Here is a 144,179-nt window from a genome sequence, read left to right on the forward strand (position 1 = left end):
TTGGGGAGCCTTCCATCCACCCAGAAAGCAATGCTTCTGAGGATTGGTCTTTTCCGGCCCGTTGGAGCCAGACCCATACCAGGTGCTGGGGGGAGGCGGGACGTCGGGGCTCGCGGCAAACACCCACTCTGGACCAGCCGTGCTGCAACCTGCCCCGGCCAGGGCGAGCTCTAAGGCGCTGCGAGTCTGAAAGATGACTAGGGAGGGTCTGGGTTACAAGAAGGGAAATGCCGGGAAAGGCAGCTGCCGCCCGGAACCGGAACCGGGCTGCCTTCACCCCCCACAGGAGCACCACTGTGGGTGAGTCAGTGTTCATGCTCTTCGGGGGCTTTTAAACCTTTGGCCTTTTCCATTAAAATAAAAATATGATATAAAGACCGACTCACGCATTCAGAGTCCTCAAATGTCACAATTTAATTGCAGTGCAAATGTAATTTTCTTCCAAAACTGTTTGGGAGAACTCTTACAGCGCGAACTCCCGGCTTCTGGTCTCAGTGGCCCTGATTTGTGAGTGTCTATGTGCTAGGAGGTTTGCGCTCAGTATTTTTCCTAAAAGAAATTCTGAGACAAAGGGGGAGTGTGATGAGAAGGAAGGTCTAGTGCAATTAAAGCGTGTTTTTAAATAGACAGTAAACGCTCACTCTGCCTACAAAGCTGCGGTGCGCGACGTCTGCGGTGACGTCATGGCGTGTCTGTGTGTCTGTCTCCTTATGACCACGGTCTCACCAAAGCCCTCACTCACCGTGGTAAATGCAGCCTTGTGTGCGGTGCCCACGGTGTCATCCACGGGCAGACTCAGCAGGAGCGCCCGCTGCGCCACGGTCCTTGCATCAGACGCCGGGGGCTGGCGGCCAGGCTGTGACCCCACTGTGCACCACGAGGCAGCCCGAACAAGGAAGCCGGTCACCATGCAAGTTCACTGAGACAAGGTCAGTGTGTCTCGGGGCTGTGCGATGGCACCACGCGGACAGGGTGGGGCACAGAGTTGGGGCCCTGGAGGTGGTGTCCCCACGAGTGGGTGCTGAGGATGCCTGGGGCCCCACAGGGGGATGCATTTGGAAAGGGAATTTAAAAAGGGTATAAAGATGTGTGTGAGCGTGTGTTCACGTCGGGGGGGGAGCGTGTATGCACATGGCATGTGTGTGCATGTGCGTATGCGTCTGTGCGGGGGTGTGCGCTGTGTGCTGTGTGCACACGTGTGTGTGTTGTACAGCAGGGAGGTGCAGGTTAACCACGTGTTTGGGGACATTAAGTACACAGGAACATCAAGAAATTCCATCCTGAAGAGTCAGTGGGCTCCAGACACTGCGCGGTTAACTGCTTTCAGCTCCACTCTGCCGTCTGGTCGTGGCTCTGCCCTCTGGGCTCCCTCTGGTCCCAGGGAGCTGACTTCCTGTCCGTGTGACGCCTCGAGAATCTGTCCTCCGACCTGGGGTGCCGGCCCAGCCTTTCGGTCGAGGACCACCAAGTGCGAGGGGCTGAGTGGTTTCCTTGGGGACACGGGCCGGTGGGGGGGGGGCTGGGACAGCTGGGACAGGGCGCACCTGCCGTGCTGAGGTGACGTCTTGGGAACGCACGTGCTCCTCCCCGAGGTCCCCAGGTCGCCAAGGTGGCCGGGCACCCTCCCCCTTCACCTCACTGGGCCGCAGGAGGTCCTCAGCGTCTGCGAGACACGCCGTTGTCAGGCTGCCTTTAAAGAGAACGAGTGTTGTCTTCCTGGACGGTGTCTATGGTTGAAGTTAGGAGGACATGACCGTCATGCCGAGAGCCACACAGAACGTGGTCTTAAGCAGTGCACACACCTGCCGCGCCCACGCGGCACCTGTGCACGGGGCCCTGGAGCCGGCCCCGCAGACCTGCTCGCCTCGCCCACCGGGAACAGGCGGGCCTGGGAACCAGGTGACCCTGCACCACGTAGCAGACCGACGTGGCTCGGGCTGTCTGGGGCTTTCACCGATGTGTCGGGTACTTTGAAAACTCCCTTTGCAAGTGCACACAGAGGCGACCTCACAGCTCTGAGGATGAGACTGGGGGGCAGGAGGGACGCGGGAGACCCCGGTCATCTCTGCGCTGCCCACCAGCGGCCATTTCCACTGCTCACCTTGACAGCGTCCCGCTCCACATGCTCGTGAGGCTGGGGCTCCTCCTGCAGCGAGAGCCACAGGAGCGGCTTAGAGAAGGCAGACCTCAACATGACCATCTACTCATTTTAGGCTGACAGTGGACAGACTCTCACCCCGCCACAGACGTTCATAACAAATGCTACTCACAGACCACGTTTCCTCTCTTTGTCTCTTCTTCCTGTTCCCGTCCTCCATGCTCGATGCCACCCCCTCCTGGAAGCCCTCCCAGCTCTACCCATCAGAGGTGAAGTCCCTCCCCTGGGGCTGCCCAAGCACTGCCCGTGGCACCCAGCATTCACTATTCCTGTTCTCCTCTAAATCATAAGGTGCTTTCCAGGATGCTCAGTCTCTGCCCGTCTTCTTACCCAGCTCAGGGATTTGCACAAAGCAGCTGCTCCAAGACAGACCTTGTGGGAAGCACTCCTGCAGTCTTTACTCCACTGAAAGGATGGCTGGGCTCCGGGGGGTGTACAGGTCATCCCAAGGTGAAGGGAAGGGACAAGCAGACCACACGCGGAGGATGGACAGTAAGGGCAGAGAACGGCGCACACCACGGCGACACACACGTCCATGCCCCCAAGCCTCTACTCAGTCTATCAGTGAAAGTGTGTTCTCTAGAAAATAGGACTTGTCCAAATTCCCAGTGCTGATCCCATCCTTAGAACAGCTGTGGGCTGGGTGTTCAGCAACGTGGAAAAGAGCATTAATTTAAGTACGCGTCTGCAAAGTTACCACCGCCCAAGTGCCGGGCGAGGACAGAAGTGCAACTCAGGGATTGCATTTACAGAAAAAAATGTAGTCATTTACCCTTTGCACCAGAAAAAATAAAAAATAAAAAGCAATTAAATATCCAAGATACAGTCTGGATTGTGGCTAACCTAACCTACAAATCCACTGAGCTCTAGTGCGCTGAAGGAAAAAAATCATACTCTAACCCCAGCAAGTGTCAATGTCCATTTTTATGTCATTCCGTGAAATACTTTTCAAAATGCATTCAGCGTTACGAGTCACAGAAAAGTCACAAATTATTAAATCGATCCGGCTTTTGATTTTAAAATAGAAGAGGTGACTATTGATTCCAGAAAGCTATTCATACACAAAACCAAGGGCTTCTCCCACGTGGTGGTTACGATAAAGGAAATTCCACGTGAGAAGTAAGCAGGCACGTTCCGGCCCCATCAGAGCTGACGACGCGGCCACAGGGGCGTGTGCAGGGGCCCTGCCGCACGCGAGCCGCTCCTGGCTGGGCACCTCTCCGGCCCTCGTTCTAACCGTCTCGGCAACGTGCCCACGGCCTGGGCTCGTTCACCACGGTTCCTCCTGGCCCAGCTTGGGGGACGTGGGGCTGTGCTGGCCACTTGCCGGGCTCCCTGGCCCCCTCTGCGTCCCCCCAACTCCGAATCACTGTGACTCGAGTGTCACTGGGGGACAGGACTCGGGACCATCTCAGCCATCATCTCTGACCCCAGACACTTACACGTGGTGGTGAAGACAGAGGGGGTATCTCAGAAGGTCCCTCCCAAGTGACTCTTCCTTTTCAGGCCTGTCCAGTGCTTGACTGGTTCGTAGTGTCTTGAGAGCTGTGACACCGAGGACCCCCCACAGGCTTCTGGTCTGGGCACGAAAGACAGAACTGTTTGTTCTGTGCTTTGGGACGTTATAAGGGCCAACGGTGTGGGCTGTCCCTATCCTGCAGGGCTGCTCCTGAACGGGACTGCCGCCTACGTGTGAGGAACACAGAGCCCCCACGCTTTCGCCCCGTCACAACCACGCGTGGTCGTCACAACGGTCCTGCGTGCACAACCTCCGATCCCATCCCTCACCTGGCTCCACGCTTGACTCTGCTTCTTTACGAGAAATCGCATCTGATTAAGTACAGCCTCTGAGAAAAGTGAGGAAAGGAAATGTGTGTCCAGCTTCTGCCCGTTTGACAATATAAACAAAACCCCTCACAGACAGAGACAGAGACAGGGAGGCCCTGCACTCAGCTCAAAGCCCACCAGCCGACAGACCCGGACGAAGGGACCCCCGGGAGAAGCGATCGCACACTGACGGCAAGATTACACGGAATCCGAAAGAGCTAGGAGATAGGAAGCAGCAAAAAGAAGGATCAGAAAAGGGGGAAAGTGAAAAGTAACAGAACCGGTCAGAAAGCTTTAGAAGTAACACGAGATTCACGAGCAACCGGACACATCCATGGACTAAAGTGTGAACCTGCGAAGAAGGTTCTCTTCCCACAGGGGGGGTTAAGCAGGCAAGAGAGACCCCACCGGACCGCAGCTTTGGCCGTTTCCGGGAACCAGCCTTAAAGGCGCCGGCTACACGTCGCCCCCACACCTGGGCTGCACGGGTCGCGTGTTTATAGACGGACGCACGTTTGCCGTCACTCCCACACCCACACACGTCATCGGCCTGGGTGCCGGTCTTCACCTCTAAGACAACCGGGTGGTCGAGAAACGAGGGCAGACCCGGAGCAGCGAGTGCCTCCTGACCCCGCAGTGCGGTGCACGGGCGGGGAGCCCGACTCCTTGCCCCCGACCAGCCTCTGCCCCCCACTCGGCCTGGGGCGCCCCACACATCCTCCGCCTCAACGTTCCCCTCCTTGAAGTGCGACGGCGATATTCCCTAGCTGGGGGGTCGTCGGCCTGGCAGGACACCGTCCCTCCACAGACGTGTCCGCGACTGCGCCACGGGCACGCGGCCTGAGCGAGCGGAAGCTTCCGGAAAACAGACCCCCAGCCTGAGAGGCGTGGGCGCTTCCGGCATGCGAAGCCATCCCACGGGTCTGAGGTTAGAGCCCTGTGGACGTTACACAGGCCTCCGCCTTGGAGGCAAAGAGAGCGAGGCCCCGGGAGGTGGAGGGGCTGGAAGAGGCGGATGTGGGGCACACGCCCTGAGCTTTCCCCCCCGCTCCCTTCAGGCCTGTCTCTTCCTCCGATCTGTGCCCACGGCAGCTTCTCACGGCACCGCTACTAGCAGCTCAGGGCAAGTGCCTTTGCTTACTTTTTAACAAAACTCCGGGAACCTGCATGCGGGCGGGGAGTATGGCTGTCCTCACGCCCGACGGCGGAGCCCCTCCCACCGGCCATGAGCACGGCCGACAGGTGAGGCCGAGAAATGCGGCGGGCTTGGCACGGCGGCACTTCATCACCTTGCATAGGGCAAGTCGCTTAACTTGTACGTTTAGGAAAACATAGTGTCATCAAATGCTCAAAATGCTATCACATGAAACAGGAGTCAGCCCCTTACAGCTAGAGCAGTTTCTGACCAGAGCAGGTTCTTAACATAAATCCCTTGAATTGGATTGAACTGAAGGGAACTGATTCTCTATCTCCCCAGAGGCTGAAATTAGGAACAGTAGGTACATAATACAAAATTTCAAACGGTAATTTCACCTCAAGAATACCGTGAATACTACCCCAGCCCTTCGCACAGCCCCACGGCGGAACGGGCCACCTCGCCTGGAAGCAGGCTGGCCCTTCCGGGGAATACTCACAGCACAGTAGAAGAGCTCCCCTTGGGGCTGGGTGGGGACAGAGACGTCGGACGGGACAGTCTGCAGCGCAGTGTGATGCACGCGAGGAGACGCGCCCTGATGGGCGTGGACCTCAGAGAACCCCGAGTGAGGCCCGGAGAACAGCCACGGTCACCAGAGCAAAAGCTAACGACGAGACTGCGCTCTCAGAGCGACTTCACGGCAGCGCTTCCTGGTCCGCGGCTCAGGCACCCAGGGCAAGGGCGGAGCCTCGACAGCAGGGCTGTGCCCTGTCCATTGATGGATCAGTGGTGTCCTCGCTGCGTCTCACGCACAGCAGGTACTTCAAATGACGAGTCCGTCGACGAACAAGAGAATGAAAGTGTAGGATCTGGAGCTGAGCTCTCGGGAATTTGTAATGCATGGAGAAATAAAACGTTAGCCTTTTTTCTCTTACACGATGAGATTACTTTTTCTTAAAGTCAAACACAGAAGTTGTGTGCAGATCATGGAAACACCGACACTGGCTACGTTTAGAATCACAGAGCACACACGGTCACACAGCCACACGTGCAGAGGGGGCGCACCTTGAAAGCATGTCCTTCTCAGGCGCATTAGAAGGTGCACGTCCTCTGACTCAGCCACTGTGCTGTGAACTCACGTGAGGACATGACAGCATGCGAAAGCAGAGGTCAAATGTTGGCCATTACAGCTTTCTTTGGAAAGCAGAATTTTTAAACGCCGACTGATAAAGCGACAGCAGAAGATTAGATACATGTCAGCACACGATCTGCCAAGTGAAAAGGAGGAAAGAACGAGGTGTATGGATGATCTGTCTTAAACCAGGAAACAGTAGCACCGGCTTTCAGTCAAGACGTTAACTGTGATTTTCGCTGAATTCTGTTTTTTTCAGAGTGTTAACATTTTTATTATATAGTTGCATTCTAATATTTTAATTTTTTCTACAATGAGCATATCTTAATCGGGTAAAGAAAACAAAAGTTAAAAAGCCTCCTTCGCTGGCAGTTCAGTGTCAGCAGGAGGGCCAACATTCTGAAGACGGGATTCCGACGATGCCACAAAAACGCGAGGGAGAGGACAGACAGACGCCCTAGAAAATGCGCCATTTTTGAACAATTAAAAGCGAATCGTTTGGTAAATGAAGAACACAGGTTCATGTCTCACAGCCTTGAAGGGGACTGAAGCTGTCTTGTTTGTAAGAGAAGCATTTCTCAGCCCCCATGCCCCCTCTCATGGTCCAAGGGGAAAGCAGGGACCAGAAAAGTCTTGGGTTTGCCTCAAGGTCACAGGTCAGGGCAGAGGTCGCCAACACGCTCTGGTCAGGAAATGCTCCCCGTTACAGAGGTGGAAATTAATGAAATTACATGTCAGGATAGATGTGGAAAGGCATACAAATGACCCCCTAGGACGCACCACCCCGGGGAAAGGAAACTTGGGGCCGAAACTCCGGGCGGATTCTTCGAAATCGGTGTGACCAGGCCGGCCGTCCAGCTCGCCCGGCCCGGGGCCCTCACGTCTGCCAGGAGGCGAGGCTCCCTCCTTTTGGAGGGCGCGGTGAGGAATGAAATAGACCGGGGGAGGCTCACACAGCGCAAGGACGCTGGCAGCGCGTGCCGGCCGTGAACAGTTTCCCTCTCCATGTGTGGGTCAGCGGTCAAGAGGGGTCTGACAGAAGAATGACATTTGAACAAACATCCCCCTTGCCCCCTACTCTGAGTCTGCCACACGCCCACTGGAAAGACAAAGCGGGTGCCAGGACCTGTGTGCTCCAGGACAGGCTCAGTCAGGATCCCCACCAGTCCATTTTAAGACGTCATGAGGCCGCACGGAAAATTCGGAAGCCGTCTGAGATCTGCAGACCCCACGTGAGTGTCAGGAACGAACAGTGAAGAGATTAAACCCACCGCGCAGAGATGTGAATACGCTGGCTGGTCAGTGCCCTTGGCTTGATTCGGTTCATTTCTGAAATATCTGCGTTACGTGCGAGGCTCTGTAGATGTAACGATTTCCAAACGAGTCATGGCTGATGTACCGTTAACCCAGGCCTATTTAATCAACTAAACAAAGCATGAAATCGAAGCATCTAAAGAGCCAAACAACAGGACACACCGGTAGAAAAGACCCTTTCTCCAAGGGCCTGATCTGGCAGCAGGCATCCCTGCGCTGCCAGGTCTGCTTGTTTCAGGTGACCATGCGGTCCTAGTGGACCACAGCCCCGCTATGTTAACCTACCATGCTCGGCGACTCCTCAGGGGTCCACGTGGAGCAGACAGGTGTCCAGACAGCAGCTGCGTGCACCCCGGGTCCGCCTCCGAGTGGGCTTCTCTGCATGTGAGAGAGAGCAGGACAAGGGGTTAGTGGAACTGAGGCTGGCCCTCGACTCGATGAGGACGCATGGTGTCCCCATGTGTAAGCTGTTCTCCTTAAATTAGCGGAGGCTGTTCACACATGCATTTACACTCATTGCCCCGCAGCCGGGGAAGAGGCCTGGCCCTACACGTCCCTGCCATGTGTCATCCAAGGGGCAGTGCTTTCAAAACAGAAGTCTGTTCTTTAGTAAAAACTAAGGAACAAGGGCAGGTGTGTGAAACCTGAGTCAGTCCCTAGGTCCCTGGCCTCCCTGCAAAGACACCGACAAAGGGAGCTGACTCAGAGATGAGCTCAGATGCCCAGGGCGCCACCTGCTTGTCAGGGGGCAGTCCGCTGTCCGCAGAAGCTCCTGGGCCGCAGGGCAGGGTGTGCACCTGGGCTTAAATACACCCGGCAGTGCTGCCAGGTCAAACGAGGATCTCACAGATCGCTCACGGAAGGCCAGACAGGACTAACTCAGCAATGAAAATAATTTTTTTTTAATAATAAAAGTACAGAAAGGGACGAGGGAAGAAGGAAGTTTCTGGCATTTTCCTGTCTTCCAGGCTGCCTGAGGAAAAGGACCCCTTGGGAACGTGAGTTCACTTTTCTAACCCCTGACCTGATTCACTCCCATCTTAGCAGCTCTGTGGGAGGAGACAAGAAACGCGAGACTTAGGCGCCCCGCTCTGCACGGATTTCTCCCTCCGCCTGAGATGCCCTCCCGCCCTGCCCCCGCCTGCCCGGCAGCACACTCCCTCCCTCCCTCCCTCCAGGGCAGGGTGCGGCCAGAGCAGGGCCTCCGTGCTAATAGCAGGGGAGCGCAGACGGCCCCTCCTGTTGCTGAGCACCTCCCGGGAAGCCGAGTGCCCTGCAGCGGCCGGGCCACTCACTCCTCTGAGGCAGGAAAGGCCATTCTGTTCCCACTCGCTCAAGGCGCTACGCCACTCGCTGAGACGCGCAACTAGGCGTCCAGACCAGCTCGTCCTGACTCAGGGCCTCGTCCTACGTCTCCAGGCCACCCTCCCGCTTCTCAGACCCTCTAACACGTCGGCCCTGAGCCCTAGGGCTTGCGGGCAGGCTTTGGCCCAAGAGCAGAAACAGTCTTCTGCAGATGATACTGGCGACTCTTCCCAGACAATATAATCATCGTTGAAAGGAGGAGGCCATTTGAGAGCATTCAAGATCAATAAAACATAGATACACTTTTAAAGGGAGTGGAGCACGTATCAAGTGTCTGGTGATTTCTAATAAACGGGAAAAATAAAACCAAGAAGCCGTTAGAAGACACTTAGGAGAATTTCAGGCCTTGGGGGGCGTGACCGAAAGTGCCGGCAACTCCGGCCTCTGCCTGGGTCCCACACGCCACTGTGAGCCGTCGGTCAGCGTTCTGGCGGCTCTGATGGCCCTGGAGGGTCCCGGCTTGGGCGGGGCAGACGAGGCCATCTCTGCACCCGAGACGCAGGCACAGCCAGCTGACGTGCGCACGCCGCACACGCCTCTCACGTAAAATTGCCCTTGCTCCGATTTGGTTTTAATCAAGATTTTTCTTTTTAAAAACCTCAACGAATCGAAAGATGTTTACACGATTTCAGGTTTGTCAAAACAGACTACTGGATTTTAAAACGCTGGGGAAAATGACTGAGTTACTCAGTCCATTATCCTTCACACCTTTGTTACGCCCCGTGGAGCCAGCATCCCGGCCCCAGCGCAGAACTTACACAAACGCTCAGAACTAAGGGCCTTACAGGATCGTTAAGTAGCGTGGGTCCCTCCCAACCTTTCTTTTTAAGTCTAAGACTATGGAACACCTTTTTACTGTGGATGAGAAAATGACAGCATATTTCAGAAGTGACCTTCTCGTTTGTAAGTGGAGGGTAACAGACGGGGTGATCTCTGAGAGCCTCGTGACCCCACAACTGGGCTTCAGCTACTAGCACGTCAGGGAACTCGCTCTACCTTACACGAATATTCCAGTCACTGAGTGATTATTTCACAGTCTTCAAACACACAAAGTCGTAGTCATCTCTGCATCGATATTAGCACTTTCAAACAGAAGAAAAGCGATACGTTTCTGTGGAAATAATAACAATGGAACTGAAACCTCAATAGACAGGCTAACCCTGCAGCTTGGTTCCAGCCGTGGAGCTGCACACACTGGAGGCGAAGCCCTCGGGTCCGACGTGTGGGGCTCCTGGCGATGCGGGCTCTTGCTGGAGCGTCTCCCTGTCCCCTTCGAGAGGTTCCCCGAGCACGATCACTGCAGCGTTATTTTTCATCAGTTACACTTCCTGTCTCCTTTTCTGATGCGCTGTGGCTCATTTCTGGAGAAAGGAAGATACGTTTCCAATGACCTGAAACTAGAGGCTACCGTGCGCTGTGATGAACACTCGCTGCGTCGCTGAATCCTCGCAGCACAGCGGGCGCACCCTAACGCTGACTGTGCAGAAGCAAACACGATGCACAGAGATGCTACGCAGCCGGCCAAGGTCATTAACTCGTGAATACAGCAGAGCTGGATTTGAACCCTGGCAAGCTAAGTCCCCAACACGCGCTCTCAGCACCACTCTAGGTCCTCAGTGCAGGCAGAGCTCACTCTTCTTAAACAAAATCGTCACACGCCCAGACAGAGCAAAGGCCCGGGAAGAGCTGGATGAAGGACTTTCGCTGCCTGGACCACCCACTGCCCTGCGGTCCAGCGCGCCAGGACATGGCCACACAGGCACCTGCGCACGCCACATCTGGTCAGCTTAAGCTGGGACGCGCTATAAACGTAGAATACACACCGGATTTCATGACGGCACAAAGGAAGGACGCAGAATATCTCGTTAATAAATGTGTGCTGGTTGCCCACTGACATGACGTTATAGGTTAGATGTAGCACTAAAATGAATTCCATCTGTTTAGTTTGATTCCATTTACTGTTGGCAAGACAGGTCACATCACACACACAATTTCGTGGCTCACGTTACACTCCTGTTGGACAGGGCCGATCCGGAGTCTCCCTTATCGGCTTAATTTTATGATCTGCTACCTTCTGGATTTTTATCAGAACAGAGCCAAGGATATACGCTCAGAGCAAACACACTCTTGCTGGAGGTCAGCACGACACGTCCAGGCTCAGGAACGGTAGGGTTATGTTCTTCTTAAAACTCACAGCTTCTTAACTCAAAGTTGGTTAATAACGAAAGGCATTTTCTCCAAGGTAATTACACTTTTAAAAACTGTCTATGTTTTGATATAAACCACGGGCTCCCTCCTCTGCTCTCCTGCAGGCTTTGCGGCCTCGACAAGAGAGGCAGGTGGAGGCTCCTCCCCCACGGGCGCCCGCGTGATGGGGATGCTTGTCGGGGAAGACAGACGCCACTGGAGACAGAGTGGACTGAGCAGTGTAAAGGACGACTGTCTGTCCCTTAACTCTGAGAAACCCCGAGACCCGTGTGCTGGCAGGTGGGCGTGGGCTTTTCTGCACAGGAGCCTAAGACTTTGCTTCTTTGTGTCCTTCCGTTTGTTTATTCCTGCCATTCTCAGGCCCCCACACCTCCCCCTGCACTTCAGGTGGTCCGGCAGACGTACAGTGGTTCATGCTCTAAGTTTTTAAAAAATGCACTATTAGGTTATTATTTTTTTCAGGCCAGACTAGTCTCATTTAGCGAGTTAACTTCCATGTACACCTTAGGGAAAAGCTGGGCTGTGAGAAGTAAATACAAGGTATCTTCAAGTATGCAAACAGATAGCAACACGCTGCAGCGGCAATACTAGACCATCCCAGCAGCCAGCGAGCTGCCGTGTGAGCCTCAGCAGCCGTCTCCCCGCGCGGCTTGGGGTGGGGGGTTCCCGGGCCCTCGCTCACGCTCTGCCGTGGAAACGTAACTCGTCGGCACTGCCCACAGAATACAAGCCGGCCAAGCGACAGACCGAAAACCTTCTCTGAGAGGGGTGAGCACAGGACGGGTATTTTTCAAGCATTTGATACCTGAGAAATGATGTGACTTTCTTAGCATCACGTGAGGAGACAAAAAAATGAGATTTCGACGGGGATCCAATTAATCGCCTACAGAGTCAGCAACCCCCAAGCCCCAGGCTCACCTGCGTCACGGCACAAACACAGCCTCCCTCTCAGCCCAGCGCCAGGAGGGTCCCGGGGGTGGGTCCCGGGGGTGGATCCCAGGAGGTGGAGGAAAGAAGAGGCAGTGTGTGCAGTGGAAGGAAATTTGCTCCCTGGGGCAACCTGCTCCCCAAGTGGGGCTCAGGGTCCCTGCTGGGAGCCAGGGTTCATGTTTCGACTCTGGCTTGGCAGCCCACCAGCACAACAGCCCACAGGAGGGGCGTGATGTCAGCCACACCGCCACGAGCCACAGCGCACAGGCCGAGAGGCGGCGGAGAGCAAGTCAGGAGGGCTCGGGTCAGGGCTCAGCCCCTCCGCTTGGCGTGCAATCCGTTTCTTGTGCTCATTTTCTTCCAGAGTAAAACAAGACCTCCAATGCTGGCCTCCAGACCACACAGTCCACCCCCACGTGCTCCCTGTCACGTCTGGCCCCTGGCTGAGGACAGCCCGGAGTGTGCCCCTGGGCCGCTGGGGCAGAGCCGGGAGGGGGTCCGGGGCCCAGGTATCCAGTTCACCTGCTTTCTTTTCTTTACAGGTAAACTTTTTAACCGAAGTTTGGAGGCCGCTGGCCTCAGTGACCTCTGAGTTCTTCCCCGCTCAAGGGCAGCCGTGGTGCCGGCTTTACCGCACCTGAGGTGAGGCAAGACCAAGTGGATTTAATCCAGCCTGTGCGAGCCAAGGCCTTGCACGTAAGGAAGCACGGCGCTGGTGTGGGCAGGAGGATGACGAGGAAGGAGGGGTCCCCGGAGCCCAGTCACGTACAGACGTGCACAGCGGCTGGGAGGCCGAGGAGCCGAGGCGGGCCCACAGGCCCCTGGCTGTCCGTGCGTCCGTCCGCACAAGCGGCTGTGTCTCCCCCACACGTCCCCTGAGGGACAGGGTTCGGGAAGCAGCGCAGTTCTCAGCCCCCGTGAGCCTGAGGATCACCTGGGGAGCTTTTAAAACACACTGTCAGGCACCTGCAGAGACTGGGGCTTAATTGGTGTGAGCCGAAGCCCGAGCCTCAGTGTTTCAAACAGCTCCCCGGGGGACCCCACTGTGTGGCCGGGACTGAGAACCACTGGCTCAAAGGGAAGGCTTCAAGTCCAGCGGAAGGATCCCAGGTCTGAATCGGAATTCTGCCACTTCCTAGCAGCGTGAGCTTTGCACGACTCCACTGGCTCTTCTATCAGAAGGAGAAAAAGATGAACCCCCCCCCCACACTCACCTGCATGGCTGCTGTGAAAATCAACTTGGACACGCAAGGCAAAGGCCTGGTAAAACCCAGCTCTGTGTCATTCCTGCTTTTGCTCAAGGGAGACCTGGAGAACTAAACGTCGAGGCCAAGGGCGAGGCACAGAAGGGAGAAGGGAGGATGACCGAAAATCAGAAAAAAAGTGTCACATTCTTGGGTTTCAGCTATAAAACTGCGGGATGGCTTTTCTGTCTCCCGACTCTGCAACCATGATTGCAATTTGGGCTTACATCCCGTGACGACCTGAATGAATGTGTCCCGGCCCTGGACGCTGAGGGTTGAAAGCCCACGGAGTTACACTTCGGACCTGAAGCGGGAAGAGCCCTGAGCCTGCGGTTTAGCAGCTTTAACCCAGCGAGCGCTCCCCCTCTGCAACGAGGTGCCACAGGAGGCTGGGGCCTGAGAGTCAGGGCGCCGTGCAGGGAGGAAGACCCGTGTCCTCTCCTAAAACAGCTCACCTCGCAGACGGGAAGGCGACGCCCCAGGTGACACAGCGGCGAACGCAGCAGGCGTGAAGCCACCCCGTTCTGCTGAGCCAGGTGGACCACAGCCTGTGAGGCGCCACGCCCTGGCCCATGCGCAGTGACCGCAGTGCATCTGCTGCTGCAGGTGCAGCAGATGCCGGGAGCCCGTGGGCTGGGACGGGGGTGGGGGTGCCCATTCAGCCCCGCCCTGGAGTCTCCCTCGGCCTAGATGATTCTATGCGCCCGGGTCTGGGACGGACCCGAACATCATTGTCACGTGATGTCTCTAAGCAGTCTTACAGCATTCACTGGGGTCTCTTGAAACGTGAAAAAGCACAGTTGTGGGGGAGCCAGGGGGAGTGCGGGCGACGGTGGGCCCTGTGCCCTGGGCGGGGATTCCCAGTGCATCCTCATGGCCAGTGCGGCCGGGCCAGGGCTGAGGGCGCTCTGCACCCTGTCGTCATGGCAGGGAGGAGGAGACCCTGTCCAAAGCGGCAGAGGGGCCGCTGCCCCAGAAGCAGGGACAGGCCAAGGGCGCTTGGGGCTCAGAGGGCCGCCTCGGTGGCCCCGACGGGGGGAAGGGCACCTGGTCCTTCCCAAGCGGACTTCACACCCCCGGCCACCTGGGTCTGTGGCTGTCCCCAGGTGGGGTCTGCAGCCTCCGCGCTGTGGGACAGGGACACAATCCTGTCCCCAACAGCTCATGCAACAGTGAGTCTGAGGTTAGAGGAAGACTGACTCAGTGCACAGGAGCCTTCAGTCTGGCTCGACAGGGTCCTTCTGGGGCGAATCCGCCGGTTAAGTTCTGTTTGCTGTTTCTAACTTTTTTGTACGTGCCTGGACCGTGTCTTGCCCTCACCATGTGACACGACATCTGGGAAAAGACAGAAAACCCCAGAGGTGGCCAGGTCCGCGAGGTGGGCGCGCAGCCCAGGGCCCCGAGCAGACAGGTGGACACAGCAGCTGGGGGCCCAGGCTCCTGCCACACCCAGCCCTGTGCTCAAGCCACAGAAGGAGTGAAGTTTATCTTCGTAATTTGAAAAATTGCGAAGTGGCTCTGCGCTCCCACTTCACAGGAAAGCCAGCTGTCACCGGGCCGGGTGGGCTGAGCAGCACCTGACAGACTTCTCCCGGGCTGGCCCTTCTTACTCTAACCGCGGGTCTGTGAGCAAAACAACCGAGAAGAAACGTGGGAGCCGGGGCTGGGGGGGCGAAGGGGTGAAGGTCAGCGAGAGACGCAAAATCTGGCGTCGTCCTTCCCCAGAAACACGCGCCACAGAGGAACATTTTTCTCTGTCGTGCGTGTTCCTGTGCAGTTGGCAAGCCCTGCTCACAGGAAAATTCTTAACTCCCAGGAGGCAAGGTCAAGGACGTGGAGGTGATGGTCACGGCCAGGCAGCTGTCCCAGTGGTGGCGGGGGAGCCCGCGATCCCAGCCCAGCACCTCTGTGACGCGGAGCCCCCATCACACAGGAGAGCAGGGTCTGGCCCTAGAACCCCAGGGGCTGAGAGGGAGAACGGGGCTGGGGACCAGCGAGGAGGGGGAGAAATGCGCCATCTAGTGTGCGGCCTGCCGGCGAGAGCGCCAAGGCAGAGGAAGTCAGACGTTTCAGGGCACTGTCCCCAGAGCGCAGGAGTTACAGAAACGGGGAGACTTCACTTCCCCCAGACTGACGGCTGCCTGTGAGGCTGTTATCATGCTGTCGGAGACGCGGGCTCACAGAGGGCACGGAGAGGGGGGAGTGGGCCCCGACCATCACGCCTGCCAGACACAGATGGCAGCGCCCGCAGCCGGTGGAGGCGCACTGACGGGGCCCGGACGCGGAGAGGGAAGGCCGTCAGCACCGGGTCCCCTCGGGGGCGCCAGGTGGGCGGAGGCAGCGGGTGTGCAAGGGAGACATACTCACGTCCAACCAGCTGCTCCATCTTTCAGTGTGAAATATTAAATTAGGACAAAACAGGCCCCTGGTGAAGCCAGGCCCGGGCGACAAGTGCGCTGGGTCACAGACCACGCTGACGGCCGCTGGATCGGGGAGGCAGCCAGCGCGCAGGGCCCTTGGGTCTGGGCAGGCACCGGCACGTGAGCCTGGGTCCCCGCTGCGTGTTTGAGAATGGCCTCACTTTAGGAAGAATTTGGGAAGAGAGTTGGCGAGGCCCCAGGTTGCACGACTCCTGCCTTGAGCTCAGCGAGCCATCGTCCGGAAGCGGCGTTCGTGCCAGGGTTCCGGGGCCGCACAGGCGGGCAGGGCCCGTCGCCGGGGCTGCTTGCGGACAGACAGCGCGTTGCCATTTCATGTACAAACGGAGGAAGGCCTGCTTTGGAGTGGAATGAGCTCTGTTTTACAAATGGGACCAAAATCGTTTTAAATGCGCTTCACTTCGTCCCTTTGTAATAGCGGGAGTGAGGCGAGCTAAGGCCCACGTAAATGTGAATAAATACGGAATCCGTTACTACTCAAGCGTGAGCTGGGTCTGGGCACTTTCGCCTTTTCCTGGACAGGAAATGCACTGTCGGGCACTGGCTGAGAGCAGGAGCCTGCGCACCGCCCTCTGCTGGCGTCAGGCCGGGGACCCTCGTCTGCACAGCCCAGGCCTGCGTCACTCCTGCTCTGCGCACCTGCACTTCTCTTGCCCGCTCGGCCACGGCCTCACGCAGCTGAGCCCCGGGGACGGAAGCAGCCCTTGTCCGTGAACTGGGCCAGTACGTGCAGTTAAAAATGGCGTGCTCTCCTGGCAGGCAGTGACCTCCCCATCACGGCGGGTGTTCAGGCAGAGACGGGATCAGCTGCTGGAGACGCGCCAGGGAGGCCGCAAGGAGAACTCCTGAACCAGGAGACATGCTGGCCTCCGGGAGACGCACGTGCACCTTTCTCTCTCTGAGACTCTACATAGAAGTGCTGAGGGCTTTGGAGCAGACATATGAGCTCAGAAAAGGGGAACTGCAGCCTGGGCAGGGGCCAGGGGCTTGGCCTGAATCCTGACTACGAGTCAACGAGGAGTGAGAGGAAGGACGTTCTAGTGGAGGGAACTGCATCACACTGCGCGCGAGGCCAGGATGACGGCGGTGCCCCAACGCCAAGTGTCCCGACGAGTGTCCTCTGTTGTGTGTCATCCATTTGGTGAATTAGATGCAGCAAGACCCCAGCATCCATCCGGCCAGGACACGGCGCTTCCCCAGAGCATTGATGCTCCACTTGACTGGGGGGCGATGTCCCCTCAAGGTCAGTTTATTTCAAAAGGGCGGCAACCCCAACGCATAGAATCAAGAGCAGAGTTACATTTTAAAAAACCCAGCTGGATAAATATTGAAAATATGGAAAACCTTATTTTGTTTTCCCAAGAAGTGCCTATAACCAAGGCAGAATCAGTTAAAAGGAACCATGAGTGGTTAGGAAACTTTGACACAAACGTTACCTGGAATGCATGTACATTTCCTGTCACCGCCCCTGAGACAAGCCGCTTAGGAGGCAGGAGGAGGGGGCGTGGGAGGTCCCTATAAGTACAGTGAATTTAGGAGCATTTTTGGAGAAATACAGCAAACTCCACATCAGAGAACGCGTGTCTTTAGTTCTTAAAGATTAAAAAAAAAAAAAGGCAACAGGAAACATGTCTTTTAAAACAGAAGCACACGAGCGGTTCAGAAGAGCCCAGATCCCGCCAAGGACGCCTGCCCTGCGTACTGAGCTGGGGTTATTCCCACTCAGGTGAGAGTTTTTCAGAGAAAGGGTGCGATTCAGGACAAATATTTCCATCTTGAAGGTTTTATCCTTTGTTTAAGAAACTAAAATAAACTTAAGCTTTGTGATTAACATTGAGAAGATTTTCTGAGCATGGAAGGTACATGATTTCTTTTTTCTTGTTGATATTTCAGCAGTGATAGGTTTTCTTTTTCGAGAAATGCTGTCTCACTAATGTCATCAACTCCAGGAGAAAAGGAAGGGAAAGAGGGAGCGAGGAGGCAGCTGGCAGGCTCCGTCAATGTCAAGACAAAGAGATTAGTGGGGACAGAAGTGGGGGGCAGATGCCCTCGGCGGTCTCCTATGCCCCGGGGCCGCTCCGTGTCCCTCCGTGATGGAAGGGAGCCTCCGCCTGAAGAAAGGCGGGGTGGACTGGCACCGGGATCATGCTCCAGCTCTGCGTGGGAGGTCATCGAGAGGTTGGAGCGCTGTCACGCCCAGCTCAGCGTGCGCAGGGCTTCCGCCTCACCCGAGCCTCCTCAGGCCAAACCATCAGCCCAGATGCAAAGGATGCCAGCCCCCTTGCTCTGGGGCGCGGCACCAGCATCAGGGGAGCCAAGGTCCCCTCCTCAGGTTTGCTCCCACCAATCTGGAGGCCCCTCCAGAGATGCCTGGAATCACCTGCAGCGTGGGCTTTCAGAGCCGGCCAGGGGCCTTGCAAGATACCAGCTTCCCACAAGCTGCGCTGAGCACAGGGCAATATCCGCGCCCCAGCACGGTAGTTCTGTGGGTTTCCCCGCTTCTCTGCTTCCGAGCGGCATCTCAGCCACGTAGCAAAAGCCCCCGTATCCTAGAAGTGCCTTGTGAGTCATTTGCTCACTGGGCTCAAGTCAGAAGCACCTTGAAGTGCTTATTCGAATGGCCCTGACAAGAAGGTAACACAACGGGGGCTTCTTGTTTGGGACAAAAAAACTGGACAGGGCACCTGGACAGTGGCTGTAAGCAGGACAGCCCCCAGCACGCCGGAGCACGAGTGCCCGTGGCGGGCAGGACCCGCCCGCCATGGTCAGAAGACAAACTCCCCAACAAATGCAGGCCTTCCAGCCTGCGGGTCGTGGATTCCTACGAGCCCCCCCAGAGACAGGGTTAAAATGCATCACATGGCAGCCTCTCAGCCTACCCCTCCCACCACGTGGCAGCCGCGCTGCTCAGTGTGCTCCCAGCGAGGGTGTCAGGGATTTCTCAGGGAAGAACAAATGTACCCTTTTATGCAGAGTGAAATTCTGTCCTCCTCCTCCTCCTCCCTGTCACCATCTGAGCACTTTCCGTGAGGGAGGAAGGGCAGAGAATACAGCGAGCGCCTTTAGGAGCCGTCCTAGGTGAGAAAGGAGCCCTGCATGTTAGCGAAGTGAAGCTATTCCGAGAAAGCGTTGCTAAGGCCAACGTCAGGAAATCCTCCTTACATTTAAGTCTTCGCTCCGTTTTGACCTGATTTTGTGCATGGTGTAAGGGTCCGATTTCATCTCTTTTTTTTCATCCAGTTTTCACAGCACCATTTACTGAAGAGACTGTCCCTTTTGCGTTGTGCATTCTTGTCGCCTTGTCAGAAACCAGTGATCAGCTGACGCACAGGCGTTCCTTGGGCTCTCTGTTCTGCTCCGCTGGCTTTGGGCCAGGACCGTGCTGTTTACACGGCTGTAGCTTTGCAGCATAGTTTTGCATCAGGAAGGGTAATGTTCTTTCTAGAGATTGCTTTGGCCAGCAGGGGTATTTTTTTGGCTCCACATGAATTTTAGGATTGTTTTTCTATTTCTGCACAAAAATGCTATTGGAATTTTGAAAGGGATGGCACTGACTCTGCAGATCGATGGTACAGCGTGGACATTTCAACAACATGAAGCAGCAAAAGCAAGACCGACAAGAGGGGCTGCACCAACCCAGGCCGTGTGGGCAGAGGGGCCCCGGGTGGGGGGCCGCCCACAGAGCCGGGCAGAGGGCTGCAGACCACGTGCCCGAGAAGGGGTCAGTGCCCACAACACGTACGGGGCTGCCGCTACAACAAACTACCACAACAAGCAAAGAACTCAATGTGAAAATGAGCAAGTGACTGGAATGGCCAGTTCTCCAAAGACGACACACAGAGGGCCAGCAGGTGCATGGAAAGATGCTTGACATCACCACGGTGTGGTGCCACCTCACACCTGTCAGAATGACTGTCACCGAAAGAAACCGAAGTAACAAGTGTCGGTAAGAATGTGGAGAAAGGGGAGCCCCGGTGCACTGCTGGTGGGAGTGTGAAGCAGGGCGGCCACTGTGGGAGGCGGCACAGAGGTTCCTCAAAAAACTAAAGATAGAGCACCTGTGGCCCAGCGATTCCACTCCTGAACACTCAAGCAGCAGAACTGAAATCGCGATCTCAAAGAGCTACCCGCGCACCCACGCTCACGGCAGCTCTACTCAGAACGGCCAGGGTACGGAGACAGCGCAGATGCTCACAAAGGGGTGAGTGGATGACGACAGCGCGCTGTCCACATACAGTGAAGTATTATCCAGTCTTAAAAAGGAGGAACTCTCCGTCTGTGACAACGTGGATGAGCCTGGAAGACGTTACGCCAAGTGAAATGCACCAGATGCCGAAAACAAGCACTGTGTGGTTCTGCTGACATGAAAAGTCTAAAATAGTCAAGCCCTTAGGAACAGGGAGGGGGCTGGGGACAGGAGGAGGGGCCGTTCACGAGTCAGTGACACCGGCGAGGGGAGTCCAGGGCTCTGCTGGACAACGCTGTCCCACGGTAACCACGCCATACTTACACATCTAAGACTAAACTTATGTTCAGTACTTTTACTGTAATTTAAAAAAATAATAGAAAACCCTGTTCCAGTCCCTCCCCCTGAAAAGGACTCAGTGTTTACTCCCGTTCACTCTCTGCCACTTCATGTCACCTGCAGTGTTCACACAGCCCTAAGTTTGGGGGGAGGGTCAGAGAAGAAACCCTGGGAAGCCGGCCTGCCTCCACAAGGAAACTGCGCAACACGAACACTCAAGAAACATTTTTAGCAGGTTCAGTCCCCCAGGTACCCTCCTCATCAGCAACGCTGGCCTCTGAGGACCAGGCGGCCTTTGATGAAGCCCTGCTTGTCATTCTGCTCTGGACCGTGAACGGACACATGCAACCTTCACACCAAGCAGCACACACACATTTTTTGGTGACTTTTTATTATGTACCGACTGATGACCAAATACAATGGGAGATGCCGGGAGAACTTAGATCTTTTGCTCAATGATCTGATCTCTTTGAGGAAACAAGACAGAATTATATTTATATAATATTTATATATACACATATATATAAACAATGAAACCCTGTATGATACATAATTAGATGTGAAATCGTTCAGTGCAGCTAAAGTATAAACATTCCTTCTGGGATGGGATTTGCCAGGGACATCCTCAAGGAGGAGGTATGTGTTAACTTAAAGAATGATTTTGCTGTAATAATTTCCCAGCTGCAATTAAGAGAGAGACCTTAATAGTATAAAGTTTGTAGATTTTCATTCAAATTTAAGATTTTTTTTAAAAAAGGGCAGAAGTCTTAATGTGATCAATCCTCTTCCGTGTTTTAAAAATAAACACCGTCGGTTCTGTTATCGATATTAAAAGCCTTTGTTCTGAGCAGGTGAAGTAAGGCGCCCATAGTCAGGGGAACGGGAGCTCTGTGAGCTCTGAAATCTTCACCCGAGAGCCACTGGACGGCACTGTCCCCGTGCGGCCACACCTCCCACTGAAGGTCGCCGGCACTGTAGCTGGTGGACGCTGCTGGGGACAGCTTCTCACTCTGGCCGTGAGAACTCTGTGTTTATTTCAAAAGGAGCGTGATCTGTTCAAGAAACCAAAGCACCGGGTTCCTCTCCAAGGACCTGACCCAGCGCATCTTACAAGACAGAACAGCCACGGACTTGTGCACCTTGGGGCTCACCACCCAGACCACAGACGCAGCCACAGTCCCTCCGCAGAGCATCCCTGCCTCCTGTCACCTCACTGGGGACAGAGGAGACCTCAGTCCATGCTTCTGGGTTTACCAGTCAGGACTCAGGCCCTGGGGAGGGAGGCTGTGCCTGCGATCGGGCACAGCCAGACCACCAATCAGACCTCAAGATCTCAAGCCAGGGCTGCGGGGAGGCAGGGAGGGAGGTCTCCCTTCCAGTCCAGACACAGCTCAGGTCTGCTACTGGGCTACTCCCCGCCCCCCGCATTCCTCCGCGCTTATGACGGAAACAAGACACGGCTGGATGTCTGTCTCTCATGTGAAAGCATAACTATCAATGAAATTGGAAACTTCACAGACACGTGAACAGTTAATCATCTGTTTTCTTCAGCTCTCTTTACTGCTGACTCACACACCCTTTTAAACCTGACTGAGAGAGTCTCCCCTGCACACAGACCAGAAGACGGAGTCATTCAAGATTTTTTAAAAACAAAAACCCAAGAAGCATCCAATCTGGTCACAGCCTTTTCCCGCACCATCACAGTCTTCCCCTTGTCTGGTTTCTAAATCATCGTTTGGCTCTGGGTCATTCTCCACCAGCTTGCTGATGTATTGCATTCTTTTAATTAAGTTTAAAGCAAAGGGGGAAAAAATCAATATTGTTTGGTATGTCAGTGACTTTGGAGGGATTCCCAAACCGTTTAACCTGGCCTAAAGTCAGTTTTTTAGTGCAAAACAGTGGAATGGCCAGTGTGACTTCATGTCAAGAAACACGTAAGAGGACTGAATTCACTCAGAAATTCAAGTTCTCTTGTGCGAATGTTTCTTCTTTGTGCATAATATTATCTGCAACTGCCTGGGAGTAAAACTAATACGGTATGTTTCAAATAATCGAGTAAGATACAAAACACGGTTGTTTGTTTATGTGTGAATAGAGACATTTAACTTCTGATTGCCTACGGAACTCTCAGTTTTTATTATAGAACATTTGACATGTAATCTAAATGTCCCTGATTGCTTTGTTTCATGAGGAATTGCCGATGCAGGGCAGCGTGTTACTCTGTAGGCACCTCTCAGGTGTCCATCAGTTTTAGGCAACACAGGGCTCTCCATAAGCCAGTCCTGTTGGAGGCTAATGACACAGGACATCACCCAAATCTCTCTGCATCTCATCAGCGAGGGGCCTGTTGTTTCTCCCAGTGAAGCACATGGTGGGTTCTCCCACGGCGAGCAACACACCACAAAGCAAGCACATCTTTCCAGACAGTGACAGAGCAGTTTGCTCTCAGCGAGGTGACAAGCTACAGGAACCTCACCCACTGTGCATCCTGGGCTGTGTGAGCACGGGGCGGGGCGGGAGGGGCTGGACATTCTCAAACACGTGCGATTTTCCTTAGATGACTCACAGGGAGTCTATGTCCTATGAGCTGCTTTCACTCCTGAGGAGCCCAGAGCAGTTCTGCATCTCGGCGGTGCTGGTGGGAATCAGGGCAAGGACCTGCCGCGCAGCCCCGTCTTCTGCCCCAGGACCCCGGTACAGAAGTCAGGCTCACACTGCCCTCCCTGCCTCCGTCGGCTCCAAACGCTGCTTCTCTGCCCTCCGAGTGGCCCTGTGTTTCATCTCTCTCAACTCTTCCCTTTTCTCTCTGTTTCCTAGTCTCTGTCGCCCACGTCTCCGTCGTTTCTCCTTCCTCTGTGTCGCATTTTCTCTCTACAGAAGGAACGTTGTTTGAAACAGACACATGGAAGGTTCCTTTTGAACTCCAGTGGGCCCCATCCCACCTCTGTGGGTAAGCACCTTTATTTTCTCATCATTTTATTAGCAAATACTCAACTCACACTTCTGGGCCCAACCCTGTGCCAGGCTCTGCTTAGAATACAGCCATTCTAAATGTTCTTTATTAATTGAAAACTTAAATATGGGAATTCCACGTGGATCCCCCCAGCCCCCAAATTTTCAGTTCACGTGACCGTGATCAAACAGAAAACTGAATACATCCCGTGCCAGGCCCCGAGCTAGATCCAGATGACACCAAAATTTAAAAAGAAAAAAAATGGCTTCACACGGCATAGAAGTCAGGTCGTGAACAGCCCTCTGTCTACTCGGAAACCTTCACTCACAACAGGTTGATAGCACGTCCATCAATGACCTTTCAAGACCGGTAGCCCAAGCGCACTTCACAACCATCGTGGACAACGCACATACCAGCGCAGGAAGAACAAACTGATGCAGCAGTGTCATCACAAATGCAAAGCACTGGACACAGAAGCTAACTCTGCGCACAGGCACTTAGACTTGAGGTTGAAATTTTGGCAGACTGAACACACGAGTGAATAACGAACTGACTAGTCAGTAAGTGTTGTCTTAACATTCAGAAGGCTTTGTGCAAAGTGGCAGGACAGATGCAGAGATGCGTCTCGGTTTGTTCTTCCCTGGGAGCCTGATCCTCCCTATTCGGGGAGCTCTGGCAGCGGGGGCCCCTCTTACTCTGCGATGACGAGGAGGCGGGGCCGCGGCACGCCTGTTTTTGCCAGGCTTCAGACTGGGATGTCAGCCGGCGGTGAGCGCTGCCGCCAAGTGCGCTGATGGAGGCACACGCCTGCGCTGCTGTCTGCTCACGGGGACAATGAGTCCTTTCCTTCCCTGGGAATACAGACAGCTTTGTGTGCTCAAACGGCTGGGACTGAGCAAAAAGCAGAAACCTGATCAAACACTGGTAACTCTTCAAGAATGTAAATGGGCTTTTGTCTCATCCGAAACTCGGCTGACGTCGAGGCCGTTCACTGGATTATAGGCGTGCTCAGGCACAAGCACGGCCTGACGCGCGCGTGAGGTCCCAGGGAGAGGGGCCAGCCGCCTGCCTTAGCGAGCAGGACTTCTAACGCACAGGCAAAGCGCTCCGCACGCGGGGGCTGTTCGCGAACGCCCCTCAGCCTCAGGCGGCGCCGCGTTCCTGTTGTGGACGCGCGTGTCTGGTCAGCTTACATCTACCACGTGCCTGAGAGCCAGCATCAGGCTCCATCCTTCATTCTGGGTTAAAAACGATTAAAATAAAAAAAAAAAAAAGAACAGCCATCACCACAGTAACAGGTTTCCTGAAGCCTCTCTCACGCTTCACGAGCACGGTCTCACTCTGTTCTGACAGTAACCCTGGCCAGCATACTGCCTTCAGGTCGTGCGCCCTCCCATGCACGCAGGTATAGAGCCGTCTGCCAAAAAAGTGGGCACTTTCAGAGGAGAATGGCAGTGGTGTGACCGCCTGGCTCACATCTGGGGGAAGCCCTGTGATTCCCTGGTGCTCCGTGGGGCGCCACTCCCACATCCTCGGTCCTGCCCCGCCCGCCCCCACCATCCCTCCCTCACACCCTCAAAGCGCTGAGCGCCATCTCCGCACAGACGAGGGCTCGGGAAGTTCCTGTCGCTGATTTTTGTTTACCAAACTGCAATAAAGAGCAACGTAGTCAAAACTCGAAAATCACTGTTACTGTTTCAAAGGAAAAGCCGCCAACCTTTCCTTAGACTTGGGCTGGAGGCGGGAGCCAGGCTCCTGAGTGGGAGTCACTACCGTGGGTTTATTCTGGCTGAAGGAACGCACTCGGGTGGCGCACGGACCGCGTTAGGACGGTTCTCAGCAGCTCGCGCTGGACAGGCACGGGCATCCTGCAGAATTCCACGCTGGGAGCAATTTATTTATCCCGGAAGCCAAGGGGAGACTTTAAAAACCAAACCAAAACAACGTAAGAGCCAGCTTATCAGAAAATGAGCACAGTTCACGGCTGGGTGGGCAGTAAGCACCTACGTCAGTGAGAATGGTATTTGCCACTTTCCTTCCCAGGAGAGCAGCGCAGGGGACAGGATACCCCCTCAAGGATTGTCCCCGGCACAGCTGCCCACAGGGGGACACCCCACGTGGCCCCGCCAGGGTCCCAGTCAGGCATAGCTGCCCCCGCGACAGCCAGTCAGCAATGACTGGGTTCCCTTTTTCGTATTTTTGATTTGCAGTGTCTCTGGAAGACTCTTTTGACAAGAACAGAAATTTGTATTGGGATTATGTGGAAACAGCAAATAAAAAGGACACCAGCAGGCAAACTAAGATGTTGCAGCCATACTGGATCTAACAGAATATTAACAATGTGAGCTGTTTACACCCCAAATCAGTCTAGTGATCAAACAAGCATCTACTGAACACCTTTTACGTGTGTGAGGCACCTGAAAATCCACGTGGTAGAAATCAATATGCTTAAGGCAAAATGCGTATTCCCCAGGAGACACCGCCTGGTTTTTGCCAGGAACACGCTCACCGACAGCAGCCTGGGGAGCCAGGCGGCTGGACTGCCGGCCGGGGAGCGGCGCACGGGCGCTGGGCACTGAGCAAGAGGAGGGACAGCGCCTGGTGCGTGACGTGCGTTCACACGGGAACGGGCATCACCTGGGCTTCGGAAAGAGGGTGGTGACTTAGACCGCGGTCTCCCACCGTCCACACCCAGCGCCTGATCCGGGCTTCCGTCCTAGCGGTCTGCCCCATCCTCTTCACTCTTACTAATAACAAGCACGAGGCCACCACTTTTCTCCCCTTTTCTTTCTTAATCTTTCAATCCTTCCAGCTCGCGCCTGTTGAAGACGTTTCCCAGAGGAGGGCCCTTGGTGCCTGCATCTCTGGTTGTACGAGAGGCTGGGCAGAGTTTATTCTGGGACATCTGGAATTCAGACTCGCTTTGGAGACCAGGTGAGACTATGACGGCTGCGTGTCCCACCACACAGCCCCGCACAGCCGGCAGCCCCGTCACCATCCAGGCAGAGCCCAGCAGTGGACAGAGGGGGCACTGCGAATGCCACTTAGATGCTGTGGGCAGAGCGTGCGACCTGTGTGTCACCACACACGGTCCACTTAAGTGGGCCAGGCGGACACCAGGCATCCTTACATCAGGCGGCCGAAAGGGGCTCCTTAAGCCAGCGTTTGGTTTAAAACACGTAGAAATGAAGTCTGATATCTGAATATCGATTTTCCCTGAGTAAGTTTGATTCAGTGCGGCCGCACTGCTCACACTGCTAAAACAAAAGCTGGGTTTTGAAATGACCGTAAGACACGGAGGACCCTTCGCTGCCTGCGGAGCCGACGCTTCCCTGAGCCTTCTCCGCCCTGAGGTCACTGCCGCCGACGGAGCTGTGCAGGGGTCTGGGGGCGCCTCGCTCTCCGTGATGACCTCCCCAAGCCCAGGGTCAGTCTGTCCCACTGGACCCCAACGCCAGAGCGGTGACACCTCCGCGCCCGGACGAGAGGAGGTCAGAGGCCTGTCTGCCGCACGACGCTCTCTCTGAGAGCACCGAGCTCCCGGAATTCAGTGCCCAGCCTCCTCCTGGCTCCATCCTGGCCCCTGCCCTGGGGGGAGGGAGAATGGGGGTGTGTGTGTGGGGGAGCTTCTCCTTTCCAGGAGTCAGTTCAGCCTCTGGCCCAGCGCTGACACGGGTTGCCCTGAATAAGCCTTGGGGCTTTGGGTTTGCAAGGGCCCTTCTCAGCTGCTTGCACGCAAGTGGCGGATCCACAACTACTTATTTTTTAAGTGGTATCAAATGGTCCGAATGAGGCAGAACACACTCGCTGAGTAAGTAGATGAAGGAAAATGGAGTGTGTGGAAGCCTGAGATTTTCAAATAGGACCTGGACATCTGGCTGATGAAATCTGCATTCAGGGAGTTTAGAGGCAACCACATTTTTACAGGGTGTCTCCCAGTTGATTCAGGGAGAAGTCAGGGCATAGCCGCTCATCCAAATGTCCTAAGCACCTTGTGAGCTGCTTTCCAGGCAAGGGCAGCTCACCCGCTTCCAAAGATTAAGGGACACAGTGTCAACACAGACTGAAATGAGGTGGTCCCCACTCTTGGGATAAATAACTGCGTTGAATCAGGGTGGAAAATCTGGGGCTTGCAAGGTCCCCACAAAAGATGGTGTGTCGGTCACTCCAACAGCCGCAAAGAGGGCGCTGTGTTCCATCTCTCCCACCAGCCTCTCCGGGGTCAACAGGGTTGCTGAGAACCAACTGTGTCCCCTGTTTGGGCAGGAACACAACACCCCAAGAGCAGCATGTTGTAGCCTCTCAGGGGAGGTCGTGCCTTCAGACAAACAACTGTGAATGAGAGGGAGGCAGTGGTAAGACCACAGAGATAAACGCTGTACAGGTTCGGGGGAAGGGCTGGGTTTCCTCCAGAAGGAACAGGTGGGTCTTTGTGGAGAAGTGTTGCGTGAACCAGCCCTGGGAGGGTGGACAGGGTGTGTCTGTGGACCCCACGATGGACAGGCAGCCGGGAGGGGTAGCGTGAAGGGGGGAGGGTCGCCCTGAAGAGGACCGCACAGGGATGAGAAGCAGGCTTGAGAAGGGGTGTTGGGTTCACTGCTGTAGAACTGGGGGACCCTGGTGGTTGCGGGCATGAAAGCGCCGAACAGAACTTCGGGATAATCAACCCGCAAACAGAAGGTCAGGTGCGTCTGCACGTGTGTGCGCAGTCTGCGTGGCGCTGGGGGCGGCACTCAGGGCTTCTGTAAGAGTCACAGGAAGGTAAGGATGGTCTACTCTAAAAAAGCGGTAGAAGCAAGAGCGGGGAGAAGCAGTTGGGAAGCTATTTTGGAGACAGAATTGGCAGGAAGCAGCCACTGATTGGCTGCCAGATTCATCATCCCGAAGAATAGCTCTGACCTTGTCACTCAGCGGCACAAAGACCTTCAGTGGCTTCCCATTATCTGCAGAGCAAAGTCACCGTCTCATCCCGTGTAGATTCCAGTGAGTGTGACCGGCGTGTCCCCCGTGGCCGGCCCCAACCTGGGCTTCAGGTCTGCGCTCCGCTCCACCCGTCCTCCCTGCAGAACTGGTCTCTAAACACCCCCACCCGAAAGTGGGCGCTTCTTCCCAGAGGCACACCTCACCTTCCTCTCCCTGCTGGCATTCTTGCCCCGCTTGTCTAGCTGTCCGTGGAACTTTCACTTTCCCTTCAAGGATGACCTCAAAACGACCGTTTTCACGGATCCTCCCCCCAGCCGTGCCTCTCCCTTCTCTGAGGAACTCTTCACACATAATCTGTGGCTCCTTTTCATTTGTATCAAATTTCAAATTGCACTTGAGTCGTTTATAAATCTGCATTGTCTTCCCTGTCGGTCTGTACAGTTTCTGAGAACAGAGTGATCCTGATGTGTTTTCTTAGAACCACGGCATCTAATATGATCAGGAACTGGTTGAGGAGACAGATGAGAGAATAATTACACGAACAACTTTCTTAGGGAACTTACAGCAAGATTCCTCTACCTATAGGCAGCGAACAAAAAGCAGCCAATAGAACAGGAGAAAACGGGAGGAACTTCCTCCTGAGCCCTGTCTGCGGACACACGGTCCCCACTGGGTGAGACTGAAACTCCGAGGCCTCATCTCCCAGCCCCTGCTGACACCTCCCCTCACCAGACTTTTTGCCTCCAGATCCTGATCTGAACGAGCAGGTGGAATCCGATTTAAGACCACGGACGACCAGAGAGGAACTCAAGGCTTTGATAACCCAGATCCCAGGGGAATCAGAAAAGGAGGCTGATGGTAAATCCGAGCCGACGGAGCGTGGGCACACGGACACAGACAACATGGCAGCTTCCGCGGGCCCAGTCACACGCGCATGGGCGTCCACCCTGCGCCTGCGGGCTGATGTGTCCAGACGGGGACGGGGCCTGGCAGCCGGATCGGGTGACCGCCCTGCCTCATCTAATAAGCACTCTCCCACTCTCCTTAGGCTTCGCGGAAACAGATCCTGAGGTGTGGGAGGCCCAGCACAGCTGACCTCCAGAAGGGCCAAGGGGGAGCCCTGCACCACCTTCCTCGTGCTGGATGAAGTGCCGGACGGCGGCGACTGCAGAGCGAGGACGGGCAGCGGTGTCCCTCGCCTGGGCGCCCCATCGGGCTGCCATCGGTGTGAAACACTCTGGAGCCCTGTGCGTCCAGGCCCCCACCCCCTCGCTCCTGCTGCCGGGTCTGGCTCCGGGGAGCAGGAACGAATGGGGACATGCAGCCGCCCTCTGTCCCCTGTCCCCACACATGAGGAGCCCCTCCCAGTTACACACACGGCATGCCGGCTTTGCTTTAGACTTGAAGTCTCCTTTGAGACGCGTGTTTGGTGGAGCAGATGCCCCACCAAGGGAGCGAGTCTCTGGCCTCAGATTAGCTAAGCAAGTTGGCCAGCAGAGACTGGCGACCTGCGACTGGGCGCGCAGCAGCCGGGGGGCCGGGGCGGGTGCGGCCGCGTCTCCTCGCAGCCTGTGGGTCCCTGGGTGGGTTGTGTCTCGGCCTGCGCTGCGTGTGCAGCATCACGCTCCAGTACAGGCACTGAGGGTCTAACCGTGCATGTGACCACGCTCCCTGCACGAAGCTCAGATCCACAGGTGGCAGTGAGGAGCGCCTGCAACTTCCAGCCGCTGTGCGAGATACTACTTTAGGCACCTGGGCTTTGGGAAGCAGGTTCATGGGAAGGGCGGAGTCTAAGGGGCCCAAGGGCACAAGGCGAGACCTGGGACTCCAGGTGCAAGGACGCCCCTGCAGGAGGGGCTCCCGGAGGGTCCGCGGCTGGGGCAGCGCCGCCTGCTGGACTTCTGAGGACCTGAGCACAGGTGGTAAGTCTGACATCCTGAGTGCGGCTCTAGACGAGCATGATTTAGGTTTATTAATTAGTTTGAAATGACTATTTTTTTTCCTTTTGCAAAAGTTAGGAATCCTGTAAGAAGGAGGAAGGCTGGACATCCTCCAAGAGCCAGGACGGAAAAAGACCCTCCTTGACGTCCCAGTGGACCTCAGAGAAGCCTCGGGGACGGGGAGGACGGGCTCCCACTGCGAGGAGCCTCAGGGCGTGGCCCCAGCGCCGTGCTGGTCCAACCCTGGAGTGAAAGGAGTGAAGCAGGATTTATACTTCTGTTCTAGAGACATTGTACTATTTTTTTTCTCATAGTGCTGCTTCCTTTATTTTTTTAATTAAAACATTTGTTTTAATTGAAGTGTAGTCAGTTACCATGTATCAATCTGTGAGTCATGTTTAAATGTGATCTTAACATAGAGGAATAAGCCATTACTAATTTGAAAGCCGCAAGGAAGCCTGAATGGCACGGCCCACTTCTCTTCACACGTAATTTTATAAACACGTTTAGAGCACAACCCTTACCCTGGCATGGAGCTCGTTACAAACTTACCTCTGTAACCTCCCTCCCTCCCTCTGCGAAAAACAGGACACTCCCTAACCTGGCAAAGAAGAAATAACTATTTCCATCACGTCTTTAAGTTTGTAACAGTTTTAGGAGGCAGCTCATGGGATTGTTTTTGAAAACCACAGGGCGAAAGGTCTTTACTCTTTCGATCATTTAGTAGAAATGATAAACCTCGATTGTCTCATGTTTAATTTTTTAAACTTTATATATTCATTTGTGTTTTAATTTGGGGGGAGGTAATTAGGCTCATTTATTTATTTACTCATTTATTTTAAGTGGAGGCAGTAGGGGTTGAGCCTAGGACCTCGCACGAGCCAAGCACAGCCTCCACCACTGAGCTGTGCCCTCCCCAGTGAAAGTCTGTTTTGTTTTGTTTTTTGTTTTGGAGGAGGGGTACCTAGGTTTGTTCATTTATTTACTTGATGGGGGGACTGGGGTTGAACCCAGGACCATGTCTGCTAAGCACACGCTCTGCCCCTGAGCTGTGCCTTCCCTGATGGTCCCATATTTAGATCATAGGGTGAAATGACATATGTTTTTGAAAACTCTTTAAAAAGCAAACTGTTAAGAATTCTCTAAGTGAAACTGCAACTTCCCTGTCTGTCTGTGTAACTGCCCGGACGCCAGGAGAAGCCCGCACATGCCCTGTTGGGCACACACAGTGAGCGGCCGCACAACGGCAAATGGCCGGCACCGACCACTAGGGGCACCGTGCTAACCCACGACGCTCCCTGCGTGAGCATCACCATGGGATGCCTTCTCTTCCCCACAGATCCAGGTTACACTCATTTTCAAGAATCATCCCAAATCCCACCTGTTGGTGAACTTCCGAGGGCCGCCCCCACTCCGGGAACAGGGCCCCTTCCGCGTCCTCTGTGCAGCTGCTGCGCCCAGTCGCGGCGGGAAGCCTCCACGGAGCCCGCGCGTTCCTCTGGTGCCTGGACCGTCCAACAGGGCTGTGCGCCTGCCTGTCGCTGTTCACCCTTTTCTGCACTCGCCTCTTGTGTCCTCAAGGAGGTTTCCTGTCCTGGGCGAGGGAGGCACCTCACACAAGTTTAATGCCTGCCCCCAGGGACATTCAGTGGGCGAGGGCTGATCTATGAAGACCGCGGTGCGACCCCGACAAGCGCAAACTGGGACGCACAGTGCCTTCAGTGACGTCCCCACACAAGAGAGAGCCTCCATCGGGGGGCTTACTTTCTGAACAGTGTATATGCTTAATGACATGAACCCCTGGAGGAGTGTGTTCTGGTGCCCTTTTACAATTACAGCAAGAATAACAGTGCCCACAACCCTACAGACCCGCACGGGCTTCACGCTGTAAACCCACAAGTGAAGCACTCACCCGCGTTCGTTTGCTACTAAGCGTGAGCTGGGCTTGTAACTGTCACTGTGACGTTTCCCCGACAGTCGCCGTTTTAGTAGTTTCTCGTATGACACTGAACCTCTGATCTTCCAAAAGTATGATTTTACTAGTTGCTCTGTCTTCACAACCACCACCCGCTTTAAATTAGAATTGGAAATAGCCAGGGTCTGTGTCTGAAGCCTGTCTCTATGGCCCGCGCATTTCTCTCCTTACAGGCTCCTCTCCCTGCATTTTCCGTCCTTCCCTCTTCCCAGCCCTCATTCACGCGCACGCAGTTACCTCTCTCCAGCCACATCTCTCCACTGCCCCTGGGCTGAGAAGCACATCTCAACACTTGGAGAAAAGTTCTGCGTATGGCATTGTGAGCACTGGAAACAGTGGATTTTTTTTTTTAATTAAATAAAACACACCTTCATTTAAAATTTCCCCAAGGACCCTCCTTGTTCAGAGCGACCTGGAAAGGCTTCTGTGAGTCAGGTGAGAAGTCTGAGTTACAGGTGGGCGCATGGGGGTTCTCTGCCCCGTGTCCTCCCCCACGATGGCTCCACGTCCCCCTCCGCCTCACTGGGGAATGTTGCGGACAGTATTACGCCCACTCTTTCACACTGCTGGACACACCACTGACGCTGGGGTAAAACCTTGGTGTTTATTTGTACCCACAAGATCGTGTTTGTCGCTTTGGGTGCGCTGGGTTCCCAGAAGTAGGACATGAACTGTATAGCCGACTTCAGCTGCTGAAGATGTGTTCCAAGTGGCCTGTGCCTGCCCAGGCTGTTGCTGCTACGAAAATGCTGCCTCTTGAAAAGAAGGTGGGGCAGGAAACCACTGGGGCTGCTGCTTCAAGCATGGAAGCTGGTGAGACGAACTGCATGCACTTGACTTGCCTGCATCCTGGCAGGGGGAGAAGACCCACCACACCTGGGTGGGGAGGAAGGAAACGAAGCAGAGATGACGCAGCCAGCTCGGCACGCGCACGCGTGCGTCTACGGGGACCGCCCACCCTCTAGAGTTGCAGTAACAGAATGCCGGCCTAAAGCCAAAGGTCATGGTCACAAAGCAGGTGAAACCAAGAGAGAGAAGAACTTCGGAGAAGCTGGTTTCCAGCTACGTGTTTACGCTTCACACGGAGCCCAGTGACTTCTCCAGATGACCGCAGAGCGGGACCGGGCAATTCCCACGCCAGCCCGGCGGGCCCAGCCATCCCGGGATAGAGCCACCCGCCAGAGCGAGCCCCGCCTCCAGGCCATCCAGGCTGTCGGCATCAGGCTTGTGCCCTGCTCCTCCCTGCAAACGGCCCCAGTAAGGAGCAGGGGCAGGCTCCCGGGCCCCACCAGAGCGCGGGGCGCCCTGCAGAGGAGACCCGCCCAGGACGGCAAGTCCAGAGACACAGGGTGAGAACCAGGGGAAGGCAAGATGCGTGGAGCGCAACGCCCCGCCCTAAGCAAGGAGACTGAGGCATGGAGAGCCGAAGCGGCTCAGTCAGTCATCCCCTAACTGTAAGGAGAGCTAAGCAGAGGTGAGGGCCTTAGCGTGAGTGCCGGCGCTGTGTGTTAGCCACAGGCGCAGGGTCTCACTGAGAAAATAAAAAGGGCCACAGAAAGGAGAGGACGACAAAGGGTGACCGAAACGTCCAACGTTAGGTGCAAGTCCCTTCTGAGACATTACTGGGAAAGAGAAGTTTCCTGGTGGTGTTGGTCATCTTTGCCATGTTGGAGAATTACGGGACATGTCCAACCCAACTGACGGAACCAAACCAGGGGAGCATTTCTGACTCCGGGACAGACCTGAAAATCAGTGAAGAGCTTTGGAAACGGTCCCCCTCACGCTGCCCTTAGTGACGTGCAAATCCAAGGGCAGGAGCACGTAGGGAGGCTGACGCCCAAGGTTACAGACCGTGGTCCACGTGCCCACTGGGGAGAACGGTGGGGGGGGGGGGGCCGGGGAGCAGCAGAGCCGTGCAGGGAGGGGTGACGTGCAGAGATCTGGTGCCCAAGGCTGTTTTCTGAGACAGAGGCCTACTTTTCTAATGCTGATTGCCCCCCTCACATTTCAGTGACGCCTCTGAAGCAAAAACAAGTGATTCGATCTGCACGTGTTGAGTTCTGAAGCTGCGAATCACCAGACGTAAACGGCCACCGGCCATCCTCTGCCTTCCACACATCTAACCCCTGGCCAGCTGACGTCGGTGGACACTTATCCTGGGCCGAGTGCGTTTTCTAACATATTCAAAATTAGCATCAACGAAATGTTATGTATCAAAAATGAGAAGTCACATCTAGTCTCACCAATGTCATTGTCCTTCCCATCAAGCCAACCCTTTGATCAGACGCTGTTTTGATCATTAACTTTAAAACTGGGTGAACAGGTGGCCTAGCCCATTTGTAAACAGGTGTGTTAACTCGTCCCCGGAGAACAGACACAACCCTTCTTGGCTTGCACTATGGGTGTGGGTCTCTTAGGGAAAAGGATTGTTTTTGAGCTAACAAAATCCCAGTAACAGCAAATTAGCTTAAAAAACATTTGGCAGTGAAGCTACCTCCACCCTTGTTCTCGGCTCTACAGGAAGAACTGCAGAAGACATTGCAGGCTTCATCACACACAGTCCGTGGAAAACTCCAAGTGTTAGCTCAGTACCAAGTGTGCCACATTAGCCAAAGAGGAAGTCATAAATTAGTCTGAAGTTTATCCGAGCAAACCATTCAGGTTTTCCGTCCCGCCGTAGACCAGCATCCAGCATCGAGCAGCACTTGTCACGTCTGTGTCATCACAGACTTCCATTTTTAAGCAAAGACAAGGCAGCTTTCAGATGTCTGGGCTACTCAAATTTCTGGACTCTGAAAAAATACAAAGCACTAACTCTAATCTAACTTTTCTCCTGCAAGATTTCATCACAAAGTCCTCAATCCTGAACGGGCAGGGATGCTCAGTCAGCTCTGACTCCAGAAAGAACACGGCAGAGAGTCGTCTGCACACCTCAGTGCGTGGCCAGCTTCTAATGCGGATTCTCTCCTCTTCCGTTTGATGTCCCTTCAGCCAATGGGAGCCCGTGCGTGAACCACGTCGCTGCCCCATTCAGCCGCCCGCGTCAAGGCGGACAGCTGATGTCACAGACTCCAGTCAGAGTGAGTGAGCAGGACGCAGGGATCTTCCTGTGGCCCTGGGAGGCTGGCCCTGAGTCACCATCGGCGCTCAGCCGTGCCTGACTCAAGCACTCCGCTGTGGGTGTCTGGCAGGCCCAGCTTTAAGATGTTCAGAAATTGCCAGACAGACACCTGACATTTGACCACCACTCTGTCCTCAAAGTATAAGTTTGTTTACTGTTTCATGTGTTCTCAGGTAAGTAAAGACCCGTGCCAATGGTAACCGCATCTCGTAAGGGACCGACAACATACAGTGCGAGGAATGAGGACCAGCTCTCCAGGACCCTCCCAAAGCTGGAGTTTTTAGCTCTGGATTTTATAAGAAGGCAACAAACTCAACTCATATATTCAATTAAGTAGAGAAATATGATTATCTGATGCCATGCAATTGAGAGCTAATTTTCAGAAGGATCCCCCGGATCCCTGAAGTATTAATCATCTCAGGGAGGGCCGGCAGTGATCACCCTCCTCTCCTGACTCAGCCAGCAAAATGGTTTAATCTACTTCAAAATGTATTCAAGACAAAGTAGATAGAGAAACATTGTGATTGCCCTTTACCAAAAGCTTACATGCTAAAATCAAAGTATATATTCATATATAACATAGATATAAAATATAACATGTATAGATTTCATATATAATGTTATACATGTGTAATATAACACATTAACAATAGCTATATTATGTTTATATTTATATATCTAAATAAATCTTCAAATTTATAAATATATTCATATAATATAAAATATATATTTATATATTATATTTTAACATAGGCATAATTTTATATCTATACCCTGATTCATGTGGGCTAGAAATTTATCTTAGTCTGGGCTCTGCACACAGTGGTGCTCAATGCATGTAGGTTCTATGAACTGTTCATGGCTGTGCTAAGAGTGAAGGGAGGAACCAATTTTCAGGAGCTGTGCCTTTAATTTTCAGCCCTGACTTTGGTCTTCTTTCCCCCAGGAGACGGTGCGCGGGCGCTCCGGGCAACCCGTCCTTGTTACTGACTCCAGCTACGCTGTTGCTGGACTCTTGTAAATGCAGAATCTAAACCTAATTCACACATTTGCAAGTGGGGTTTGAGGGGAGTAGAACGTAAGGGAGAACCATCACCCCAGCAGCTGGAATTCCCCTGGAAGGAGACACAGCCCCCCACTCTGAAGCCTGAGTCAACACCTGTCCTGGACACTGGGGCCTCGGCGCCAACCCGCCGGCCCAGCCTGCTCGGGCGTCTGTCCTGCTTCTCTGGGGCACTCGGGCCGGGAAGGGTCCAGGAGGGGCGGGGTTGCACTCATCACATGGCACTCACACCACACTGGCCACTTCAGTCAGGCACCACATTTGTTCTTTGGTCAGACACTCTGCGCCCTGAAAAGAGCCAGTGAAGAAAGCAGTTTCCCTTGGGGGTGGGTGGAAAAAAAACAAGGAAAAGAGAAGGAAAAGGCAAAAACAAAGCCAGCTGCTCTTGAAGATAAACGGCGCAGACTCTGCCGAGAACTGAGACCATTCGTGCTGAACAGCAGGGCGTGAGGTCAGATGTTTTAATCCAGAAAATGCAGACAATTATGACCCATCACGTAGGCCCCTGAGAAATCAGAGCCACAGGCTCTCTCAGCGCAATGGCTCCACTGCTCCATGTGCTCCCGGTGTAGGGATCACCGTTTCCCAGAGGAAGCCGGCAAGTCTGTCTGCAGAGAAGGCTGGTGTGGACGAGGCCACGGCTGCCGTGAGCACATGCACAGGACAGTTCAGTCTTGTCACCCCCTGGCCTCAGGACGAGCTCCCCTCTTTCCCGCCATGGTGACAAGCCCAGCCAGACAACAAACAGCTGGGTGGATGCCCCAGGACCACACATCCGTGGTCTCCATGCCCTTCTAATCAACTTCCTAATTAGAAAACGCCTCGCTGGCACGAGGTGTGCAGGGCGGCCCACCACATAGCAGCCCGCAGTCCTGGGCTTGCTGGGAGCCTCACTCTTACAGCTGCTGCTGCGTTTTCCTGGTGCAGAGACAGAATCAATTCGCTTGCGTCTGGCCCTCAAGACATATTAAATTTATCCTGAAGGAAACTGGTTTCTGAAAAGCTCTTGCCCAGATGCATCAGGCAGGTGGGATTTCAGTGAACCAGAGGGTCCACTGGCAGATGCAGCATTGATTTCTGAGCGTTCACAATCTAGCAGACAGCTCCAGAGCAGCCCTGATTTGATGGCTCTCCACGGGGTGCCCTGCAGACGCGATTATCTCCACAACCAGTCTGACTAGCTTTGTTTCATGGCGACCCGGCCTTGAGCTTTCTGCTTCTGTTCAGATGCGAGAGGCTGGGGGAACACATGCACCAGGGAGGGGGGATTGGGCCACGTTTGGAGTCTGTCTGCAGGAACTGTCCAGCCTTTTCAGGGCTGAAGGATCGAGGGGTGACTTCGACTCCTCTGAAACCATTCTGTTGAGTACCATTCAAATACACTCTGAGCCCAGGATGAGAAAACAGCAGGCAGGCACCACTCAAAACTGGGTTGGAGCTAGAAAGCCTCTAACAAAAATTTCTGTCAACGTCCTAAAAAGAGCTCCCACCCCATACATTTTTAATCCCTGAGTTCCTGATTGAGAGACCTAAGCCCGACTCTCCACCCCTGCAAATGTCTCAAGCGAAGGTCCAATAATCTTGAGGTCATTTCCTCTAAAGCCATTTGAGTGCACTGTCCAAGCAGTCAGACTTCAGCATAAAGCAGTCAGTGTGCAACATCGAGTTATAAAGTTCCTTTCAACTGCTTTCATGAGTACCCAGATATGTCTACAGCAGCCTCACACAATGCTCAGAGAAGGCTCGAATGCTGCCAGCTTACAGACAGCATGTCCACACTGGCATTCTAAAAAGCACACACGCCTGCCCTCACAAAACCTTCGAAGAGATTCATTGTAGGACCCCTGCAAGTGCAGAGATACATTGTAGGACAGAATTTTAAAGAAATAAGGCCAAATAAGCTTTTGAAAGATAAAAAATATTGATACCCCGCTCCATCCAGCATCATGAGGAACCCATGGAAGAATGTCCCTGGGAACAGCCTTGGCACAGAGAGGCCCCCTGGGACAGAAGCCCCCCCCCAACCTCTCTCCCCCCTGGAATTGAAGGAGTGCCTGATTTCAGGTTAGTATTTTGGCAACTCACTGAGCTTTAAAATATGTGCTATAAAAGGCTGCTTTTCTTTCCAAAGTTGATCTGCAACCTTAGAGATAAACTGAAAAAAAAAAAAAAAAAAAGAAAGAAAGAAAAAAGAAAATTGCCTGTAGAAACCGCATTTTCAGCTAGGTACACATCACCGTCCTCCTGGCCCTGGGATCCTTCGCTGTCTCTAAGGACAAGCCCTGCCACCTCCACGGTGTCCGAGACCCCGTGTGACAGACAGTGGCGTAAAGTAACTCTGTCAAGTGGAAACTAATATGACATAATTTTGGCCCTTAAAAAAGAAAACTCGACTGTACCTTGGAAAGGCAGTCAGGCACAAAGAACGCAGCGTGGTAGGTGACACTCAAGTGCTCCTTTCTGGGTGCACGTGGGCACTTTGGGGTTAAAAACCGAACATCGATATTTTGCCCCAAGAAAGTTATCACCCATCATAAAACTAAAAGGAATTGTCTTAATCGTAGAAGCAGCCTTGGCTCGTGTCTGAGATGAAAACTAGCAGTTCTTCCTTGTTGCTACATTTCAGCTTAGAGCTGGACATATTTTTCTCTAGGCAAGAGTTCATGAATCTGTTTTTAGCACAATTTGGTATTTAATACTGTTTGGGTTAAATAATTAAAAAAAAAAGACCCTCAATTGTTTTCTCATTCTGGTTTACCAGCAAGTTTAAAAATGAAACAGATAAAAAAGTTTTCACATATACATATATACACATATATATTCATTGATATAAACATGAAAAATTCACATATTATGCAAAAAATAAAAGCTCAGTGTGAGTATTCAGAAACTTCAAGTGTGAGGGGTAAAATGATCAAAACCAAGAAGCTTCATATAAAGGGTTAATATGTTTTCCAGTACCTTGTGTTTGAGGTTTAGGGTCATTGAAGGTAGTTTTCTTTTTTGGAAAGGCATAGTTTTTTAAAAGAGAAGAAATAACCCTCCAAAAAGTTGCATTTTTTTTTGTCAAATATTCAGTCATTGTCTAAAGCAAACAGCTAAAGTAAAGCAACTCTGTTAAAAAAAAAAAAAAAAGCCCCCAAATAAAAGCAAAATAAAACCCATAAGTGATTTCAAATATTCAGGAAACTATAGACAGACAGTTAAAGGGTAGTAATTTCTACTTAAGTTCTACCTTAAAAGCAGATGAAATAATTAGGTCAGTTAAAATGAAAACCTTGCCTTTTAAGGAGAGGATAGAGATTATGAAAACAAGAGAGAACTATTCGTCAGTTCTGAGGCGAAAGCAGCTCTAACTAAACATCAAAACAACCACATTGCAGGACCACAACCACAGAATTACATAAGAAACGTGTGTCACCGATGACAATAGAAAATTAGGATTCCACCCGGCTTTTGACTTATTTCTCAACTCAGAAGACTGATTTGGAAAAACAGTCTCCATTTTTCTGCAAAGAACTGCAAGTATCGGAGGTAATGCTCATTCTCCTCTTTCCTGTCTGCAGATCCTACGGATCAATAGGAACTTCAGTTCAATTTGCAAAATCTCCAGTAAGTTGCTTGTTAAATCAGCTAAAATCTTCTTCCAGCTAGGAAAAATACACACCAGTCAAAACTAATTATGTCTGGGTTTTCACTGAAGCAACATTTGCTCATTTTCCTGGTCTGGATACAGTGTTTCAGAAAATATTAATTAAACACATTGAATAATGGCTGCTGTAAATTTCTGAAAACAATAATCTCCAAACAGTTCATTTTCACTCCAGACACAAGCACCAGAAGATGGATGCCCCAGCCTCCCCACCCCAGCAGCAGCGCCCATCCTTTTGTTACTGACCACGGGAGTTGAACTTTGCTCCACTTTGGGAAGCAGAGCCGACGCTCGGGAAACAAGCACAGGACATATTTACCTGGAGGGAATACCAAGGGGAACCTGAAGAATTGCACACAAAGTGGTCCCAGGAACGCGCCTGCGGTCCCCGGGCTCCTTCAACTAGGCCAGCCTCCGCCGAGCCGTCGCTCCCACGGCAGCCACCCCGCTTCCATCTTAGGGACTCACCCAGAAAATTCTCCAACCTGCTCCACCGCTGCAAACTCTTCTGCTTCTGAACGCCCACCGTTCGTTCTCCGAGCATCCAATCAACTTCCCACCGCACCTCTTCCCTAGTGGCGCGCAGACACCCGGCCGCTGCTCATCTCTATGCTAATTATTTTGCCACATGGACAAAAGTCATAATGCTTTCAGACAGGAAACCAACAGGCCTGAAGTCCAAGATGGAAATTAATAAGTTGACACCGCGAAACGCCAGGGAAGAGGCATGCGTGCCGCGCTCCGCCTGGTGCAGGAAGTGGGGCTTCCGTTGACAGCAGCCCCCGGCGGAGGGGCTGCGAGCCCTGGCTGGCTCCCTGGGAGGCCACGGAGCCGCAGCAGAGCAGCCTCAGCAGCCCTGCTGACTTACCCCGGCTCAGGCTGCATCCTCTAAGCACCACAATACACATCCATTTCCCCAGACCCGAGCACGGAGGGAACTTCAGCCCTGAGCTAGGTAACCTTCAAGTTGCGGCTGTAGAATAAGCCGGTCGTCCCCAACCTTCCTGTTTATTGAGCTGGCAACACAGTCAGACAAGACTGGGGATGCGTGCTGTATGCTTCTTACATCGTACCCACAGGCCCCTAAATCTCTAGAGCAGAATGTGTAGCATGTGCAGGGCCGTATTTCATGTAATAGATGAGAACTGTAAATACCAGAGTCAGGCTGTTGACAGCCACCGGCGAGGCAGTATATCTAAAAATACACCCCCAACACTGATGTGATGGTAAATTCATGCCGTGGCCAGAGAGACCTCAGAAAGGCAGCTGAACCCACAGCCATTTCCCATGGCCCTACTGCTGAGCACCAAAACAACACAGACAGAGCTCCCAAACCTGCCCCACCACCTCCTCAAAGGGAGGAACAGTGACACAAGAGTTAACGCCAACTGACTCCTAAAGCCCCTTTCGGGCTGCAGCGCATTCTGCTTGGTTTCAGCATCGCCTTCCCTTTATCGCTTTCTCTTCGAACAAAAGACACAACTATTTCTCTGAGAAAGTTAAAGCTCCGCCAGCCTTTCAGTATCGCTCAGAGAAAGTTTCTGTCTGAAAAGGCAGGACCTAATACGGTCTCAAAACACAAAAGGGAAGAGAGAGATAAGACTTTAGCATCTTTCCGATAGAAAAAAAAAAAAGTGCTGATTTTGTACATGGCTTCTTGAGTCCAGCAACAAATGCTCCACTCCCGCGATAACCATGCCATGGCACTCTCTCTGCAGACCTCACTCTGATAACACTCAGCACTGTGAAAGGCCACGTTAAATCATAAAGGCTACTTAGCACCTCCCACCCTTCCCCTGGACACTAGCCTTGAATACACAGACGCCTGTTTAGTAACAACTCCAGACAGCATGCAGACGGACCGGGTGCCCACAAAGATCGACAGGGAGAGGAGCTCTGCTGGAGAACGAGTCCATTGTTGGCTCATTTGTACGCCAAACCAGGCAATTTTAAGAGCTGTCATAATCTGTCATCAAAGAAGAGCTGACGGTAGTCAGGGAGACAAGGAGATAACTATTTGCCAAAGTCCTTAAGCGATCCGGTGAAATCGTCCTGAGGAGCTGCAAGTGGCCACAACCAGGTACCCACATGCAACCTTTAATAAAGACAAAGAGGCACCTGTCTGTGGGAGAGTCAGCGGCCATCCAGCACACTCCCGCTCCGCAGCCTACTTCTCCACCCAGGCAGGGCTACGTCTGCCGCGGAGAGAGAGCATCGCACGTGTGCACGGCGCGGCCCTATGCGTTTCCACGCTGGCCCCTTCCCTCCGGGGCCGCCACTCCGCCCGCTCACCGTGTGCAGGCAGAGCCCAGGGCAGCGCCGCCCCCGTGACAAACCACTGCAGGGTTTCCCCGGAACGCGGTGCTGACTGTGGTTTCTGTGGGGAGGACGGCACAGAGGTCCGAAGTTACCGAGACACCTTACTCGAGCTTTCAAAGGTGATGTCTCTAAATCCCGAGCTTCTTGCCTGATGTCTTGAGACCAGACACACTGGTTCCTACGGAGGTGACAATTCCCTTCCCGTCCAGCCCTGCTGGAAATCACTGCAGTCTGACCGTTCCGTCTTCTCACAGCACAATGCCCCTTACCTTAACCTAAAATATTTCCCTCCCCATCCCAACTTTTCCAATAATCACCACGTGGGGAGTAGGGATTTTTGAAAAGATACATTTTAGGAAGAATTTCCGAACAGCACAGCCTAACAGCAGTGCTTATCAGTGTTTCCTCACAAAATAAATAAGCATTTATGCGTTCTTTCCAGTTTTATAACACCTGGCCTTGTGCACATTTTCTCTGCCATCTCTGAGTACTTCTGCAGATGTCCTGAGGACTCATTATGATGTCAAAGCTGCAAACAGTTTCACTGTGAAACAGGCATAGAAAAATCATTGTATTTGCTTGAACAATGCAGGTGTGAAAGAGACAGAGAGAGAAGACAGGGAGGCCAAAGGGACGACCAGGGACAGAGTTAGAGAGAGAGGACAGGAGAGAGAGAAAGAGGGAGAGAGAAAGTGGGGGAGGGCGTGGGAGGAGAGGGAGGGAGGAGGGGGGTAGACAGAGAGACAGGAGGACACAAAGCGCACTCCAGCTGAAACCGTGTTGCCCTGAAACACAGCCTGATGATGGAAGAATGTGTCTGCTACCTTAGAATGATCTGGTATCAGAAAAGTCATACGATAAATTACCACAAAAGTAGAGCATTTAGTGTTATTCCTTGTGCAAGTTATGATTATTATGGGCAGTATTTCCAATCTGTGGAGTCTGCCAATTAAAGCTGTATTATTTTTTGTATCAGCCACACACAATACATGGATGTGGTTTACCTGCTACAACTTCCAAAGAAAATTATAAAAAAAATTATAAAAGTATTTTCTTCTTAAAGTTCGTGGTGTCTTTTCTCTTCAGTTTAGCTTGGAGTAAGTGTAGCTCAGTGTCAGGTATAGAGAATACACTGTGATGGACCTTATTTGGTGAAAACTATGTTAATCATGTTCAAGTTTTTGTTCAAGCTTATCCTCTATTACTCTTTTCTAAGGAATGCTACACATTTTTTTCCCCTGGAGAAAACAACAACAAAAAAAGAGTCATGAAAAGATTTTTTTCAAAAACTTGAAAATAAGAAAATGTGTAATATTATGACAATCAAATTGTGATATGAAGTCATTTGATTAGAAGAATTTAGCAAAACCGAGGGTCTCTCTGAGACTGCCATCCATTTGCTGTCTGGACAGAGTTCTGTCTGGGGACACCTCGCATCGAGGCAGACTTCATGGCCAAGTACTAGATGCATTTGAAAAACTGGTGATTGATTGGAAATTATAGCCTGGACTGCAGAGGCCTCCAGCCAAGCCGCCCTCCGATGTCAGAGCAGCGGGGTCTTACAGAAAAGCATCTTTCTAGTCCCTCTTCCTCCACTGAATGGGCTTCTTAATATAAAATATTTAAGAGGAAATAAAGTTTGAAGTTGTTTACAGTTAAAAATGTAGCCAGCAAATTGTGCAATAAGTAAAGTATTTGAGACGATACAATGTGTTTTTACAAACAGCACCTCTCCCTCAAGTTAGGCTGTCTTACAGGGAGAGCTGGAAGTCTAGTTTACGCATGTGACTTTGAAAATATCGTTTAGACACTAAAATGAATTTTTCTCAGAAAAGGGATTGGATTTTTTTTATCACACATGTGAAGTATTTCTAAAAGCAGTTCAATAAATAATCAGATTATGAACTCTGAATTTTGAATTTGAAGTATAGTTTTAACAAACAGATAAACTTCAAAAAGCTTTGAAGTTACAAAATAACTTATTTTTCCCTAATCTATTGGAAGCTGGCATATAAAACAAAATATCAGACAGTGAAATAATTGGGTGTGTTCATTAGTAACGTTTGAAATATAAACATTTTCCAGAGTGTAAAAAATAAAAATAAGTTAGGTGAAAAATATGCCAGGAACAATAAAGGCAGTATATTGAAGAGGCTCATTCTCTGAAAATACTTGCATTTCCCTAAAATGTGCTCACGCTGCTTCTACAGTCCAAGAGGAAATGGTGGGCTCATATGTCTTTAGGAATTCTTGTATACCCCCCACACATGGTCACAGACTCCTGGGCCCTCAACCTTGATCTCAGCTTCCAGCACAAAATCATGACATTGGCCTAAGTTTTGCTGGAGGTTGCAAGTTTCACTCAAGACAAGTTGAAATTGGTGTTTCATGTATATTTTCTGCCTTATTGGTTTATCTTGGTAACCCTGGCTCACCTTTTTCAAAAATGAAATTTTATCAATAATTACATAAATGTCCATTGCATAAAGATTTTCCATTTTAAAAGCATATCCACGCAGTGTTTACAGGTTTGCTAACTCACAGTTACATGTATGCAAGTAATTTTAATGAAACCATGTTTGGTAATTTGGAAAGTAGGGTAACAATTTCATGTGCAAAAGAAAGATCCAGAGATTGCCTATCTTCTCTGCCACAATCTTCAAAACATCCAGTTGTGACCATAAAGCCTGTGCCTGCTTCCACTTCAGTGAGTACAATCATTAAGGTGATGAGAGGGAGCCGTTTTCGCATTGCCAGTTAACTAGTGGGAAGTCAGTCACTGCTGAACACAACCGCTATCAGCAGCGGACAGCTCCTGGTGCTGAAAGGGGAAAGGAGAGGAGCCTGGCTCACAATAGCTCACTCAGCCAGCCTTTGAAAAATCACAGCAAAACTGAATGAGGTGGCAAGTGCTCAGGCTGAAAAGCACTGTCTGCAGAACAATGGCAGCCGGCTCCAAATCCGGCTACAATCACATTAATGAGATTAATCAGCGAATTAGCAGCAGTCAAATGTCAGGGAGGCAAGGAAGGGTCCAACCAAGATTGGTAATTAACTTTTTTTTTTTTTTTGGTGGGGAGAAGGAAAAAAATCAACTGTGATATCTCCTAGGTTTCTCAGAAGGTGACAATTTTGCTCCACAGATCGGAAGGCTGTATGTTCTGATCAAAAGGCTACAGCATAACCCCTCATATTATGCCATAAACCCAGGTATCACATTACTGATGCTTAAAGTACGGTCCTCTGAGAAAAGTGATGTCACTGTGAATAACCTTCATAAACTATCAGGCTTTTACTGTTTTGAACTCTCTAACTGTAAGATTAATATTTACAAAGAAATTATTTCTCCAATACTCAAGCTAAATTTTTTTAAAAATATGGCTGATTTAAAAAGGAAGACTTATGTAACAGCTGCTTGCTCATGAGAAGTCCATGACACTGTGGTGAGAGTTTTAAAAAGTGCCATCAAGTGAAGAACTATTACACAAACATATCAGCTCTGGTCTACTGTATTTAATGAGGAAAATTTATTACTGCAGTACAACTTTAAGGAGAATTTTAACCAACTGACTTATTGCACTTGAAGTGAGAGAATCATATACTCTCCTTTAAGTCAATTAGAAAAAATAAACTTACTTTTTTTTCTAGAATGTATCAGTAGCATGTATAATACACAATCAACACTTTAGATGCAAAGTTCTTGAGAGATGAACACTTACAGGAATGCAGTGGTGGTGTTTTTCAAAAAGGAGTATTGTGCAAAAACCCTTTTTATATTTTTAAAAACAGTCCCATTTTTCTCTGTATGAAAGACATGCTTTTTTTTATCATTTAAAAAGCTGCGTGACTTTCATGAAGTTGAACAATCAGAAAGAAAGCCTCCTTCATGTTGTACTAGGATGCTTTTGTCTATGAAGTTAGTTTTGTTCAGTGAAAAACACAAACACTTGAACAAAAAAGCTCCTATTATAATAAATATTTTTCCTTTAAGTAAATAAATAACCTAAAATTTCATAGATTATATCATTTTAGTGCACAAGAAATTATCATGGCTAAATTAATGCTAAATTCAAAGTCAGAGCTCTGTATTTTGAATAGTTAGCTGTTATATGAATATTTATATGTGTATATATTTATGGCCCTATTCTGATCTACCTCGAAGATAAAGTATGCAGTTTGAACTTTTAGTTTATTAATTTAAGTTGCACTAAAAGGTATAGTCCTGTTATAAGTGAAACAGTTTCATTATTATGAACTTCAAACATTTCAGTTACAGTTAAAAATCTTTATGTGAGTTTCTCAATTGAAACCATCTAACTTTCTTGCCATTAGGCAAATGTAACATTACATCAAAAGTATCTAATGTTTTAACAGCCTTTGTAAAAAATGATGTGCTTTCTTTGCAATGTAAAGTAATCCAGTAAAGTCTCTGGGAAGTTTTTGTTTCAGTGGCTGCATGTCATCCAAGTACTGTCCATGCAGCAAGGTCTTTTTCTATCAGCAGCATCATGGTTATTAAGGCATGCAACATCATACCAATTTTGCTTTAAAGAGAGACTTCCGTGGATTATAAACTCCTAGCCAGGAACATCTCAGCTACCAGCCATGCTATAAAAACAACCTTAAAAAGGAGCAAACAATAGGCATTCAAGCACAAGTGCTCGAACTACGGCAACGCAGACCTGCCCACGCCGTCCCCAGCATCCACCTGCCGGCCGTCACATACCTCCCAACACGGCCGCGAGCGCTCACAGGCGAGACAAGCTCAACATCCACAGAAAGCAGAGCAAACCCTGCTCCACCCCAAGCCTGAAACGATGATGAGGAACATGCCTACCACCAAGATGCAGAAAACGCTGCTTTTTGTCTTCAGTGAATACTGATATCATAACCCATAGTCCAGGGAATGGAAAAAAATTAAAATACACCCACCAAGAATGAGTCTAAAAATCAGGGGGGCTTCAGGAAGACTGCAAGGAAAGCTCTCCCCCTGTTTAGTGTGCAGCAGCTTAGGGAAAAAAAAATGTCGCCCGGGCAGGAATGACAAATGCGGAGCGATAGGCTGGCGGGCCTGAGGGGTCTGCCTCACTTCCACACGCATCCCCTAGTGCACGCGCTCCCACTCATCCTCTCCATAAGCTTTTTTTTTCCACATTTTTTTTTCACGAGCTCCAAATCCCCGGCATATGACCTTCTGTTAAATAGATAAAAAAAAAAATTGCTTATCAGTCATGCAAATGAGGCTGAATTCATTCTCCACAACAGATGGCCTCATAGATAATGATGATGGAAGAGAGAAAATTGAATGTCTCTCACAAGGTGGCCATGGCAACCGAGTGCAGAATAATATCAATAATAAGCTGGCTGCATAATAAGGTTGTCAGTCCTGCAAATCAGCCTGCAGCCCAGCCAGCTACCAGGTAAAGAAAATCAGCATCTATGTGTGTCTTCTCCATTTTACAGTGACCATAAAACAAACTAGAATTTCAAGCCTTTCTGTGGAGGAGCGCGTGCGTGCGTGCGTGTGTGCGTGTGTGTGTGTTGGGGTGGGGTAGCTGGACAACAACATGACAACGTGACATATTTTTTTCTTTCTTTCTCTTCTATCATGTTTACTATAATGGACTTGGTTTTACGAAGGATTTCTTAAATAGCCATACTGAAACTGGGGATGTGGTGTGTTGCAGGCTGTTCCTCCCACCCCCATCCCGCCCTCCCCCTCCCGGTCTGATGTGTGTGCTGCATTGATGCGAGCAGCTCGCCTCAGGCTTCCACCTTGGCTCCCAGGGGGACATCCTGCAAAATGAATCAGCAACCATCCTGAGCAGGCTGATTAAAATGAAAACGGCAAGGCGCATGTCTGGGCGGAACTGGAGCTCGGCTTTGCTGCCTGTCTGGCAATCACGCTCAATATAGCTCCTGCTAATAATGGCTTACTGCCTTTCGGTTTTTAAAAAGGTATCGTCATTTATCCCCTCAACCGACTGGTGTTGGAGTGTGTGTGAGCGTGTGTGGTATGTGTGCATGGGCACTTGTACGTGTGTGCGTGGTCGGAGGGGGAGGGGGAGGGAGGACGACAGGATGGATTCCCTGCTGCTCACATGCGGACTGCCTGCCTGCTGACACCAGGATTGTGAAACTGAGCTCACTCCGTCTCTCTTTTGGGGAGTGGGGCAGCTGGTAAGTCTTGGGGTAAAAGAGCCAGGGTAAACGCAAGCTGCCTAAAAAACCAAGGTGATGGTTTTCCACCTAGACACACTCATTTCTAACCAAAATCCTGGGCAACAGACCTTGAGAGAACCAGCTCTGCTCCCCAGGCTCACAGCTGGACCCTCTGACATGCAGCCTCCAGAGGAACCTATTTCTGTTTCAAGCATTTGCAACCAGCTTGTTACTGTATCCTGGATACTCTGCAACACAAGGCATCAAAAATAGAAAAACGAAAGGTGACTCACTGATGCAATAATCTAACAAAATTGAATAAAAATGAAACTGACTTTAAAAAAAATTCTCAGATACAGCTTTAAGATTACCCTCAAATAAACTGTACCTTTCAAAATCTCAAATTTTTCAGTTTTTTTACAAGGCATTCTGAAATTAGATCATTATCTCTCAGGAAAAATGCCTTAAAAATTAGAAGCAAGGGTTTTTCTGAATTCATTATGTTCTACCATTTCTATATATTTCACGCTACATCACTGACAATCTCTCAGTTTTGCTGCCTAAATTTCCACTTTTTGATTCCTTTTGGTAACAGATGCATGATTTTTATGTGGAACCATATATATGCACATGTACATACATAAGCAGTTTATGTCACATATGCACATATGCATATAGACGCATATATGTATATACACACACTTGTTTCTGCCTGGAGTAATCCCGCCTCTGAGATGTGACTCTTCCCCTCCCACCGCCAGCCCTGCTGTGCTGCAGAGTGAATCAGAAATCAATAGAGCTGCCCTAATGGAGACTCCACTCGGCGCTCGGCGCTCGGCTGGGCAGCTGCCGTCTCCTCTCCCTCCCTCTCGCACACACGCGCACATACACGCACAGAACTGATGACGTCCGTGCAGCTTCTTAAGCTGATTGGGCACCACATCGGATGTTCTATGGAGCAAAGAATAGGAATCATTTATAGCCGGTGGAAAAAGAAATGGGAGCATGTATTCTCCTGTGTCTGAGACATGGACCCTGAGCGCCCCAGACAGCCAGCCCGCTGACGAAGAACAGTTCCTCAGGTGGTGTGGTCGTGATGGAGCGAAGGAGAGCCCCAAACCCAGTGCAGAACTGCCACCTCCCACAGTGGAAGCTTCTCCATTTTATACAGGACAAAGCCTTCCTCTGAACAAGCAAGCAGAATAAAATCTACAGCAAAAAAAAAAAAAAAAAAAAAAAACCATTTTGGTCAAACAGCTCCAGCGCTTTATTTAAGGGTTTGAATATATATTATGATTTCAAAATACTTCCAAATACACCCTTGAAAATAAAGTGCAAATGAAAAGAATACACATATGCACGTGCACGCACACAACACAGACACACACAGGAAAGCACCCTCTGTGAGTTGCCTCTGCCTTATCTTAGCTGTGTTAGCAGTAAGTTCAGTTTTTTAAGTTAAAATTTGTCCCCAGATAGCTTACCTTCAGGGAAAAAGAGGAGGAGATCTCTAAATGAGACTAAGCCATGATTTCAAGCCACAAATTTACATATGTGAACATGCTTCTTACACACGTTCCTGTCTTATGAAGACACATTAGCTACTGGGCTCCTGCACACACGCAAAAACGTACGCACAAGCACACACACGCACGCGCATGTGCACACACACGCAACGTTGCTTCCTGAGCTCATGTGGCTGCAGCTGCCAGGGTGTCTCTGTGAAATGACAGGCCCTTGTGTCAGGAGGCTAGAACCTCGTGTTTTATCTTGAAGGGCGGCATTTCTGGACCCTGCAGCCAGAGCGTGCCTGCCCCTCCCCTCGCTGCCCGCACACGCGGCTCTCCCTGGCCCAGCTGACGGCAGTCGCCCCAGACGGGCTCTGGCCGCAGCCCAGCGTTCGTGCTCCTCCCAGCCGCCCCCCGCACAACGTCAGGGCCGTGAGGAGAGGAAGGCGAGGAGGAAGCGGCCGAGACCCAAGGCCGCAGGGCCCAAGTGCACGCGGCAGAGCAACGTGTCAGTCTGCGTTTCGCCGTTACCTTGTAGGTGCGCTTGATGTTAGGATTCCTTAAAAAATGAAACCCAGGGCTCTTCAGTCCGGGGGAGCAAGTGACACCCTTCAGGACACAGAAGGGCTGGGAAGCACCCCAAAGGCTATTTAGATGAAAAATCTCTCTGTGCTTTGCAATTAAACCTTAAGTGAAACATCTTTGCCTCCAAATAGCTATCAAACTCTTATTTCTAACAAACTTTCTGCTGCCCTTACAGGGTCATCGTGCAGGTAACACCCCTCTGTATTAGAAAATGCATAGCTCAGCTCCATTAGTAGATCAATTAGGAAAGGAATATAAATTGGGACACACAGCCCCTTCTCATAGATACGTCCTTCCGTTTAACACCAAAACCCAGGTACATTTGTGTCTTGAATATAAAGCACATGGGTTATGTATGAGGCTGTGTTTCCGACCATCAGACGCATGTTCTGACAGTTCCAACAGTGGACGGATCTCTCTTCGTGTGAGGAGCGGTGTCTCTGCCTCACAGGCCTCGGGACTTCGGGGCAGACTCTGGTCTCAGCCTGGTACGTGGCCACAGGGCCTTTTCCCTGCTGCAGATGCCGTGTTTCCCAGCAAGGCAGGGGCACGGGGGCTGGACCTCCACGTGAGGCCAGAGCACAGTCTACCCACCTTCTGCTTCAGGAAGCACGTGGCATGTCCCAAAAAACCTTTTTTGCTTTCCTTCAGAATTATATCCCCATCAGGGATGGAGTGCTGTGACATAAGTAGGAGCACCAGACCCATGGAGGGCAGCGGCAGACGGAGCGATGCCACCCCAGTGGGCGGAAAAGGGTCAAAGTCTGGAACCTGGATGTCCACTGTCGCCACGGACGCTGCGCTAAGTGACCGATGCAAGCCCCCTACTTCATCAAAAATAAACTTTCTGAGTTTGACGCTGATGAGATAAGAGCTAGTTTATCAGTGGATCAGACAAGGACAAGGACGAGAAACCCACACTCACTGCAGGGGGGGGAGCGTCAACAGCAAGCGGTCACAGAGAATACGGGTTACGTGATTAACTGGAGACAGAGGAACGAGAAGGGCCTGGGGACCACATGGCGCAGACGGGCCGGCGGGTCAGCGCAGTCACGGGCAGCGGGAAGGTGCCTGCGTGACCTCAGGGGACAGGCTGGATGAGGAAGGACAGGCTGTGAACTCGGGGGTCACTGATGTGCTTCTACGTGTGTCCTGGAACCACCGTCCACTGCACGTCCGATGCTGGGGGAGTCGGGAGGAACAGGATTACAGAGCACTGCATCTGTATCAGACTTTGTCCGATTTTATGGAGAATCTCTGATTTCACAGGGCTGGCCTATTTTACAGAACTGGTCAATTTTTGGAAAAACAGATATAAATTGTATTGAACGTAATTCCAAGATCTAAAAGACCATTGAGCATCTACGGTTTAGATGACAACACCCAGAAAACGACGGTAACCTGTGACAGAAACCTGTCGCATCCCCGAGTTCACAATGCTCAGACCAGGATCTGCCGTTTTCTAAAGACAAGTGCTTTTCAGTCCCCCTTTCGTAGCTCAGTAAATCCACAAACCCCACGCCTCCCAGCAGGTCTCCCAGGCTACCTCCAGACTCCTGCCTCTGAACTGCCCTGCACCCAGTCTTTGTATCACGTCCGTATCCTTGCATCGTCTGTTTCCTTTCTCTACAGCTGTGCGAGTTCCTTGACGAGAGGGACTCCTGCATCTTCGCTCGTGAGCCTGCAGGCGCAGAGCTGCTGCAGATCCGGTGCTTCGCAAAAGCACTTGGGTGAATTTTCCAGTTCACTAACGGGTCTCACCACTAACGTAAGATATTTATGTGTGTATGTGCACGTACAGACTCCCTGCAGACCTTCACCTTGTCTGGAACTGCACCTTCCTTCATTGTGTTGAGGACAGCAATGAGCGCCCCACGTCTGGAACAGCTCCAGTCTTGAAACGCATGAGGAAAAAGGAGCCGGAAAAAACACAGACGCAGAGAAGACACTAGAAGCTGAGGAGAGGGAGGAGCCACATCTCTTGCTCAGAGCGCAGTTAGCGTCCTGAGTCCCCAGCGCCAGACCTGCTTCCTGTGCCCAGCACGTCCCCGACGTTTGAGCCCCCTAGTCGGTAGGGGCTGCCTCCCACCACAGCCACGAAAATTGCTCGGTGCTTATCCTCCCGACGCCCCTTTCAGAGCAGACGTGAGCCCCTGACCTGCTGTCCGCCATTCCGACACGCCCACCCCAGATTTCAGTTGCAAGATGGCTGCACAAAGAAGCATGACCCTCAAAGGCTATTCCGTGGTGACCGTAGCGATGCCCTGGGTCGACCCTGCTGCTTACTTTTAGGGTCGTTCTTTATGAGCCTTGAAGTCTGGTAGCACAGCCCACCTGGTAGTTCTGTCTTTCCTGCTCGGGTCAACCGGCTGTGCACACAAAGCGAGAGACACGCTGAGACTGAGGCTGCAGCAGACACATCACGGTAGGAGTGGGAGAAACGAAGGTTTATCATTTCAGCTGGAAGAGAAAACCCAGCAGGTTAGGAACTTGCCACTCATGGTCCCTGGGGCAAAGCAATTAAACTGTCAGCCACGGCCACATGTGATGATTTGCTGACGAAAAAGAAGGTTCATTTGGTTTGTGGAACGGAGGACACTGGACATCTGCGAGAGGTCTGACACGAGCCCGTTGTAAAGATTCCAGGTCCTTCACCCAGTCCTGGAAATGAGTGGGTTCCCCGGCCCAGGGATTCTAGAGTGGACGGCATCTTGGAAGAGAGACCTTGGAATAACTTCATGAAGATAAATGATCTTTCTCAGACAAACTCGCAGCTGTTTGTCAGAGCAATGACAGGACAGAAGGCAGGGAAGGAGAAACACGGCGACCTCATGGAGTCACTGGACCCTGTCTTGCTTAGATTCCCGGGAACCCAGAACATCACGTGGTCCACTGGGCAAAGTGGGGGCTTACAGGGAGAGGAGCCCGTGACACATTAGCTCAGGGGGAACCTTAAATTCTCCCTGCATTCCTCCCAAATTCCTAAGTGTAGGCATGAAAAAGACATTCAACAACTGGCGGAACCTCCACCTCAGATCCCGAACAAACGGGCCAGAAGTTCCGCAGTCTTGCGGGAGAGGCACACGTGGCGTGCCATCAGTGAACTCTTGAAAGATGCAGCCATGGGGGTTCTCCTCTTGCCTGTCCCCTTTCATTCGTTGACGTGGCTGCACGGGTGACAGCCAGGGGTGTCGTCCCAAACGTGCATTGCCAATGCAAATCAGCACCCGAGGAGACGGGTCTCGTCACTGTAAGAGACAGGCCCAGGTGGTTCTCCCTCGTGTATTGTGTGCTGGGAACAACAGCACATCGTCACGAACCTGCCGCACGTTGAATTCATTCTTTGTCTTCACAGAAAACAGGTTCCCCCTCCTACCTGCAGGACGTGAGGCTGGCGCACTGCAGCAGCTACTGCAGGCTGAAGGGACAAGGGCAGGCCTGGAATCCCTCTGAATTTCTTGGCAAGATACAGTCTCACCAGTGGCCAGGGGCAAATTCAATGAAAACACAGGGATGTGCACTGTACGGCTTTCCTGGGGTGACTGTCTGGGGGCAACCAGGTTTTGTCTATAAACAGAGGACACGATGCTCTCTGCTCCCTCTTTTCGGGTCCTCGTGTTACGGGGGGGACAGACCAAGGAGGGAGATGGTGTTGGCTGAGGGGCCTGATTCCGGTGATTAAGGAGCACAGGTGACCACTGTGCAGTGCACAGGGAGGGGGAGGCAAAAGGAATGCGGGTTCCCACGCACCTTTCAGTAACGCCGGGTCCGGTGGGAACAGCTCAGGGAAGACCAGGGCCCCCCGGGCAGACAGACGCAGGGGTCCCCGGGAGGGAGTCGCCTGGCGGGGCTGTGACTGAAGGCAAAAGCAGCAGAGCCGGGGGTGTGGGAGGAGACCCGGGGAGTGGAGGGAACCCAGCTTTTCTCCTTTGCGTCGTCACACGCACTTCACATCGCACTGCACATTGTCTCCTCCCCTCTCTCTCACGAGTGACCTTACAGCGTTGGTGGGCTGTGGGATTCAGAAGACTGACGTGGGACTGCGGCTTGGAGGACCCCGAGATCTTGGGCTTGGAGCCGGCACGGATGTTGGGGTCATCCTTTCTTTGCAGGGGTGGAACCTTGTGAGCAAAAGGCAGTTACAGTGAACGCGCAAGTACTTTCCCGAGACGTACGCCCGCACTGGGCGGTAAGGGATCGAAGTAGTGAGCATCTGTTCCATTTTGATCCTTCATCGAGGACCTTCTCTCCCTGTGAGCCTTGCCACAGCAGCAGGATGGGGCCCCGGGCAACTGGGGCAGGTCTGGTGCCCGAGGTAACAGTGGGGATGTTCCGAGGGATGCGCCCAGCTGTGGCACGGGCATCAGTGGAGCCGCACAGCCCTCCCCTGTCCTCCCCAACTAGGCACTGTGGACTCCAAGATGATTATCTTGTTAATAAATTGCCTTTGCTGCTTACTTGAGCAAATTGGTTTCTCCTTCTCGAGCCAAAGAACCCCGACAGCACAAAAGCACAAAACACAGAGACACACAGGCACCCATACGAACACCACCCCACCCCAAGCCACGGAACAGAGCCCCTCCAGGGCTCACCAGTCCCACCATCCCTTGCACTATTGTCATCATGCTAAATCCTGGCCTGCTTGCTCCCTGGGCCGGCATGCTCTTCCCGTCACTTAGGAAGACACCACTTCCACGGGAGGCAGCTCTTCACCCCGGATCCCACGCCATTCAACTTCTAAGAATTCTCTCTCCCGCTACAAATGCAAAATCTCTTAGGCTCAGGACCGGACATACATTGAACCAGAGTCTACACCATATCGGGAAGGAAGCAAGTGAGCAGGCTCGAAATGAAGCTCTTCTTGGCTCTGTCGGCTCCTGCCCATCATGGTGTCGAGATGCAAGAGACTTCGCCAGGAGGAACATCTTAACAGCATCTCTCTGGTGTGTGGTCTTCGTTTGTGATTAGGGACGATGCCTGGTTTGCCCTTTACTACGCTCCACAGCAGGAGCTCTGCTTCCCAGCTACAGAGTAAAATGCCATTGTCTCATTCTGCTCTTGAAACACACACAGGAGCCAGGCAAGCAGCACCAGGACCAACCACACCACGTCTCCAGGGGGCCCCGCCCGACTCCTGAACCAGGATCAGCACTTGAGCGTAACTCCCAGGTGATCTGCACAGAAGGTAGAGTTTGAGAAACACTGGATCAGACCAGCACTTCCCAACAGACACAGAACGCGAGCTTCAAACGCATTCGAAACTTCCCAGTAGCTACATGTATAAAGCAAGCAGGAACAGGGGACTTAACCTTCATAATACACTTCATCCAATCCCGTGTATCTGGAACATTATTATTCCAAATGTAATCAGCGTGAAGTCCATTAACAAGACACTTTACCTTTTTTGTGTGCAGCTCTAGTCTTTGCTGTCTGGTGACTCTGGCTCTGCTTGGAGCCTTTGTTGAGCATGACAGGAAGAGAGGCACAGCCACTCCGCGGCTTCCGGGTGGGAGCTCTGTCAGTCCCGAATGTCCCGGGTCGGCTGGGGCCCTCCTTGCTTTCTCCCTGGTCATCCCCATGCTTCAGGGCTTGAATTTTGCCGCACCCCTTCTGCCATCCACTCACTAACCTCCCGCACGTCCAGTATGGGCAGCAACATGCAGTGTGTTTTCTTGTCCGTCTTTGACCAATGTCAGTTTCCAAACCTCTCCCTGCATCGATCAATTGCTTATGCGACTGAGGGCGGCTTTGACAGGACGATGGCTTGGGGTTCTTCAGAGCTCCCCTGAACGTCTGGGTCCCTGAGCACAGCTGTCTGTCCTTGGGCCTGCCTTCACCCGCAGCAGAGGAGCATTTCCAAGGCTGGGGCCGGACACCAGTCCGCTTCACGGAGGCCGTTGAGAGATGGGAATTGGACACCCACGATCCAATTTATGTAAGTCCGTTGTCTATTTTAAACAGCTGACTTTAACATATACGATTGCAACTCATTTCCCAAAAGCAATTACTTTCCAAAAAGAAATAAAAGCACAAGTCAATATTAGAATTACAGCAAATTAGAAGTAAAAAGGCCACATTAGAGATTGTCGATGTTACAGTGTAGGACACCGAGGCCTAGAGAGGTGGGGACTGGTTCACAGTCAATGATGAGAGAGACGGGGGGAGGGAGAGGGAGGGGGAGTAGAGGGAGAAGGGGAGGGGAGGAGGTAATGGAAGGAGAGGGAGGGGGAGGGAAAGGAGGGTCACAATTTGAAACTAATAGGAGCTTTTAACAAGACACAGCCGCTCACTGGAGATGGAGTGTTGGCTCCATGAAAGAATCGGCCATCTCTCCACTGCAATCACACCATCTTAAAGACTTCTAAGAATATTTGGTTAGCAGAAAATTAAAAAGCTATTTGTGGGCCTACAGAGCCCAAACTGGGACATGAACTCAAATGAGTAAGTCATCTGCACCGAGGGCTTCAAGCTAAGGTTGAAAGGACAGCCTGGAACCTGCTGTCTCCTGTGCCTGGGCCCCGTACACCAGGGGAGAGGGGACAAATACACCAGAGGCTTCGTGACACGCCTTCCAGGCATTATTTCATTCAATGTGAAAGTCAGAAAACATACTTACAGAACAACGTGAGTGATGCAAGGAGCACTCAAACTCGTTCAACAGCTTTGTCCCCTTGACCTGAGCCACAAGACCCCAGAGCTTCATGCTGGTTGAGACTGGGCTTAATTGTTCAAGACACGTTGGGGTACCGCCAGGAGCCCTGGCGCATCGCACACCATTTCCTCAGTGCAGCACAACTCCAAGGAAGATGAATTTCTAGGAAGAGCCAAAATCAATCCTAATAAATAAAACAAATGCTACACTTACTGATACTCTGGAGACAAAGGCCAAATGCGGTCAGACGGGAGCCGGGTGGACTCTCAAATGGGGCCTCTAAACTGGTTCCGAAAGACAACTCTCAAAAGAGAAGATCACACATGCTGACCACGGCCATTTAGACACGTGTCACCATCCACGACGTGACTACAAGAAGCCCCGGAGGTTCCCCCAAATCACTTACTGGGCTGCGGCTCCATGGCTCCTGGCTGTGGAGGAAGGCGGTGCAGCTTAAGCAAACGCAGTAACAACAAGAGAGGCAGACAAAGCCACTGTAGACACAGACAAGCAGCAATGGCAGCGGCAGGGCCCAGGGGCCTCGCGTCCCCTGCAGCCGAGGCAGCCCTGCCTGCCAGAGAGGCTGAGTGAGCAGAGGAGGGAAGCCGCCGGGCCCTTCACCACCGTCGTTTGTCCCAGGTCTGTGTGCATTCACAGTGGGGGTCACTTGGAGGTGATCCGTGGGGCTGAGCCCCCTGCCATCCCTCCCCTGTGGCCCTGCGCCATCAGGAAGGGCTGCATGGGGGCCGGGCGACAACCTGGCAGGGCTGGGAGAAAGGGCAGCGGACACCCAAAGGGGGCGGGTGGGATGCAGGATGTGCAGAGGCCATGGGCTGGGTGGAGGCTTCAGGGGAGAAGGCAGAGCTGTTGGCCCGAGTTCACAGGTGAGGTGATGAGAGAGAGAAAGATACACAGATCAAACGTGGTGAGCATGCTCAGGGCATCTTAGCTGTAGCTTCCATTCTATTTTTCAAGTTATGTGTGTATTGTCACCCACTATCAAATGCAGAGAAACAGTAAGGTGTCGTAAAATTCCGCCAACCAGCTTCAACGCCGTCAGCCTATGTCACACACGCCCCGACATTTTTAAATACCGCGTTCTATTCCTTACCCCCAAACGAATCATTAAAGAACAAAATCCATCCACCTGGCTGTTACTCAGCTGCTTCTGTTTTTAAGTGAGACGTCTCTCTGCAGTTTAAGAGTCACAATGCGATCCTCTAACTTTTAGTCCTTAGTTACCAAAAACTAGGAGAACTGAGTTGCCACTTAATCATTCAACAGTATTTGCAAAACTTGGAGGCTGAAGAATCACAGAACTTCAAACTCAGAGAACCTTAGAGAACACTGCTGTCTCGTTTACGTTTACAGCTGAGGCGACAGAGGCCCCGAGAAGTCAGGGGTGTTGCCTCTGCCAAGACTGCTTCGGTGGCCGGGCCAGCCTATTAACTGCTTACATGCAGCCCAGAGGTCACAAGGGAAGGGAGACAGCATAAAAAACACGCCCCTCTTTGATCAGGATTTCATGTTGCTGTACTCAGTTTTATGCTGGTGGCTCTAGCTAATTTATGAACTAGAACACGAATAGAAAAGAAAAAATTATACGTATTATTACATGTAATTTATATATATAGCTATATTTTAGAATATATAACTATTTACCATGTACAATTATGTATATGCTATTTAACACAAACTATATAATATACAGAAAACCCAAGAGAATCTGGAACTCGCAGAAGCCTAAGAAAGCACAGCCTGGTCCCTGCAGACAAGCGCATCGCCCCGAACGCTCTCGCTCGGGCCCTGCCGTCGGGCGGGTGCTCGGCATCCCGCAGCCCGAGTCTGAGCACGGCTTCCCCGCTTCTTGGCTCAGGAACTTCCTGAGCAAGTTACTTCATCGCTCCCTGCCTCTGTTTCCTCACCTGCAAAATGAGGGAAATAGTAGGGTTGCTCTGAGGATTCAAAGAATTGATTCATGTAAAGTATAGCAAAAATGTTGACACAGCTTCTCGGTACGTCGTACACGTCCCATCGATGCCAGAGGAGGTACCGTACTGCTCTTGTCACTACAAACAAGGATGGTGATTTCCGCTCGGAATGAGTGGAAAGGGACTGAGAATTTGGAAGGAAGAAAAAGAACTTAATTTATATTCAATATTCTATTTATTTTAAAAAATCGAAACCAAGTGACAACCTGCTAGCGTTAGGCAATCTTGGCTGATGTGCAGTTGGTGTCAGACAGCATTCCTCTTTTTTCTGTGCACCTGAAATTGTTCGTAATTTAAAATATGGAAAAACCTTGCCAGGGTAGCCTAACACCTTTTTCTTTTCATCTTTATCCCTCCAGATGTAACAACACTAATGCACGGTCTTCTTTATCTCTTAACCTTTTTAAAAACTATAAAATAAGACACAGATACAGGAACATGACATGGAACAGATGTAGAGCTGAGCGAAGGTTACAAGGCAAAACACTCTGCTGCCCTCCATTCAGGCCAGAAGGTGGGGCTTTGCTAGTGTGTGCCCCATGGGCACCCCTCTGTGTGCCCCACCCCGTCCCGTCCCCTCCATCTCCCCCACGTTACCCACTGTCCTGCAGAGTCCCCACAACTTTTGCAACCTCGTCCAGGCACAGTTCAGCTTGTCCCTCTGTCCCCTGTGTCCTGCAAACTGCCCTGGGTCATGGGGCCCAAGCAGAGCAGGCCCCGGGTTGCATGCTTCCACCAGGACAGAGCTGGCGCCTGATTAAATGCTGTGCTGTAGCCAGGCGATGAGGCTGGGTGAGGGGTACAGGGATTCAGCGACGTCTGTCATTTATTTTTCCTGCTGGAGCACTTTCCCAGGGAGAAGTTCACACTCACCCACCCTTCGGTCCCTCAATAGACTCCGCAGAGGAAAGGCAGGATTAACACTTGATTTCAGCCTATTTACTGTTGTCAGGATAATGAATTTGTTCCCTATCGTCCTCCAAAGGGGACCAATTAGGGTTTCCACAGTGCCTTGCTAACGCACAGACCTACACACATTTAGCAGGTTTCTATACCTTCTAGCCGCTGCCCTCCTGAAGTCCTGATGGCTCCTCGGGCCTCGTGGAACTGAGTCCCGAGGCCGTCTGACCGACTCCCGGCGTCTGTGACGGCGCTCCTGCCGCGTCAAGGTGTCCAGAGTCGCTGTCCCTTTCCTGCTCCAGTTTCCTCAGGGGCTCTGGCTTCTCTCACAGGGGGATGGCACCTGCAGACTAGAACCTGGGTGCGGGAGATGGTCTTTGCCATCAGATGGGTGCTGTCTCCAGGCTTCCCCAGCGCCGGCTGGAATCAGCCACCCTGCAAGCTTGTTCTCATGCTCACAATCCAAATCCAGGACAGCAGGCTTTTTGCTTTGTCTCTCACACATCACCTCTCCAGCATCTTTCTTCTAAATCCGAAACCGATCAAGGGCTGAGCAGGCGATTGCATTAGAATATCTCATAATTATTTTGTTTTGCTTTATTACAAAAAAAAGTCTCAAAATAACAATACTACATATTACCACTACCGATATAATTATTTTTTTACATTTTTTATTGAGTGACAGTCATTTTACAATGTTGTGTCAAATTCCAGTGTAGAGCACAATTTTTCAGTTACACATGTACATACATTCATTGTCACATTCTCTTCTGCTGTGAGCCACAAGATCCTGTATATACTTCCCTGTGCTACACAGTACAATCTTGTTTATCTATCCTACATTCTGAACTCCCAGTCTGTCCCTTCCCACCCCCTCCCCCTTGGCAACCACAAGTTTGTATTCTATGTGAGTCTGTTTCTGTTTTGTATTTATGTTTTTTTTTCCCGTAGATTCCACATATGAGCGACCTCATATGGTATTTTTCTTTCTCTTTCTGGCTTACTTCACTTAGAATGACATTCTCCAGGGACATCCATGTTTCTGCAAATGGCGTTATGTTGTCAGTTTTTATGGATGAATAGTATTCCATTGTATAAATATACCACATCTTCTTTATCCAGTCATCTGTTGATGGACATTTAGGCTGTTTCCATGTCTTGGCTATTTTTAAGAATTGTTTTTACAGTTGGTTGTCTCATTCTCTCCCCATTTTTATAGTTTAATTATACTATTGAAGGACACAGCTGTCAAAGACCAGACTCTCGCTCTCCCCCTTGTTCAGTGTCATTCTCACAAGGAGCCAAGTGCCCACTGGCCGTCAGTCTCTCTCCTCAGACGTGTCAGGTCATTCTGGTTTACTGATGCTCATCTCCACATAGATCCTCAAGAAAGGGTCAAGAGAGCACATGCCCTAAGTTCTTCAGCGTCTTTTTTGCTGGATATAAAATTCCTTGATTCATATTTCCTTAAGCATCTTAAAAATGCCATTCCATTTTCATGTACAAAGTCCCACCAAGCTGGCCTGACAGGCATCCCCATCTCTGCTTTTGGCACCACACCCGTGAACACACTCCTACCCTCCTCTTCAGATTCCTCCCGACAAACCAATGTCCCAAAGCTCTCACGTTTTCTTTGGGCTTTCCCACCCCTCTTTGCCTTGGCTAGAAGCCGGCCCTCCTTGGGGACACTTCTCCCTGCTGTCCAATCAGAGGCACAAGGTTGTCAGCATCCGGAGCCAACGAGGGGGCCACTGACCAACCACAGTGCTTAGCCCCACACACAGCACCGTGGTGCCTGACTATGTGTTGACTGAGGAAACGGACAAATGAGCACCTTTGGCAAGCAAAATCTGAACACCAGGGGAACTACAACAGTTTTTATAAGGAAAAAAAAAAAGAAAGGGGAGAAAAAATAATGCTTCTCAGACTAAGGACAGTCCCTGACATTTGTAACTAGGACTTAGCTTACAAGTGACCAAACCGTGTTGCTTCATGTCCTGATACAAGTTCATCCTGAAAGGAAAAGGAACCTGAGGACGTATCCTTTAAGACAGACAGATTTTAGAATCCTAATTATAATTCCAATTCATCTTAACTAAGAATCCCTGGGTTCTTAATCTTCAATGAAAACAAAGAGGAAAATGAAAATGAACTTTCTATAAATGGAGGACGCATCCGTCCTTCAAGGCCCTGGACCAATTTCAGGAACTCTCCCCGACCCTCTCCCCTTCTCGTCCCCTCTTTGGGGCAGTGTTTTGGCTTAACCCTTTCCACAGACCGCTCTACTAGAGCGATTCAACAGGTGCGTGGTTTCCCCACGGAGCAGGAATGTTTTCCCTTTGAGTCCTTCCTAAACACAGGAATAGCTTATCACATAGATTACTCAAAGGTGTATTAAACTGGAGAGTATTTTCATTCTAACCACTGTCATATTCTCGTTAGAAGATGACATATATTTGAGGATGTGCAGTAAGCACTGACGAAGATTTAACAGTCTGGCTTCATACCTGCACATACATATGTACATACGTTAAAATCTGTGTGAGGTACATGGAGACCCTCCTGAGAAAGTCAACAGATCAGAAACAAGAGAGGATGTTTCCTCGAGATCAGATTTGAATGGAGAATTGAGGAAAACGCACTGCTCTTTCGAACGTGGAAGTAACAGTGTTGGTCCTCGACCCTCCACTCGGTCAAATTTAAACAGTCATCTCCAGGGGCCCATTTGTTTGAAAAGGAGCCCCAAACATTTTACAAAAAACTGAACTAAGGCAATTTAGACCAAAGAAATAATACGAGAAAAGTGATGAGAAGAAATCTCTCGTCCTGACAAGTCTACTCTCAGTCTTGAACAATATCATTATTTTCCTGGTATTGACCTGCAATACATTATTATTTTTCGGGATCTCTGACCACCTAGGGGAAAGATGAATAAATAAATACTTACAGTGTGTCAGAAATAGACTGGCAAGAAGACTTAGGATAAAGTATCGTGACTGCATGCCCAGATCTAGCTTTTGAATACATCCTGTTCCACGCCGAAATGCAACATGTCTGTAAAGACAAGCGTCCTCTCGCAGCTTCACATTCCGTCCATACTGCTGTATCACCGTGCACACGCCGTACCTTGTTCTCCACTGTTCTCTTCAGTAGATTTGATCAATTCCCTGAAGAGGAGCGGGCCCGGGTGGAGTCATCTGTGACCACAGGAGACCTTTCTCAAGTAGGTTTGTTGTCTTTCCAGTCACTTCTGCTGAGATTTGGCCCTTCTGTTTTGCGGTTAAAGTATAATCTGATTCTGTTCCAGGTGCATTTGGGACTTAACTTTTCTCTAACTTCATAATGTTCAGCAGTGAGGAGACACTTGGTTCTCCAGTGTTTTCCATTTTCTCAGTGACTTCCACCACGTTCAGCAGATTTCTGAATCATACCGATGGGGTTTTACCACATACAATTTTTACCTCAACTTTGGAATTACTAGGTGCCAACATGAAAACGCGTATTACATGCAAGCACCACACGCCAGCCTTCAAAGTCACGGAGACGTCGGTTCACGCTGACGGAGCCCCTGCCCGCCGTGGGGAGCCCCATGGACCATGGTTTCAGGGGCTCCTGGGCTGGAGCCGCCCCGGCACCAGCGGCGGGGCCGTGAGTCCTGGTTACGAACCACGGCGCGCTCTTCTGGCACCCGGGTCTCTTTCTGTCTCCCTCATCCTCTTTTTGACCAGAGCAAAATGAGTGTTTCTTTACGTCCCAGCATTCTCACTGTTGATAAACTACCTTCTGTGCCTTCTGAGCCCAGTTATTCGCCCCCGTGGCTTCGAGGCCTCCCTCCCCCCTCCAGCCCCAGTGCCTCCTCACGCTCCTTCGGCTCCCCGAGGCCCCTGCAGGCACACCGTCAGCTGTCGGGGCCATCACCACGCCCTCCCAGGTAGCTTACACCGTGTCCGACTTTCTCATGTTCCGTTCCAACTACTCTGCATCCTTTCTCCCAGCTCCTTTCTTCAAACAAAGCCTACCCCTAGGCACGTGTCACTTTCTGTAAAGAAAATAGGAGAGAAAATACAGCAGGTACATTTCCCTTCCTTCTTACATATAGTTTGATTTCTGCTACTCAGCGGGGAAAGTCCTTGTCTCGCAGGGGAAGGTGGCCCCGTGGGAGGCAGGACCAAGCGCCTCTCCCCAGGTCTCGGGGTGCCGGGCACAGGTTCAGGCTGCAGCTGGCAGGCAGAGCTGAGCGCCTGTCCACGCGGCTCGGCCCTGGGGGACGGGTGCTGCCAGGGAGAGAGCTCTCCGGAAACCACCTCTCTTCAGCAGCAGGTCAAAAGTGTGAGGGTTTGGGGTCAGACATCCTAGAAAAAAATGCTCCATCTCTACATCCAAGCAATTCTGAGACCATCTCTCTACTGTCTCACCTTCCACCCCGTTTTATTTTCCAGGCTATCGCTCATCAAATGCTTGTACGTCTATGTTTCAGTCACAGTAATGATGATACAGAATAATACACATTCAAGACGGCTGCGCTCGCCCCGTGTTTGCGCACGACCACTCCAACGTCTGCAAGGATCACTGCTTTCACCTGGAGTCTTGCCCAGAGAGCAGCTCCGATAGTGCAAATGGAAATGCCACCATGTGACCATTCCATAATAGAGCTAAAAGCAGAATCCAGGCCACGCCAGAGAGAAGAAAGTGCGTCCTCACTTGTGTAAATCTGCAGGTGGGTGTAGGAGCAATTTGGCAAAGTTCTTTCCCAGCCGGTGCTTCTACCAAACCTGACAGTATCGATTTATTGAGCCCCTCTAATGGGCCAGATACTCAGCTAAGACCCAGGACAGTAACAACAGCGACCACTTACAGAACAATGTTAAGTGCTGCCCATCAAGGTGGGCACTTTCCACGTGTGCATTATCTCACTCTCTCCGCACACCTGCCTTCAAGTTGTGTGACACTGTCCGCCACACAACCGTGGAGAAAACACAACAGTGAGGGGTTACAAAATGCAGACAAGTTCACAGGCTGATCGTGTTGTCTATAGAACCAGCTCTATGTAGATTTTACTGCTTTGACAAATATTCCTCTAAGACAGGATTTGACCAAGTAACATTTCAGTATTCACAATATTTTTGAGTATTTCACTGAGCATACATTTATCCATGTAAAAATCAGAGCTCCATCAAATATTTCACTCCAGGAAACGACCTATGCTTACTTACAAAGTAACTCTTTAAAGAATTAAATATGCTTTTTACGCATAGTCACATTGAAGTTTCCCTTTTGTAGTCAATGCCATCGTCACAAAAATGTTGCAGTTCGCTTATTTGACAGGTGTGTGTGTATTTGAAAACTTTTTCTGTCTCTATGGTGAAATATCAGTGTGTTTAGACAGAAAAACAAATTACACTTGCATCCACCACCACCAATTCCAAACGCGCTTCTGCTCCGCAGGTTTCTTAATTTAGTACAAACACGACTTCCACGATGCCCGGCTCCGTCAAAACTTGTCTTCTTAATTCCACTGCAAACAGAGACAATTGTGTCTTCGGTGTTAAGCCTCTCAACCACACTGACCAGACCCCCAACACGCTCGGCTCTTCTGGCACAGAAGGCTCAGCTGGCTCTGTGATTTACCTGATTTCTTTCTTTGAAGCATCAGACGGCAGTGAGGCTGAGCCCAGACGTCGGAACCAGCACAGTAGCAGTGGTTCCTGTATTTTTTTGTACCTGCACGAGGAAGCTTGGATTTGGGAGAGAAAAGACTGATGCAAAAGAACGCTTTTTGCCCTGCTTCACTGTGTGATAAGGAACGGTGCGTGTCAATCACTGTCCTCAGGCACATCAGACGACAAGGACAGGAAAGAACAAGAGCTGACGTGGACTGGAGGGGACCAGGGAGACAAGGAAACCACAGGCCACGTAGGCCGGAAGGCCTGTGGCTGAGGTAACAGTACTGAACCAGTATTTCCACAGTCAGGTGGTGGTCACTTTAACAATACCGGTTCTTCTCATCCAAGAACATGGTGTGTCTTTCCACCTGTCTGTGTCACCTTCAGTTTCTTTCATCAGTGTCTTACAGGTTTCAGAGCACAAGCCTTCTGCCTCCTTAGGTAAGTTTATTCCCAGGGATTTTACCTTTTTGATGTGACGGTAAATGGGTTGTTTCCTTAATTTCTCCTTCTGACGCTTGTTAGTGGGTAGAAATGCAATGTATTTCTGTATATTAATTTTGTAACCTGCAACTTTACGGAATTCAACTCAAGGATGAGCAATCCCTGTCAAAATACCACTGGCATGTTTTACAGAACTATAACAATTTTTAAATTTGTGTGGATGCACGAAAGACCCCAAACAGCCAGAGCAACCTTGAGGAAGAAGAACAGAGCTGGAGGAATCATGCTCCCTGACTTCAGACTACACCACAAAGCGACAGCCATCAACACAGTATGATTCCAGCCCCAAAACAGACACACAGGTCAATGGAACAGGTTAGAAAGCCCAGAAATAAACCCATACACTTATTGTCAATTAATCTATGACAAAGGAGGCAAGAATACTCAATGGAGAGAAGACAGTCTCTTCAACAAATGGTGCTGGGGAAACCAGACAGCTGTATGCAAAAGGATGAAATTAAGACATCCTCTAACACCACATACAGAAACAAACTCAAAATGGATTAAAGCCCGCCATGCAAGACTGGATCCCATAAGACTCCTAGAGGAAAACACAGGCAGAACACTCTTAGACATCAATCTTATTTATGGATTTTTTGGGACCTATTTACTAACATAAAGGAAATAAAGGAAAAATAAATAAACAGGACCTAATTAAACAAAAGCTTTTGCACAGCAAAGGAAACCATCAACAAGATGGAAAGACAGCCTCCTGAACGGGAGGAAATATCTGCAAATTATGTGGCCAGTAAGGGGTGAACACCTAGCACATGTAACCAGCTCACACCACTCAGCACCAAAAAGCACACAATCCAAACACAAAGTGGGCGGGGGAACTGAACAGACATCTCTCCAAAGAGGAAATGCAGACGGCCACCAGGCTCGTGCAAACACGCTCAACAGCACTAATCCTCAGGGACACGCAAATCCAGACCACAGTGTCGCCTCCACCTGCCAGAACGGCTGTCATCAAAGGAACACAAGTGACAAATGCTGTCGAGGACGTGGAGAGAAGAGACCTCTCGTACACGGCTGGTGGGGATGCACATCGGTGCAGCCACTGTGGAGAACAGCATGGGGGCTCCTCAAAACACTAGAAAAGGAACTACCATGTGATCCAGCAATTCCACTCCCGGGTATATACACAGAGAAAACAAAGACACTAAGTAGAAAAGACACACGCCCTCCAGTGTTCGCAGCAGCGCTGTTTACAGTTGCCGAGACACGCAAGCCACCTAAGTGCCCACCAGCAGAGGACAGGATGAAGCAGCCGTGGTGTGCGCGCACACAACAGGATACCACGCAACACGAAAAATAGTGAAGTCCTGCCATTCGCAGCAACACGGATGGACATGGAGGGCATGACGCTGAGCGGTCAGACAGAGAAAGACGAATACAGTATGATGCAACTTACATGTGAAATCTGAAAACTACAACAAACGAGTGAACGTGAATACGACCAACAAAAGCAGCAGCCTCACAGAGCACAAACGAGTGGTCACCAGAGGGAAGGGCAAGTGGGGAGGGCGTGGGAGGGACAAACGGTCGGGGGTCAAGCCAGGCTCAAGGATGTACGCCCAACACAGGGAATATAGGCAATACTTTGTAACAACTGTAAACAGAAAGTAACCTTTAAAAATGGTGTCATTTTTTAACTTAAAAAACTCTGATAAAAATTAATAAAAGAAACAGGGTTAGAACAGTGCCTAACGATTACCAAAAACACTATTTCGATAGTCAGTTCACAAGTGTGTAAGTTGCTAACATCAGAGGAAGCTGGGCGCAGGTTGTGCAGAGACTGGACAACATTTTATGTCTGAATTTATTTAAAGTTATACAAAAGCTGCTAACATTTGAAGTGGATGTGACTGTTTTCCTGGCAGATTGTGACTTGTGGATTTCACGGGCCATGTGACATCACCAGGTCACCTTTGTTAATGGAAATGTTGGCAGCCCTGTGGACAGGGCAGATTGCTCATCGCCTTCCGAAAGAAAGAACTTAATTTATTCTTTAAACGTATCCTCTTGTGGTATGTTTTTACCCTTCACCCCTCCTTTCTGTCTTCCTTCCTAAAAATTAGCTGCTAAAAAAGTTTATTGCAAAATTTTGTGAAATGGTTGAAGGGGGTCAAAGGTACAAACTTCCAGTTATGCGACCCGTGAGCCCTGGGGGAGGTGTCGGTCCAGCCTGAGGACTGTCGTTAATGACACCGTGCTGCACATTCGAAAGTTGCTGCAAGAGAAGATCTTAGAAGCAGATCATCAAAGAAAGACTATGCGAGGACATGGATGTGAGGCAGACTCAGATCATTTCTCAATATCTACCGATACTGAGTCGTTTTCTTGCATACTTGAAACTCACATACTGTCGTATGTCAGTTACAGCTCAATAAAAAATTACCCGGAAGAAAAGAAAAACCATTATTGAATAACAAAAGAAATGAAGATGAACTCACGCTAAGATGAACGGTAAAGCCACTGCAGTAGGACGACCCAGACCAAGCTCTGAGCTACGACACAGCCCCTTCCCGACTCTGCGTGTCACAGGCAGTAGGTGTCTGGGGGCCTCACGCGGCCGACACTGGCTGGGACGGGGGTGGCCGGCCCCATGGCACTGAATACGTCTCCAACTGTGGCTCAGACCACGGGGACAGTTTCCCCAACCCCCGTCCGAAGCACTGCTTTGTCCCTGGGCATGCCTGTGGTGGGAGCCATTGCTCATTTTGACTTAGTGCTGACCACAGGAAGGGGGTTCTTACTGGTCGTTGTCCAGACTTAGCCCCTTGTGCACGTGAACGCTGTTCACTGCTCGTGCTGTGGATGCCACCTGATGAGACCAGGAGGGAAGACGAAGCTGCAGCCTGAACCCCCACCCCCTGCTTCTGCACGTTCAGCGTGAGCAGCACGGTTCCCCGAAAGGAGACATCCAGATGCGGGTGAAGCAATGATGCTGAGATGACCGCCCAGGCAGACTGGAGAATCAGGGTCCTCCTGACTTGAAGAGGTCTGAACCCACAGGTGGGCCCTGCCCAGCTCACAGCCTCCCTCCTTCAGGGCATCTGTACTGGGGCAGTGCCCTGGCATCCTGGCAGCTCCCGCCACCTGTTCCCACAGCTGTGGGTGACAGGGAAACTGAGGGACAGAGCAGTCATTGAGGGAGATTCGCTGACTGGCTGGCTGGCTCGGTCCCTTTCAGTGCTTTGGGTTGGCTGGTTGGTCTGGCTCTGGTCGAGGACGTAGAAGCCCTTCGAAGCATTCTCATGTAAGGGGGTTAACACAGGGCCCGTGGCCTGCAGGACTGTTGAAAGATTCGGGGGAGAGGGGGTCGGGACCTGCTGCTGGTGGATGGGCACTGTCCCCAAAGACCAGATGTGATGCAGACGGTCAGCCCCAGCCCTGGACACAGACTCCAGACGTCCCGAGCAGCTCCCGCCTCCTCTGCGCCTGCAGGGGAACACAGGGTCTCCCTGCAGCCCCGCGCCTCACCCCAGAGAGCCGGCCTCCCTTCACCGCCCCAGCCTGAACCCCTGGGACTGCCACCGGGACCCTGGCTCCCTGTGCAGGAGAACAGCATGAGAAACCAAGCTCTGCGTCCCGGGTGAGCTCGCTGCCACTGGTGTGTGGCTGCTCCCAGGCCCTCTCCGCCAACAACACAGGAAACATCCATGTGCACACCCACTGAAACACGCACACCTGCAGTTACGTCTCTCTCCACCTGTTTCCCGTGAAGCTAAATGCAAGATCGTGCTGGTGTCTCCAAGTCGAACTCAGCACCACTTGGTCCCTTCTGGTGGTCTTGTTTTGTTTCAGGACAGACTTTCTGTTTTCTGTCTTTTCAGCCACCCGGCTTTCTCTTATCAGGACACTTACCCACAGCAGTGCACTTCGTCTCTTCCTGTTTACACAGCTTTAGAGTCAGAAGAAAATTCTTGTTTGAATTGTGTGCAAAATACAAGAGAGTTGACCCCGAGTGAGAGTTTGAAAGGCCCTCTTATTAAAATCTTCACGATAAAACGTTTTACCGTCTCCTGGGGCCCCTTGGAGATGCCTGACGTCTGCTCAGCTGCCCTCAGCTAAGTTCTAAGTAAGCAAGGTTGGCAGGCAGCTTAGCAGCGGTTAGCAACCTGCTACTGCTGCTGTGTGAGCTTTGGTGCAAATAGTAATGAGCTCTTTACTATCAGAGGCTCTCTTTAATTTTTTTGTTTAGATGAGTTTATCACTCCTCAGTACCCCTTAAGCTCATTTATTCAGAACTCACAGACATGAATGACTTTTGATCAGCCTGTAAGACTGACCTATCGTTTATGTCACAGCAGATGTACGACTACAGGTGTCTCCTATGTGAGACTTCAGATGGCCTTCGCTACCCATGCAGGACCTGCTAAACCACCTGAAGGCTTTCCAGGTGACTGCTAGGTGGACGCGGCCTCCAAACAGTGAGAGCTGACTGTGAACCAGGGACGCCTGGAAGCAGAGATGTTGGCACAGAGTGTGATCTGCGAGGCAGAGAGCAGTGGGTCCCAGGGCTGAGGGTGGACCAGCGCCCACAGACTGAAACAGATGGCCTGGGAGAGGGCCCATTTCTTGAGGACACATGGCCCCAGTCCTACTGTCACAGACGATGACGTTTTAGGTCGGTCACATTTTAAATGTTCCCTCCGACTTCTCCACATACTCGCCAGGCAGTGCTTCCTGAGCTGGGGGACCCATCCTATGAACGCTGTTCTCTCATCCCATACAGAGGCTTCCTGGATTTCTGCTGGAGTCAGAAGACATAGCTCTTACTTCAGCAAATGCTGAATATTTGCTCCTTTCCATGTTGAGTGGGCAGGAGGTGGTGGGGGGTGGGGGATGAGAAGCGAGAATTTTAATGGTGTAATAAACTGGGACCCCATTGAACATGGCAGATTACTGGTCCCTCTCAAACCCCACAGAAGTGACAGTAAAGGGACGTCAGGAAGGCTTAATCCCAAGGAAACAAGACCAATGAAACCGAAGGAAAGGTGATGAAATGTCGGAAGCAGGAAAGCCTGTGGATGAAGGGCAGGTTCCTGCACCTGCTGTCCCCATCACCCACTGCAGAAGCCCAGAGGCAGGCAGACTTGGGCCAGAGTCCGAGAAATGCGGAGCAATTGGGGACCACGTGCCCTGGAAAGTCGGGGGGGGGGGGGGAGGCTGGAGCAGAAGTGTCCTGTGAAAGTCTTGAGCAGCAGTCATGTTTCTTGTAGGTCATTTCCTCACCTGTTATAACAGAAAGGGCGATGGACCCTCTCACAGAGTCAGAGACCCGGAGCTTTGTTTCTAGGAGAGGTTGGGTCTCAGGAATTGGGGTGCAGGCACAGACCTGGAGCAGCACAGGGGATACTGAAGACACCACACACAGAAGGTGACTCTCCAAACTCCCTCCTGAGAATCAGTGCAGATGGACTCGAACCCCGCAGGTGGAATTTTGTAGGACTTTCCCCACAAAGAATGAGACTCTCAAGAGGAAGACATCCTGGTCCTGCATCTGGGGCATCCCTGGTGGAACAGCTCGGCCAGACCGACCCAGGCCAACCACCCTCAGGGCCGCGCACACGCAGGGAAGCCTGTCCGCTTACGTGGAGCTTCAAGTCAGCTTCTGAGGGGCAGGGTTTCCGGGTGCCTGAGAACAGCCTCCACTATGAAAATCAGACACACAACCAGACAAAAGGGAAGAAAAACTCATACCTGTAGGACAAAAGTTACTGAAGAGAAGTTCAAAAATACGGTATTTTCAGGACAGTAAGAGAAGACGTTGCACCCCTAAAACAAGAATGAGAATTCACCTGAAAAGGAAGGGGATTCAAAGAGCCAAAAAGACCCCCTGGCATATGAAGATTTGACAGCACGTGCAAAAAGTCCGGTAGAAGGACTGGAAGACCGTCTTGTAAAATTTCCTAGAAAGCAGAACTAAAGAAAGATGTAAAATGGAAGCAAAGAAGGAGACGGCTGTTACAGGATCCATTAAGCTCAATGCCTAGTAAGAGAGAAAGAGAATAAACAGAGAACGAGGTGGTTACGGAAGAACTGGATTTCACACACACCCACACCTGCAGGACATGGGGTCGCGGACCAAGCAGCCTCACCCAGGACCTAGACTGCTCGTCAAAAAGTAGCCAACGCAACCCTGATGCGCGTGTCCATCCTCGGCCTCCTCCCGGGTGTTCTTCTGAGGAAGCCGCCACAGGAGGGCCCATCCAAATTTCAGCAGCCACTCAAAGCAGGAAAAGGGCATGGGATGTGAAACAGGAAGGAGGGGAAGGGATTTTCCAACAGTAGTGAGTGCAGCTCCCTGGAAACCGCAGCACAGTGAGACCGGAGGGAAGCCGGCTGCGCGGGGTCAGGGAGGGCTGGCCGCGGGCAGGGAAGCTCTAGGAGGGTGGGGCGCAGGTTCCTTGATGCAGAGAGCATCCTTCTGTAAGAGCCTGGACCTGCGTTACAAGCTGTAACAAACCATAAATACGCAGAGATATTACACTAATGTAACAAACACAAACAGTGTGCGAGAAGGGAGCGCCGTCAGCCAAGAAGCCTCAGTTGTAACATTTTGTAATAGTTATGAAGTAAACACTGGGTATCTTCTCTCAAAATCATGCTATACTGGTTTTGGAGACTGGATGGGGATGTGCTGGCGTATTTGGAATGAGTATGAGAGATCTGAAGCCTCATCTTCAGAAAGGAAAGTCCATAGACACTGTCTTAACCAGGAACAACCAAAGGGAAAAAAATAGCAAAATAGGAGCATAATTCAGAAACAGAGAAGCAAGCAGAACAGTCGTTACATCTAAGAATGAGCAGCTGAAACCTGCAGCAGCTGCTTCTGAGAACGGAGTCACTGACCATCACTTTCTGCAAAGCCTTAGGACTGCTTGATTTTTTAAAGCTCAGTGAATGTATAATTTTAACAAAACGAAACAAATTAAAGGAATGTATCTTTAAGGTGCTGAAGTTAGGTTTATGTTAATTCCTTCATTTTATTCCAAAAACACGGAGGGGTTTGCTTCCCTCCCCATCATGTGCGTCAATCTCATTTTCCATCCCTTTCACTTCAGCGTATTTGTAGTCTAAGTGATAAACAGTAAGAAATAGGAAACAGAAAAATAACAGATTTTAAAGTGCAACTTTTCTGAGCTAAAATGATTACAATTTTTGACACGTAACAAATATGCACAATTAACACCTGTATGAAAACTGGCCGCAGGATGGTTTGCCTGCTTGTAGGAAGTGGTCGCGCTGAGACGCCTACAGCCCCGAAGTCCACGAGTGCGGCTCCCAGCACAGAGCCCCGCGGAAGGACCGCTGTGCCCCCAGAGGGCTCCTTTTTACACACGTTCTGTGAAGTCCGCGTGCCTCACGAGGATGCAGTCAGCGCGGGCGCAGGGCTGCCTTCGCTGCTGGCAGCTCTAGGGACGAGTTCATCTCCAAGCCCCTGCAGGCTGCTGGCTGAATCCACGTCCCTGCCACCGTGGGGCTCAGGCCCCGCTTCTCCACTGACTGTCCGCGGGGCCCGTCGTTGCCCTTAGGTGCTCCCCACGCCTCGGCCCTCGCTGGTCATGTGACTCTGCCCCTTACCGCTTCGTCTGGGCTCTGCACGCAGCGACAAGTCCCTGACTTGGTTGCTAACATTATTTAAATTACTTTCCATCACTCTCTCTCTTCTTAAATCCTGAATGCTATCTGACTGTCTGCCAGTTAAATACGCATATGCCATGAATCCATTGTGTAGGTAAACAGTTCTAGAAGTTTCAGCCTCTTTCATAGCTGCTTCCAGGTCATCACAGAAACAAAGCAGTGTTAAATCTTGTTTTAAAATTCCCAGTTATTGGATATTCCACTTATAATCATTCGGATAGAAAGGAACTGCTTTAATCAACTCAAGGTGGTTGAGGAGTTCCGTTTACACACCCGCCCCCGTGAAGCTCTGAGCTGCACGCACACACGCCTGCCCCTCTGCTGTGTGAAGTCAGCGCCGTCCCGAGAATCTGCGACAGTGCTCCAGTTCGTCAGGGAACCCTGGCGTAGGGTTGGACAGCAGCTATGACTATACAGATGGCAAACTGTTAGCATGCGAAAGACAAATGAAAACAAGTATTGGAAGCGACAGAAATCAAATATTCACCTGGCCACCGTAACACACCTCCTCTTCCTCTAACTGTGTAACTCAGGAGAAGCACAAAGACGGTCTGAGAGACGGATTTTCAGAACAGTATTTTAACCTTGGGAAAGAGCTCCTATCGACCCCCTGTACTCCAGACTCCAGGGTGAATTTACCTGTTGTAAACAGTCTCTTGCCACTCATTTAATCTTTTGAAGCATTCCATTAAAGCAAAGCAAAAGAGACTTCCATATACATATTTCCATGTGTCTACATTTCCACAGACATACTTTCACATATACATTTCCGTAGATAGATATTTAAAGACGTGTAGAAAGGGAAAACCAAAGCAGAGCGAGTCAGTCAAGTCTGTTTCCAGAACACAGAGCAGGTGTGATGAACCAGAGGCGGCTGGTGCTGTCTGTTTGGATGATGAGAAGGTGACAGACGTCGGTTCTCCCTCACATCATCCACCTCGTTCTGCTCGTTCCACCATCAGGGGCTGATTCCTTGAAGGCTTCGTTCTTAAATCTCCAAGCACCACCCTTTACCCTGTAACTGTCCGTGGATGGAGTCCCCCCTCGGCTGGCATCGTGATCAGAAGGTAAAGCTCAGGGGCAATTAGTCAGCAGCGAGGACAGTAAATCAGTCCAGAAGCAAGATGGGGCTCTGGGGTTTGCAGAGTAAACTCTGGGAGGGCATGAGTCAGAAGCTTCCCCTTCACACTTTCACTCGGGCCAGTCCTGCCTTCGCCGTCCCGGAACCACCACCAAGTTAAGCATTAATCATCTGGGGTTTTTCCTTTCCCTGCTCCCATGCTGAACATTCAGTTTCTGGAATCATGACTTCACCTGGGGACTTCTGTGACATTCAGGTCACTCTGCAGCCTGCCGGTCTGATCCGAAAAGAGGTTAAGACAGTCGGTCAAAGACAAAGCCCTAATACCAGGAGGGACCCTGCTTGGTTCACACGTCACTATTTTAAAATTTCTGAATTCCTGATATTATTTAACCCTCTCTGAAATGGTGAGGAAGCAAAGCCAGCGTTTTGCCACAGCTCGAGAAGTGGTTTTGTTCTTGACAGTTCCTCACTTATACTGAAACTAACCCAGCACGACCACTGTCTTCAAAAGCCCAAATTCAACTTTACTTCAACATATAAGCCTGTAAACCCTTCCCCCAAAACCTCTGAATTTCACATGGGTCAAATTCAGACCTCCTTCAGCTCTCAGAAAAGACCCAGGGTGCATATATTGCAAATCCCGTGGCACCTGAAGGCCCGGGAGCCCCAGGTAAGGAGAACCGTCCCTCCCAGCCGTGCGGGCAGCCGCGCCAGGGGTCCCGCCTGCCCAGGGCAGGTGCAGCTGTCTGTCACCTTGGGAGCCCGGCAGGCTTGCCTCCAAGTGGCAGCCAAACACACAGAAAAATGGTTCCCCAGTGCCTTTTGGACTTCGGAATTGCAAATGACAGGTTGCAGACCCGTATTTTTATTGCCTCTATGTATGTGAAAGGTGCTTTTAAAAAAGAGCTAAACTAAGACGACGTATTCATCTTACTTTCCAAAACTCTTCTTAGGAGGAAGAGAAGGGAGAGGATGGCTCAGCGGTAGAGCGTGTGCTTAGCACGCACAAGGTCCTGGGCTCAACCCCCTGTTCCTCCCTTTAAATAAATAAACAAACCTAATTACCCACCCACACAAGAAAAGAAAAAAAAAAGAGGGAAGGAGGCAAAAATCAGTAAAATCACGAATCCCAAGTAATTTGCTGAGTCCCACAAACACGGTTGTTCAGAGACAATAATTAAACAGCCCTAAGAAAGGCAAGTGAGATCACGGAGTCCTGAGGCTAAGAAAATGTAGATTCAGCTAAGATAATTCCACTGTGACTGTGCCAGTTTACACAGAAAGTTCGCCTAGGGTAGGTTACCGACCACTGCTTCAGAAGAGTAAAGTCTTTTTAAGAATATTATCCACCGAAATGAATGAAACTATAACAAAAGAAAAACAGCCTGATGGTCAGTTAACAAGAACTTTCCGATAGAGCATAAGTGTATAAATGATTAGCTGTTCGGGTTGCCCTGGCATATTCAAACCGGTAAAGACAAAAATAAAACCACCACCACCAATTAAAAAAAAAAAAAAAAAGGTGCTTTTGGACCAGTTTTTTGCTGTTTCAAATGTAAATTAATTATTGAGGAGGGGAGAGAAGGCAATGAAGCTTACTAAATGTTATGAATAAAATTAGAATTTTCCACATCAAAATATTTAGTTATCAGCTGATTCGATGTTAAAAAGAGACCACAGCAGAGAGAAAACAAAAGAAAACATTTTAAATCCTTACGAACAATAAGTTATGGACAGACTGGGCTGAAACTGGCCTTTCCGATTCTGGGCTCAGGGTGGACAGAACCGACCATGTTCACACACCCAGTTACCTCCGCGTTCAGACCCGAGAGCTGAGCTTTCAGGTTGATTTCACAGAGGCCCGAGTCCTATACGATCACAAACACGAACGTTTAAAGCGACCACTGAGCTCCTGTGAGTCTGGAGGCTTGGAGTCAACTCGGCTTTAGCCCAATACCTTAACTTCCACTCAGCTTATAACTATTTTTAACTCTGTGATAAAATCCAGTGCACTGAGAAGCAACGCTGCAGGCAAGGGTCCGCTTAAAACACTAAAAAAAGTGCTAGACGCGCCATCTGGAAAATCCAAAGGGCAAAATGAAAGGAAGGAGTCCCCGGAACGGGGAGCACACAGCAGACCTGAGGCTGCAGGGGCAGGACAGGTGGCCCGACGGTAAACATCGCAGGTGCTGGATTTCTCGTGAGGAAAGGCACTGTGCCGCTCACAGACGCCGGGAGAGCCAGACCCCAGGGGGAGGCCACACATGGGGCTGGGTTCATCGACTTCACGTGGGATGCTCGCTGGCAAAGACGCCCCCGTTCCCTCCGGGGGTAAATCATGTTTCTAAGATGTCCACGGTCCAGGTGGCTTGCAAATTATTTGAATAATTTTTGTCTGTAATCTTACAGTCCTTCACTCACATAAAGCAAAACTGTGCTGTTGGATACACTTGACAGCAGTGTCAGTCGGTGCACTGACCTCGTGCACAAGTGCCCATCCTCCTGAAGGACATCCTGCTCTCTCTGGATTTCGCTTTGCTTTTTGTTCAGGGAAAGGATGGGCACCATCCCCTGAAGGCTGAGTGAGACCCGTGTCTGCCGGCAGCATCCTCTGATGCCCGGATACACGGCATCACTCTTCCTGAATTTCAGAATGTGCTGACACCCAGGTGGCAGCCCAGCCCTTTCCAAGCCTGATTTCTGTACTCACTTCACTGTATTAGGACTGGAGTCAAGTGAAGGTGCTGTTTGCAAGTTCAGAAATCAAATAGAATTAACTAGAAAGATGTCAATATTATAATCGTTCTTCGTATGTACCATAGACCCAGACAAAACATCAGAATTAAACAGAAAAATCAGTATCGATAAAGCTGTTAAAACTAAAACCACATTTTATGATTTTGCACACACACACATATATAGGTATATTTCACACTGAAATTGTAAGTATCAAGACAAACTGTTACCTTTCAAAGTGCAACTCCAGGGCCATTGAATGGGGGTGGGGTTGACAATAGAAAGCCGGTTCCCCTATATTGTTTTTCAATCAAGGATGATTCAAAGATAATGTGGTGTTGAAGACGGGAAGAGGAAGTTTTGTCCTATTAAGCTCTAGAGAAGAGGTTAAATAAGAGATGAGAATGCTGGTTAATTGTATTAAAGAACCTGATGTTTTAGCCAATTAAATTAACGTTTGCTGACTGAGCCACTAAAATGCGCAAAGCCAAAACCAGCTCTTTCTAGGGACAGACCTGAGTGAACTGCCCTTTGAGGCTTCTAAGCCCGAAGATGAAAGTGGCCGAAGACGCACCGCATCCCTGAGCAGGCGTGAAACCATTCTCTCCACCTGGGACGGAGGGCGGGCAGACAGCAAGCAGTGTTCACAGCGCACACGGCCACACACACACGACGGGCATGCCGACCTCATAGAGCGGAAAACTGGTACTTATGAAGACTGTAATCGTCACAAAGTCACCCTGAGGAAAAGAGCGAGCTTGGATGTGAACTCAGGATTTCTAAGCCTCCAGCCACGCATTTCCTACTATCCCGTGATGCCCCTCCCCAGGAGAAGTGGTGAGATGTTCCCCCGGCCTCAGAGCCAAAGGAGGGGAAAGGAGTTTAAGTGTGTTACATTCGGCTCAGCTAGAACTGCGTTCAAGATTTTTCTTCTAAAATCTGCTCTTCAGCTGACATCTGATTGGTAGACCAGCAGTTCAGTGCCACCTGGGAGCTTCTTAGAAACTCAGTCTCAGGTCCCACTTGGGTCCCACCCAGGCCCCCACCCATGGCGTCAAACTCGGGGTCGGGGTGGGGGGACAGTCTGAGGTTTCAGACAACTTCCTGAGGTTCTGCTCTGCCTGCTCGTCAGCCCAGCGGACGGAGTCACCGTCATCAATGTGTGAAAAATTCAGGAGCCTTTTTCTTCTCCTCAGCCAGCCCCTTGTATCTCCCAATCAGCGTATCATGTTTTTTTCCCCCAAGAAAATATTTCTGAAATCTTTGTTTTCCTCCATCTCCACTGACTCTCCCTAATCAAAGTTTTCCACCTGGACTACAGCAAAGGACTCTTAACTGAGCCCCCCCAACCCCGCCCAGTCCCTGCAGGCTGCGGCACACACACAGAAATACAACTGGCATTTAACAAGCTCGACACGCAACCCAGTGCAACAGCACTGGCCAGCTTCTCGTTGAGCTTAGGGTGAAAAAACCAGCAGGTCTGCCAGGGTCTGCAAGGTGCTGGGGTGAGGCTTTCCAGGGGCCCTGCTCCTTCCCATGAGTACCCTGCAAGTCTCAGCCCCAAGGCGACGGCTGACGCTGTGACCAGAGAGCCCACTATCAAAAGCAAAAGCTTAATCGCGAGTCCAGACGCCTGCTGCTGTGGCCACGAACTAACAGAAACTACGAATGGCAAACCTCTTGGCGAAAAGGTCTCCCATGACTCGCCGTACAGGAAAGGGAGCGGGTGTCAGGGGACCCGAGCGCCATCTCTGCCATGTCGCAGCTGTGTGATCCTGGGCAGGGCACTTCACGTCCCCAAGCCTTGGTCTCCTCTACAGACTGTCAATACTGTTCATCCTTAGTTGCCTCACAGAGTTCTTCTCAAGAGGAAGAAAGACTTAAGAAGGCTCCATAACATCTCTGAGCTGCCCCAGAAAGAGCCAAGTGCGACTTCTCCCTCCTGTCATGTGATGCACGCTGAACACCCAGTCCTGGGCGCCGCACGATGTGGCACTCGGTGACATCACTGTCCCGTGGTCGCTCCGTGCTGCCGCTTTGTGATACAAACACAGCGCAGCATCTCGGCCGGGTGGGAACGGAGCTGCACAAACATCTGGGAAGAAGACATGTGGGCCCCCAGCACCAGCCCCTGCCGTTGCTTTGCCTTGCCCCCGTCTGCATCTGCAGATGCCCGCAGGGTGTGAGACTCCCCAGTGAAAAGAACCCAAGTCTTGCCTACTTCGGTGATTTTATTGTATTAACTTACATCCAGCCGGGGTCATGGGTGAGGGCTGGGGCCCATGTAGCAAAGCTGAACAAGTCTTCAGTGCTTATTGGCTAGCTTACAGTTGAATTTGGCCTTGATGACAAGTTCTCAGAGCCAGAGGTTTATAGTGGGGCCAGGAACAGTGTCCCAAACACTTAGACATCATGTTTTTAATAAGTTAAGTAGCATCATAGGTTCCAAAAAAATCAGGTGATGAAATTTCACCTGAAGAACTGAACAAAAATAGAAAAGTTATTGTCCTTTTCACATGAGACCAGAAGCCAAGTAGGTTCAAGTTTCTTAAACATCAGAGGCGCAGGCAAGAGGATTCCTAGCAGCAGAAGCTTGCAGCCCCAACCACCCCAACTTGCACGGAAATCAGTCAAGAAACTGAAACGTATTTTAATGCCTCTTTAACGTTATCATTGAACCGGAAAGAAATGAAGACACATTCACAAACTAAAAACAATGTGCAAGTAGGAACCTAAGACCCTGAAACAGGCCTCCCCTGACTTGCTGAGCCTGAGCGCCTGAGTTTCAGTTCTCAGGGATTCACAGGGCACAGAGAACAGAAAGCAAAGCCAGGTGTCGCCCAAGGCTAGAAGGCCAAGCAGCACTTACTGAGAACGGAAGAGACAAACACTGATACTGGAGACGACAGACAGACCTAAGACAGACCTAAGGTTGGTGAGCTAAGCTAAATTAATTACAGTAAAAAGAATAGAAAAATTAAAGCTAAGAAAAGGGGCAAAACTTCCTGTATTATTAAGGAAATAGAGATAGGGCCCAGATGAACAGTGCTAGGAATGACAACAGACCCAATCACACAATCTAGGGAGAGAAGAGCATGAGCAACTCTGCGCCAACGCCTGTGAAAGCGTCAGAGAAACGGCTGGCCTACTAGCGACGCACGGACTCCAAAGCTGACTCAGGCAGAAGCAGAAGACGAGAACGGTCCCGCAACCATCACAAAACTGAGCCACTAAATACTCTCCAGAACAGAAACTTTAGGGTCAAATATTTCACAGGTGAATTATATCCAATTTGTAAATAGCAAATAACTTCAAATTTATAAAACCACTTTATGAAACTAACAGAGGCTTGATTTTAAAAAACAAGACAGTATGAAATCACATCTTGTTGGAAAATGGATTAAAAATTGAAATAATACATTAGCAAAAAATCCAGCAACATACACTTTTTTTCATCAGAAACTAAAGTTGTATTTTTTTCTACGAATACAGTATTATTTAAATACTTAACAAATTAAATCTCCCTGGGCTGCACAGCCAACTGAGCAGGAACCCCATGAGACCCTTCAGTGGTCATGCACCAGCCCTCAGGCCCCCTGCCCACCCAGGACATGCAGACAACTGCGGGGACACCTGACCGCACCCTGCAGTAGGCTGGTACCAACCCTGCATGCTCCCCATCCCCGCCCTGGGCTGCCCAGGCAGCTGCAGTGAGGACCAGACTCACCACCAGTGGGCCAGCAGCAGCCTCATGTCCCACTAGACCGTGCAGCCAACAGTGTGGGAAGCCACCCCCACTGTCCAGCATGCCTACAGTAGACAGCCCGGCCACAGCAGAAGGGCCCTCCCAGCCCACATGGGGCACCCCTGGCACAGACAGCTCTGGTTACCAGAGGAGAAGCTGCTGGTCCCAAAGGACATCTCCTACACAGCGGCTGCTTCTCCAAGATCAGGAAATGTAACTAATTGCCTGACACAACGGAAGAACTCAGAGAATTAAGTAAAATGGAGAGAGAGAGAAATATTTTCCAAATAAAGGAAAACAAAAACCTCATAAAAAGAACTAAAAGATTCTCACCAAACTTGGAAGGAGATTGGATGAACACGATGAGAATTTCATCTAAGATTTAGAAAATATAAAGAAGAACCAAACAGAGCTGAAGACTATAATAACTGAAATAAAAAATACATGACAGTAGATTAAATGATAGAGAAATGGATCATAAACTGGAAAACAGAATAGTGGAAATCACCCAAGCTGATCATAAAGAATTTTTTAAAATCTGGACATTTTAAGAGACCTCTGGGACAACATCAAGCATACTAACATTTGCATTATAGGCGTCCCAGGAGACAGACAGACAGGGGCAGAGAATTTATTTTAAGGAATAACAGCTGAAAACTTTCCTAAATTAGGGAAGGAAACAGACATCCAGGTCCAAGAATCACAGTCTCCCACACAAGAGAAAACCAGAAAGATCCAAACCAAGACACATTATAACTAAAAAGGTAAAATTTAAAGATAAATAAAGGATCTTGAAATCAGCAAGATAAAAGCAATTAGTTATGCACAAGACTCATTTCAGACTAAAGACATTCCATGCAAAAGGAAACAAAAAGAAATCTAGGAGAGCAAAGCTTGTGTATGACAAAGCAGATTACAAGTGAAGTCTGCAGCAAGAGACAAAGACATTGCATAATAAAGGGATCAACTCAACAAGAAGATACAGTCATTACAAATACATATGCACTCAACATAGGAGCACCAAGTACACAACGCAAATGTTAACAGACATTAATGCAGAAATAGACCATGACACAGTAACAGCAGGGAACTTACCGTATGATCCAGGAATCGCACTCCTTAGTATACATTCAGGAAAAATGAAATCTCTAATTCAAAAAGATACATGCACCTCAATGTTCATAGAAGCACTATTCACAGTAGCCAAGACATGGAAGCAAACTGAATGTCCACCGATAGGGGACTGGATAAAGAAGCTGTGGTATATTTATACAATGGAATACTACTCAGCCATAAAAAGAATAAAACAATGTCATTTGCAGCAACATGGGTGGATCTAGAGATTATCATAGTAAGTGAAGTAAGACAGACAAAGACAAATAATGGTATCTCTTATATGTGGAATCTTAAAAAATGGTACAAGTGGAATCTTAAAAAATGGTACAAGTGAACTTATTTATGAAATAGAAATAGACTCACTGGCATAGAAAACAAACTTATGGTTACCAAAGGGAAAAAGGGAAGGGAGGGGGGATAAATTATGAATTTGGGATTAACAGATACACACTACAATATGTAAAACAGATAAATAGCAAGGACCTACTCTATAGAACAGGGAACTATATTCAATATCTTGCAATAACCTATAATGGGAAATAATTGTTTTTTAATCTGAAAAAGAGTATTTCCTTATTTAGTAATTTTTTTTTTTAATTTAAGAAAAAAAATACCTGGGGATCTGGATAAAAATACAAAGACCTAGACATTTCCTTAATTATCCTGTAACTGTGTTTTTTCTTGGCTCTCTGAGATCCTGATACACACCTAAGTTTGGGAAACACTGCAGTAAACAAAAGCTTAAAAGAAAATGTTAAGATAATGAAAGAAAACCTATTATGTAGGCCAACCAGTTCTAAAATATTTGACATATGGTTATAGTTAAATACAATCCCCTTTAAAATAGCACCCAAACTAATAAAACATCTAGGAATAAATCTAACCAAGGAGATGAAAGAATTATACACAGAAAACTATAAACCATTGATGAAGGAAATTGAAGACAACTTTAAAAAATGGAAAGATATCCCATGCTCTTGGATTGGAAGAATCAATATTGTTAAAATGGTCACACTGCCCAAGGCAATCTACAGATTTAATGCAATCCCTATCAAATTACCCAGGACATATTTCACAGAACTAGAACAAATCGTAATAAAATATATATGGAACCACAAAAGACCTAGAATTGCCAAAGCATTACTGAAGAAAATGAGGCTGGAGAAACAAGTCCCCCAAAACTCAGACAATACTATAGAGCTACAGTCATCAAGACAGCATGGTATTGGTACAAAAACAGACATATGGACCAATGGAACAGAATAGAGAGCCCAGAAATGAACCCACAAACTTTTGGTCAACTCATCTTTGACAAAGGAGGCAAGAACATACAATGGAATAAAGACAGTCTCTTCAGCAAATGGTGTTGGGAAAACTGGACAGCAGCATGTAATGCAATGAAGCTAGAACACTTCCTTACACCATATACAAAAATCAACTCAAAATGGATCAAAGACTTAAAACATGTAAGACAAGATACAATAAACCTCCTAGAAGAAAATATGGGCAAAACATTATCTGACATACATCTCAAAAATGTTCTCCTAGAACAGTCTACGCAAGCAATAGAAACAGAATAAACAAATGGGACCAAATAAAATTTTTAAAGGAAGAAAAATTAGAACTCTTATGAAACACAATGAGGTTGTCTCTTTCTCACTTTAATAATCTGGAAACTAGATTGCCCTCTGAGATTTAAACTAATACAGAATTACAGTTAAACGGATTAGGACATTAGAAGTAATTCAAGACAGTACATGTAAAGGTGAGACAGAAATCTGGAGTATTCTGAAAACACCAGTCACGATAAATTAGAACATGACTAACTCAGGAAACCTTAATGAAGTGTGAACTCTGGCTTACAATAATAATAATAATTGTAGGAGACTTTAAGACCCCACTTACCTCAGTGGACATATCCAGAAAATCAGTAAGGAAACACTGGCCTTACATGACCCACTAAACCTAACAGACTTTAAAGAGTTATATAGATAACATTCCATTCAAAAGCAGGCTACACATTGTTTCCCAAGTGCACATGGAACATTCCCAAGGATAGCTCATGCAAGGCCACAAAACAAGTCTTAGTAAATCTGACAAGACTGAAATGATATTGTGTCTTTTCTGACCACAGTGATAGGAGGCTAGAAATCAACTGTAAGAAAAAAAAAAAAACACAGCAAAAACACAAACACGTGGACGCTAGAGAACGTGGCACTAAACAAGTAGGTCACTGAAGAAATCAAAGAGGAAACTGGAAAATGCCTGTTGAAAATGAAAACAAACACAAAACTCCAAAATCTGTGGGACACAACAAAAACAATTTTGAGAGGGAAGTTAATAGCAATACAAGCCAATTTTGGGAAATTAAAAAAATCTCAAATAAACAACCTAACTTTGCATCTAATGAAATTAAAAAAGAACAAACAAAATCTGAAGTTAGGAGAAGGAAGAAATCATAAAAATTAGAGAAATAATTATAGACTAAAAACTAGAAAAGAATCAATGAAACTAAGAGCTGACTCTTTGAAAAAATTAAATTGAAAACCTTTTGTGAGACTCATCACGAAGAAGAGAGAACCCAAATGAATAAAATTAGAAGTGAAAGAGAAATACAAAGGATAAGAGATTACTAAAAATTAAACATCAATGAATTGGAAACCTAGAAAAAAATAGTTCATTTCTAAGAATTTATCTATCTTCTAAGCCCAGGTCAGGAAGAAGATGTGAACAGACTGATTACACTAATAAAATTGAGTCAGTAATAATGATAATTTTTTAAAAACTTCATTAAACAGAAGTACAAGCCCAGACAGCTTTACAGAGGAATTCCACAAATAATTTAATGACGACTTAATGTCTGTCCTTCTCAGTCTAGCCCAAGAAATTGAATAGGAAGAAACACTTCTGAATTCATTCTGTGAGGCCAGCATTACCCTGTCACCAATATCAGGTAAAGACACTACAAAAATAAAGTTACAGCCTAACATAACTGGTGAACTTAAACGCAAAAACCCTAAACAAACCAAACTTAACAATATGTTAAAAGGATCCTACTTTATGATCGGATGGTATTTGTCCCAGGTATTCAAGGATCGTTCATTGTCTGCAAATCAATGTGAGGGGATGACATTAACAAATTGAGGAATAAAAGTCATGGGATCATCTCAACAGATACAGAAAAAGCTTCTGACAAAATTCAACATCCATTTATGAAATAAAACTCTCAACAAAGTGGGTATAGAGGTAACATACCTCAACATGATAAACGTTATATGTGACAAACCCACAGCTAACATCACACTCAATGGTGAAAAACTGAAAGCATTTTCTTTAAGATCAGGAATAAGACAAGGACGCCCACTCTTACCACTTTTATTTAAAACACTCCTGGAAGTCACAGCAATCAGACAAGAAAATGAAGTAAGAGGAATCCAAATTGGAGAGAAGTAAAATTGTCACTGTTTGCAGATGACATACTATATACAGAAAACCCTAAAAATGCCAGCAAAAATTATTAGAACTATAAATTTAGTAAAGTTAACATACAAAAATCTGTTACTTTTCTATACACTGATAACAAACTATCAGAAAGAGAAATTAAGAAAACAATTCCATTACAGTTGCATCAAAAGAAATAAAATACCTAGGAATAAATCTAACCAAAGAGGTAACAGACTTGTACTCTGAAAACTGCAAGACACTGATGAGAGAAACTGAAGACACAAACAAATGGAAAGCCATACCAGGTTCACGGCCTGGAAGAATTAACATTAGTAAAATTACCGTTATCACTGGAAACAATATATGAATTCAGTACAATCCCTACCAAAATACCAATGGCATTTTTCACAGAACTAGAAGTAATTCTAAAATTTGTGTGTAAGTGCAAAATACACAGAACCACCTTCAGAAAGAACAAAAAAACTGGAAACGTTGTGTGCCTGGATTTCAGACTATACTGCAAAGCTATCATAATCAAAACAGTATGGTACTGGCACAAAAACAGACACATGGGTCAACAAAGGGAAACAGGAGAGTCCAGAAATGAACCCACACTTATATGGTCAATCAGCCTATGACAGAAGAGGCAAGAATACACAGTGAGGAAAAGACAGGCTCTTCAGTAAATGGTGTTAGGAAGACTGGACAGCTCCATGGAAAAGAACCAACCTAGACTACTTTCTCACACCATGCACGAAAGTAAACTCAGAATGGATTAAAGACTTAAATGTAAGATCCGAAAGCATAAAACTTCTAGAAGAAAACACAGGCAGTACTCTTCGACATCAGCCTTAGCAATAGTTTTTTTTAGATCTGAGACTACAGCAAATTACACATCTTTTGCACAGTGAAGGAAACTACGAAGAAAATGAGAAGGCAGCCTACTGGATGGGAAAAGGTATTTGCAAACATCTCCAGTAAGTGGTTAACATCCAAAACGCATGAAGAACTCATACAAGTCAACATCAAAAACAACTTAATCAAAAAAATGGGCAGAGGATCATTTTTTCAAAGAAGACACACAGATGTCCAACAGGTACATGAGAAGATGTTCCACATCACTCAGCAACAGACAAATGCAAATCAAAACCAGTGAGATGGCACCTCACAGCTGTCAGGAAGGCTGTCATCAAAAAGACACCAAGTAAAATGTGGCCGCAGGGAATGTGGCAACAATGAAGCCCTGTGCACTGCCGGTGGGAATGTACACTGGTACAGCCGCTGTGGAGAACTGTATGGAGATTCTCCAAAAACTAAACATGTAACTATGCCATAATCCAGCAATTCCACTTCTGGGTATTTACCCGGAGAAAAATCCCCACCAATTCAAAAAGACACATGCACCCCAATGCTCATGGCAGCATTACTTAGCATAGCCAAGATACAGAAGCAGCCTGAGTGCCCGTCAGCAATGTATACGCAGTGGAGTATTACTCAGACAGAATAAATGCAATCTTGCCATTTACATCCACATGGGTGGATCTAGAGACTATTATGCTGAGTGAAGTAAGACAGAGAAAGGCAGACCACGTATGATCTCTTACACATGGAATCTAAAAAACAAGCAAACAGACAAGCAAAACAAAACGAAAACAGACTCAAAGATGCAGAGAACAAACCGGAGGTTTCCAGAGGGGAAGGGGCAGGGAAGAAACTAGGTTAAGGAAATAGAGGTACCAACCCCAAGTTATAATAAAGTAATTGAGTCACGGAGGATGGGTTGTACAGCACAGAGAATGCGGTCACTCAGCACCAGCACTTTGTACAGGGACACATGCTCACTATGCTTACCAGCTTGGACGTTTCGTAACAAATGCAAATGTCAAATTACATGTCGCACACCTGAACTAACATAATACTGTACACCAACCACATTTCAATTTTTAAAGTCAATCAGATGAAATAATCAAAATACTTTAAATTTGGAAAATTGTATTAACATCTCAATAGATGAGGAAAATTCATTTGGTAAAACATAGTATGTAATCATCCTCTGAACAAAGCCAACAACAAAAACCTCTTAGCTAAGTAAACAAGCCAAATACATGCATTTTTTTTTGCAACTTTTTTGCTTCTGCCTTAAATACCACTAAAATAACTCTAAAGGGACTTTTTTTACAAGCTATAAACACAAAGGACAGGGGCGCAGGAGTGGAGACAGCAGTTGTGCCGTCTGTCCCAGTCTGCCCACGACTGTACAGGTTGGCGCCTGAGTCCCAGCACACTCGGCAACAGCATCCAACGTCACGTCAGTGAGGCCTTGGTTCAGATGCTCATTTACAGAAGCACCGCTAGGCCTGGAAAAGCTGTGAGCTGGAAGCAGATTTGAGACAAGTAAAGAAGATTCTCTGAAAAAACCAAGTTCCAGGCAGCAATGAGGAAAGAATAAAACTAACCCACCTTCCACTGCGGATTCCCAAGGAGTCTCAGGAAAGAGTGACGCAAGTTGTCCTTGGACACCAGCAGGACTACTGGGGTTCCAGAAACCAGCCCCGCCCCCTCGGTCCAAAGCCATGTAAGCCACTGCCACCTCGTCCCTGCATCACCGTGTGGCCTTCCAAACCATTCTTCTCCTCCCTGCCCTCTGGAGTCTGCCCTCAACAGGGAGATGACACTGAGCTTCATAAAATGTAAGTCGGGTCGCATCGGTTGTCTGCTTAGAACTGTGAAATCTTCCCTTATATCACTCACAGCGAGAGCCCACATCCTTAAAACACACACACACACACCAACCACACATACACCCCACACACACCCACACGCCATCTCTCCTCAGCCTTCTCACTTCACTCCAACCTACAAGCGTCCTCACCTGCTAAACACACACAAGTTTCTCTGCTTGGGATGCCCTTTCTCCCGAGGACCACAGGTAACAACTCCCTCACCTCCTTCAGGTGTTTACCCAAGCACCACCCCACCACAGGCCCCACTCTTAACCTCCGGCCTGAAATGGCACCCCATCGTCCAGCACGCACAGTCCTGCTGGCCCCATCCCCACCCCCGGACCCGGACCTGCGGCCTTCTGCCCAGAGTTGTGTGCTGTGTGACTGTTTACAATCATCGTTGTCCCCCTTGGCGACTGTGCAGGTTCTGGGAGGGCTGGAGTCTGGGCCACGCACTGCTGCATCCCTCGAGCCCAGAGCAGTGCCTGATGCTCCCCGACGGCTCAGTTACCATCTCTGCCTACATGTCTTGAGTGGGTGAAACCTGCACAAGAAGCTGGCTGGGCCTCCCCGCTCCCCAGAGTCCCTCCCCTGCACCGCTCCCCTCGACTGGCAAAGATGGGAGTCAGTACTCTGGAGAGCCTGGCACGGGTGTACAAAATGTCTGCTGCTGTGTGACAAGTCACCACAAGTTTAGCAGCTAAAACACAAATGTTTACCAGCTCACAATTTCCAGGGGATCAGGAGCCTGGGCTTGGCTGGCTGGGTCTTCTGCTCAGGTCTCCCCAGGCGGAATGAAGACGTTAGCCTGCCGGCGCTCCGGCCTGAGGCTCGGGTCCTCTTTGCAGCGGAGTCAATGTGTGGGGCAGTCAGACCACGATTGTTAGTTACGGCCTGATCGAGTGTGGTGGTCGTTTCTGTAAGAACAGAGAGAAGCCCTCAGCGATCTCAGGTGGTGGTAACTCAATCAGGTGTTCATCTCATTGGCTCACTGGCTTTAGCGGAGAGACTGGCCTGGAGAGGCTCGGAGGCAGCCGCTGCAGGGGTCCCGATGGTGCAAGATGGTTTCTCTGCCTACAGTGGTGGCAACGGAAAGAGATGGATGAGACAGCACAGGAGTGAAAGGAGCAGAAAAGTGCGGCCTGAGCATTTGCGGGTCGAGGAGTGACCGTGGCCACGGATGACCACCGCATCTCCAGCTTGCAGGGCAGAAAGGGTGGTGGGGAGCCAGGTGGGACCCACCACCCTGTCCACAGGGCTTGCACCTGAACCCGTTCCTCCTCCAGCAACAGGATACAAAACTGGCACCGTTGGAGCAAATTATGAACCAGATTCAAAACAAAAAGACCAAAACCCCATGTGCCACCTGTAAGTGTCAGGAGCAGCAGCAGGGTCCTGCACGTGACCCCTGCTCCCGGCACCACCAAGGGGCGGGCAGACCACCCCAGCCAGCCCTCCGGCCCACCCCACCCTCACCACATTTAAGGAACTATTGGCACCTGTTTCTTGTTCTCGCTCCCTCGGGATGCAGCCCGAGTCCCAGGAAAGCCTGGCCTGGATTTCCCATTTGGTCTCCTGCCAATTTCTGTGGATTAACGGGTCTGAGAACCCTGGGCGGTTACAGTGGCACCGCTCCCTGAGGTGGGAACGCGGCAGGAGGAACACGGTCAGTCCAGTGTGGGGCGCGGGTTTGAAGCGGTTCTGAGACACCTCAATGGAGGAGATGAAAGGGTGTTTGGTGAGAGCGTGAGGCCAGGTTTGGAAGACCCTCACGCTCAGGTACCTGGAGGACCAGGGTGGGTGGGCGAGAGCCTCCCAGAAGCGGGTGCTGTGATCCACCTGGCCTCTCCTACAGGCGCTCATATGTAGAAAGTGAGAAAACAAGGAAGAGGAGAAGCAGGTGGCCCACAGGGGCCGGGCGGGGACAAAGCCCTGCAACAGCCACGCCGTGTCGGTGGTTCCCGGGGAGCCATTTCATTTCTCCTCGTCCTTGAAGGACGCGAACGCGGCGGACCCGCCCCAAGAGCGTGATGAACGTTCACTCACCGTCCGAATCGCTGAGCCAGCCCGAGGATGACACAGCATTTTGTTGTTAGTGTAACACCCGAAGGCCCAGCCAGGAGACTAACATCCAGGAAACGGGCCAAAATAAGAGTGATTTTAGACGTGCTGCCCGGCGTGGTGAGATGGAGGCGACCAGCCGCGGTGCTCGGGGAAAGGCCGCGGCCGTCAGGCCGTCTCGCCGCCGCCTCCGCGCGGGGAGCCCCGCGGGCGGGTCCCGGCCTCCGCGCGGCCTGGCGTAGAGACGCCCGAGCGCCGAGTCCCGGCCCTGGGCGGCCCCTCCCCCTCACCTCGGAGTCCTCGGGGCCTGGGTCGCACGGCTGGGACGCCGACACCCACATTAGCCACGGAAGCGTTCCTGGCGAACGTCACCGAGGACGCCCTCGGCTCAGGCCCACAGCGCCTTTCACTTCCCACCTGACTCGGCGCCTCAGAGCCGAGCCCCGCCAGCCCGCCCCGCTTTCCGGAGCTCGCCCCGCCCCCAGCTCTGCGGCGGCACACCCTTCATCTCCTGCAGCCCCCGGACGCTGTTTCCTCAGTGTCTGGTGGAGACGCGTGCTCGTTCCGGACCCCAGGCCTGCTGTGGGGCTCCGCTCGTCTCCGCTTCTCCTCCCGGGAAGCGCTACCCCGGCTTCCTGGCGGGAGGAGCGCTGGCAGCGCCAGGCAGCGACGCGCGCAGCACGAACCAGCATCGGGCCCGTGGGGTCGGCACCTAAGTAACCACAGCGGCGTCCCCTGGAGGAACGGCCACCTACGTCCCAGAGGCGTGGGCAATGGGGGCCCCGGTCACCTCAGAGGCATTAGCGCGTCTGGGGGATACTCTCCTTACAAAGGCTGGAGCTGACACTCAGCCTTTTGCACTAGTGGGTGACATTTGCCACCCGTGTTTTCAAGTGACCAATTTGATACCTGCGCTTGGGCGCCCGGCAGGGGTTGCCAAGCCCCCCGAACCGGCACGCTCGCTCACCACCTCCCATGACCCACTCCCGCCAGCTCCAGGAAGGGCACGTCTGCCTTTTCTTCCTGCAGAGACCAAAAACCCTGTTTCTCCTGTAACCCGTATCAAAAAGGGTACTTTCAAAACACACCCACCTCTGCGCACACCGAACACTTCCAGCCTAGAACAGCCCCCTTCCGCCTCCCTGGACGACTCCCGCAGCTTCACAAAGTCTTTCTACTTTTTCTCAACGTCTACTGACTACCACTGTTGCGGAATAAAAGGTTACAACTCGGTGTTACAGCTCAGCTGTGACAACAACCTGGATCCAACCGAGAGACCAGGCAGTACTGGAAGAGTTAGAGAACTCAAGATTTATTACGCCACACAGTCCAAAACACTTAACATTCCAAACTCTGCACCCCGTCTATGAGGTTACACAGGCCTTTTATAGGCTGCCACTTTTACACTTTGCAACATCATATGCAAATAAAGTACAACAGAAGTTGACCAACCAGGAACAAGATTTGTAGAAATAGACCAATCAGGAGTGAGCTCCATGCAAATAAAGTACTACAAATGGACCAATCAGAAGTTAGGGAAGTGGACCAATCAGAAGTGAGAGTAATAACCAATCAGAAGTGAGAGTAATAACCGGTCAGGAGTGAAGGAAATAACCAATCAGAAGTGAGCCCAGGGAACCAATAGAATTCTAGGTGTAAGTTAGCCGCTTTAGAGGCAAACAGTGAGATAAAGCCTCTGGGCCAGGGAACCGGACACTGCTGGGAGGAACGGAGCGGCACTGCTAGGGGTCCTGCTGGTCTTTTTATGGGGCTTCCCCCCTCACCACAAGAAAAGGGATATCCTCTTAGGAACCAGTAACAGATCATGTCTCGCCTCCGTCCAAAATCATGATGTGGCCTTCATTCGGTCAAGAATAGAAGGCCGACTTCTCGTAATTGGTCTGCAAAGCCCTGCATGGCGGGGCTTCTCCTTCCTTGCCTGGTTACACACCAGACGCTCTCCTTTGTCAGCCCCACGCCCCTATGCTTGTTTTATTTTTTCTCACGGCACTTTTCCGTGTCTGACGTGTTACGTAACCGGGTGACTTTCTGCCCTCCAGGCCGGGATGTGCCATCACGAGGCCGGGATTTTCCTCTTGTTTGCGGCTGCTCCGCAGCCCAGGAGTGATGGGCACACAGCAGGAACTCAGAGCATTTGTGCTGAATGGAGTAAATTCGAAAATATATTTTAGAATTAAAATAACACAAGTCGGGCTGTCTGGAGAACCCAGTTTTCAGAACAGTGCTCTCCACGAGCCCCTTGCCGTGTCTCTGGGGCGCGGCGGCCGCATTTCTGGGGAATCGAGCTTTCGGACACCGACTTTGCGACGACTTTATCATTTGTAACACTGTGCTCGTGGGACACTCTTTCTGCGTGCCAAGCTTCCAAAATGCACTCACAGGGCACAGGGGCTCTGTCACAGGCCTCCTTGGCCCTGTAACGCACATGGGCTGGATCCAGCAGTGCGGACAAGCCGGGTGTCCCTCGCGTGGCCACCCTCTGCCTCTGGCTGCCGCACATCAGAGCCAGCACACTGAGCTCTGTCACCAGGTTCTACAGCTGTAAAAAGATGGGTATGGACTGTGTGGACGTTAATGTTGCTTCCAGTATAAAGAATACATTTGTTTGTTTTTCTCAAAAAGCAATCAACCACAAACAGAATTAGAACTTATCTCATGAACTCTTGGCTGTCGTGGAACTTACTGGGTTATTTCGTAAAAGCCAGAGTCCACAAGGGTACCATGGGGACGGTCTGTAGAGCCACCCTTTCACCTGGCATCCAGGGAGGCCTCGGGAGGAAAAGCTTAGTCCGGGGACCCTTACATCATCCAGTCATGGCTGCGTAGGGACCTTCCTTGGCCAGGGAACTTGCCTTAAGCCGCACAACACACCCTTTGTCAGCTGATTTCCTACGAGACGGAAATCCTGGGGAAAGTGGCAAATGGTGACCGATGCTTCTGTTTGCCCCGAGCGGATCCCCTGTCTGTGACTTTTCCCTGGTCTCTCGCCCTCTGGACCCGGGAGCCCTGCTGGACCGCTAGTGACACAACGAAACAGGCGAGGCGCAGAAGGCGCACGGCACGCCTCGACGCCCACCCAGCGCCGAGACTCTCCTCACACATAACAGGTGCGCCTGGTTCGTGGTGATATCGGTCTTTCTTCGTGTTCCCACTAACACGGCTCAATGAAGAAAACCAAACTAGCTAATTTTCTAGAAAGCTGGAGACATTCCCTCACTGGTTAAGGTTAAGGTTAATGGTGTGTCAGTTGTCAGAACAAAACAGTTCCAGCCGGGGGTCCAGGATCCGTCACCCAGCGTTCCTGCGATGCCTTTTGTTTAGAGTATGTTTCAAGGGAAAGAACATGTCTTGGGCTCTCGCCTAGACCCCTTCCACCCGGAGGAGCCTTTGTCTCACCCCGCAGGGGTCCTGCAGCCGGAGACTGCTTGCCCACCGCCAGGCAGAGCTCAGCCTGGCCCCAGCACCGCGCCGTCAGTCACTTCTGCTGGCGGAGGAGGAGGGAGAGGAGCGGGTTCGTTCCCATGGAGACAAACGTTCTTCCAGAGCAAATGATAATTCTCGAGAATTCTGCACTTAGCACTTTGCTCGTTTGACAAGCACTTCTGACTTCTCCCGGGGGTCGTACTGGTTAGCGTCTGAAGAACTCGTGACAAGCTAGATCCAGGAGCCCGTCCGCCTGGAACGTACAGCCTAGTGACGGAGTCCGAGGACTTCTTCGCTAACAACAAACCCCTCCGCAGAACGGGCCTCCCCGCCCCTCGCGTCCTCGGGGGCGGCGCCCGCCTCTCCCCCCGCCCCCTTAGGCCCTTCCCGCCCCCGAGCCCGCGCGGGACAGGACACAGGAGGAGACGTCAGTGAGGAGAACACGTAGTCAGAGAGCCGGGTTTAATTATGCACCGGGGTGTGCTGCCCGCAGACCAGGCGACGTGGACGACCGCATGGCCACGCTGTCTCAGCTGTTCTGTCCGGCACCGCACTTCCTAGTGGAGACCTCTCGGAACCGGGACCATGGAAGGACCTTGTCTCTGTGTTCTGTGGGAGCTGCTCCATTGAGACACTGGGCAGACAGAACAGGGAATTAGCAAAGATTATTTATAAGAATGAAAAGTGAGGATCATTCTTGGTGGTTCATAAATACGTCTGAATGGCATAGCATACAATGTTTTAAAGTAAGATGGTGTCTGTAGAGGGTAGGTTGATCTGTGACCTTTGATGAAAGAACCCAAGCCAGCGTTAGAACCAGCACTGCTTGCACTGGGGTAACAACAGAACGAGAAAAGCAGTCTGCAGTGGTCCTGTTCTTGTGCTGAAGCTTGGGACCTTGGTGGGAGCTGGGGCACTGTGGGGAGGTGGGCTTTCAACCCAGGTTAACAGTCTTGGGGAAGGACAACTGAGGCGGGTTTGGGGAAGTCCAGGAGGCCCCATCCTAGACGTGAGGCGGAGGGTGAATGCCAAGGTGGGTCTGCACCTGTCTCGGGCTGGTGCAGGCTTTAGAGCAAATCTGCAGAGAAAGCAATGCTACGTTCCAAACACCAAGCAGCGGTTGACTAGGAGACTCTGAAATGGCTCTGAATTTAGAGATGAGATTATGAGAAAGTAGGTTAACACAGAGGGCAGGCAGAGCAGAGAGCCAGAGGCAGGCTCCTGCATACTCTGGCAGGAGTTAAGTTTATGTCAGGGTCTGCCCGCCAGTCTCAGGCTGCTCCGAGCCTGAAGGCTGCTGGGACGCTGTTAAACTGATCCGGATAAAGAAGATGAACGCCCTGACTGGAGAACTGAGCGCACCTCCTAACAAAACAGGGTGCAGCGGCTGTTCTGGGGAAGGTGCACGCCTTCTCGGACACAATTAGCCAAAGCGACATTGGGGGGGCACCCTGAAGGCAGGGGGAGCTCCTTTCCGGGATCCAGGAGGAATGTCACAAAGGAAGCCACCAAAGGAAGTGAGGCAGTCTCACCCCTGCAGTGAGCATCGGGCTCTCCGAAGGAGGAGCATCAAATAAAGTAACAGGACGTGAGGATGGGGGATGGCGGGTGCGTAGTGTCCTGGAAGAATCGTCTCTCAGAAATCAGCTACTTGAAGTGGCTGTACTCGGAAACTCTAAACTAATGGCATTTTTTCATTTCAGAGACCATATGCATTCGTGATGCATGGGGGAATTACAGAGCACTGAATAAATTGGTGAAGATTATTATAAAACAAACCCCAAGTTGCTTCTACTATGATTACCATATGCATTCGGTATGGTGTTGATGGTATAAAATATGAGGCTTGCTTAATAGTCCAACAAGTGACATGCAGTGGTGAATATTCTAAAACACTTACAGATAAAATATATCCTGTGATTGTTTTGTGTAGTAATTTTCTATATTTCTACTTTAAAATTTGCTTATTTACTTAGAATTGAAAGAGAAGGGTATGCGTCAGTGTTACACCATGACTATGAGTTTGTCTGCTTTTTCCAGTTTTTTTTCTTTTGGAGGGTTTATTTTTGGTAATTACCTTGTCAGCATTCTCTTAGCATCTTAGATCTGTGGTCTGGTGTCTTGTATTAACTTTTGAAAATTCTCAATCTTTTTATCTTAAAATATTTCTTTGCCCCATCACCCTGCTCTTCTCGTTCTAGGAATCCCATTCACGTTCAGACCTTTGGATGGTGTCTTACCCTCCGACTTGTTTGCTTCGCCCCCTTTCACCTGTGCATCTGAGCTGGGTAATTTCTACTGACCTGTCTTCAAGTTCACCGATTCTTTCCTCAGCTGTGTCACTTCAACTGACGTGCAGGTTGAGGGCATTCTTCCCGTCAGCAGACTTTGTGTCATTTGATATTCTCTTAGGGTTTCCATCTCTCTGCTGAAATTTAGACAAGAGACATGTTAAATGTAGCTGTTTTATGTCCCCTGTCTGACAGTTCCAACACCTGAGTCAGATCTGCACACAGTTCAGATGCTCACATTGTCCCACTGCACTTTGTGGATTTGTTCTCTCATTTTTTCATGCTTCATTCTTTGCTGTTGAAAGCGTAATATCTTATGTAGAACAGCAGAGCCTGGGGTAAACAGCTTTTCAGGTTTTGGGGCCTGGAAACAGGCATGACTTTCCCTCTGCTATTGCTGTGGAGTTTGAGCTGACATAGCTAGGGGTTACACGGCATTGAGGACTTTCTGTTGTAACACTAAATGATGAGTCCTTGAGCACCAACATCTGAGAGCAGAAATGAAATACATTCTCTGCTTATCACACTTCTGTTCAATATCTTACTAAAAACTCTGGCCAAGAGAGTAAGTGAAGAAAAGCAAATAGAAAGTGTCTGTATTGGAAAAAAAAAGTTGTTATCTGCATGTGCTGTTGCACGATTGTGTGCACAGTAAATCCCAAAGAGTCTTCCCTTAATTTATAACAACTAAAATGTTAGACTAGCAAATTGCTGAAATAAAATTTGATATAAAAATCAATTAACTTTTATTCAGAAGAAATGAACAAATTAAGCTGAAAAAAATCTTCTAAAATGGCGACAAAACATTAATCGCATTTCTTAAAATAAATCTAACTAGAGATGTGCAAAAGTTCTACACGTAACATTGTAAAATTTATTTGTAACATTTAAAAAGACCCAATTATATGAAGATATGTCATGTTCATGAATTGAAATCCTCAGTGTGACTGAGACATTCATACTCTCCAAATTTATTAGATATTTAACATCTCAACTAAAAGACCAAAGCTGTGTGTGTGTTTTCAGAAGCTTACTGCAGCATGTACATGGAATTCCAAAAGGCCCAGCAGAGGCAATACGTTCTTGAAGCAGGACAAGGAGGGGTTTGTTGTAGAAGCATCAGCACTGATGTTAAAGCTGTGATAATCGCGGAAGGGCAGGACTGCAGCAGGAACAGACAGACACAGCGACGAAGCGGAGCAGGGGCTCAAAAACAACGTGTGCAGATGTGGACACTTGAGTTATGACAGGGCTTACACCCCACTTCAGAGCAGAAAGAATGGTCTTCCTAAAAATACCTATAGGACAATTACAAAAATATATAAATCAACTTTTTAATTCTAAAACACACACATCGTTTCAAGATAAACGAAGTCCTACTGTCAGTGAAAGGAAAACTGAAATGCTGCCTGGGAGAATGCATTCATTGCTTCTGGGAAATAAGGATACCTTAAACAAGGCAGCTGAGGCACCAGCCCTGAAGGACAGCACTGGTACGTTCGTCTGCGGTAACGTAAGAAACTTCTACTCGTCAGAAGACAGCCTTCACAGTGTGGAGAGAGAAACCGCAGAACGAGAGGCGGCATTTCCAGCACCTGCAACTAGCGAAGTGGTGCCACCTAGAAAAAACAAAGAAACCCTGCGAATCAGCAAGGGGAAGAGGGGAACTGGGCAAAGTATTTCCTCACAAAAGAAAAATATTCATTGATTAATAAATACATAAAACAGAGCTTCACCTTATGAGCCATCATGGACGTTTAAATTAGAACCAAAATAAATGACCCTTACGTACCCTGCTGCTGATGGCTCTAAGAATAAGCACTGTCGGTTGGGGATGGAGAAGCGGGCACCGCACCCTGCGGGGGAGAAGGCGTAAGCAAGACAGGGCACGCTCTGCCACGCCCTCTTCTTCTTGCAGTCTCTCTTTCCCTATCTGTCCTCTCTCCGTAGACAGATACACAGATGCGGGGAGTGAGAGAGAGAGAGAGAGAGAGAGAGAGAGAGAGAGACCCCCTGTGGCGCAGCGGTCTCAGCCCTGGTTGCAGCCCAGGAGAATTCCATTTTCTGGGCATCAGATACACCTGCAGAAAGCTCACGGCCACATTCTCTCAAACCAGTCAAATGCTGGAAACAATCCAGATGTCCATTAAGAGGAAAATGAAAAACAAACCTGCACATGAAAACATGGATGATTCTTACAAACATAATAGTGAGCAAGAAGGAGTTAAAACAAACAAACAGAACCGAACCCCACTCTGCTGATGAGCTAGTGGGCTGCTCAGAATGCAGACAGCACAGGGGCTGGGTGCCCAGGGCTCAGAACCAGAGCCCTCGGTGAGCCCCACGGCTCCGCTACTCTCTGGGCATCTTTGTGCAAGATACTCAGACTCTGTCTTTACCTGTAAAATGGGGTGAATACCTGAAGCTAGTGTGCAGGTTTGTCCTGAGGGTAATTTGGTGAATGTGTGTGAAGTGTCTGGCAACTTTAAACTGATGATGGTGATGATGATAAATCTTAGGGACACAGAGACAAGAGACAAAAACTTAAAGAAAACTGAAGAAACCATTACCGCAGACATAGGAGCGGCATTTACCAGAGACGGGAGGGAGATCCCTGAGCAGGCAGGGGCGCGGGGCTTTGGGGGTTTGATTTTACAGACAAAATGTTCATTTGTGTTTCACTCCCTTTTCTATATATGTCTTATACTTAACACACTTGTTTAAAAAATAAAAGAATAGAATAGAATAGAAATGAACCCAAAGGAAAATAACTTGAGCTGGAAAGTGATGTCAAAGAACTCTTCTCAAAGGCGGCAAGGAAGTCTGACATGAACAGGAGCGCAAAGAGGAGAGACTTAAAGGACAGGGGACATGTAAGTGCTCACATCCGAACGAGAAATCTCTCAGAAAGAAAATACTGGAGGGAGGAAGAGTTGAAGAACTTATCACAGTAGATTTTCTAAAATCAAAACAAAAATAGATTTTCTAAAATCAAAACAAACAAAAATGTGACAATGAATATACGTATGTTCATGTATAACTGAAAAATTGTGCTCTACACTGGAAATTGACACAACATTGTAAAATGACTATAACTCAATAAAAAAATGTTAAAAAAAAAAAAAAAAGATGAAGAATCTCAGGTTGAAAGACCCTGAGATGTGTGATCAAAGAACCACACACGCACACCCCTGGGCACAACTTGTGGGCGTGTCCATTTAAAAATAAGACAATTCTGAAAGCTTCCGGAGAAGAGAGAAAAGGTCAAACACAAAGTAACAAAAATCAGGTAGACGTCAGGTTTCTACCCAATACAGCAGAGTTATTAACAACTCTTCAGACACATGGAAAGGTGGAGCGTCTTACAGTCTCGCATACTAAGACTTCATGGTCCAGAAAGTGACCTGCATGTTGCACGTGAGTGAAATAGCGAGCTGTCCATCAGTGAGCTCGCCGCGCCCCCGACCGGCTTCCAGCCCTCTGACCTCCCCGGACGCTGCTGTCTCGAGGCCCAAGGTGCCGTCCTACCCCTGCCCCCGCCGTGTGCTGCCCGCTCTCTGGAGGGGGTTTTTCTTGCTGTCACCGCAACACACCACAGCTCCACCCCAGTCCTGCCACTTTTCTGTCCCCCGTTGCCCCTGTGCTGGTGGAAAAGTGGCAGCTGCAAACTGGCCTGGACCAGACTGAGGGCTGGGGCGTTGGAGGGGGTCACAGATTCGGCTGGGGCTGCAATAGAGGCAACTGCAGGAGCTGAGGAGATACCTGCAGAAATTCCTCAGTATCCTGGCAAATGACCTCCTGGTTAATGAGCCCTTTGGTGAATTGGTCATTTGTTGAATTGATTTTCAGTTGATTAGCTTTTGGCAAATTGGTTACTCGGCCGTGGAAAATTGATTTTCAGACAATGGCACCTAGCTGACAGCCGGGCCCACTTCTGGGGTAAGTGGCCTCTCCCCTGCCCCCCAGGCTCTGGCGGAGGGGCCCTGGCCTTTCCCTTCAGGGGAAGGGAAAGGCCAGGGCCAGGAAGATTTCCCACAGAGGATCTCTGCCCCCCAGACGCAGGGAAGGAACGCGCGGACCCCTCGAGCAGAGGTCCGGAGGGCAAGTGAGTGTTAACCAGAAGTGGGACATGTTCCGGACACAGGCTGTGCAGGGCCACGTGCCTGAGCAGGGGAAGGGAGCCCGGGCTGGCTGCGCAGTCGGAGCCCAGCGGCCGATGGGCCTGAAACGCAGCGGGAGCTCGCGCGCGTGCGGGGATTTCTCCCCCCAGAGCAAGGGGGCCCTGAACTGGGCTACACGTTCATTTTCAACAGATGCTGTGGATGGTGTGCACAGAATTGTGGGGCAGAGCACCGGGAGACCAGCTTAGGAAGCATGAAGCCGTCCGAGTGAGAGATGACAGGCATTTGGACCGGATGGACGAAGTAGAGGTGCTGAGGTCGGAGAGGCTGAGGAACGTCTAAGAGGAAAAATGGACGAGCCCTGGAGATGACGCGGGTGTGCAGAGCGGAGGGGGTGCGAGAAGAACACTTAGAGGATCGATGACGGAATTTTCATTGTAATGAGGCCGATGCTGAATATTTCGCAGACGTCTGGGGCCGAGCCAGACGCTCCACTCACGCGCGTCACCCCTTCATCCGGCACATACAGCTGCGAGACGGGCCCTTTTGTGTTCCCCGTTTTAGGAATGAGGACACTGAGGTCTCCACCACCACAGTCCTTTGGGAACATCCTGTGAGCCACGTGGGTTGTCGACAATTTTCTAGCAGCCGCATTCACAGCACTAAAATGCAAGGGGTGAAGTTTGTTTGTAATATATTTGTTTACTTAACCCAATACATAAATATCATTTCAACACTTAACCTATATAAAAATGATTAACGAGAAGTTTACATTCTTTTTCCGTAGCACGTCTTCCAGGTGAAGCGTGTATCTTACACTTTGGGGCGCGTCACGACAAAGACGCCAGCTTATTATCAGAAATAGTTCATCTGCATTTGGGTTTCGCAAGACTGACAGCTGAAGTACTCGATTCGCATTCTCAAGTTGTTCTAAACACATTTGAGATTTTTCCAATAACTGAACTGAGCCTCAGCTTTTACATTCACAGTAATTAGAATTAAACGCAGGTGAGGACCCAGCTCCTGGGCGGCGGCAGCCCATCCCAGACGCGCAGCAGCGCCGCCGGACAGCGCGGCCACGAGGGCGGGGACGTCCTTCCCAGGGTCTCTCCGTCGTACATTGCAGGGCTGCTGTTTTCCTTTCTCTCTCTGCATACCGCTCATATGTGGGATCTGAAAAAAGAAAAAGGAAAAAAGAAAAAAGAGGACTCTAATGAACTCCTCTACGGAACAGAAACAGACTCGCAGGCACAGTAAACAATCTTATGGTTACCGGGGAAAGGGAGTGGGAAGGGATAAATTTGGGAGTCTGGGACTTGCAAATGTTAGCCACTCTATATAAAAATAGATAAAGAAAAATTTCTTCTGTACTGCACAAGGAACTATATTCAATATAATAACCTTTAATGAAAAAGAACACGAAAACAATATATGTCTGTGTATGCATGACTGGGACATTGTGCTGTGCACCAGAGACTGACACGTTGTAACTGACTGTGCTTCAATCTTAAAATAAATAAATGAATAAATTGTACGGCTAGGATCTTGAGTCCAAGAACTGTCACCCGAGAGCCCACCTTGCGCTGCGTCTCCGAGCCACGCGCCCCGCCCACCCCTCCGACTTCCGCCGCGGGCGGTGCTCCTTTCTGGGCGATGCCTGAGCCATCGCTCTTCCTCTGCCTTCAGGATGTCGGCTGGGGCTCCTCCTCGCCTGGAACACCTTCCTCTGCTCGCTGTGTGACTGGTTCCTCTTCCTTCCGCTTCATCTCCAAGGTCCCTGCTCTCAGAGCGCGCCCCGCCCACCTGAGCTAAAGTGGGTTCTCCCTGTCGGGGCTCCCGCGGCCGCATGAAGGCATGGGCCCTCTAACTGTGCGGTTAGAAATTCGTGGTTTCCGTCGTGTTCCGCGCTTCCCTCCAGCAGCCGAGCGCACGTGGGAGGCGGCGGAGGTTTCGTTCTTGGACCGGCGCCGCGAAGTGTCCTGCGGGAGAGCCGTGCGTCTTCCAGCCCCCGCGGCGAGACGCGTGGAGTCCGGAGCCGACTCTGTGAGCGCGAAGCTCTGCGGCGCGGCGGGGCTGGGCCCGGAGCTGCGTCGGGGCCGCGGGCACGCGGGCGGGCACCCAGGGGAGCTGCGCGGCGAAGCCGGCCAGCCGCCTCGCAGCCCTTAGAATGAGTGAGAGGAGAGACTTAAACGTGAAACTGGGTGAAAAAGAAAGCCTGTCATATTTTATAAATTAAAAGGACAAGACGCAGCTTCAAAAGTACCAGCTTTGAAGATGAAAGCGGACTTGCACTCTGCGCTCACTGAGGTCGCCGGTCCAGGGCGCGGCCGTCCCCCCCAGCTGTGCGCACGCGCTCGGCGGCGTGTCCCAGCCCGCAGCGTGGTCCCCCGGGGCCAGCCTCCCTCAGCTTCCAGTGACGCTGTGATGGTCCCCGGCCCAGGGCCCCTCCCAGGCGCACGCAGGGGAGACGCGTCCTTCTGCTCTCGCCTGTCCTTTCCCTGCTTCCTCGGGGGCGAGGATAAACCCTGTTCCAGGCGAAGCGCGCAGAGCAGACGTCTAGAACGGCCGCGCCTGCGGCAGCAACGTGAGCCTCTGGCTGTTTCCCTGGTTCCAGAACGCTGGGCTCTCCTGTGACTCAGGGTCGCCCGGCCGCTTTCTGTATCACATTCCAGTAACTGGTGCCGAACTCACGTTCTCTTTCCGCTGGGTGTCCTCCCCCGGCCCCGGCCCCTTGCACGCAGGCCGTCGCTCCTGGGCCCCCATGTCACCTCGTGGGGAGGGTCTGCTTCCCCCTCCACCCCTCCCTCGTGCCAAGTGCAACAGCAGGGCACGTTTTCACGGGTAACTTCTTGCCTGAGTTCCCCAGGCTGAAAATATTAATCCCCACGAGGGCCCCAACAACTCCTCTAAGAAGGTGGGAAAATCATCATTTCAATCAAATTCAGTCTGTTTTCGTATTGCAGAAGGGTCTAGGCAAGAAGCCCCCGTCCAGGGCTGTGTTTGCTCTGCGTACACCGGCACCCCGGCACCGGGAACGGCTTTCAGCGAGTGGGGGCGGGGGGCTCTCGGCACCGGGCAGTCAGAGACGCAGGGGCTACTGGGCCTCAGCACGGAATCAGAAATTCAGATTCAGAATCCCTCTGAACGGTGCCCATATGTCCCGATTGACTGGAACAGACCTGACTTCAAATATTCTGCCCCATTTTCAGAGCATGTGTCAGACCATATGTCCACATTTATGTTTAAGAAAATACGGTATTCATTTCTCTAACAAGAAAGTAGGCCCAAAGCGTGGGGAAGTGCTCCTGACTTGAAACCCTGCTCTCTCTCAGGCTGAGGGTCAGATGCAAAAGCTCAGGGATCCCGGGCGGCTCTGGGAGCAGCCGCTGCCCGGCCAGCGCCAGTGAGAAACATCAGCCTGCCTGCCCTGCCCGGATCCAGACCGAAAGCGTTCTGATCTCATCTCCATGCTATGATTTTTAGTTTACGTGATCCATGGAATCAACCCTGCCGTTTTGCTCAATTTATAGCAAAGTAGACAGATGCAGTCTCTCCTTAAGTGGGATTATCGGAGCATCTACAAATGGGCACAGCCCTGCTGCCTTTTCCTGCCTTCCGGGTTGGCTCATACACACATGTCCACATCCCTGTGCAGCAATGGAAACAAAGGACAGGGACCAATTAGCTGGTTCTCGTCCAGTGTGTTACATAGATCTTATTCTATGCTGTCTTCCATAAGGAGGTACTTGTGTACAGAAAGGAGCCATTCTTTAGGACAGCCATAAATGACAGAGCCGAGCAGTGTACAGTGCTGTCCATAAATTTTCCTCAGAATTCTGAAGGTCAAAATTTAACACCATGAGGCCGTTATGTCACTTAACAAAGGTCCCAAAATACCACTGGGACGCATTGTCCACCTAGAAAATATGTATTCTTGTAAAAACAAAATACCACGCCACCACTGGGCCGTTGTTCAATTATTTCAAAACAAGATTTATCGCTGAGTTCAAACGGCGTGTTGTAACTTGATGAACTTATATTTGTATTTATTGAACATTTTCTGATTAAAGGAAAGTTGAAAATCTGATAGAGATAATCTAATTATAATATCTAATTACAGAATGAAATAAATCACTAAAACCAGCTTAATGAATCTTAAATACTAATTAATATTCCGACAAGAAGCTGGAATTTTGACACTCCAGTCGTGCAGTAAAAGCACGGAGCACCTAAGCATGCAGGATGTCTGTCATTTTGAATTTGAAATTCCTCACACTTTCTGCATTGTTCAAATGAGGGCTGCGTTCTTTGAAGCTTTTGTTAATTGTGGGCCAGCTCCGTCACTAAAATGCCGTTAATGACACTCACCATGTGAAATTCTTGAAGAGAGAGAGTTTGGCTGAAATCTGTTGGGGTGGGGGACCTGGAGATGGCTTTAGTCAGCAGTGTTGGGAAAAAAATGTGATTTTTTTTTTAATTGAAGTTGAGTCAGTTTACAACGTTGTGTCAGTTTCTGGTGCACAGCATTATGTTTCAGTCAGACATGTACACACATATATTCCTTTTCATATACAAAACGTGGTTTTTAATTTTTATTGGGAGGGTAGAAATGAAGGATCTCCTGAAAGGAAGGATCCGGTGACTGGTGCAGCGCAACCACCCACGGAGGAGTCGCTGCCTGCACAGAACTCTTTCTGACACGAAGCGCAGGCCGGCGTGGAGGTGGAGGCCCGCACATCACAGAACGTCATCCCTGGCCCCGTCTCTCCCCATGTGAATCAGAGGCGGTGGCGCTGTGTCTGGTTTGTCTGAGGGCGAGGGGAGTTGCTACCTGTTGGTCAGGCGGAGCGGAGCCCAGCGCTCCCAGTGTCTGGCAGACCCTGTGTTCCTCTCCCCTCACGGAGGCTGGACGTCCCAGACCCACACCCACCGACTTTATTCTCAGTTGACTGCAGCATCGCCTGTGATGCAGGTTCCGATACCTAGCCTGGCGACCCCGCATATGGACCAGCAGGAACCGGGTGAGGAAGGAGGAGAGAAATGCTCAGACTTCAGTCAACGGCGTGGGTTGCAGGGAAGAGGCTGGGGAACTCAGGCTTCACGAAGGTGGAAAACAGCACTAGCACCGTGTCCACAGACTAACACCAGTCCTGTCAAAGGATCGTTGCATTATGGTGACACCGATCCCCGAGGGAAGAGCTGGTGACTATTTCAGGAGCTTGTCAGAAACTTCAGAAAAGGGACTTTGCCTGAAGCTTATCTCAGACTGCATCTAGGTCGTGCCGGGTGTGAACCGCAAAACCGACTCATCCACCCGCCCTGCGGATTTCCAGACAACAGACGGGGCGGGAGCGTCTGTGTCTCTGCCACCTGCCCACACCTCGGTGTCAGAGCTATACGGCTGATCCAGAAGAAATTTTAGGGTCCTGTGACAAGTGCCTGGTACCAAGGCCATCCTCTCCAATAAAACACGGTTACTCCAACCTTGATACAATTTGTCTCTAAAACACAGTGTAAGTAAGTGAATAAGAAAGAAGTTCGAAGAGGCTGTGTTTTATTCTCAGAACCCCAACTAGCTGAGCAAGCCCACCCGCAGGCGGGCAGGTGGACAACAGGCAGCTGAGACTGTCTCACTGTGTGGGCTTGCTGACCCCTTGGCACCTCTGAGACTTAACTGCTTCCTTGAAACTTAAACATTTCCTCTAAATTTAAACATTTTCCTTAAAATCGAGATGAGATGGGCCTGACTCCTCTCTGATTCTGTTGTTCCACTGCTTCTTTCTCTGTGAAAAAATGTTCAAGTCACTTAAAACTAAAACAAAAGCCAGTGCTGAAGGCCCCGTGGCTCCTTCCCCACGCGCTGTGCGTTGCGGGCCCTCCCCAAGGTCACGGATGCCCCGGGGAGGGAAGACCCCGCAGGAGCACCAGCATTCCTTGCCTCCGGCGCTTTGTCATTTCCTCCTTCCTGGGTTCTCTCCTTCTTTCTAGATCCCCATTCTCAGGGGATGCCAGCTTTTCCCTCCGCTCCCCACCCCCACTGCCAGTTATTTGCAGACGTTCTTCAGACTGAGTCTGCGCTTTTATATACCCTCCTGGGTTACACACATCGTATGTAATTGTATCCACCTGTAGCTTCACTCACCACCCCCAGGCTGCAAATCCCAAAGATTCACTTGTGCTCTGGATTGCTGTATTAAACTTTCAGACGCAGCCTCCTGGCGGGCCTCAGGACACTTCCACCTGGGTGTGCACTGTGCACATTAAGACAAGCACCTGAAGAGGCTAATTACTGTTGCCCTGCCCCCATCTCCTCCTGTAAACAGAAACATCACTCATTTGTTATTAAAATGAAAAGCCCCGGAGTTTGTCCTAGAATTTCCCCCTCTTACTTTCTATAATCTATTTCCTGGTCCCTTGATCGTCAAGACCTGCCCCCCTTTCCTTTGCGTATGAAATGCTCTCCTTTCTTGCGATGCCGTCCGCCATGACTTTGCATGGACCTTGCCATTTCTCACCTCGCCTGCACCAATACCGTACACCGTGCTCTCCTGCCTCTGGTCTGTCTCCTTTCCAGTTCATCCTTCACAGAGTTTCAAAGTGACCTTTTCTTGAACCTTTTCTTCTTTCTTTTTTATTGAAGCATAGTCAGTTTATTATGGGAAAAAGTTCATTGACAAGCCATTCAAAAATGCAACTTAAAAGGAAGGATCCATTTTGAACTGGAAGCGGACAACTTAAAATTTACATAGTACCCAGTGTTGGCAAACTATTTAAAGAAGCAAATAATGGCAGAGTTACACAATACAATACTCGTAAGCAATTAGAAAGCATGTTGTAAAAAATAATGAATGAAGTAAGAAAGTGTTTACTATCTAGTGTTAAGTGACTAAGGAGGATTGCCCAATAATACATGCGGCAAGTCCCAGTTTTATGTTTAAATTGTGCATATGTGCATTAGAATCCTGGGAAAGATAAACACAGAGGAGTGGGAAGAGGGGAGTTTTTATATTCTTTGTTGTAATTTTTCTGTATTTCTCAAAGCTTAAAATAGTACAATTTTAATACCGAGAAAGAAAACAATGTATAAAAAAGAGAAGGAGAAAGCTCTGAAACAGGGTCTAGCGTGTATTACAGAGCTCACAGCATTTTAAGAGAAGCCTCATTTGTCACTGAGCAAGCAGAGCCTTGTTCCACAAGTGCTGCTGGTGGAAGTGGGTGGTTATTTGAAATGGAGCAGACGAACAAACAAATAAAATGCAGGTCTTCCCCTCACACCATGAGCTAAAACACATTCCAGGCAAATTAAAGATAAACTTTAGTTGAGTTTTCTGGTTAATGATGGTGGATCGGCCCCATGTATTTACATATCCTTCTTCCTAAGATAGTGGGGAATTAGAAAAGAAAATCTTGAAATCCATAGCAACCAAAAGGACGAAGGGAAAATGGAAAAATGTGGATGGAGAAGTCATCATTTATTTAGCAGGAGGGAGGAAGCCACAAATAACATACCTGTGTAGGCTGATGTCAAAGGGAAGCAAGCTGATGGGCCAAGCAGAACCTCCAAGATGGCAGGAAGCGCTGGTCATCGGCAGCAGGGAAGTGCGGGGCTGAGCAGGAAAGCCACGGGCAGGCGCGCTGGTGGGGCGTCCGTGCATGGAGCAGCCGCGCCCTCGGTTACCCTTCTCGACCCGATGCCTTCAGCATCATGCTGACCAGCCTCCTCTCGGCCTCACCCATGTCTCTGGAGAAGAGAATGTAGGTTTACTTTACAGGGAAGTAGACTGAGGCCCTGAGAATAGGGTGGTCTTTAAATATTACATTAAAGACACACCCAAGGACAATTAGCATTTTAACTCCTAGAACACCCCCTTCCACGCGTGTACACCCAGGCAAGAGACTGAAGGCAGTTCTCTGGGGAAATCACATAGTGCCTGTTCCATCAAAGTGCGTTCACAGTCCTAAAATGCACGGGCTCCCCACACCACCCCCCCAGCCCAATTGCTCTCCAGTGATGTTAAGCAGCCAATGAGCCTTATCCATGTGTCTGAACTTCTCATCAGCTTGTGAGTGTGTCATTCACCAATATAGGGTCAGTACCTCAAATCTGCAAATAGTTTTCAGTGAGAAAGGAAAAAAATGCAACTGAAACAAAATAAATCAGTATGGAAGAAATAGATGCAAGAAGGAAAAGAAATATTTAAAATTTCTAAATCTTACAGTGATAAGAAAAGGCATTGCATCTATAAAATAAGAGCAGTAAACGGTGAAAAGTGAACAGAGGATAAGAAACAGCTATTAAAATTAAAAATATGAGAAGTCACATTAAACAATTCTCTGTCTCAATTCTCTCATACACACACACACCCCTAGCAATGGAAAAAGTAGAAAAGGATTTACTAAAGACTTCCACAGAAAGAAAGATGAAAAAATTCAAATCTATGGAAGAGATCACAAATTGGAAGGGCCTTGGCCTTGTTAAGGGAGTCGTCTATGCGAGATAATAGCAAAGACTTACCTTCACATTTTGACGGGAAAAATATTACCATGCAGAATTTTATACCTAGCCAGGTTATCAAATGACTGTGAAATACATAGAATAAAAGAATTTTCAAAAATTCAGGGATCTACACTACATTGTACACCTGTAATTTATTGTACGTGAACCATACTTCAATTTTTTTTAAGCATTGATACAAGCAATTTGAATTTTCAGTTTCTTTGAAAGTCAAGTTGCCCACCAGACAGTCCAATAGACACCATCTGTTATGTCAGGAGCAAGTTTCTCATCAATTTTGAATCTGTCATCTGTGACCATAGATCAGAAATTTAAAAGTTCTGTTATGTTAAAATTATTCAGTTTCATTCCTATAGTTACTTAAAAAAAGATACAATCTGCTGAGTCAAAACTAAAAAAAAAAGAAAAATTCAAGGATTTGGGAAACCTGACCATCACGTGCTCTTCCTCTGGTCGATTACAGAGAGTGTATTTCAAAGGCAGGTGAGAGAAAGTCAAGGACAAGCGAGGTACCGACTGCAGGAAACACTGCCCAGCGCCGGGGCACGTGAGCTGAGCGTCTGCGTGTCAGCAGTGTGGTGGGGCAGACAGTAGCTGTGCGGTGGGGGAAGGAGAACAGGAAACCCCGGAGAGGGAGTGCTCAGGAAAGGACCATCCTCAGCACAGATCCCCGATGCAGGGGCTGGTTCTACTGCTCCACTTTATACAAAGGACTCGAGCATCCACAGACTGTGGTGTGAGGGGGTTCTGGAACCAGCCCCACGGGGATGGAGGGATGACTACATTTGCTAAAACAGGTCATCTGGCAAAAAATATTACAAGTACGGTACAGCCCAGGGATCCTTGAGAAAAGAATAAAAATATGTACATAGAAGAAATAGCGTAGGCATAGGTGTCTTCTAGTGTTGCCATAGAACGTCTACATAGTTGTGCTGTGGGCTGTGTGGTGTCCCCTGCACAGACCTGGCAGAACCCTAGGTCTGGTCCATATGAATGTGACCTTGCTTGGAAACAGACCCTTCGGAGACGTGATGGAGTTAAGATGAAGTCACTAGGGTGGACCCTTCCAACACGACTGGTATCTTTACGAGAAGAGAAGACAGACAGAGAGAACTCCTGGGAGACAGGAGTCAACGCAGCTGCAGACACGGATTCCAAAGGTCGCCAGCAAACCGCCAGAGCCCAGGAAGAGGCAACGGACCCCCTACGGGTTTCAGGGGGAGCGAGAGCTGCTGGCACTTTGATTTAGGGCTTCTGGCCGCCAGAATTATGGGACAGTACGTTCCTGTTGTTTTAGGCCACCTGGTTTGTGGTAATTTTTATAGCAGCCCTAGGAGATGAGAGCACGTCATTCCATCAGCACGTGATGTGATCAGTGTTGACGTGCGGTGTAGTCAACATCTACGTTTATTAGGAATTATTATATAACCGTGTGGGCAGAGAGACACAGTGATAATGACGCGAGAGTGCGGCGTCCTCATCAATTAAAAAGTAAATTTGATAGAAAGCGGCTAAAGCTGATACATTAAGAAACAGCAGTGGAACCACAGTAAACACACTCTTACTGAGCATCTACATGGAGTATCTACTTTGTTTTAGTGGAGATTTGTCAGAATAATACAGGCAGATTTAACTTCATACCTCATTTCCTGCGTGCCAGGACCTGTTGTCCTCGTTAATTTGTCACTCCAGGAGCTGTGCGTTCTTTCCACCATCTTCACTGCCATGTTTATATGAGAAACTGAAAAGGGTTAAAACACTAGGTTAGTGGCAAACTTGGCTTCGAGCGCTCCAGCCCCAGAGTCTATGCTGGGAGCCACGACAAGAGATGGCCCCAGACAACGTGGGAGGTGGAGCCATGAAAGGGAGTGAACTGCCGCCAGGAAGGCGGGTGAGGGCACAGGCCAGCGGGAGGCCCGCGCGTGCTGGCGCCCTAGAGGAGTGCTGGCCTGTCAGTGATGATTCGCAGTGCAGCTCCTCCGCACACGCGGGGCGGAAGGGCTGGTCCACGGGCCCCAGGACGCAGGACGAGGGTGGAGGTGGCGTGGCGCGTGATAAAAACCAAACGGCAAAAGCACAGTAAGTGAGCTACGGCTGAGGTGCTCTGGACACACGTCGGGAAACTGGCAGAATCTACACTCCCCACTTCCCAGCCGGGTGGGAACAGATGCTCATCCGAGAAATAAGAAGAATGATCGTAGGAGAACCTGACTTAGCCCCAGCCTGACTTCCACCAAACGTCCCTGCAAAACAGAACAGGCACACGAGCTGAGGTCCACGCGCCAAGCAGACCGTGCTGCGCTCAGCGTAGCGATGCAAACGCGAGAGGTGCGCCTCCCACAGAGAACGCGGCGCACAGGAAGCCGGGTGAGAGGAATGGACGCGTGATGGTTCATTTTGCAGAAGTTACTCACTTTTGGCTTTTGAACTCCTGTGTGATTCAAGGAGTCAGAACGGTCGCCACCTTCCAGGAGAAGGGCACCCTGGGGAGGGTGGTGCGAGGTGGGCTGGGGTGCGGACAGCGTTCTGCCTCATGACCTTGGCGGTGTCCACATGGGCGTAGTCACCTGGGTGCATTCACTGAACTGCGTACTCTGGATCTGTGTGCTTTTGACACATGTATGTTCAGCTGAAATTTTAAAATAGTAGGCTTGATAAATACATCGTCCCTGCCCCCTAAAGGAGTAGAGTGCACGCAACAGGGAAACGGCACTGGTGAGGAAAGTGCCTCTTGAGATGAGCAGTCCTGGCTAAGGACAGAGACGGGACGCAGGTCTGAGCCCCAGCATCATCTCAGTCCGTGGCTAATCCCATCAACTGCCTCACATGTGGTGTGAGGCGGGGATTACCCCAGGGGCTTTGTGAGTATTAAAGGAGCCGTTAACCGATGCCTTCCTTCAGCTCCAGGCAGCCGACACGCCACGCCGGGCGGTGAGGAGCGCTCAGCTTCCTCTTCAAAATCATGCCCTTTGTTTTTGCAATTGCTGTAAAACATTCATTGCCTTGTGACTTTCTATATTTTGTTTGATTTTTAAATTTTTTTCTTAAACAATTCATTTGCTTTTTCCAACTTCTGGAGGCTACAGATTGTCCTATTCCCGTGAGTCTAAAATGAGATTAAGACCAGCAGCTGTGCCCATATAATGCTGGTGAAGCGTTAAGCACCCCCGAAGTATAAAGGGTTGTTTGTGTAAACGTCTAGCGTTTTCCTAGCGCCCAGCAAGCCCCTCGCTGCGGCCCGCTGCGCTCTCACCGCGGTGCCGCCGGCCTGCCCGTCCGCGCCGCCTCCCGCCGCTTCCTCTGCCTCCTGGTTTTACTTCCTCCCTTCTTCCCGCCTTGTTTCCCCCAAGGTGACCACTGGTACCTACCCCGTAGACCAGCTTTCACAGAGAGTAAGGGATGGTTGCAGTTCAATTGTTTTTCAGAACCTGACCTTAATCTTTTTGATGGATTCCATCTTGCCCTCTGCTCCCACTTTCCCCGAATGGCAGGACTCCGTGCCTCCCCCTTCACACCTGGTGTTCTTGCTCTGGCGCCTGGTCTTGGGCATTCGAACCCTCTGGGCCTCCAGTGTCAGTGTGGGCTTTCTTCTGGTCCTGGTTCCCCCTCAGCTGACAAGGATAGAAATAAACCCCGTCCATGGCCTCGTAAGGAGGATGCATGCTGATGAAGTATGTAAGGGGAATTGTTAAAGAAAATGCTTTCTTTTCCTTTCCTTTCCTTTCCTTTCCTTTCCTTTCCTTTCCTTTCCTTTCCTTTCCTTTCCTTTTCTTTTCTTTTCTTTTCTTTTCTTTTCTTTTCTTTTCTTTTCTTTTCTTTTCTTTTCATTTTTGAGGGTGTGAAGGAGGGACAGCAAAGTAACCGCTTCCTAAGTGAAATATGCCCATAAGCTCCCTTAAGGGCCGCGTTCGTAACCGAGCAGGACCCTGTGGGTCCCTCCCAGGACAGACTGCCCCTCATCCTCTGCCTGCCTCTTGTTTGTAGGAAAACTTTAGCCTCCCAGGCCCTCCTCACATTCCAAGAACAAACATAATCAGAGAAGTGAGAGAGCGCAGAAGCAAAGGGAAACAGGCGAGCAAGACAAAATAATCATAGTTCATCCATAAAGCAAAGTCGAGTGTGTTTAGTTCTCCCTCGAGGGCTGTAGATCACATTCGGAGCCACGTCTTTGAGCTGTTTTGTGGACACTGCGACCCCACAGGCAGACGTTCGCTATGTGCTGCCCACGAGCACAAGTGGACCCCAGACTGCGTGGAACCAGAAGGTTGATGGCGCTGACTCCCCATGACCTCACCACCAGCCAATCAGAAGAGTGTCTGCAAGCTGACCACACACCCCACGGCCTCCCTCCCTCAGCGTGTCTTTAAAACCCTCCCCCTGAAAGCCACCGGGCAGTTCAGGTCTTCTGACTATTAGCTTCCCAGACTCCTCGTCTGGCACCTGCCGTGACGACCGCACTTTGCTCCACGCACCAGGGAATGGACCTGAGTTTGATTTGGTAATGTGTTTATGACCTTCCAGGTTTTGAGATGATGTCTGACCACCACCTCCTTCTTTCAAGGAGCGTGTTTTACAGTAAAGTCACTGCTTTAAACAAAGTTTTTCTTGGGGGTACAGTTAAGCTGCCAACACTGCTGTCGAAATACTGTCCTTTGGGAGTTAAAAAAAAAGTCATTTCTTTGTCTTAAAGAATTTTAACAAAGTGAGCTAGTCATAAGATTGATTCATCTTTCCAGGAAGCACACTGACTAGTCTTAAAGACTAGACAGGTAAGTAATTGTGGCTGGAACTTCTATTTCATCCAAAACTGGAAAAATAAATCCAGTTCTGGACGAATGAATGACAAAATAAAACATGTGAAGCTGTGTTGATTTTTTTTTAAGGTTTTGTTCTTGTTTTTGTTTTTTGTTTGTTTTCTTGTTTGTTTGTTTGTCCGTTTGTGTTCGGCTTTTGCTTAAAGAGGGAGATAGTGATACAAATGGGCTGTTATGTTGTGTGTCAGGGAAGGCAAGTCCAGGAGAGCCGGGAGGAGGTGTGACCTCCCCACAGCTGTGGCTCCTGGTCAGGGACCACCATCCCTCGGGGGGAATTTGGCAATGTCTTCCCTCACTCCTGGAGGCCACAGGAGGCGGGGGGACTGGCTTCAGGTGGGTGGAGGCCATAGACGCTGACAAACACCCCCGGCGCACAGGAGAGCCCCTGACAGTGGAGAGCTGTCGGGCCCCAGGTGTCGACAGGACTAAGGCTGAGAAACCCTGGGGAGAGAAGTGCAGGTTGTGGGGGTTGTGGGGAGACTGGGAGCTTCTGGAAGGAGAGCAGGTATCCGGGCAGGTCTTTATAGGTTCTAATGGCCAGAGGGTGAGGTCGGAGAAGCAGCCGAGAGTGGAACGGGCAGCAGAGTCCGAAGAGGGTGCTGAAGGAGCTGCGGGCTACTCCACGCTGCTCCCCCCGCCGGCTCCTCGCTAGCTGGGGCACGCTGCTTCTCAGGGATGGGGAGTCAGACCGGAGTCTCCTCTGGGGAGAACGCACACGACATGCGCCCAAGGAGCCGACCAAGGCCCTCGTCCCTGGGGTCGCCTGCACCACTGCCGCTTCTCGTCTCTCCGCACAAGCCTGTCTTAGCCCCTGCGTGGCCTGGGGGGCCGCCCCCGTGGTGGCCCAGCTCCTGACGGACGTTTCCTGGCCCCTCTGAAGGAGAGCTACAACTTTCTCTGATTGTTCTCCGCCCCTGACCGTGATGCTCTAGGAGTCTGACTGCCCTCAGTGGCCTCCAGGTTTGAGAAGGTTTCTGCCCTGTGCGTGGGCACTTCACCCACTTCCCGAGTCTGTGTGTGTTGATCCTCGTGGTTCCAGCTGCGCCGTTCCCAGCCTTGTCAGGAGAAGGAAGGCTCAGTTCTAACAGCAGAAACCTCATGTTTCGTGCAGGCTCACTGTGAAGTCTCCTGCTGTAGTCAGGAAGGCCCCAGGGAGCGGCCCGTGGGAGGAGGGGTTGGGCGCACGACCACACCTGCTGCCTGGGGTCCCAGCCACAGGCGAGCCCCCTCTTACCACAAACTTCCAGCCGGCTGTGGCACTCGCATTCTTTTCCGCAAGGGCTTATAGAACTCAAACTTTTAAGGGCGAGAAAAGTTATAAATCAAGGGTAAACTTTACATTTAAAATACGACATTGGTGTTCCTCTGGGGAAAAGAGACACACGACCCTTACGGCGAGGACGGCCTACGCGGAAGTGGAGGACCACAGAGCTGCCGCTGGCTGTCCCCAGCAGCCTTTCCTCATGCTTTGTTGGGAGTGGAGCCCTGATTTTGCTGGGGGTATAACTTCCTCCTTGATTGAAGCCAGGGCCAGGTTTGGGCGTGATCGTGTGGCACGGCGTGTGGCACAACTGTGGCCGATCACATCTGAGAGGAGCCTGACGGGCTGTTCTAAAGGGATACGAGCCCGTGTTCCATCTGAGAGACGCAAGGGGCACTGGCTCTTCCTTACACTTCTGGAGGACGCAGTCACGTCTGGATGCACTGGGGCGACCACCTTCTTGTAATCACGGTCACAGTTCAGCTGAGAAGTGACCCAGCAGCCTGAGGAAGGCCAGGCAGAAGTGCAGGGAGAAGCTGAATTCTCAGCTCTATGGTTGTAATGTTGAATTAACCAACTCTGAGCCATCCCACTTCTGGACTCCTTGTCTATAAGGATAATAATGTTCAAGTTGATTCAAGTTGGGGTTCCCATTTACTTGTTTAAAAAAAGTGTAAATGCAAAACAGAAACAGACTCATAGACATAGAACACAAACTTGTGGTTGCCAAGGGGGGTGCGGGGTGGGAAGGGACAGACTGGGAGTTCAGAATATAGAATAGATAAACAAGATTATACTGTGCAGCACAGGGAAATATATACGAGATCTTGTGGTAGCCCACAGTGCAAAAAATGTGACAGTGAATATATGTATGTTCATGGATAACTGAAAAACTGGGCTCTACACTGGAATTTAACACAACGTTGTAAAATAACTATAACTCAGTAAAAAATGTTAAAAAAAAAAACCTAATGAATGAAATAACTTTATATTTGCCATGGAGGATAGGCTGCCTTCCTTTCCAAAAGAAATGCTCGGTCTAGCAACTGCATTATCGTGAGTCAGAAGAATTAGTGCGCTGCCATTGTTGGTTCAGCGGAAGGAGCCTCTCACTTCGGACAAGGCTTCCGGACTTTGGTTTTATCTCCTCACTTACTCTGTGTGTCCTTGGGTCAGGTGAACGTTGCCTTGATGTTATCAAGGCTGTGTATTTAGCATGAAGATTATCATGTGCTCACTTAAAAGTTCATTTCAAAGCTACCCTAAGCAGCGTTCATACAGTGTCAGTTTTCATCTTCAGAACGTCTGCGTAACATATGTGATTTGTCAGGATTAGTCTTCATTGTTCCCGGTGCTCTGTGTCAATTTGATGTTTATTTTCGCACGTAACATGGTATTTCCAGGGCAACAGGCACCTAGAAGTCCCTTTTAAAAGTCATCACAATCTTCAGTAAGGGAGTAAGAGCCAGTTGCATAATCTGTTACGCACACGAACAAGGCTTCGAGGTTGCAGGAGCTGGCAAACTGGAGGAGAAGTAAGTCAAGCTCACACAGCTGACGTATTAACTGAGCGCCCGCTACTATTTCACCATTATTGACGTCACATGTTTATACAGTGTTTTGGAAATTATAAAGTAATTTTGTATCTGTTTTTTATTTTAATCAGGTTAACCTAGACCCAGAACTGTGCCAGATGCTGCAGGAATTCAGGAAAAATGTGAAACTGGCTTGGCTAACGGAAACAGCGCCAACCAAACGCTTCATTGAAAAGTGTTCTTTAAAGCCAAATATCAGTGAATTTGAAAAGAGACACTGGATCTAGAATTTTACAACAAATCACAGGAATCCCCAAAGAAGCTCCTTCAGTGGCCTGATGGCAGGTGTGCAGTTCTGGTGTGTGTCACACACCAAAAGTGCAGTGCGAGACACTAACACGACAGACAAAAAACGTGCTTTGATCATTGACTCCACGCACAACTCTGAGCCCAGAAAGGACCGCCATGTGCCGTCTCTAAGTTAGAGAAGCCGGGTTTCAGCAGACACATTATCTATTGTATTTTTGCGACTTAAATTATCTATTTACTAAAAGAGAATCACTCCCATGGAAATTACACATTTGAAAGTATTAATTTTCCATTTGAACCTGAAATTAAGTCTGGAAAATTTCAAAGGAATCCTCTGCAAGGAAACAGAGTATAATCCTCTTCGTTACAGTATAGGAATTATTTGATTTTTTTCTTATGTATCTTTTGCATTTTTATCTGTGAAGAGCGAGGCAGGAGGCTTGATTGACTTTAGCATGTTAGGATTTTTTAAAGCACAATGTATCTTTTATTTTTTAAGAAAGAGAGAAAATTGTTTTCCTTAGAAGTGAAATAAACCCTCGTAAAGACAGGAAGCTGCAGGATATACTTAATCTGGTGCAGGATGTGCAGTTTTAGGAGTTAGGGATGTCACTGAAGCTCAGTCTTCATTAAAAGTAAAATAATCAAACAGAATTTGCAAAGCGGTTGATAGAGGAAGGTCTGCAAGTGGCTCTGAGAAGTGTGAAGGTAACACGAACCCCGCCCACCACCCCAGAAACAGCGGCCGAGCCGCAGCAAGGTTCTGCCCTCCCAACAAATGGACAAGCACCCAGGGTCTTAGAGCCCACAGTGCAGGGGGCGACGTGGAAAGGTGCCAGCGAGACTGTAAATTTGTGCAGATTCTATAGACAGCGATTTACCAAAATGTATCACAATTTGAAATGCATGCACCACTCACACTCCTGCTGTCTTCTCATCCCACCCTGCAGGGTATTTTTATCACAGTAGCCAGAACGATCATCCCAAAATACAAATCAGAGCAGACCATTCCTCGGCTCACTCCTCTCCACGGACCCCCTTCCTCAGAGGGAAGCAAAGTTCCCCAGCAGCTTGTCATGGTCCGGGTCCTTCTGGGCCCGAGTGGCCCCATGTCCTGTTGGGCTTCGGACTGGTGGGACTCTCCCAATCATTTAAACATATTTTTTAAAAACCCACAGTATAGCACAAAGAAAAGTGAGCCTATGTAATTTATAGTGATGAGTTACACGAAGAATCACAAAAATGCTACCTGTGACCACCACCCGTCATGCACCGAATCACCGGCACCTAAGGGGCCCCCAGGAGTGCAGGCCCGGCCGCTGCCGAAGGAGACCGCTCTGCTGGCTTCTAGCTGCCGGGCTCATGCGCCTGCTTTTGAACTTTGTAAAAACAGGACACACGTGCTCTTCTGTGCCCGGTTTCTCTTGCTCAACACTTTGTTTGCGAGGTTCTTGCACGTTCAGTGGAGCAGCAGCGGGCTGCGTGCCCCGTCCTGGTTCAGTCGTGCGTCTTACATTGTATGATTCCACGGGATGCCATGTCACGGCTCATCACACCGTTCGGTTCACACCACGTCCACATCACGCTGCATCACATGACAGAACGTGACAGCACATCACGTCATAGGCGCAAATACACAACCAGGTTACTCACCCATTCTGGAGTTGATGGACGCTGGGGCTGTTTCCAGTCGGGGTTCTAATAACAGAGCTGTGAACATCTCCGTGTGTCAGTGCGTGTCTGTTGTGTGCACACCTGGGAGTAAACCCGTGGGCTGTGGTCCACACGTGTGAGCAGTCATAGCGCAGGGCGCTCAATAAACCCAAGTGCTTGCGCTCCCGCTGGCATTGTAGGAGTGTTTCAGTTGCTCCAACTTTTTCTCCAAAATGGGTGTAGTGTCTAAAAATTGAAATATCTTCAATTTTAAAGAAAAAGTAAATCGTATTCCCTACACTGAACCTTTTGTGATTATGAACCATCCATGTTGAATAACTAAAACCAAAACCTTCTCCACAATTTGAATGTAACCAGGAAACTTGATAAGCGTCGTATGGTTGTGCCAGATACTCACCTTCTTAAGAAGCAGCGCTCAGCAAGTCAGCGCTGCGCAAACTCCCTCCACTGTTTTATTTTCTGAGGTTTCAAGGTAACACAGGCCCGTCGGTGCAGCTGCCTTATTATTCTCAGGGAAAGCATTCCAACTCTGGCCTTCCAAATTGGGGTCAGTGTGTACATTTCTGCAGTTTGAGTTTCCACTGTACACATCTCCAGTCAGACCCTTTATTAGTGAAGAGCTGCAGCACAGGCCATTTACAATTCTTCTGGTTTCGGATTCCCTAGGACCGTCCCTGGCCCCTTACTAAAATAGTGCCCGCCCTACCTTTTTTCTTTGATTTTCTCAAGCTGTAATCTATCCCCATTTCTTCTGAAGGTCATCGTTTTCAAACAAGAGAAAACTAGTCCAGGGCTGCAAGGGTGGCCTTCCCATGGCAGAATCACAGTTTGCACTCAGTGTCACCAGACCGTGATGAAGACATCGTCATGGTCTGACAGGGGTGGCTTTCCAGATATCAGTTAGATGTATTATCGTAATTAAAATTTTCTCATGGCTTCTTACTGTCAGCTGAGGAGGAGGAAGGCGGCTCCCCGCTGCCGTCCCAGGAGCCCAGAAGCATCTAGCATTGATCCCTGCTCTGCATGAACATGTGGCGAATCAGCTGGGGGAGGGGAGGAAGTTAAGGCACTAGGGCCCAGCGATTTCTCCTGCTCTGAAAATGCCAGGGTTTGGTGCAGTCCTAACTACTCTGACGGGGGCTGAGGTGTGTCACAGCTCACAGAGCTGAATGTCCAGATCCGTTCCTGTAGTGCTCTGTGGCCCAAATGTTTTCCCTGCTCTTTTTGCACCTAATATTTTTGTCAGTCATTTTTTTTTTTTAGGTTTTTCTTTTTAATGTTGAGTACTGAGGTCACGGCCCCAAACGTTAGACAGAGAGACAGACAGGTGACACAGAAAATCACAACTTACTGAAGCAGAAACCTCCCAGGAGGCGGCAGTGGGCAGGAAGCCCTAAACCCTAACTGACAAATAGATGGAGGGCAAGTCTGAGGGGTGAAGACTCCAGCAGCAGGGGCCCCGTAACCCAGGGCCCCCACACTTCTGTGAGTTTTACCTCCGGGAGCTCTACCAGGTTCTCACAGTAGAAACGGGAGAAGATTTCCACCATGTTTCTTCAGAGGGACGGGAAAGAAGCCATGTGAATGACACCAGAGGGCTTTGGTCCTAACACAAGCTGCTCAGGAGGAACCATCTGACCAGACTCCAATCTCTGCAGGGTTTGTCAAAACACATCTGACCTGCAGGAAGGCCATGTAGCCATCCTGTTCCACATGAGGTTGGGGTAACACTGAGAAACACTAGTCCAGCGTTCACCAAAGGAAGGCATTCAAAAAGGCAAAAACTGCAGTTTGAAAAGATAGACCAGGCTTCAGAATCAAGTCAGACAGAGCAAGAATATTGAAGTTATCAGACCAGCAAGTTAAAGTTATTATGATTAAAATGCTAAGTGCTTTAATGGAAAAAGTGGACAACAGGCAAAAACAGATGGGTAACACAGACAGAGAGAAGGAAATTCTGATGGAAAAAAATCAAAAGCAAATGCTAGATGTCAAAACCATTGCAACAGAAGTGAGGAACGCCCCTGGTGGACTTGTGAGCGGATGGGACCCAGCTGAGGAAGGACCCTGTGAGCTGGAGGGCAGTCCACAGGAACACAATCCCTAACGGAGTCACAGCTGCCTCCTTGTAGAGACTGGCAAACTAATTCTAAAATTCATACGGAATTGCCAAGGACCAGAGTAGCCAAGACACTTCTGAAAAAGAAAAACAAAGGAGGAAGGCATACACTTCATGGTTTGAAAACTCACTACAGAGCAACAGTCACCAATAGAGTGTGATTCTGTCCAAGGTTGTCATATGGTTCAGCAGACGAGAAGTGAGAACCCAGAAATGAACCCAAACATCTTCAACAACAGGCAAGACCATCCAACAAATGGTGCTGGGACAATAGGATGGCTGTGTGCAAAAGTATGAAATCGGACACTTACCTCACACCATACACAAGAATTAGCACAAGATGGATCAAACAGTTAAATGTAGTAACTGTAAAACTCAGAAGAAAACATGGGGTGAATCTTTCTGGCTTTGGATGTAGCAAAGGATTCTTACATATGACACCAAAGGTACTAATGCAAGAAGAATTAGATACACTGGACTTCGTCAAAATGAAAATGTGTGCTTCAAAGAACACCACCAAAAAAGTGGGAAGAGAACCCACAGACGGAATACATTTGCAAATCACATATTGGGTAAAGGACGTGTATGAAGAATATGTAAAGAACACTTGGGACTCAATGATAAAAAGACTAACAACCCAATTAAAAAATTGGCAAAGCATCTGAATAGACGTTTCCTCAAAGATACACAAATGTCCAATATGCACATGTAAAGATGCTCCACATTTGCAGGCGTCAGATTAAATCAAATCAAGTCAGAAGCGCGACGAGGCTCTGAATCCCTCCAACAGGACGGCTGGAATGCAGAAGCCGGATGACAGCAAGTGTTTTGACAAGCGTGGGGATCCGGAGCCCTCCACGCTGTCGGTGGGAGTGCCAAGCAGTGCAGCTGCGCTGGGAAACAGGCTGGCAGTTCTTCGGGGGTTAAATTTAGAGTTTCCACATGACCCAGCATTTCTGCTCCTAGGTGTCTACCCAAGAGAAACGAAACCTTAAGTCCATACATAAATTTGTACACAGATGTTTATACCAACGTTTATCATAGTCAAAAGGCAGAAATGACCCAAAATGTCATCAGTTCTCAAATGCATGAAGAAGATGCAGTGTATCCTTACAACGGAAACCTATTTGGCCATAAAAAAGCATGAAGTGCTGACACGTTTCCTTGTGGTAGGATCCTGAAAGTACCATGTTAAGGGAAAGAAGCAAGTCACGAAACATCACACTTCATGCAACTCCGGGACGGAAGTGTCCAGAGCAGGAAATCCTTAGAGACACCAAGTAGATACAGCAGTTCTGCGGCTACCTAGGGCGAAGGGTGGGGTGGAGGTGGGAGGCAGGAGGTGACAAGGACATGAGTCTTCTCTTTGGGGTGACGGAGACGTCCAGAGCTGACTGTGGTGGTGGCTGCAGGTGGCTGTGAATGTGCTGGAACACACTGGACTGAGTAACTGGGCAAATTCCATGCTTTGTAAGTTACATCTCAATGACGCTCTCGAAAAAGAGTGCCCCCTCGTGCCCTCCCCATCTCTGCAGATGTGTCACACAGCGGAGCCCCGACCCCTAGGGCCCACAAGCGAGGGCTTCCTCTGAGTCGGCTTGCTTGCACTTGAAATTAGGAGACGGAGGGTTCTCCCCCAGACCTGGACATCTATGATTAATTAAAAACAGATAAAATTTGGACAGTCTGATAACTGTGTGCAGAATTAACTGATTCAAAGGTGCTTTTGGAAAGTTTGTTTTTGTTTTAATTCCTTTCATTAAATATCTAGGTTAGATTAAGGGCTATTTATTTCATGTTTTCTTTTTTACGGAAGTACAGTTGTTGCACAATAGTAACTGTTACAGGTGCGCGGTATAGTGGTTCACTGTTTTTAAAGCTTTGCTCCATTTATTTTATTATAAACGATTGGCTGTGTCCCCCATGCCGTGCAAGGTGTCCTTGTAGCTCATTCCATACCTGATGGTTTGCACCTCTTCCTCCCCGCCTGGTGCCGCCTGCCCCCGCCCCACTCCAGCAGGCGTTACGCTCAGTGAAGTCAGTCAGACAGAGAAGTACAAATGCGCGTGATGCCACTTCCACGTGGACTAAAAACTACAGCGAACTCGTGAATGTGACAAAAAAAGAAGCTGGTCACAGATATGTTTACTTGATTTTTTAAAAGCCACTTACTAGAGTCTGCTTGAAACAGGCAACTCTCTAGAGTTCCCTAAAATAAATCTAAGTTTTTCTAAACGAACTTATTTAAAACTAAACCTCAGTGTGAGCCTAAGCAAGGTGACGGGTGATGAACTCAAAGGCCAAAAAAATGGTAAAATATGAAACGCACCTCTTGTGTTAAGACGTGCGAGCCGACCGACGCGGCGCCCCGTGCCACCAGCAGTGCTGCCCAGCGCCCGGCGGCCGCGGCTCGGGCAGGCCGGCATCCGCGATGCGATGCGGGGCTCAGTCACTTGACAGACCTGACCGCCTGCTTTGTGTTTTCTTTCTATGCTTTGCCCTATTAAAACGAATGAGAGGCTAGTTTAACCCCTCATGTGCTGGTTGCGCTCTAACTGCATCACGAACACTAGCTCAGGGTGGATGTCTGCACACAGACACCCCCCAGGCTTGTGCCGGATGCTCCGAGCCACCGCCCAGGTGCCAATGAGACACAGTGGACAAGAGCACCCACACGGAATGTTTGTGGAAGTGGTGGGCTCGGAGAAAGACAGCGGGCAAGTGAACAACTAAGCAAAATTCCTAGGGGATTTTGTCAAATGCTGTGAGTTCCCCCAAAATAATAGTAATTAGGCAAGGGTGCAGACCGAGCCTTGGGGAGCTCACTGAACACTGAGATAGTTGTCCAGCAATCTGCATGTATTCCAGAAGGTTTCCCAGGTAAGACTGCACCTAATTGGGATTCACTCCAACTCACATTTTGATGGGGGCAATCACGAGGACATTAATAATTTACACCATGCTCTGTACTTCTCTGCTTTTGCTCGATGTGCTAATAAAGAGGCTTTCTTTGCAATGAGTTATAATCAGACATTTTACAGTGAATTCCAGCCAACAGTGTCAGACAACAAAGGAGTATTACCTGTATCTTTAATTGCTATCAGCCAGGAAAACTACCTGAAATATGGAATTCTTTCATTTCTTCTCAAGACAAATTAACAAAAATTATTTTAAAAAAACAACATTTTCCAAAGAGTATTCTTTAGAATGCCAGATCGAAGGTATAAATTTAAGTAAAACAGAGATCAAACATATTTGTGAAAGGCTGGCTTAAGCAAAGTTGAACTGTTCCTTGTTTTTGTCCTTTCTTGGGCACTTCAGAGCCTTTCCTACCCTGTCTGCTTTGGAACTGATCTGCCAGGCGTATGACACCAGCGGGTTCAAGCTTCTCGGTGGCCATGTCGTATGGTTTGGAAACAATGGTGTAAGTTTTCCTTAATTCACTTCTTTTCTTCTGTTTTTCGTATTCGCATTCATACTGCCTTAAAAAGAAGCGGCATGGAATTAGGAACTACACCAAACCAAAAAAGAGACCTTCTGAACCACACTTTCAGTCGAAAGGCTCTACTTGCCTGTGCACAAGGTTGGTGAAATCAGACAGAAAGTGTGTGTTATTTTTACTAAAGCCTTATTCCAAGCAGACTGAAGCAGCCTGCATTGCAGACGTGGTTGATAAGCCAGTGGGAGGAATTTGGTGGAGAACTTACCCCGTGCCTTGTGCAGGTGACTCTGAAAGCGTTTGTCAGGCGCCGCGGAGGCAGAGCCAGCCCTGCCCTCCTGGAGACGGTGTTTCTCGCGGAAAGGGAGCAGGCAGACAGGTAACAAGGCCGAAGACCGCGAGTGGCAGGGAGCGGGGGAACCAGGACGGGGCGGGTGGTGCAGTGCGTGAGGCTTTACATGGCTGTTTGGGGAACTCTGAGGAAAGGGGATCTTTTAAAATCCTCACGGTGGTCTGCATGGCGGGAATGTGTGGGTGAAGAGCCCGCGGCCCCCGCGTGGAGAGACAGGCGGTCGTCATGGCCCTGAAGCAGAGCGCGACCGTAAACATGCAACCCTGAGCAACGCCTACTGCGTAGCGGTCCTCGGCCAACACGCGCACAGCAATACGACCCAGGTTTAAACTGGAAAAGCGCAAATACCAGCTTCCATGACGGCTTTATTGACGATATATGGTAACTACTGAGTCCTCCGGAGGGGGCTGCCCCAGTGCAGAGCACTGATGCAGATGGGTCATTTCTCCACACACGGCGCTCCCCTCTTGCTCCCCGGGATTTGAGACGCTGGGCAGCAAAGGTAGAAAGGGTATTATGACTCATGTCTTTGGCAAAAGATCATTCAACAACAGAATCAAAAATAGAAACCAAAAATACTACGAATTTACTGAAACAACAAAAGGGATATATATATATATATTCATGACTAGTGTGGATTTTGTCCCTTTCAAAAATCACACACACCATTGTCTATTGCCAATCCTGTCAAAATTAACATAATTTAAGATAACACTGAAATGACTCTTTTCAAACCAAAAAACTTAAAACATGTTTAGAAATACAATTATAACACCAAATGCATGGTTCATGAAGGAAAAAAATGAGAGATTGGACTTCATTAAAATTTAAAACTTCTGCTCTGCAAAAGGCACCATTAAGAGAATGAAAAGGCTCACTACAGACGGAGGGAGAAGCTTCACAAAACGCAGATCTCAGTGAATCCCAGGATCCCAAATAAACAAAGAACTTCAGAACTCAGCAGTGAGGAAGCAAACTGCCCAACTAAAAAGTGGGCAGAAGACCCGAGCAGACACCTCACTGAAGAAGACATGCAAATGAGCACAAGGGAAGACGCAGGCAGAAAACAGGATGATGAACACCCTGCGTGGCATGAAGGAAAAACAACAAATAGTGGGCGTGGGAGTAGATGAGGCGTTTTATATTACAGTGCCTGTCACTGGGGAACTGCAAATCAAAACAACACCGAGAGACCAGCGCTCACCTACCAGAATGACCAAAACCCAATGCTGACAACAGCAAGTGCTGGTGGAGACGAGGAGCAACGGGAGCCCCCGTTCGTGGCTGGTGGAAGGCAAAACGGTGCAATTTGGAAGACGGTTTATACAAAACTCAATACGCTCTTACCGTACGATCCAGCAGTCTCACTCCTTGGCATTGACCCACAGGAGCCGAAAACTTACATCCACACGAAAACCTACACAGGGATGTTTACAGCAGCTTGATTCATAGTTGCCAGCACTTGGTAACAAGCAAGACACCCTTCAGTGGGTGAATGCCTGGGCTGCGTCAGGCAGTGGAATGTTAGTTAGCCCTCAAGAGAAGTGAGCTATCTAGCCACGAAAAGACGCGGAGGAAGCTTGAACTCATATCACTAAGTAAAAGAAGCCAATCTGAAAAAGCTACATACTGTGTGAGTCAAAGTATGACATTCTGGAAAAGGCAGAACTATGGAGACAGAAAAGAGATCAGGGGTTGCCGGGAGAGGGTGGAGGACGGGAGGAGGGGCGAACCCGCGGAGCACAGGAGAAGGTCAGGGCAGTGAGACGATTCTGCGATACCATAATGACACGCACGCGATGTATTTGTCGGAACCCACAGAATGCACAGCACAGAATGCACCCTAAGGCAAATGATGGGTTTTAGTTAATAACAACGTTTTAGCATTAGTTCCTCAGTTTTAGCTATGTGTCATACTAACTCAAATTGAGCACGTTAATGACGGAGGAATCCGTGGGGGAGGGGGGAGGGGTTTACGGGAATTCTCTGTACCTTCTGCTCTTTTTTCTATAAACTTAAAAGTGCTCCGAAAAGTAAAGTTTATTAATTAAAAAATAACGAAATAATACAATTATGATGGCAAAGACTATAAATTTGTTGTAAACACCAGCATGTTAGAATTGAGCTTATGCTTCAAAATACTACAGCCCCTTAATCCTGTGACGTCCTTTCTCGCAGCACGAGAAGGAAGCAGCCCAGAACACGCTCGCTCTCACGAGGCTGCCCCGTGACTTGATCATGCCTCCACCACGTGCATAGCTTTCACCCGATTACTTCTGCGCACTTTACAGTTTATTCACAAGGAGACTGTTGTCGTTGATACTGCTGAGAGCTGACAAACTCCAGCTTCTAAGTAAACACCACGGAGATGTGGAGCCTAAAGGGAATGCTCTACTTCCATCCAAAGAAGAAACCTTGGGGACTGATTGTCAGGACCCTCCTGACAGAGAGAGCCCACCGCTGGGGCCGTGCGGGACCACCCGCTGGAAGGTGCCTTCTCCTGCCCCATCCTGTCTCGGCTCTTGGGTTTTACTCCCAGATTGCTTTGTGTTCCTTGTACCCGGCCCCAACCCCACAGAGTGGCTCCTACTCATGTTCGTCACCTGTTTGTCCACCCCCACTAAGGAAAGTCCTCGCCTCGCAAACTGTACTGGAGCATAACGGCCCTTCCTTCCTGTAAGTGGAATCTGCCCCTCCGTCCTCCACGTGCCCAGGGCACCACCTCTCCTGGGCTCTGTGACCTGCTGAGGGCTCCCGGCACCTGCCTTTGGATGCCTCCAGCTTCCATTTTGCAATGAGAGCAAAAACCTTTTTTCCATGCAAACCAGCACACGCCCCTACTGAGACCCCTCCAATGGCCTCCGTTTGGCTTCGAGACAAGGCACACACTTGCAACGGCCCCTCGGCCGTCTTTGCGAGCTGGCTCTGCTTCCCTCACTGGCCTCATCTCCTCGCCTCTGCCCCTCCTCTCAGTCCTCTTGCTGCGGGGAGGTTTCGGTCCATTGTGGGTGCTCACACACGCTGCGGTCGGGACCCCTCCCGTTCCTGACCGCTTCCTCCGTGCGTGCTTCTGAAGTGCGTTCCCCTCCTTCGCAGCTCTTTTATATTTGCAATATTGTGCAATGATTTATGTCACTATTTTGGTCACGTCTCTTCCACTACTGTAGGCTCTACAAAGTGGTGTTTCCTCCCTCCTCGTCACACTACCCCAAGCACTTCGAATGACGCCAGGTAATTAATAATAATTAGTATCTCTTGAATCCATCCACTGCCTCGCATCTGACTGCCACTGCCTTGATTCATGGCCCCTCACCTCTCACAGAGGAGACCAGACCAGCCCGACTGACCAGGGACCTGGCCTTGGCCCCCCCACCCTTTCTCCACGCTCCCCCGGACAAGCCCTACTGAGCGCGAGCTAAGCAATGACGCTCCTGCGTAAACCCTGCGGCAGCTCCCCCTGCGCTCAGCCCAGAGCCGGAACCCTGACACACAGTATACAACACTTATCATGCTTTGTCATCTGCTATCCGTGCAGCTGCGCACAGAGACGGAGCCGGCTCGTTCCTTATACGCCTCCTGCAGGTCATGTCTTTCAGACGCGCTGAATTACTTGTAAGTTACGCAAACAGAGCAAGTCAGAGGATGGGGTTAAGCCCCACGGCAACAGGGGCTTGGCCCTTCCAGACATTTCCAGGTTCTAGTGGCCCCAGACTGGTCAGCATAACCCCTGAATGATGGGGACACATCATTGTTCTACCCATCACAAAAAAAGACAACATTTTTAGGGCCCCTTTGGATTTTGGAGACAAAATATGCCACATCTGAATGTGTGTCTGATTCATTTACCAAGCAACCCACACAACTGTCCATGGTAAGTTGGTCCCCAATGAAGTTGTAGCAGGTCTGAACCATAAGGGGGCTGCCCCATGGCCTGGTCCTCTATGACCTGGGTCCTCTATGGCCTGGTGGGCCTGGTGGGGTCCCAGCCAGCTGCAGCGAATAAGGTGCTGTGCAGAGCCTCTGACAACAGCCAGCAGGAAATCACATCACAGGCCCCTGGAATCTGAGGGGAAAATAGCTTGCCCTCTTCCCTCTTCTGCAAATAGTCATTGTCCTTGAGAGAGCTCTTGGCTTCCTCTGGGCCGTGGTGACTACAGACCACCCAGGCACGGGGCCCCAGGCGGCCTGCAAATGAAACAGCTGATGCCCCGAGGTGTGCACGAGGGGCGGGAAGCTCCCGCCAGCCGCGTCCGCATGCGTCCCAGTCCCAGCAGAACCCCCCATGTCGCGGGGCTCCCTCCCCGTCCCCCACACCCGTGGCTACAGGGGAGCTCCCTGTAACAAGCTGATCAGTGAGAGAGAACGTGGCCCTGGTTCACAGGTGAGTCCCTGCGATGTGCTGACCCCAGGGGGGTGAGCGTCTGCCCCTGGCTGGTCCTCACCACAGAGTGACGGAAAGAAGACCCTGCCAAGGGCGGAAACTGCAACCTGTCAACAGCCTGCCTTATCTACCAGACGTGGCCGGAAGTGCGGGCGCGCGTGGATGTACAGGCAGTGGTTAGCTGTCTAGCCTGATGGCCAGGACGTGGAAGGAGCAGGGTTGGAGAATTGCTGACTAGGTCTGTGGGAGAAGAGTGTAGATGAACCACCCAGAGTGGACAGAGTGTGTGGGGCCCTGGGTCCCTGAGCACACCACTGCAGCGGGCTCTGGCCATAACCAAGGAGGGGCGGCCGGCTCTCTGGGCTCTGGCTCATGCCCTTCCCGAGTGCCCCGCGCCCGTCCGTGGGCGTGCTCACAGCAGGACTGCGCAGCGGCAGGAGGGGGTCTCCACAGAGTGGGCCCTCTCTCACCAAGGTCAGTCAGGCCACCGCCTCTGTTAGATTCCCGGGCTGCCAGCACAAAGCACCACAAATGGGGGGCTTAAAACAACAGAAGTTCATTCTCTCACAGTTCTGGGAGCCAGCAGTGTGAATTCATGGTGCTGGCAGGGCCACGCCCCTCCCTGTGCAGGGGGCCTTCCTTGCCTCTCCCAGCCACTGTGGCTGGTGGCTGGTGGCTTGTGGCTGGCAGTCCTGGTGCTCCTCTCCCGTGGCTGCATCACACCAGTCTCTGCCTCCGTCGTCACCTCATCTTTGTCCGTCCCTCTGGGTGTGTCTGTGTGCTCAAATCTCCCTCATCCTATAAAGACATTAGTCATTGGAGCAGGGGCCACTCTACTCTGATATGACCTCATTTTAACTTGGTTACATCTGCAAAGACCTTATTTCCAAATAAGGTCACCTGCACAGGTACCAGGCGTTAAGACCTGAGTATGTGAACGAAAAATACTGCCAGCTGTATCAGAAAAACAACGCTGCGGGCCTCAAGTCATCAGCCGCTACCGCCACCACCGCCACTGAGCGGAGGGAGCTCAAGGCGCGGACCAGTAGGCAGCCTGGCCTCCGCGGCCCCCAGCGGTTCCCCCGAGGGGACTCAGGGCGGGGAAGGACAGGACCCTGGTCCTAGACAGCTAGGTGCGTGTCAAAGGAATGATTTCAGTGATCCCAGACCTTTGCACCCTCCAATACTAAAAAAGTGCTGAATTCCTTAACTTGAGATGGCTGGTTTGTTTTAATTAACAGTCATCTTTTGATGTTCCAACTCCCTGGTCTTTATTGCAAAAGTTCGTACATCCTGGCTTCTCCCTTGTCACTTTGGAGCAGTCCCTCAGAGAGATCTGAGAGGCTGTGTCCTGGGCTTAAGTCCTCAGAAATGTCCACCAAATGAAACATAACTCAACTTTCAGGCTGTGCATTTCATGTCAGTGGGTAAGCATATCTTTTGGGGAGACATGATTCAACCTACAACACTGCGGCTTCTGACCCCCAGCCTTTGAGTGGAAGAGGCCAAGGCTCAGCCCCTGAGGCAGCGCTGCTTCTGGGCGGGGAGGGGATCCAGCCATGACAGCAGTGGTGGCCGGCAGAGCAGCAGTGGGCGCCCCCCCTCCTGACCGCAGAGCGTGCTCCCCGCCCAGGGGCTCTTCCAGCCGTCGGAAAGCCCTGCTGAGACTCAGTCACACGCGACGAGGAGACTGCGCCCTGTGAGGTCAGGGTGCTGTCCCCCAGGTGGAGGTGCACGCCTGGAGCCTGCAGCCCTAACGGAGCCCCGAAAGCGTGGGTCTCCGAGTCAAGGACGAGAAGTGGGAGTGGCGCCTCAGGTGAGCGCCGCTGACAAGGCACTGAGCCTTCGTCTGTGTGTCTCTGGACTCCAGGCGCCTGGGTTAGAGTTACTAATCCCCTAGAGTGAAAGCACTTGTAGTAGTAGGGACGACGGTGGTTCCATTGAACTGGAAGCCGCCACTGCCCTTTGTCCATGTGCCACTGAACCACTGGGCGAAAGGGGTCACCGCCTTGTCTGGGGCGAGTTACCCCAGTTATCAAGAGGAAACAGAGTTACGCTCTGCAGCGCAGCCAGGGGGAGGCCGGCCTCACAGGCAAGGAATTCCTTGGAGCGTCTCGACTGTGTCCCAGCCAAAGCGGAGAAGTAAGTACAGCCATTCGCCACAAGCAGGGCCTACGGACCCAGAGCCCCTGGGAACCAGGCCTGGGCCGCCCCGCCCGCCGGCAGGACGGCGCCGTGAGTGACGGCAAAGCTGTGATGGCCACCCCGCGGCGCCAGCTGCAAGAACAGCTAAAGGCGTGCGGGCCGCCGGGTCTGCGCACGTGTCCTTGTCCGCGTGTAGCTCCGACCGGGAGTCCCTCACGTGTGTCTACGTAACACGCACATACGCCGCGGGTGCAGCCTGTCAGCGCCCGTGCGCGAGGCGTTAGCCAAGCCCGCCCTTCCGCTTCCCGCTTTCCTTCCCTGCTGTTCTGTCTGCGCGGGGCTGGGCTTGGCTACCTTGACAATGCAGACTTCAGAACAGAGGCCATCCAGGTGGGCTTCCTGCTTTGGGTTTTTATAAAAGGGCTTCTGCTGGGGTGTGGCCGACACACCAGGGACCTGCATCTTTGCTGCACAGACACTGACGAGGCCGGAGGGGAGTTCTCCCCGTGAACCCGTCGCTGCGCCTGTGCTGCAGCCCCTCCATCCCCAGCGCGCTTCCTCCCGCCCCCTTAGGTGTTGTCTTTTATTTCTTTCTCTTTCTGTTACTGGAATACGCGGCACCCAGAGACGGAGAAGGCGGCAGGTAGGAGTCAGTGCCCCTGTTCAGGAAGCGCACGCGAGCTCCCTGTGGCAGGTGGGCGGGAGCAGGACGGGGCTGCGGGGCGCGGGGCCGGCCCCCCGCCCCACTCACAGTACCCCTTGGCAGATGGCTTCTGCTCAGATCCTGGGGGACACCTGGATGAGAGACCCTGGATGAAGATTAGGAAGGCAGAGGGTGGAAGCTGTGTCTCCCCCTTCTTCGGTCTTCTGCCTGCTGCAGGCTGCTTGGCAGCCGTGGCGGCGGGGCCTGGGCTCAGACTGCAGCCAGTGTACGTGTCACCTCCTGGAATGGCAGCAGGCGAGTGGGCTCGTGACATTTCTCCGACTCACGCACGCTCGGGCTCCTGGCTTCACGTGGGGTCGCAGCAGCCCCTGACCTGGACTGCGACGCATCCGTTTCCCTCCGGGGCGCCCACCCTTCCTCCCACCCCTTCAGTCCTCTTGGGAACTTTTGGTTTCTCTCTTCCCGGCTGATGTGTGACCAATAAACATCATCAGTTGCTTGTTCCTACCAACACACTCTTTCTGTTTACTTAGCCATCTCCCCTCCGTCCCGCCTGGCGGCTGGGACGGCCCCAGGACTTCATCCCACGAGCGCTCTAGGCACTGTGTCCCTCTGAACCTGACCGCCTCGCGCCGCTGGCCACGCGCCACCGCTCAGTGCCTGGCATCGAGACCCACTCAGGAACCTTTGGATGAAGGACCTCATTTATTGCCGTGACTCCAGCCAGACCCACCTGGCGCGAGCCTCACGTCTGGGCCCACAGCCGGCCCTCTCTCCCGAAGAGAGGGCGTCAGTGGCAGCTCTGCCCAGCTGTCTCAAGTCACCTTCGATGCCTCGTAACCCAGACTGAGCTGGCTCACATCACACCCCCAAATTCCGGTATTCATTTGTTGAAGAGCATCACGGCCTACCAGTACCTAAAATTAGAATCCTTAGCATTAGTTGCCAGGTTTGCTCACCTCCTGAAGGGGGGTGCAGCCGTAGACAGCCCCCAGGCACCCCTGCAGCCCCCCACAAGCGTGCGGTCTGGCTCCCCCGCCCCCGGCTCCAGCTCTTCTCTCTCAACTCGTGCCTCTGGAACCTTCCGTTCTGAACCCCAGGCGGACCTCCCCCAGTGGCTAACCAAGCTGCATCTATTCAGCTTAGGGCTGCACCTGTCCTCCTGATTTTGGTCTTCCTCTCAGTCCCAGTTCCTCTCATCAGCCGGGTGAAGCTGGGTCCTCACCCCTCCCAGGGAAGAGGTTTCAGGGGAGTCCTCCTTCCCGTCTGTCTGCGGGAGCAGGGGACGTGATCGGACCCCGTCTCCCCCCTCAGGGAACACCCCCAGATCCCCCTGCACCCTCGCTCCTGGAGACCTAGTCTCGCCTTCCATCCAGAGGACAGAAAATGCAATTATCTGGTCCCCACCAACCTCCAGTAGGCTTCCCACACTGATATCAGAATGATCCTTTTAATGTGTGAAAATTAATATCATTTAATCCATCAGCTCTCCCATTAACTAAAATGAAATAAAAATGCCTTACCATACCGTCTCTTGTGTTTTCTATGGAATTGAATTAACTGATTCTGTCACCAAATTCCCAAGCATTAGGACCATGTCTTTTTCATTTATTATCCTTTTTATTTGTTTCAGAAGCAAGTCTAGGGCCTCCTGACCACCCCTCCAATGTGCGCTCAAGATCGGTTTTATTGCCAGATTTTTTCTTGCAGAATGAGGATTGGAATACTGAAGCCAGCACCCTCCCTTCATCACCCACAGATTATATGTATACAGACTGCACATCACAGAAAACCCAGCTTAAACTTGATTTATCGTCCCCCATAATTGGAAATTAAAGACAGAGCCATGAGTTGCTTGGCTGGCATGCTTCATGTACCGGGCGTGCACACCCCTGTGCTCCGCCTTCCCCGGGCCAGCCCCTCAGAAGGCAGCTGTCAGTCCTGTTATGACAGACAGGCTGGTGGCAGTGGTTGGGCCCCCGGGCATCCTCTCCCATGCTCAGTGGAAGGACAGCAAACCACCGTTCCACCTTCCACTCCAGCAAGTGTCCTGAGATCACCTTGGCCGGGCTGCTTAAACAGCATGCCTGCAGGTGCCAGCACAGCCGAGGCTGGCCCTGGCGCACAAGGCCCCCTTGCCGGTGCTGGGGGTCATCCCAGAGCACGGGGCTCCTGGGGAAGGGCTGGGGTACTTTGAAAAAATCCAGGAATGTTTACTTTTCAGTTCGTTTTTCTTTTTTTCAGCTGCACATCAAAAGAACTTAGCCACTAACGTGTAGTAAATAAGGCGCTTACTGTTTATGTAACTACATGTGAGACATAATACGTACATTTCACAGATGGGAGCCCAGCTCTGGTCAAAGATTCAAGCAGCGAAGCTCTGGCGGGGTCCGCCCCACCGCCCCCGCTCGTCACACTCATCCTCGCACACGAGGCGTCTGCGGCCCTTCAGCTGCTTCCTCACAGGCCGGGTGGAGAGGAGGACATGGCAGAGGAGGACGGGGCGTCTCCAAGCCTCCAGACACACGCGCACACACACACACACACACAAACACAAACACACATACACAAGACACACATACACAAACACACATACACAACACACACATACACATACACAGACACACAAACACATATACACAACACATACACACACAAACACATGAACACATGCACACACGTATGCATACACACACACACAAAAACACAAACATACACAACACACACATACACACAAACACATGTACACACATATGCATACACACATACACACAAACACACAAAAAAGTGCACAAATACACACAAACACACACAACACACACAAACACATAAACACATGCAAACACACATGAGCATACACACATAAACACATACACACAAACACACAACTTGCACAAATACACACACAACACATACACACAAACACATATATACAAACACACATCCATATACACATCGAAATATATACACAAAAATAAACACACACACAGACACATATATACAAATACACACAGATCCATATACACATAGAAATACACACACAAAAACACACACGATCCCTAGACAGCTTGCGTTTTTCTGTTTCGGTCTCTGGGCCAGGACGCTGTCGGGGGGTCACTCCAGGGAGGCAGTGGGCAGAGGTGGAAATGGGGAGGGCTTTTTCACTTTTGGACCCCCACGCCCCTTGACCACCCCGGCCAAGTGTGACACGCTGCAGCTCTTCCTCACTGTAGGGGAACCACTGTCGTGTCTGGAACGTTTGCTGATGGCCGTTTCAAAACAAAACCTGGTGTTTCCCACAGGGAACTAATCAAAAAGGAGCACCTGTTACTCCTGCACTTCCATCTTGTAAAGGTGAGACGAGAACTCCTCGATGCAGACTCTAACAAAGACATAAATTAAAGAATTTCAATTCAACTGGACACACTTATAGGCAAGGCACTGTGCGAGGTACGGGGGCGAGATAAACCCAAGTGAGAGCTGGTCTCTGCTCGCAGGACCTCACCGTCCAGCAGGGAGAGACTTGTCACTGGGGACACCCTGACCCTGCAATTTGACATAATGTTGTCTCCAATCTCAACTCCACTTCATTAAGGGAAATACAGTGTCTCCTTTGTATTTCTACCAATTCCATGGTGAGAGGAGGGGAGTTCACATCTACACGTTCCTCCCTGGCACGGTTTCCCGTCCAGGCTGGACCCCTGCCCGTGGGCACGGCCGGCAGACAGCAGGTGGAACACATCACCCTGCCAGCTCCGGCCACACACCCTCCCACTCACACACACACACACACACACACACCGGCCCCGGGCGGCACACCCTAATAAAGCCTCAGAAAGATAAGAGATTCGCAGATGCATACCACCAGACATAAGGAGATAGACAGCAAGGGCCTGCTGCAGAGCACAGGGAACTGCGGTCAGTACCCTGCAGTGAGACCTACTGGAAAAGACTTATATGAAAATCAGCTGAACATACGTGAAATGAAGATAACTGTATACACACATCTACATGTCTGACTCATGGGGCTGCACACCAGAAACTAAGACAACAGTGTAGGTCAACTACACTGCGATTTTTTAAAATGGAGGTGAGATGTCTGTGGAATATTTAAAAGGCATCGCCTCAGAAATAATTCAAAATTTAGCTTTAGTGAAACTTGTGAACGTGTTAAAATTAGCTCAGTCATTTGAGGAGTGAAAGGAGAGAAGGGGTGTCTGAGCTGGATCCTGTAAGGGGGAGAGAGTAACCTTCACTACAGTGAGCAGGGGGGCAGGAAACGCTACTGTTTTAGAGCGACTTGCGTTCTGTGCACTTATCTTTCTTTCTGATCATAAAATTAACATAAAATCCTACATCAACTTTTTAACAAAGACAAATATTTTGTACACAATCTGATTGCTTGATTGGCTGAAAAACACTCATGATGGAAAGTAAGAATAATTTGACCATAGTTTTGTGTTTCATTTCAGAAATAAATTAAAAGCAAACTAAAATCTGATGAAGTGATCTCACATTTTGAGAAACTCAAGACCATCATTTCTAAAATCAAGAGAGGATAAGTCTCATTTCCACTGTGTGAAAGTGTGTAATGTTCACTTATAAATGACAAATTACTTCAAAATGAAAAGTTGAAATCTGACTTTCTTGAGTTTGGAAAGACAATTTCAAGTTGGCTCTGGTCTTCCCATAAACATCCCTGCTAGCTGTCAAAGTCTGACCTTGGGTGTATTTTTTGATTCTTTTCTGTTTTACTCTTTGACCCTTAATTCATAATTTTCTCTTGTTTGTGTTGGATTCTTTGCTTCCTATGTTCTTTCCTCCCTCCCTCCCTCCCTTGTTCCCACGGCATTTACTAAATGTCATTACATTCAAAACACCATGTTAGGCCTTGTGTGTACAAGCATGAAAAAAATCCTGTGTTTTCTTGACCTCAAGTCACGCAGGCCCAGCAGGGGAGGCAGGCCCGCGGGAGGGCAGCCACACAGCTACACCCAGCACGACGAATACCAGAAGGACGCGTGGGACCTCGATGGTCACCCGGCCGGCACGCTGACGCAGAGCGGGCAGGGGAAGGGTCGGGGCAGCCCGCGCCTCCTGCAGCTATCACAAGTTGCATTGTGGCGCCCCAGGACGGAGGCCGCCGCACATCTCCATGAAACGGCCATACCGAGGAGTCAGGGCTTTCTCACAAACGGCGCTCGTCTAGAAACAGAAGCCCCCACACAGACGGGGTCCCACCGACGTGTCTGCTCGTGCTCTGATCGTCCTTGTGACCACCTCCCTCTGCTTGCACTAAACAGCAACCTACGGACAGAAATGCAAGGCGAGGCCCCAGAAAGAAGCTAAACATGACACTGAACGCCTGTGCCTTCCTTCACTGCGACGTGGCTCCGCGCAGGGGGGCGTAACTGCACTCAAATGACTTGTGCTGTGCGGCCTTCTCCCAGCCAGGCTGGCTCGCCAAGACCAAGACCAGCAGTGTCACCAAGGCCAAGACCCCCAGTGCGCCACCAGCGACCACGACAGCACACAGTTAGTGCCTTCATCTTGCAGTTTTCAAAACACTGTCACATTGCCTTCTTTGGTCCAGAAGACAGGTGTGGGAGGCTTCCTTACAGATGAGGGGGAGGGGGCTGGTGCCTTCCCAGCCTGCCCCCAGTAAGGAGGAGCAGCGAGCAGACGCCGAGGCCTCTGCCCTCAGCACCGGCGGGCTTCCCTCTCCCCCACCCCCTTCTCGTGCCAGTTCAGGGGAGGCGGAGTTTAATATGTTCATTTAAAACTCGTCCTTGGCTTGAGTGAGCCGCCTATAAACCCTGAGCCCCGCATCCTCCAAGGTTCAGTTCCTCATTTCTCTCAATGAAGGAAGGAGACAGTGGAAAGAAAAAAAAAGATTGAAAGCACAGACAGTCTCTTTCAAAAATGTGAACGTAGTGGGTTCTGGGAAACGAGAGCGGAAGACACTGAGCAGCACGTCAGAAACACGGAGGCCACTTGTCCCTGCACTTTCCAACCCAGCGCCAAAGAGCCCGGGGCGCCGGCCGGCGACAAGCGCGCGCTCAGCCCGCGGCCGCCGGGGCCTCGAGGCGCGCACAGCAGCCGGGGCGCGGCCGGCAGCTCGCCGCCTCCAGCCGCACACCCGGGAGCCCGCGGCCTCCGCGGCTGGCCTCTCTCCCCCTCGGCCAGGGCGGGGCCTACTGATGGCAGGCGGCGTGTGGAGGAGGAGACGCGGACGCTGCAGTTTGAAGACCGTTTCCATGACTTCTGAGAGAACTGGCAGGTTGGAAATGAGTCGACAGTTCAGATAGATTGTCAGGTAATGAGGAAAGTCGTTAGAACAGGGGAGCAAGTGCAGCTGCTTTAAACTGAGCCGGGACTCAGCCAGATGTCAAGGTGGGAGCCGCTGCTCTCTGCAGCAGAAGCCTGTCTTCTCCGCAGCCCTAAGAGGGCCGCGTGGGCCAGGAGGTCGAACAATAGGTTGACAGCTGCAGCTCCCAAATTGCCTTCCTCTCTTGTGCGAGGGTGACCACAGCGGAGTCAGGAGCGACAGACTGATGTGTTCAAAGAGTCACAGAGCTGAAAAGAGACCAGGGATTGGGGCTCGACGGCCTCCATCGCTTGTATGAAACCAACTGGAAAATCCTGGCAAGTCAAGAAACTAAGAGGCACAGAAGCTGGTCCAACACTCACTCTGCTGTTAAGAGATCCCAGTGAGCATCGTATTCTCGTCAGTGCGCAGTTCAGCTGACCCGCACATGCTCAGGTTACTCCATGTTGGGGGCACAGAGGCTCTCAAGTGTCCAGAGGTCGTGGAAGGATGTGAATCCCCCTTGTGGGTCTGGGTTTCCACCGTCTTCCCATCCAAACAAATTTTTGCGCATCCACACGAAGGAGACTCCAGACAAAAGGCTTTCGGGAGTGACCCGTGGCTGGAGGGCGAATGGACGCACAGGTCACTCTCGAAACTCTGGGCTGCTCCCTTCAGCAAGTTCAAGAAGCCACATGACACTTTGTTCTCTTGGCCTCAGAAATGACCCCCACACATGGCACACATTCACATGCTGACGGATGGCGTGGCCTCCGCAGGGAGCAGCCGTGGACCTCTGAAACACGCATGATGAAGACACCGCGTGTAAGTTCATGCTTCCAAGCCCTCTGCCCTTGGCTCCCCCTCCCTGGAATGCTTCCCCATTGCTCTCATTCACCCTTTAAGGCCCAGATCCAGCCCAAAGCGGGCTTCCTCCCCCTCCCCTGCACTCAGGGCACAGGGCTCGGTGTGGACGGCGGACTTCGTGTGGCACCGACTCGTGCACTGCCACGAACACATGCTCTCTTGTTAGGTCCTGCAGGGAAGCCCTCAGTGCTCATGCAACGATGGAGCGTCCACACCGAGCGAGGAGCCAGGGCTGTGGGCCGTCTTCAGCAGGTGTGACGACCGCGTGAACACAGTGGGCAGGCCTTGTCACTGCGGTGTCAGCTGTCAGTGAGCACTGACTGGGCCCAGGCCTCATTTCTGAGGTGGACTGCACAGATCCTCTGCCCCTGTTTCCAGAAGGGAGCAGAGAAGTGGTGGGAGCTTGGTGTGGCGGCCTCAGTGGATTTATTCCCACTCCTGAAAAAACAACCACCTCAGTGATCAAAAGAACCCCTAGGAGAAGCCCTGCATCTCCCCCACGGCCCCCACGCTCCTCCGCGGAGTTCTTGGGATTTCTGTCCTGTGAGATAGAGGTCCCTTCCACTGCATTGTGACTCTGGACTCCCCTGCCATCTCTGTTGTTGGCCAGGTCAGCTGCTTCCCCAGACGGGACGGCACACCAGACAGGTGCTGGAACTCAGGTGTTTGTAAATCGGCAGGACCCTCTGGCGTGAGTGTGCGATTCCCCGAAAGCTCCGGAGCCGTGTCCCAGGAGGAAACTTGCTTGGGAGCAGCACTGATGAGGCTGAAGGACGGTGTCCCACGCGTATCAGACACCCACCCAGCATAAAACGCACCTGATCCAAGCACGTGGAAGGGCTTGCCTCCTCGCACACATCCCCGTCAAAGCACAGCCATGCCCGTGTATTTCCCACGGCTCGCTGGCCATTGTCGTTTGGCTGCTTGATGATGAAGTCCTCATAAAAGGTGATCACGCCTCTGACAATTACACGATGTGTTAGATGTTCTGACCAGTTTATTGGGCTGGTGATGAGACTTGCAAGTGTCCAGCTGGAACACAACTAGCCCAGTCTTTGAGCGAGGCAAATGAAAAACAACTTAAAAATCTATGATTAACACATGGATGAAACAAGCACCCTTAACATCCTTAACTGAATTCTGGTTTATAGGGTCCAGAGAAGAAGCATTAGAGTATTTGTTAAAACGTAATCGACCCGGGGGGAGGGTACAGCTCAAGCGGTGGAGCGCATGCTTAGCATGAACAGGGTCCTGGGTTCAGTCCCCAGGGCCCACATTAAACATAACTAAATAAATGAACCAAATTAACCCCTCTCCAAAAAAATTAAAATAAATAAATTTTAAATGTAATCAACCAGAACACATGAGAGATTCTGATTCAGGACAACATAAGCTATTTCTGTCAGTCCTCTGCCCATTTCTCCTCATGCTGCTGAAATTAGCCCTCGTGAACTCACCGTCCACACTGCCAGTGCGTAAGCCACGTATTGGTGGAGATTCAAGGAACAATTTGTCCTGAGGCAAAACCTCCTCCCACTGTGAGCCTGTGAAATCAAACAAGTCATGTGCTTCCAACATACAGTGGTGGGTCAGGGATTGACCAGACGTCCCCATTCTGAAAGAAAGACAAAAGAAAGACGTGACAGGTTCCAAGCAAGTCCGAAACCTCAGGGCTTGAGAAGAATCTTCTTTGGCTGGACGTCTGCCCTTCAGACCCACCAGGGTTTCCATCCACTTTCCAGACACAGTGGGGTGGGGGCATTAAGATTCACCCCATTACACTCCAACTGTGGTTGGCCTCCAAAATTTACATCCTTCTCACATGTAAGATTCGTTCATTCCAACCCAATAGCCCCAAAATTCTTAACTCGGTCCAGCAGCAACTAAAAAACCCAAAGTTGAAAGTCCCAGCTGAACAGGCTACCGGCTATGCTTGTCCCTCAGCTTGTGGTCACGTGACCTCTGCTTAGTCTACTCACATCCGGGATGGCTGCTGCGATGGCTGGATGGGGTCCATCCCTCCCCTCTTTGCTTTGTGTCGATCTCGTCCCTTTTTGGTTCCTCTCTTAATCAACTACCTCTTGCTTTGTGTTAAATATGTTTTAGTACATCCTCTTAATTTCCATATTGAATATTTAGTATTTTCCTTTGTTTTATTGTTGCTCTGGGTAATATAACATCCATCTTTAACTTCAGTTAATACTGACATACGTCCAATACAATGTAAAAACTCTATGCCGGTTTGTATAACCACTTCACCTGCCTCTCCTTTGTTCTTTTATTGTCGTATATATTCAATAAACCCCAAGTACAGTTTTATAAATTTTTCTTTAGCAGCTGTATGTCTTTTAATAACATCAAGAAAACCAAAGATAAATGTATATAGTATTATATATAATAAAACAATATTTTATTTTAAAATCAGTGAAATACCATCTTTTTTTATCTATCCAAACTTTTTACCATCTCTTGTGTCCTTTATTCCATTCATACATCTGGGTTTTCAGCTGTTATCATTCGCCTTCTGTCTGAAAGAATTCTCTGGGTATTTTTAATAGTATAGGTCTGATAGCAATGAACTCTACTGATGCTTGTCTATCAAGATGTCTTTCTCTTGCTTTTAATTTTAAAAGATGGTGTCTTTAGATATAAAAGACTTTTTTTTTTCTTTTTATACTTGAGGCTTTTTGTGCTTTATGAATTTTTAAAGCAATGTTTTCATCAAACTTGGGGATGTTCCAGACCTCACTGCTCTAAGTATTTCTTATGATTTGTACTCTCTCTCTCTTTTTTGGAGCTCCAATTACACACCTGTTGGAATGCTTGATACATCCCTATGTCTTCATTTTTTTCCAGTCTTTTCTTTGTGTTCTCTTTAAATTGAATGATTTGAATTGATCCATCTTCTTTGAGTTGGTTCTTCCACCTGATATGCTGCTGATCGACTCATTCAGTAAAGTTTTATTTCAGACATTATACTTCTGGGCTCTAGAATCTCCATCTGGTTCTTTTGTATAGCTTCAACTTTTCATTGATATTTCCTATCTATTCACTCATTAATAGCATATTTTCATGGAATTACTTCATCATATTTTTATTTAATCATTTGGCTGTATTTATAGATGCTAGTTTTAAATTATTGACTAGTAAATCTAACACCAAGATCAACTTCAGAGTAAATTTTCCTTCTCACAGTTCAAATTCTCCTCTTTATTTTTGTGTCTAATAATCTTTGGTCGAAAATGGGACATTGTAGCAACTCTGGATTCTGGTTTTCTTCCCCCAGAGGGTTATTTTATCATTCGTTTGTTTGTTCTGTTTCATCAGGCAATTCTTGTGCCTTCACACAAGCTGTGAAACAGGCCTTCCTCAGTTCAGCATCAGTCGCAGGTGTTTCTGCTTTTATTTTTTTTAAGCTTTCCAATTGAGGTGTCTCCCTTGTTCCTGATTAGTTTACTTCTCAGCCAATAATTAGATACCTCATGTCAATAAGGCTTCTCCCGTGTGGTCATGTTGTTGTGTGGTCTGAGGGACACATTTAAAGCATCAACAAGTCTGCAAGCGTCTCCAGGCTTCCCAGCAGGCTCTGGAGCTTCCGTCAGACATACCACTTAGCCATCAGCCAGGACTGCTGAGACTCCATCATCTCAGTCCTCCTCTGGCTCCCTCCTGCCTTAAATCTCCCCTTTAAATCTCCAGCTTCTCTGCCACCCAAACCAAGCAAACAACCCCTAGCTGGTTAAATCGTCTTTTTTTCTGGGGATGGAAGTGCCTTAAGAAAAGAAAGTCACAAACTTGCCATCCTAACCCACAGCAGTAATAAAGATTTGCATGAAGTATAACAAGAAACATGTAATAAAGGGTGTGTGATCCTCTTGTGCTTCTGAGAAAGCTCTATATGGCGCTAGAGTTTATGGAGCACAAGCTTTACAAAGGCGATGCATATGCAAACATTCACAGTCCACTTTTAGGGCTACCTTTAGTCTCTGTCTACCTCCTATGGAATAACACGTGAGTAATTAAATAACACTATTTTATTTCAAGTGTTTTTAGTCCTTATTTTTAAATAAATTTACACTTTAAATGAATTAATCCATACAATAAGATGAAAATGCATTCAATAAGAACATTTAGGAACTTTTAAAAAATACTAAAAGCATAATTTTTCTTATGTGGTGATAACTTGAATTTCTGCACTGCAACATTGAGAATAGTATTTAAGTGCACAATTGAGGCAAGGTAAAACTGATTTCTTATGGGCTCCACATCTCCTATTTTCTATTTGTTTCTGACTTTATATTTGACAACTTAGATACCTACATTAGAATCACCTGAGGTGATCGTTAAACTTTGAATTCCTATGCCATCTCTGTCATTCTGTATCCAAATAGCTCTGAGGAATCTCAAGAAACTTGTATTTTTAGACAAGTTTTCAGGGAAATTATTATGAATATTGAAATTTGCTAATAATATTCTTGAAATCTCAAGGTACCTGTTTATTAATTGTGTTTTGGGACATTGACTGTTTTTTTTCTTTGACCTAATTGCTTATACATTTATTTTAGGGAAATAATTAAAACAAAATAATTAAATCAAAATACTATGATGCCTACATTTTTTAATACTATTTGTTATATTTAAAGCTTTAGAAACAACAATAAGTTTCTAGCAATTTAAAAAAAAACTACAAATCTAAGGTAAAGAAACACAATGATATAATATAAATATGAATATTATACTTATGGGAGGGAAATAAATAATAATGTCAAGATAATAAAACAGAATGAAATTGCATATTTGCTATTATTAAATCTATGTAAAAAATGAAACAAAAATAAAATCAACTAGGTTCAGGTGATAAAATTATGCATTAACAATAATCTTTATTAACACTTTGATACCCTAATAACACTTCAAAAAAAGAAATGTAAAGAAATATATCGACTAATCATCAAAAAAGGTAATACTGATTTTTTAAGTGTATTTGGTTCAAATCTCTTTATCTGAGATTTACTGAGCATTGCTCTCTGAACCCTGGTAGAACTTGCTAAATGTATCACTAGGTCAGATCCTTTCAGGTCAGAAATTTCTTGGAATAAGGGGCGTGCTGGGGAGTAAGACCTCAGCAATACAAAGGAAGAGGAAAGTGAACGCGAGGGTTTGGTCGTGGAGAGGAACTGCGTATAATTACA

General features: G+C 49.9%; 1 long non-coding RNA gene across 3 annotated transcripts; it reads right to left on the reverse strand.

Annotated features, from left to right (window-relative positions):
- Positions 1 to 32,415: 32,415 nt before the first annotated feature.
- Positions 32,416 to 92,091, reverse strand: LOC123617404 (uncharacterized). Of its 3 annotated transcripts, none has more exons than XR_006725529.2 (3): positions 91,842 to 92,091; positions 89,416 to 89,605; positions 32,416 to 32,943 (listed from the first exon to the last, which is right to left on the reverse strand). It is a non-coding gene; the product is annotated as an uncharacterized LOC123617404 (long non-coding RNA). The 3 variants fall into 3 exon arrangements; XR_006725527.2 differs by having other exon boundaries at positions 89,408 to 89,605; XR_006725528.2 differs by lacking the exon at positions 32,416 to 32,943 and adding an exon at positions 73,167 to 75,198 and having other exon boundaries at positions 89,408 to 89,605.
- Between the last annotated feature and the right edge of the window lie 52,088 nt (positions 92,092 to 144,179).

Source organism: Camelus bactrianus, chromosome 15, assembly GCF_048773025.1.
Source record: "Camelus bactrianus isolate YW-2024 breed Bactrian camel chromosome 15, ASM4877302v1, whole genome shotgun sequence".
Classification (NCBI taxonomy): domain Eukaryota; kingdom Metazoa; phylum Chordata; class Mammalia; order Artiodactyla; family Camelidae; genus Camelus; species Camelus bactrianus.